Below are 144179 nucleotides of genomic sequence, written 5' to 3' on the forward strand. Positions count from 1 at the left end.
ATGATAATTTTCAACACAATTATTGACACCGTATGAAAAAGTATTCGAGTTGACCCATTTTTAAATTTGTATAAACTGACACAAAAAAATTCGGAACATCTAAACTTAATTAGTAGAAGTGAGACCCTAAAAAAAGCTAAGTCTTGGTTTTTGATTTATTAGGAACTTTTTCCATAGTTAGTTCCCCTAATTAGTAGGAATCTTTATTGAGCACAAATTTACCCTCGATGATCGATGTTAGAATTTTGTGTATTATGAATAAATAATTTGAGTTTGAAAAGACATGTCTTTTTGTCCTCGAATATGCTTCAATCGAATCGTTATCTTATGTTTTTTATAAATACAAAGGGATCAAAAAAAAAAATTGGACATTAAAGGGATCAAAATTTTAGATCTTCTTATTTTTGCCTACTGATTTCTGCACATTCATTTGTAAATACATATTCTTACTCGAAAGTGATTCTTCAATTATTTGGTTGTATTTGAGGGAGCTCTTGATTGGAATTACTACTATAATACAATTCAAGAGACGAAATATGTTATATTTTTAGAGATAATTGTCATAAAATCTTGGATACCATAAAAAAAGTAAATTAGCTTACGAACAAAATGGTATCACTGGGCTCAAATTTTTTCAAGATATGTTTTTATAATCTTACAAGATTTTGATTTATGTTTTTATGTATGCTTTGAACATTTGTTATTTCCCCTCGTGATGTTGGCATTGTTTTCCAACTCACGATCAGAGATATTTGCAGCTCCAACTAGCTAGCTACCATACATAGGACTATTATATAGCCTTTTGATGTTCATAGTTTTATCATTAGGGACCGTTAAACACTAAAGTTAATTAGAGCAATCGCTTTCCATGGCTTTATAATCAATATCACCTTATATTATAGTTTGACATCAATATTAATGTCATTGTCATTCAAAAATAGACTTACATCTTTTGTGAACTATATATCATTGACACTTTCAATATATTATTTTTAATGAATACAAAACCTAAAATAAAACAAAAGTATATATTAACGCATGGTGAAGACTCTCCAACTTTATAAATCGATACATGTGTAGTTTGCATATGGCATATAAACAAATGTTTTACTTTCGTAACTAACATTATAATTTAGATTAATAAATCAATTGTGAGTATGAACATTTTTTCGGATGTAAATTTTTCGTATATTGTCACATATCAAATTGACAAATTATAATAACTAGAGTGATGCCAAAAGCGTATAAAAAATTGACTAAACATAAAATTAAGATTTCATAAAAGAATAATCTTCTGATTCTCAATTTCTAATTATCGAAATAATAAAATGGGTAAAGTGTATGTCATTTCAAAAGATGTAAAGTTGTGTCATTTTAAGAGAGAGAAAGAGATAGATAAAGGAGGAGATAGAGTTGACAAAAAAAATAAAGGTGTCGGTCCTACCTCTTTGTGAGAGTGAAAGGATATAAGTTGTGTCATTTAAAAGGATAAACATTTTTCCCTAATAAAATTCATCTCCTACAATAAGGGTTATAAACACCCTTTTATAGACTAATTATAAATTGATCCAAAATTCAAATTCTAAAATCCAAAAAATAAGAAAAATTCCTAAAATAAATATAAATGTAATTAACTTCTAAAAATAAATAAATAATTACAATTTTTAAATTATTTAAAATACGTATAATTAAAATCTTATATCTCAAATCATGTCAAATGTGTTGCTTTCCTTTTCTTGTCATACAAATCACAATCATATCCCTTGCTTTAATTATATTTGGATTTGATCGTAATTTGTTATATTTCAAATTATTGATTGTTTTAATAATTGAGTCATACTTATTTGACCACAATTCTGATTGACTCTGGGCTTCCTGAATCAATTGTTGGGTCATATACGATAGACTAACATCATAAAGAACAAACAAATTTGTACAAGCTAACGTAAAATTTCAACTCAACAAAGAAAGAAATTAACGTTTATTCTTTCCTCACTTATTATTCTTATTCTAATTATTTTTGTCTCTTGTTTTTCATCATCATTAATTTGTCCATAAACGATTAAGATTATCTCACAAGAGATCTTTAGACATGATAGGAATATCTAACATTGTGAAACTGAAGTAATTAAGAAATGTTAGAGAAATATATATAATATAAAATATTATCGTGACCTTTATTTAACAACTTAAATTTTTTGTTTTTCATCTTGTATAAAATATAATATAAAATTATTAATAGTTATTCACTTCGAATATTTTGGATTTTGAATTTAAATCATTGCCGATTGAAATTTATCGCATTTTGATATGATGATTATTACAGTTGTTGGGAGTTGTTCCTTTTTTAATGCTTGGCTCAAGTACCAAGAGGTTGGAACTCTTCATTTTTGGTTTAATGTCTCTCCATAAATGAAGGTGCAAGGCTCAAGGGTCATAACCTTTGAGTAGTTCAATGTCTCTCCATAAATGAAGGTGCAAGGCTCAAGGGACACATCCTTTGAGTGGTTCAATGTCTAGAATCATCTATCTCCCCTGTATAAGCTTGTAGTGTGTGAGGTTTAGAGCAGTGTTTTAAAAACCAGATCAGACCGGCCGGGTCGACCCGGGTCTCGGAGACCCGGTGGGTTCCCCGGTTCGAGCCACTTTTTGGACCAGTCGTGGAATCAACCCGGTTTAGACCGGTCGACTCGGCCGGGTCTCGGTGACCCGGCGAGTTGAAGGAGACCCGGTTTGGACCGGTTACATGTTTTTTTTTTTTAAAGTTATATTACAAAAAGAGGTCGTTTTTTGTGTTTCAAGTTTCAACCTAAAGGAGACCCGTATCATATCTCATCTGATTCCTTGATTTTCTTCGTCGTTCGGATAGTTCTTCTCCGAAATTGAACTCGTATCAGCTGAGATTGACATTGCTCTTCGTCGTTCGGACTTCGGATATTTCTTGACTTCTTGGCAGTGCATCTTCGTTCTCCCAAAGCAGGCAATATAGGAACAAGGGAATCATGATACAGATCTTTGAAAGCCATGTGTGTGATACGATAATACAGCTCACGACTTAAACTTACTTCCTGCAACTTTCTAACTCTTAATTTCTGTTACCGTCTAAAACTAGAAGAATCTGATTCTTATGTGGCTGAATTTTATTGATAATGATGTTGTATCTGTCGCTGTATGCATTTTCAGTTTTTTTTATTCATCAAGAGGATGATTTTGGGGTTATTTTTTAGATCTTGGTGATTAGAGTATACGATTATTAACTTATATGTTGTCTGATTTCTTGCGGATCTAGTAATTAGAGTGTAGCATTGAACTCTAGCTTGCTTTTGCCATGGAAAATCGAGAGTTAGTGGAGATAAAACCAAACATTCTCTGTTCCAATTAATATCATGTAGAATTTGATTTTCTTAATCGTATAAGAATCACAACCATTTTTTTTAGTTATGAAATTGTATACTATATTAGTAAAAATAATTATATTTTATGAATTTTTAAGATAAGCCCATTATTGATAGTTTTCTTTTATGAATTTTTAATATAAGTAATAAATTTATATTTTTTTAATATGTAAACAGTGAATCCGGTTCAACCCGGTTGAACCCGTGACCCAGTGACCCAGTAACTTGACCGAGTCGATGACCAGTCCAAGTTTTAAAACACTGGTTTAGAGATATGAGAAAATTGAGAAAAAGAATCTGAATACCTCTAGAGAGAAGTTGATTGAGACCTCTTTAGGGACATTTGATATTACAACTATACTTGGTGAAGTTTGATTGTACCTATAGTGAAAGGTTAGGGAAGTTTGATTGTTGCAACCCATTATTCTTATAGTGGAAATTTGATTCTGGACTAGTGTCACGTGGGTTTTTACTTCTTCACATTGCAGAAGATTTTGCCACATTAAACAAATTGCTTGTGTTCTTCTCCATCTCTCTCCTCTTGTATTTTACTGTTTCGCTTACGCAATTGGCTTGAGGGTCTGACTTGACCCAATAGTGGTATCAGAGCTCGGGTTTGACGGGTTCTGAAGGAGACAAGTTGGAGACCAGTGGCATTACTCTTGACGGAGATATGTTCCGCAGACAATTTCACTTATTGGAGACCGATGATGGAAGATCATCTCTACTGCAAAGATTTACATGAGTCCATTGTCCTTGATGAGAGACCAGCAGGCAAAACTGATAAGGAGTGGGAGATCCTAAGTCGTAAGGCTGTAGCTACAATCAGGAAATACATAGACAAAAGTCTCTTTGAGCACGTGTCTGAGTTCACGAACGCGTACGAATTATGGAACAAATTGGAGTCCATAATTCAAAAGAAGACTCCCAGGAACAAAGCACACCTGGTCCGCCGACTTGTGAAGTTGGAATACAAGAACGACATGAGTATGATTGAACATCTCAACACCTACAATGGGATTGTGAATCAGCTTTCAAAAGATGAGATGAAATTTGATGACGAGGTGTAGGCTTTGCTGCTGTTGAGCTCGCTGCCAGAGCTGGGATACTCTGGTGGTGACTCTGAGTAATTCGGCTCCAGAAGGAAAATTGAAGATGGATGTCAGGATAGACAACCTCCTGAATGAAGAAGCCAGGAGAAGGGAACGAGGTGTAACCAGCACATCTTAGGAAAATGTGGTCGAGAACAGAGGAAGGTCTGATGCCCCGTGGTCGTAGCAAGAGCCGGGGTCGTGATAGACGTGATAAGTCCAGAGGGCGGTCTAGGCCAAAATATGAGATGAAGTGTTTCTATTGTGGGAAGCTCGATCACAAGAAGACAGATTGCAGGACTCTGCAGAATGGCTCTGTGAAGCCGGATCAGATTATTCTCAAGAAAAGGGAAGACAAGAGCACTACTGTGGAGGTTGCAAACTCGACTGCCGAGATATTTCTCCTCGGCGAAGACAATTACTTGAATGTCGCATATGAAGACTGCACATGGATTGTTGACTCCGGTGCCTCCTTCCACGTTACTCCACACAAAAGATTTTTCTCCTCTTACCGAGGTGATGATTTTTGAGTCGTGAAGATGGAAAATCAAGTGACCAGCAATATTGTTGGTGTCGGTGATGTAACTCTGATCATGGATATCAGATGCCGACTTGTGTTGGAAGATGAAAGGTGTAAGAACCCGCACCGTTAATTAAGAAAATTAATTAATTATATATAAGAATTAGGAAATAATTTCATAATTGACTCTAATAATTATTATGAGGCTTAAATAAGTATGATAAGTGATTAAGAATGCTGAAAGTCGCTTTTCGGAAGAAAAATGCAGATACCGGTTCTGCTAGTCGGTATAAATGCGTACCGAAAAAGTATCCCAGAAAATTATAATAAGTGCATGATAATTCCTAGAATAATATATAGGACTTGTAAAACGAGTTTCAAGTTAAAATAATGAGAACTGGTGCCAGAAACTGATACTGGCTATGGAAAAACGCGTACCGGAAAGGTGCTCCGAAATAAAATAAAAATATGTTAATTCTTGTAAAATTGAGTAGGTTAAGAATCATGAGTTTGGTTAAAATGCTAAGCGTAGCAATTAAAGTTAATATTGTGTGTTTAATGACTTAATGGCCTATATATACTCTTGTGATGGCTCAAAACCCTAGGCACATCAGTTTTCTACGTGAGACACTTGGAGGCTGAGTGGTTATCACTGTTCCATTGCTCTTCCTTCATCATTTGTGACCAAACCACCATTTTCTCTTGATTTTCCTTCTCTTTAACCTTGCAAACACTTGGGTGTGTGATAGATGAGGGTAAAGGAACCATCTTCTGAGTGTGGGTGTACTGTGTTGATAGTTTAGGGGCTGTGTTCTTTGCTCTTGTGGAGTGTGGCCTTGTATATGGTGTTTTGAAACTCAAAGGAGCTTTCTTGTTGAGTTTAAGAGCCACCTTCATGCTCATTTTCGCAGTCTTGGGTTGCTGCATTGTTAAAGGACTTAGAAACCATCAAGACACCTTCCTTGTTGCTGTCTTGAGCTTGTGGTATGATCACCACTCTTAAACTTGAGTTTTTATGCTTAAAAATGGAACCTTGATGCTTGTAACAAGCTAAGGTGATAACCTAACGTTGGGTAATGCTTAACACACTTAAAATGCATGTTTAAGCTTCTGTAATCGGTAAAAGTTGGACCTTTGGTTTGGATTTTCGCGAAATGCATAATCTGGGTTCTGTCGCGAAATATCCGGATATTTTGTTGTGAATATCCGAATATTGATATCCGGATACGGGGATCTGAATATCCGGATATTGGAAGAAAGATATCCGGATATTGATATCCGGATATGCCCCCGACGAATATCCAGATATTCTGGGATTTCAAATAACAGTAGCTGCACTGTTCACGCAGTGGGCTATTGGGGGTTTATGGACCCTAGATTGTTGAAGTTGAACTTCTGTTTTAATTGAACTAAGTCAGAATCAAGTGATTAAGGGCTTATGGCTTTGTATGAAGCCTTAAGACGTAAAACGTGAAAGAAAAGACGTTGTCTTTTGTTGAATGCTTGTAGAGTATGATTTTGATATATTATTGGTCCGTAACAGATTGTGATACTGCTGTGTTTGGACTTTGAGATTGTGTGGACTCTTGGCTGGGATAGCTAGCTTGCAAGGTAAGCTTTCGTGTCCTCGGTTTAGCCATGTTGTGGTTCCACCATGTCCCATGGGGGTATGGTTATATGCATGCTGTGTTACATGCTTTGGATATTTTGAAATACTTTTGAGTTGTTATATGCTAGTGCCTTTATGATATGCATGTGGTGTTCCACCTATACGGTAAGCCTGAGTATGTGGTACATACAAGATGGTGAGTTTGTGGGTGAAGTGCAAGCGGTGTTCCTTGTACTACGTGTGGGTAATAGACGTATTCCTGCATTTCTTTGGCCAGTAGAATAGTTTAAACACACATGGGATGAATATCTGTTGCACTGCATAGTTTTGAGAACTTATATTGAATTTCTGCTTTTAGAACTTATATTGCACATGTAAGTGAGCTTGGGGTGGAAGATCCTTGAGGACTCCTTGTCTTACTGATATTTCTGTTTAGAGATCTCACCCCACGTTTGGGGCACCATTTCAGGTTCAAGTAATGCGGGGGTTGAGACCTCCAGCGACAGGAGGTCGGAGCTTAGCTGATTATTTGCTGTTATGATGATTATGTTGGATGTTGGATCCTGTTTACTGTCTTATGCTCTTAGCTTCAGTTTATGGATTATTATGTTGAGACTTTGTTGGTTATGCTGTTGATTTGGTGAGCATGGGGATTGTCCATGCCACACAGACTTGATTATTGTCTTGCTTTATTAGGAGTTGTAATAATGTATCAGGATATTGTCTAGACTACGTGTTATAGATCCTGATTTTAGATACTCACTTTATCTATATTATGAGGTATTTCAGTTAGATGTTTATTTGCAATTCACATACAGGCAATATTTTATGAAAATGATTAAGTAATCAACTCGGCTAAGTATAATGACGTCATAATTGAAAAGAAAAAGATATTCCGCATTTTTAATTAAACGCAGCTTAATACGATGATATGTTAACAAACCGGGTATACACGGGGTGTTACAAAAGGCATGTTCCTGACATGCGATTGAACCTAATCTCGGTAGGCAAGCTTGATGATGCCGGATTAGTGAACTACTTTGATAGTGGTAGATGGAAGCTGGCCAAGGGAACCTTGGTTGTTGCCTGAGGTAAGAAGGAAGGCTCCTTGTACATGATGCAAGGAAAGATAAATGGTGGAGAAGCCAATTCCATCCGAGATGGACATAGCTTGGAGCTATGGCACAAGCGCCTCAGCCATATTAGCGAGAAAGGGCTCCAAATTCTGAACAAGAAATCATTATTGACCTGGTTGAAAGGCCAAGCGTTGGAGAGTTGTACGCACTGCCTAGCTGGAAAGCAGCACCATATTTCGTTTATGAAGCCGGATCAACCCAGGCGACGCAGGTATATTCTTGACCTCATCTATACTTATGTTTTCTCCATGTCGAAAAGATCCCTTGGAGGAGCTCAATATTTTGTTTCTTTTATTGATGATCATTCCCGCGAAGTGTGGGTGTATCTGTTGAAATCTAAAGACCAGGTACTCCAATCCTTTAAAGAGTTTCATGCTATGGTGGAAAGGGAGACTGGCAAGAAGATGAAGGTGGTCCAATCTGACAATGGTGGTGAGTATTGCGGCCCATGTGATGCTTAATGTAGAGCCGCCGGAATCCGACTTGAGAAGACGCCCCCCAAGACACCTCAACTGAATAGACTTGCTGAAAGAATGAACCAGACAATCGAAGAAAAGGTCCAAAGTATGCTATCCAATGTCGGATTGCCGAAATCTTTCTAGGGAAAAGCCGTCAGAACTGCTGTTGACTTGATCAACCTCTCACCATCCCGGCCACTTGAAGGAGAAATTCCAGAAGAAGTCTGGACAGGTCAGAAAGCAACCTATAATCAATTGAAGGTATTTGGATATCGAGCCTTTGTGCATATCCCTAAAGATGAAAGGGAAAAGCTCGATGAAAAGACAAAGGAATGTATTTATCTCGGTTCACCAAAATCCGAGTTTGGTTTTCGACTTTGGATCCAATCAACAAGAAGATAATGAGAAGTCGAGATGTGATCTTTCATGAAGATGAGACTATTCATGATATCTTGAAGCCCAAAGTCCGAGTTTCTGTCAAACATGAAGAACCCATCTCTTCTGTTCGAACTGAAGCAGGGGGAGAAAATCAAGAGAATGAAGAAAATGATGACCAGCAACAAGCTGATGATGACCAAGATACTGAGCTCCGAGTTGATGATGAGATCCAGGTTGAGAATGATGAACCAGGTTCTCAAGCTGAAGAACAGCCAAGATATCCAACTCGAGAAAGAAGACCTTCTACATGGTACCCACCTGATGAATACACCGTTGTTGCTGAAGACGGTGAGCCTTAGAGTTATGATGAGGTTGTGACGAGCTCAGACAAAGAAGAACGGGAAAAGACAATGCAAGACGAGAAGAAGTCTCTGCACGAGAATCAGACATATGAGCTAACTGAGTTGCCTCAAGAAAGACGAGCTCTGAAAAATAAATGGGTCTACAAGATTAAGAATGAAGAAAACGGGCAGAAGTCGAGATGCAAAGCCAGAATTGTGGTGAAATGCTGCAATCAAAAGAAGGGAATAGACTTTGAGGATATATTTTCTCTTATGATGAAAATGACCTCGGTCCGAACCGTGTTAGCCATGGCGGCTTCGATGGACCTCGAGGTAGAACAAATGGATGTGAAGACTACATTCCTTTATGGAGACCTTGAAGAAGAGATATATATGGAGAAACCTGCAGGGTTCCAAGCTCCTGGACAAGAAGAATTAGTATGTCAGTTAAAGAAGAGGCCGAGTACATAGCTGTGACTGAGGCAATCAAAAAAATGCTATGGATGAAAAAGTTTCTCTCTGAACTCGTCCATGATCAAGACAAGTACGAGCTGGGATGTGACAATCAAAACGCAATTCATCTTGCGAAGAATTTGACCTATTACTCCCGCGCTAAGCACATTGATGTGAGGTATCACTAGATCTAGGATGTGGTGGAAAGTGGACTGCTCGAACTCGTCAAAGTGCATACTGACCAAAATTGGTCCGATATGATGACAAAACCAGTACCGGCAAGAAAATTCGAAGACTGTTGTGAAGGTGTCAGAATGATGCTGATCCCGACGCATTGAAGTCGAAAGGGGGATATTTGTTGGGAGTTGTTCATTCTTCAATGCTTGGCTCAAGTACCAAGAGGTTGGAACTCTCCATTTTTGGTTCAATGTCTCTCCATAAATGAAGGTGTAAGGCTCAAGGGTCATAACCTTTGAGTGATTCAATATCTCTCCATAAATGAAGGTGCAAGGCTCAAGGGACATGTTCTTTGAGTGGTTCAATGTCTAGAATCATCTTTCTCCCCTATATAAGCTTGTAGTGTGTGAGGTTTAGAGATATGAGAAAAATGAGAAAAAGAATCTGAATACCTCTAGAGAGAAGTTGAGTGAGACCTCTTTATGGACGTTTGATATTATCACCATACTTGGTGAAGTTTGATTGTACCTCTAGTGAAAGGCTAGGGAAGTTTGATTGTTGTAACCCATTATTCTTATAGTGGAAGTTTGATTCTGGACTAGTGTCCTATGAGTTTTTACTTCTTCACGTTGGAGAAGGTTTTCCCGTTAAACAAATTGCTTGTGTTCTTCTCCATCTCTCTCTTCTTGCATTTTACTGTTTCGCTTCCGCAATTGACTTGAGGGTCCAACTTGATCCAATAACAGTTACCATGAGTTTTTTATATTCTCATTGGGAAATACATATGTTATGTAACATGATAGGAAACCAATTTCCTGCACAAACAAACTTTGGTGGGACCCATCGTGAAAAATAAAACAAAAAACAAAATTTAATCGATAGGTCAACAAGAATCATTTTCCCTATCATGTTACATGATAGATGTATTGCCCATTCTTATTATAAGAAAATATCTAAAACTTTTAACTCCTACAATCTGTTCATGGAGATGTCCATATCCTTAAAGAAGATCAATAACTTATCAAAAACTGCTTCTTCATGGTATAGTATAGGAAGATTACAATTAACTGTCGAGAATGTGTAACCATCCCTGAGGAAAGTTGAATTGTCATTTTCTGGAAACAAAAAAAAGAATTGGTTGATGGAAAATTAAAACCGATAAACCAAATTTAAAAATTAGCGGAATAATAATATTATGCTTTATTTAGTAGTTATGGATGTATTGTGGCAGAACAAACACTACCAAACTAAATGGTGATACTCAATTGGTAGAAAAAAATTGAATAAGTGAAAAAAAAAAAAGCCTAGTTCGATCTTTACATATCATTTTTAGGAGAAATTTAAATATCTTCATCCTTGACTCACCCTGTACTCCGGATTAATCCCATAACCCAGCTCAAAAAAGTCAAAATTTGTGAAGATACCAGGGAGTCAATTTACCTCAAAAAGATAATTAGGATTGAGTTTACTAAAAAAAACACTATCTACTCATTTTTTATTTACATTAAAAAAAAAAACTCGATCAAGAGAAATTATCAATTCATTCTGTCACGTTTAATAAATGATTCCTTCACGTGGTTTATGTAACGTGTATATGAATTAGATTGATTTTAAAAATCATACAATGAAATTCTTTTCTTAATCATATTACATTAAAAAATAAAAAAAATGTGTTCAGCCATCTTAAACTCCATTTCTTTTTACAGAATATCACAAATAGCCGCCTTTTGATTCTCAATTGGTAGTACGGAACATGCAATTTCCCAACAACATTTAACTCACATTTTTTTTTACTACATTTGAATGAGTAAGTGACTAAAAATCAAAGGGAAAAATATTTGTCCTTTTAAATGACATAACTTATATCCTTTCATTCTCACAAAGTGGTGGGACCCACAACTTTATATTTTTTTGTACACTCTCTCTCCTCTTTTATCTATCTCTTTCTCTCACTTAAAATGACACAACTTTACATCCTTTAAAATGATATACATTTTTCCCAAAATCAAAATGCATGAACATACCCTTTATTTAGTTTTGTTTGGTCAGTGATTATCACCGATGGCGATGACAATGTGGAAAAAAAAACTTGATGTATGGCAATGTATACAATATCCGCTTATTTTTTTTATTCTCCCCAACGAGGGAAATTTCGTTATTTTAATATAAGTAGAAATTAAAAGATAATTAGCCGCCAAATTATAATTCTTTTTGTGTATGTTTCACCACTTGATTTTGAAGTTGATCAAATCAACACTTAAGGGTTGATTTCCATATTTAACATTATCCTGGCATTACAACACACATTAATAAAATGACAGATAACGTATTAATTTATCATTCCTTAATTAAGAGAATAATTATATGTATACGTAAATTTTTTATAAGCAATTGGCTTTTCTTGATTTGTATTTGGTACTCAATTAAAATGCATTTTTAGTTTACTCTATGAAAATTTAAAAGCAAGATGGTCACGTCGCTAAGTAACCAATTCAACTCAAAAAATTTAATTGTTAGGTGAAGGTCTCTTTAATGATTTATAGTATACTCTAATACACTCCCTCACACAAGAGGCCACTGAACTTGAAGGGTGGACAATGTATATGTTCACTTACTTGTGCTAAGAAAATTTCACAATAGAATAGAAAGTGAGGGTAGTGAGGATCAAATCCATACACTGAGACTCTGATACAATGGAAAGAACCAATTCACCCAAAGCTTAAACTATTGCGTGAAATTATATTAATGGTTTTATATATCTCTAATAACCTTGATAGCCAAATCCACATAAAAAATAAAAAGAGTAAATACTATTTTTGGTCCTCAGCAAATTTCACGATACCCGCTTTAGTCCCTAGCAAATAAAAAGGCTTATCGTGGTCCTTAAGAAATTTAAAATGGACTCATTTTAGTTCTTTTGATGGACTAATATGGATTTTTTTGAATTTGTGAGGAACCACGATCTTAACTAAATAAGTCCATTTTAAATTTCTTAGGGACCACAATGAGACTTTTTATTTGCTAGGGACTAAAACAGGCATCGTGAAATTTGTTGAGGACCAAAAATGATATTTAAATCGTGGTCACTCACAAATTCAAAAAAGACCCATATTAGTCTTCAAAAGGACTAAAATAGGCTCATTTTGAATTTCTAAGAGACCACGATGAGCCTTTTTATTTGGACCAAAAAAAAATATTTAGTCTAATTTAAACCTATGGATATACGGATTTAACTCATTGAGTTTATTATTCTTAAAAGTACACAAATTTTTTTAATGATATTAGCTGTAAGGTCTGCAAGTTGTGTGGCTTTCTTGATAATTTGACGCAAATTACTAGCAATTTTGCACATTCTTTATTAAGTAATGATAAGCTCCAGAAGTAAACAAGCAACTGGCACAAGAACCAAATAATCTAACCAGTGAATGATGATAGTATATGACCAATAAGTTCTTTGTTTAGCTGCTTCTGTCCTTTGCTTTGTGTACCTAAAATAATTTATGGGAACATTGTGTCATAATACCAATGATTTCATCATTTTCTATTAAGTCAAAACAGCTTATCTCACTGTTTTTTTTTAAAACAATTCTTTATTGTCTCGAGGAAATATGACGTAATACTACATACTACTTGCTGCTAAAAAACTTTGTACTTTTGACCAATAACTGTTCCTGAAAATGAAAGTAAAAGAAAAACAAAGCAAAAGTGATGTTAGTCTTTGACAATAGAAAATAAAGTGACATGTGATTGTTTGAAATTTGGAGCGTTAAATCTTTTAATTTGGTTACCTAATACTTAAAAGATTAGATCAAAAAAAAAAAATTATGCTCCAAAAATAGCATAACTTTTTTTTTTATACAAATAAAAATTGAATATATAATTTAATACAACCTATTCAAATTTCTCACTACTAAACCAATCCTAGTGATTTTAATTAGCATAACTCTTAGGTTTAAAGTATGAAAAATATTATATTTACAAATTTTTTCACTTACAAATTATTACAATTAAATTTTAATCGTTAATTTTCGTCAATTTAACAGTTATAATTTATTGAGTCACATTTATTTATTAATTTTTAATTTTTAATAAATTATAACCTTCAAATTATAGGATCGACGATTAAGATTTGATTGTAAGACTTTGTAAACGAAAAAGTTTGTAAATATAATATTTCTCAATAAAGTATATAACTTTTAGGTTTAAAGTATATAAATTTGTTTCATAAAATCAACACTTTTATTTTAAAACTAATTCATTTTATAAGAATATTTTTTTTAACATATTAAAACAATTGACATCCTTTTGTACCAATGATTTCAGTCAATATATTATTGTAAATCAGATTATTGAAAGTTTTAACATATAAATACATGAAAGGAATGGACTAAGTTCATATTTACCATTTAATTAATTAGCTATATAAAGCCTATTATTATAATGTTTGCAGCCACCAATCTAGGTTAGCATCCCAAAATTAAGAGTCTAATGAGAATGTATCAGCGATGTTATATACTAATAGTCTAGAATAAAAGCCAAAACTAGAAGACATTGCTCATGAACATTTATTAACCCGTTGGGCCGTTGGACACTGTAAATGTAAATGATGCTTGTTATAGAACAATGTCTAAGAATACACAAAATAGATTTTAAAAAATAAATTTAAATGCAAATTTCAACAAGAAGGAATAATATATGGAACTTGAATTTATTTCCAATTGGAAATGTAATTGACTTTATTAATAAACAAAGTTTAGAAACAAAAATACTCCATGTATAAGAAAAATATTCTCATGCTTAGTCTATGTTATAACTTGGAAAACTTGAATTATCCAGAATCTGGCCAACTTTTCCCATAAGACTTCAACAACAGATATATTTTTGTTTCAAATCAAGTCATTCATCAAGGTTTGACCATTTGTTTTTTCAAAAAGATCAACATTTTCCCTCTTTTTACCTGCAACAGCAGAAATTTTTTTGCATTTGGATTGCTCAGTGAACAAGTCTATTGTGTCCTTGAGGACTTTGAGATCGAGCAATAGAGGGTACATAATACTTGCCATTTCAACCAAATAATTAGCGGAAATAAATCTTCTTATATTAAAATTTTATATGATGATAAAGTCATGTAAAAATTTAATTTATTTTTTTATGAATACTCACAAAATTTTGATAAAATTTAATTATATCTAGCCACTAAAAAAGTTTACAACTTTTACAACCAACCTAATCACCGTTTATTTTCGTCAATCTAACGGTTATAATTTATTGAAAATTATTGGATCGCATTTATTAATTAATTGTTAATTCTTAATAAATCCAATAAATTATAACCGTTAGATTGACGGAAATCAACGGTGATTAGGTTGGTTGTAAATTTTTTTGGTGATAAGTATATCTTGCCCTTTTATATAAAGACAGAAAAATATAAAGCTTTTACATGACAGAATCATTAATGTATAAAAATAATGGGAAATACTTCTCTTACGGAGACAATAATCTCCTATCATAAAGACATCAAAATATGTGCCATCATTTTCCCCCCATTTTTTAAGATTAAAGTATTTTTTCGATCATCGAAGATAAATTATCTCCAGTGTGTAAGTGATAATCAGTGATTCATGTTCATCAACAATCACATCAAGAACATGAAAGAGGATCTTTAGAATTCATGAGTTTCACATAAACATACATTTGTCCATAAATGCGGAAGATCTTTTACGGTAGAATACTTTCTCAGAGTCTTGACCCTTTTCTGTTCTTGTATCTTCTTCTGATAGGGATGAGATACAACTCTCATGGGCAGACAATGATGGACCGTCAGTTTCTCAAAAAGCCTCTATGATAAGAAACTCCCCATTACCTATTATATAACTGCACCTATCAACAGTTATACTTTAAATAACTTCCCTTAACAGTCAATTATCATTATGCCCAGTGGTCTCACCTTTTAATTATGAATGTAACATGAGAAAATTTTCTTACTAAAATGAGAAAACTATTTCTCTTTTTTAAATCCATGGGTCCCTTCGCCGGAAGATAGAAAGTTGTGAAATTTGAAAAAACACAACAAAATAAGAATTCAGAGCCTATATAGGCCGGCTACTGGAGTTGGGAGCATGTAGTTAAAATCGGGATTTTTACCTAAAATTGGAAAGAGGATAAAAAATCATAAAACGCAAAATTCTAATGTAAAAAAAATTGTAAAAGCGTTTGGAATTTTGATGAACTCGTTTTGATTAAAAAAAATGGTAAAATCTTAAAAACGCATATTTAAATCGGGATTTTAACTACCATGGTTGGGAGGTTATGTTTGGATCCACACGAATTTGATATAAATATTTATTTATATCAAATATTAATTTTTGCTATAATTTATTGAAAAAATTATTTATTCTTTTAAAAGATATAAACTTATGTTCTTTCACCTCCTTGTAACTATGTAGTTCGGAAAACATAGTTATAATATTAAAGTTACTTTTTTTTCTCTTCAGAAACTTGTAGGCTGACGTAGAGGAAAAAAAAACTTTCATATTATAACTATGTACTCCCGAAGTACATATTTATAAGGGGTGAAAGGATATAAGCTTATATCCTTTCAAAGTATACACATTAAATCCTAATTTATTTATTATATGAGTTGATAGGACATATATGAATAATTTATTAATTTTATTTTTAAAATAAAACTATTTAAATAATTTCAAATTAATAAATAAATGTATAATTATAGAATTGTTTAAAGTGAATATGAATATGTAGTTGACACAAGCGGACGTTTGGTAGAGGAGAAATTTTTTTTACAAAGAAATCACAATTACTGGGAATGTGGTGGGAAAATGAGTTTTCTGAGAAAGTTAAAAAAAAAATATTTGATAGGTCGAAATATTATCGGAAAAATTAGTTTAAGTTTCCTGAGTCTATATTTGATTGAAGGTAAAATATTGTCGAAAAATTGAGTTGAAATTACGAAGAAGACTCTCTTTCTTAAATTTTTCGAACCCAATTTGAGAAATATTTTTGTCCATTTTTCGCACCCAAATTTTTGGTTTGTCGATTTTTGGTTTGCCGACAAAATTAAAATACCACCCTTCAGATGATATTCTACCTTCAATTTTACACACAAATCATATTGTCAAACAAATGAGTTTATTAGGCAAATTTTTTCCAAATCCCTATCAAACATGATCTTCTTTAAATTCCATCCCCACTTTTCCATGCAACAAAATGAAATTCCTTTACCAAATACCCCTAACATTGTAGTTGAAATTTCAACATTTTTTGTTAAGACCAAAATAACTTGTACTAATTTTTCCACATTTTCAAAAGGTAAAGAAACTTAGAAGTTAGAACCCAGACCAAAAATAAAGAAAAAGATGAGACTCTTGAAAAAATAAAATAAAAATAATGGACACAATCCTTTCTCTTCCCTCACAAGTCACAACAAAGATAACCCTATCCAAATGAGAGGCAAAGAGTGTTAAAGCTTCATTTACCTCAATTGATGAATCTGACATGCAAGTTGTTTTGCACTAAGAAAAACCTCTAATTTATAGACAACTTTTCTTGCTCAAAATTTTGAGTCATTGATGCTTGTGTGTGCTAATTCTTCATACCAACCATGGGCCTCAACCATTCCCACGCTCATCATGTTCCCCAAATGCACAACCATAGAACACGTGAATCAAATCCATGCACGCATGATAACAACTGGGTTCATCAAAAACACTTCCCTCACCACCAGACTCGTTCTCAGTTTCATTTCTTCACCTCGTGAGCCTCTTTTTGAGTTTGCTCGCTACGTCTTCTTCAAGCACCATGCTTTTCGTGTTCCCAGTTTGCAAGATGACCCTTTTCTTTGGAATGCTGTAATCAGGTCTTACTCTCATGGTTCTGACCCAAGAGGGGCTCTTGTTGTGCTCTGCTTGATGCTTGAAAATGGGGTTTGTTTGGATAAGTATTCGTTTTCCCTGGTTTTCAAGGCTTGTTCTCAGGTGGGTTTGATGAAAGAAGGAATGCAGGTTCATGGGTTGTTGTGTAAAACAAATCTTGGGTCTGATGTGTTTTTGCAGAATTGTTTAATTGGATTGTTTGTGAGATGTGGGTGTGTTGAGCTTGCTCGGCAACTGTTTGATAGAATGCCTGAGCGTGATTCTGTTTCTTATAACTCGATGATTGATGGGTATGTGAAGTATGGGATGGTTGAAAGAGCACGTGAGTTGTTTGATGGTATGCTACCAGAGGAGAAGAATTTGATTACTTGGAATTCAACGATTAGAGGGTATGTTAGATGTGAAGATGGGCTTGAGTTTGCTTGGAGTTTGTTTCTTAAAATGCCTGAGAGAGACTTGGTTTCTTGGAACACAATGATTGATGGTTGTGTAAAGCATGGGAAGATGGAGGATGCTCAAGCATTGTTTGATGAGATGCCAGAAAGGGATTTGGTCAGTTGGGCAACTATGATAGATGGTTATGCCAAATCAGGTGATGTTGTCGCTGCAAGGAGTTTGTTTGATGAAATGCCAGGGAGAGACATCATTTCTTGTAACTCAATGATGACTGGCTATGTTCAGAATGGTTATTGCATTGAGGCTTTGAAACTATTCAATGATATGAGGAGGGCAACAAATATGATACCTGATGATACAACGTTGTTGATTGTTCTTACAGCAATTGCCCAATTAGGACATGTTGAAGTTGGAGTTGCGATACACCATTATTTAAGGGACAATGGGTACTCTCTGAGTGGTAAACTTGGCGTTGCCCTGATTGACATGTATTCAAAGTGTGGTAGCATTGAGAATGCTATCTCAGTGTTTGAGAATATCAAACAAAAATGTGTTGATCATTGGAATGCTGTAATTGGTGGCTTAGCTATTAATGGAATGGGTGAAATGGCATTCGAATTTTTCATGGAGATGGAAAGGCTTTCTATTAAACCTGATGATATCACTTTCATTGGAGTGTTGAGTGCTTGTAGCCATGTTGGCATGTTGAAGGAGGGACTGATATGTTTTGAGCTCATGCAAAAAGTTTACAAGCTGGAACCTAAAGTGCAACACTATGGATGCATGGTGGATATGTTTAGTAGAGCAGGGCATGTTGAAGAAGCCAAGAAACTAATTGAGGAGATGCCTATTGAACCCAATGATGTGATTTGGAAGACTTTGCTAAGTGCTTGCCAAATTTATGAAAACTTATCTATAGGAGAGCCTATAGCTGAGCAATTGATTCAGCTAAATTCATGCAATCCAAGTTCCTATGTGCTCCTATCTAATATTTATGCCAGTTTGAGCATGTGGGACAACGTTAAAAAGGTTAGGACAGAAATGAAAGAAAGACAATTAAAGAAAATTCCAGGTTGTAGTTGGATTGAACTTGGGGGAATTGTTCACCAATTCTCTGCACAAGATAGTACACACCCTCAGGTTACTGAGATTTATTCTCTGTTAAGTAGTTTGTAAATTCCTAATTTGAAGTTCTTCCATCTTGGATGTTGTATGAGTTGGGGAGTGACTTGTGCATTGTGGATGAAAAGTGAATTTTTTTTTTTTTTGGAATCATGAAAAGTGAATTTTTTCTTAGCCAAGCCTAGCTCTATTGATAAGAAGTGGTCGATGTAACAATCTGTTAGTCTCAAAATTGAATCGAGGCCTAACATAGTTGTGCTGTACATAAATTTTTCTTTTCTTTTACCAATGTAAAACCAGTTTAGCATGTTCATATAAGCAATTCAAATTTACAATTCATATAAAATTTGGTGAGAGGGGAAAGCATTCAGAATTCATATTAATTAAGCAGGAAAACAGAAGTGGATTGTTACGTAATTAAATTCGGAAGATTTTTTAATACGCGAGGAATATACATTGCCTTTTTTTGAAAATTTGAGTATAGTCTAAGATAAATATTTGATAAAATTAGGGGGCAAATTTGAAATTTGAATAGTGTGCTATATGCTCTTGTTCATATAAGTTAGATTATCTACTATCTTGCATTCAACCAAACAAAAATTTTAAACTACGATATTGTAATTAAAAATTATTTCAACCATTGAGCTAAACTTATGCTCTATACGTAAAAAATAAATAAGAAAAATACATATTATAAAAAGTTATGAAAAAGAATTAAGAAAATTAACTGTAATATCCCAGAAAATTAACAGTAATTTATAATAATATAATAATAATAAACTATAAATTAGTAGTAATAATATATATATATAAATATATATATATATATATATATATAATGGTTATATTATAGATAACAAATTAAAATATAAATTTTGATAAAATAATTGTGTGCGATATATGCGCGATATGAGTGCTATTGGAAAATAATTTTGATACTTTGTAATACTCTAGATTATTTATAATAAAATAATATTAATATGTATATATATATATATTAGATGATAAATTGTGTTTAATTGATTGATGATTTATGTATTAATGTTTGATTAGTAATGTTAGATTGGTAATTTGATTAGATATGATGAGTCAATCATGAGTCAGCCTTGAGTTAGCAAATAAGTTAGTTGTATTATGAGCCATAAAGAAATTAAGAATAAAAAATAGTGTATGAAGCCAATATCTGAGCCAGATACATCAATGAGGAATAAAGAAATAATTGCACGAAACCCATATCCGAACCCAAAACTTCAACTATAAATAGAGGTCTAACCTAACCAAACCAATTCACTCTCAATACTCAATAATTCTCCACTACTCTTCTTCTCCTCTACACACACACTCTTTCTCTCCTCACTTCAAATTTTTATTTTTATTATTATCTTTCTTTGGTTACCAACCACTACTCTTCCCCAAATTGTAGAAGTCACCAAACACGGAGACCAGGTAATCCTAATCCCTAGGAAATTGTAGATTATCTTTTAAATGAAATTTGTTTGATGTGATTTCAATGCTTAAGAAATTCTAGTATTGTTTTATTTGAAATATGTTGTATGAAATCTTAATCCTTATGAAATCTTAATCCTTAATAATAATAATAAATTTCCTAAGGATTAAGATTTCATACAACATATTTCAAATAAGACAATCCTAGAATTTCTTAAGCATTGAAATCACATCAAACAAATTTCATTTAAAAGATAATCTACAATTTTCTAGGGATTAGTATTACCTGATTTCAGTGTTTGGTGACTTCTACAATTTGGGGAAGAGTAGCGGTTGGTAACCAAAGAAAGATAATAATAAATAAAAAAATTTGAAGTGAGGAGAGAGAGAGTGTGTAGCGGAGAAGAAGAGTAGTGGAGAATTATTGAATATTGAGAGTGAATTGGTTTGGTTAGGTTAGACCTCTATTTATAGTTGAAGTTTTGAGTTCGGATATGGGTTTCGTGCAATTATTTCTTTATTCCTCATTGATGTATCTGGCTCAGATATTGGCTTCATACACTATTTTCTTTTTATTCTTAATTTCTTTATGGCTCAGAATACAGCTAACTTATTTGCTAACTCAAGGCTGACTCATCATATCTAATCAAATTACCAATCAAACATTACTGATCAAACATTAATACATAAATCATCAATCAATTAATCATAATTTATCATCTAATATATATATATATATATATATATATATATATATATATACATATTAATATTATTTTATTATAAATAATCTAGAGTATTACAAAGTATCAAAATTATTTTCCAATAGCACTCATATCGCGCATATATGGCACACAATTATTTTATCAAAATTTATATTATAATTTGTTATCTATAATATAACCATTATATATATATATATATATATATATATATATATATATTATTACTACTAATTTATAGTTCATTATTTTTTTATTATTATTATAAATTACTGTTAATTTTCTGGGATATTACAAAATCAATCATTAGACTTCAACTTATTCCGGTTTTTATAGTCGGAAATACAATAGTTATTATCCTAAAGGAGAACCAAAAAAACTGACGTGTCAAGCTTTTTGTCAATTTCAGCTTTGTGTTTATACAGTGTGTTCACACTTACATGCCAATTTTGAAAATAAATAAATAACTAAAAATTAAGTTTTAAGTAAATAAAATTTCAAAATTAAAGTGTTAGTGGCATACTGATATCAAATTAATGTCCCATTATCCTTTGTACATTGGAATTGTAAGATTTTTAATTGAAAATTATACTACCTATAAAAAAACTTTTCAGTTCCTCCCCTCTTCTTCTTTTTTCCGCGATTAAAAAAATTATAGGATGAAGCAATCTTCGATCATGCTTCCGATGATGTTGTATCGGTGAAAACGGGGAAAACTGCGGTATGTATTAAAATTATTATCAATATCACATTTAATGAATAAAAAGAATTTCAAAATTGTTTTTTATTTCATACATTTTTTATTTCTCACCAGGATGTTAAGAGTCAAATCTGTGACAGTACTGTTGATGCTGAAATTTTCCTGTCTTTGTTGACACCTTTTGCGAATTTTACTGATTTCGTTGAAGACAAATCTAATTTTTCGGCTGTGCATCACTATTTATTTCAAACAAAATTAAGTATTTATTTCAAACAAAATTGAAGATATTGATACTAGATGATAATGGTTGCGTTACGAATATTAGCCTTTAACATCGTTTATAAGGAAGTATTTCAAAGATTAGTGAGTTGATTTGATGTTGTTTAGACACATTTGTTCTAATGTAAGCAAAAAATATGACTCATACATGCCTATTTGGTTAAGTTGCTTTCAAATCCCTTACAGACAACGTTTTTTGGGTTGTAAAAAAAAAGGTAATCCAATTTTTTTTTTTGCTAAGACTATTACTTCTGGGTGTTAACATATTAGCATAATCTATTTACTGAGTATTTGCATTCTGTATCGCAGACATAAATATGATGGTAGAAGAGGATGTCCCTAGTAATGCATAATCATAGAAAATCACATGTTTGGTATGTGTTGAACTCATCCCTCCAATGATTGCTACGGAATGACACTAAATTAATAGCGTTTTCTTATTATAGGTACAAGCTGATCTTTTAATTCCATATTTGCTTGGTTTTATTGTTACCTTAATTTTATTGGTGGCTGTTATATTTAGCAATAAGTTGTATGCATTTTTTTTTTTTAAGCCATTCTCATATTAACAGTCTACTATGGCGTATTTATTTTTTACATAACTCATCGGGTGGATAATTATTTTTGATTTGCATAATAATTGATCACTCTAAATAGCATATTTTTGTTTGTGGTTGATATTTGCAAAGTTCTGTGTTAATGTTGTAGTTTTTTTCACCTGAAAAATAGAACAAAATAGCAACACCATTTTTTGTAAGTATAAGGTTTGCATTGCGATTAACCAACTACGGCGGCCGATAGATTTTTTGATTATATTTCCCCGTGCATCGCACATGTAATACACTAGTTTGCAAATAAAAAGAGAAAAATGTAGGATGATAACATGTTATAAAAAAAAATTAAATCGAAGTAAAAGATTTTAAGGATGTTAAAACATTTGTTAAGATCGGCAGTTATAGTTTAAGGGTTTTGCATTTGTTATGTTGCATGACAAATACAAAGTTTCCTACACATATATCGATATTTGTGCTGTATTTTCTTTCATTTTCCTTTTTATTTTAAACAAGGTGGACCCCACACTTATTGTCTCTATAGCATGACAAGAGAATTATCCTACAACATGATACTTGATTTTCCCATAGTTTAATGTTAAAATAAAACTAACAATTAAATAATAAATATTTAGTAACTTATTAAGGTTTTCATGCCCAAGAAAAAAAAAAAGGATATAAATGCCAATATTTTAAAAATTTAACAGAATGGTGGCTATCAGAATAACAATAAATTGGGCCCAACCCAATAAAAATTTATGGCCTTGATCCAATTTATCTAGGTATGCCCTAGCTCCCACTATCTTCATATTCACAGGGTTTCTTCTATTCTCTTTGTTGTTCTTCTTCTCTTGGTGCAGGCGCAGCAGACAGGACAGAGAGAACGTTGTTCTTCTCAAGCAGTCACCATGGGGCGTATGCACAGTCGTGGGTTAGTGTCTCTGTTCTCCTTTCCATGTTAGAGATTTGTGAAACCCTTGTTCGAGGCTTTTCTTTTTCTTTTTTGATTGTCTAACGTTGTTTTGTACTGGTTTGTTGAATGTGTTTTTTCAGCAAGGGTATTTCGAGTTCTGCTCTTCCCTATAAGAGGACCCCACCAAGCTGGCTCAAGATCTCTTCTCAGGATGTTAGAAATCTAAACCCCTTTTGCTTTGTTTTTATTGGGGTTCTTCTTTAATGCTGGAAAATTGTGTCTGTAGAATCAAAATCTGATTTTTTTTTTTAGGTTTGGTTTTTATCCGTTTAAGTTTTCATTCGTACGAGTTTTTGTAATGCGAGGTTCATTTGTGTGTATTTTACTTTGTTATACACGTATGCAATCAGGGTTGTTATGATTATTCCTTTAGTATTGCAAATTTTAATCTGGGTATGGAGCATTTTTTACCTACTGTTTTGCATTATTTGTTATGTTATTATGAAATCCAAATTATCTTAAACATATGTTAATTGCATTTGAATTTTAATTTAGTAATATAGTCTCTAAGTCTATGTACTCAACACAATAACTGATTATGGGTTTTGTCCATGGTTTTTAATTTTGATTGTATATTATTATGTTAATACCACACTGGCCTGGGTCTAAATTGTTTTGCGTATGTTGTCTTATGTTTTGAGTTTCACAGGTTGAGGAGAACATATGCAAGTTTGCCAAGAAAGGTTTGACTCCATCTCAAATTGGTGTTATTCTTCGTGACTCTCATGGAATTGCTCAGGTGAAGAGTGTCACCGGAAGCAAGATTTTGCGTATATTGAAGGCCCATGGTATGCTTTCCCACTTGTTTCTGGTTATAATATTGCATGGCTTTTATTTTTGATGACTGAAATGTTTTTTTACTTTTTTTCTCTTTTCTTAGGGCTTGCTCCTGAGATCCCTGAAGATCTGTATCATCTGATCAAGAAGGCAGTCTCAATTAGGAAGCACTTGGAGAGGAACAGGAAGGACAAAGATTCTAAATTCAGGTTGATTTTGGTTGAGAGTAGGATCCACCGCCTTGCCCGCTACTATAAGAAAACAAAGAAACTTCCACCTGTGTGGAAATAGTAAGTATTAAGCCCTTTATCTTATGTATAATTGACATAACTTTTAGAGAATCATAAGAATTGATTGATTTGTGTGGTTCATTTTTTAGATAATTAAACACTGGAGAATATGCATTACATCAGTGCAAACATGTGCAGACAGAATTTCTCTCTATTTTTCCTTTACTTATGCAAAAGGCCTAGCTTTGGTTACTGATATGGTTTATGTTTTACACAGTTCTTCTTCTTCAATGTCCCTAATTTCTTGATCTTTCATATTTGCCATAATTCATATTAAATGTTTGGTTTTTACAAAGTTTTGTATCACACTAATGGTTTGTACCTAGTGAGGGGTGATTTTGTGCATCTTCTCAAAATTTCTTGATGCTAAATATTTCATCTTTGTAATGTAGTGGTTGTTTGAATGATTTGAATTAAGTTAACAAGGCTTGCTTGCAGTCATGCTGCTAACTCTTAATTTTGGGCTGATTTTTCTGGGAGATCGAACAATGTATACATGCTCTGAAATTTGTGCTGCTTAATTAGTGTTTTATGCTAGTTATTCTTAGTTCACTGAAGTATAGGTTCATGTTATCATTTGCGGAATTTTGTTGCTGCATCTCATTTCTGAAATATTACTGCCTTTCACATTCTAATGCTTTTCGCTACAGCATGTAAGTTGACTAATTTTATGCCCCCCTTTGTCTTTGTTTTCTAATACTTGTTTGCTTTTCTAATATTGCAGTGAATCAACAACTGCTAGCACTCTAGTGGCTTAGAGCGAGATTTTCGGTGATAGAGTTCTACTTTTTGTGTACTGTTTGATAAGCAAATTTATTTCTTTGATGTGATTTTCAAATTTTGAAACACATTCATGTTATAACTGTTTCCCGGTGGTAGTTTTGATGTTGGATTTTGTTCCCCTTATTGATACGCACTTCGTTTTTGTACCCCATAATAGTTTCAAGTTTGGTATGCGGTGATGTTATTTGTGGAATTATTATCATTAGTATAACCTCAAATAGGGAGAAAAAATATGGATAATGCGATATAATACGAATACTGAAAATGACAGTTTTTAAAAATTTTAGGATTCGATGTGGTAAGATACAATAAAATGTGAAAAGAAAATGAAAAATACATGTTTAACTAGTATGTAGCCTTATCAATTGCTTAATCTGAAATGTAGTGGAGTATGTAGCTTGATTCAACTGCGAAACTTTTAATTTGTTGATGGCATGTCATTAACTCACCATTCAAAATTTACTTATTCATTGTTTGTATACTATGAGATGGAAGATGTATAGTTTGCAAAAAGGGCTTCTCTATTTTCATGATACTATTTTTGCTCCTCTCTTATCTCACGTCAAAAGAATCCGTTCAACATTTCAGAGGAATTGTAGTTATCTGGTTTAAACAACTGTGAGATGCTACTGGAGTGTTTGTGGGTGGTTTTCCACCTCGTTGTACACTAATTAATAATTTAACTTGCTCGTTATTATTGTTTTCATTTTGCGGATAAAGCTTGGTTTTAGATGATATGAATTGAACCGAATTTGGAAGATATTGATGTCGTTTTAAAGGCAATTTAGACACTAAGTGCAGTACAACACAGCTCCTCTTTACACTGATCTGAATGGAAATATTATAAGGCTTGAGCCCAATACTTCATTAAAAAGGTAGAAGAAACATTTAGGACGTTTTAGTCATGCGAGGTGGATAAGAAAACCGAAAAGAGAAAATTATTCTTGTTAAAGCTGCTAATGTCCTGCTAATCCCCAGATGCTTTGCTTAATAGCTAAATCAGCTTTGACAATAAAAAGCAATGTCTTTTTGACATTTGGTTGAGAGAAGTCATGAATCTAAGTATTTGTTTAGGAGCTTTTATTTTTAACTTCTCTGCTCTTTTTATAAGCAGAAATTTAGCCTAACATAATTTTATAAAAGTTCTTATATTAAAAAGTTTTTTTTTTTTTTTTTTAATGAAGAAAAAAACTTAAAGCTAAAAGCTCCCAAAAGGAATTTTTTTAAGATATATGTTAGCTTTTTGGAATTCTCATATTTGTTTTTTAATTATACCTTTATTCTAAACTTTTATTTATGAATTTTATCATTTATTCTTATAATTTACCTTAATAACAAAGAGAAAATTGTTTGTCATTTTAAATGACATAACACTATGTCCTTTTAAGAGAGAGACAGACACAGAAAAAAAAAATTATTTAAATTTTAAGTTAAAAAAAAATCACACACTTTCTCCTTCCATGATTTTCATTTTCCCGTGTCTTTCTCTCTCCTAAAATGACATAACTTATATCATTTAAAATGACAAACACTAAACCCAACAAAAATTGTTTATTCTCTCTTATTTCAAAACCCTAAGAACAACTTTATACAAGTATCAAATAATTTTATCTTTTTTTTAAACTTTTTTTTTTTAACTTAAACTTAATAGTAGCTTTTAACTTAAAAAAGAGAAGTGACAAACAAGCTCTAATTGCCCGTGAGTAAGATATAGAAAAAACACTTGGACATAATTTTTGTTAGATAGAGTTGACTTTTTTATTCACTCAATAATCAAGTGGTTCCAACCATTCTATTCAAGGGTGTGTATGGTGATTCGAATTGATTTATTTTCTCCCCTAAATCAATTTGAATAGGTTTAAATCGGTTAGATTCAAAAAAACTTAATTATTTTATTTAATCAAAATCTATTTTACTTTTTCGAACCAGTTCATGTTTCATAACCAGCTTACTATTTATAACTAATTTAGGTATGCAAATCAATTTTGAACTGGTTTCGAGCCAATTTTGAACTAGGTTTTCAAACCGATTCTTTTGATTCGGTTCAATTTTTTGAACTGATTTTATAAAACAGGTTCAGAAAAATACAATTTCATTCGGTTTAGTTATTTTGTACAACCTTAATTTTATCTTATCCAATAATGAATCTGAAAGCAGAAAACAATACGCAAACCAAGCGAATTTTTTATGTTATCGAATGGAGCTCTGATTTTGGGCTCCCGTAAGAAAACCCATTAGAGTAACAATAAACAGGTCCAAACCCAACAAATGATTGTGGGTTTGGTCCAATTTTTTAAAGGGCCTAAGCAAATTAAAAGAACCCCCAGCATGACCTAGCTTCCTCCCTAGGTAGAAAAGTCAGGTTTCTGAAGTCTCATAACATTTGTTGTTTGATGTGTTGACTTTTGCAGGTTAAGGAGAAGTCTACAGTATTGCTTAGATTACTTAGGCATTTCAAACTATAAATATTTTCAATCAGAGAGAGAACATTAATAGACTTTGCAACATTGAACATGGACATGGTATTTCCAAATGGAGCCAGAGTTCACAACCAACTTGATAGTGACAAACCGAATACCAAAATCCTATTCACATATAGCTATTCTTTTTTTTCTTTTTTTTGAATACCATATAGCTATTCTTATTTAACCTTCAAATGATAGAAATCTTTAACTAGATAGTGATAAGTCATAACTTGAATCTACTTTTGTTTTCCATTGTCCATTAATTATCAAGCTTGTCTTTACTAAGTCCATGTGCCCATCTCACATGTTCATTCAATCTTCCATATTCCACACTTCTACAGTGGCCCCTCTTCAACCAATAATATAAGTGTTTCACTGTGGAAATTTTGAACGGAGCACAGATTCAACAAAATTCTTGTTTCCAAAATTTGAATGGAAATTTCAAACTAAAACCATATATTCAACCAGTGGCGGAGCCAGCATGACATGTTAGCCAGTGCCAAAAAATTTAGCTAGTGCTTAAATAGCTATGGTTCTCTGGCTACGACCAAAACGTGGCTAATTTTCAAAAAAAAATTGATACATGATTTCCTACGTTTCAAGTGTAGCTAAATGAACGTGGCTAATTAAGCCAGTGCTTAGGCACCTTCTGGCACCAACATGGGTCAGCCACTGTATTCAACATGCTGTGCTAACCATGCCAATTGCAAGTGTTATTTATACATATTACATAGTCCCGGGGCAAACATAATTGTTATTGAGTTAAAACAAAGAGAAAAATATGTATTATTTTAAAGGATGTAAAGTTGTGTCATTCTAAGTGAGAGAAAGAAATAGATAAAGGAGGAGAGAGAGTGGACAAAAAATATAAAGGTGTGGGTCCCACCTCTTTGCGAGAGTGAAAAAATATAAGTTGTGTCATTTAAAAGGACAAACATTTTTTCCAAAAACAAAACACATTCTAGTTTGTATGCATCATGGCAAACTCTAGTTGCAGGTTACTAGTAGTGGCACTTATGTTTGTTGCCACCTCGTATGTGGTATTCCTTCCAACTACTTTGTGTGCTAGTTCCAAAATGGCTGCATCAAACTCCTCATCCATAAATGAGGAACAAGAGGCTTTGCCTCATAGCAGGTGGGGAGGCCAAAATATCTCAGAATATTGTGATTGGAATGGTATTGTGTGTAATGAAGCTGGAAGTATTACAAATATTTCAACGGGGCATTATTTTTATGTTCCTCCAACAGAACTCCAGATTCAGAACTTCAATATAACTGCTTTTCCCAATTTAATCCATCTAGAACTTAGTGATTTGGGACTCAAAGGAAGCATCCCCAAAGAAATAGGCTCTCTTACAAAGCTCAAGTATCTTGACCTGTCCTCTAATTGTCTTCAAGGTGAGTTGCCTAGTTCTTTTTCAAATCTCACTCAACTTGTGACACTTGATATTTCTAACAATCTTCTTACTGGTGTCATCCCTTCTACTTTGGGTCAATTGAAGTATCTAACCAAACTCTCCCTTGACTCAAACCAATTTGAAGGCCCCATTCCCGCAGAACTAGGGGATTTAAAATGTTTAGAGGTGTTAACTCTTTCAAACAACTCACTCAATGGTTCAATCCCTTCTAGTTTAGGGCAATTGGAGCATTTGACATCTCTCTTTCTTGATTCAAACCATATTGAAAGTACCATCCCTGCAGAACTAGAGCACTTGGTCCATCTCAAAATTTTAGACCTTTCTGATAATGAGATTTTTGGTGTTATCCCAGAGGGGATATCTGCATTAACACAACTAACAAATGTTCAACTATCTTGGAATCAAATATCTGGTTTCATTCCATCTGGGATTGGACAAATCCAGAGTCTTGGAGTGTTAGATATTTCCAACAATAGGCTTGAGGGACCCATCCCATATGGTATTCTAAACCACTGTAGCTATGTAGAGCTAAGCAACAACTCTTTGAATGGAACCATTCCTTCTCAAATTGGCAATATTTCTTATCTAGATCTTAGTTATAATGACCTCTCAGGCAGCATACCTGAGGGACTCCATTCTGTTCTTCACCTCAATTTGTCTTACAATTCTTTTGATTATTCAGATCCTGATTTTTGTAGATTTCCAAAAGACTCATTAATTGGTAATAAGGAATTTGGTCACCCATGCTCTTCTGGTTCTTATTATTTGTTAGTTGTCCTTTCTGCCCTTACTGGCATGATTATATCAAGTGTCTTTGTTTGTTGGGGAATTCATGTTTTCTGTCCCTCACGATGAGTTAGGAAATGAGGAAAGAAGAAAGAATGGAGACTTATTCTCAATTTGGAACTATGATGGTAAAATTGCATTTGAAGACATAATTAAGGCCACAGAGGACTTTGATATCAGGTATTGCATAGGAACTGGTGCTTATGGAAGTGTATACAAAGCACAACTTCCCTGTGGTAGAATTGTTGCACTGAAGAAGCTTCACAAAATAGAATCCGAAAATCCATCTTTTTGCAAGAGTTTTTGCAATGAGACCGAGATCTTGACAAAAATTCGCCATCGTAACATCATTAAACTTTATGGTTTTTGTTTGCATAACAAGTGCATGTTTTTGGTGTATGAGTACATGGAAAGGGGAAGCTTGTTTTGCAACTTGTCCAATGATGTGGAAGCACAAGAGTTGAATTGGAGCAAGAGGGTAAATATTGTGAAAGAGATAGCCTATGCCTTGGCTCATATGCATCATGATTGTACTCCCCCTATTGTTCATCGAGATGTTACTAGCAACAATATTTTGTTGAACTTGGAGTCACAAGCTTATGTCTCAGATTTTGGCACAGCAAAACTTCTTGATTGTCATTCATCTAATCAAAGTTTCCATGTTGGCACTTATGGATATGTTGCTCCAGGTAATGTTTTACTCTCTAAAGTCTCTATTCCTTTACCATCTAAATATTAATAGAAATATAGACTAATATTACTGACAGCATATATTTAATGTTTGAGTGCAATGCAGAATTGACTTATACCTTGACTGTGACTACAAAATGTGATGTTTATAGCTTTGGAATGGTGGCTTTAGAAACAATGATGGGTACACATCCAGCTGAATTGGTTTGCTCTTTGCATAAACCATCTATTCAAAACAAGAAGCTGAAAGATATATTGGACTCACGTATTCCACTACCCTTTTTTCGAAAAGATATGCAAGATATTGTGCTTGTTGTAACATTAGCATTAGCATGCCTGTGCCCGGACCCAAAATCAAGACCATCAATGCAGGAAGTAGCTAATGAGCTTTTAGTTTCCAAGTCACCATTGCTTTGGCATTTTCAGGACATTTCAATCAACCAAGTGATTAATCAAAAAATATGTTATAGGTAAAAGTTAGGATAATTGTGATCATATTTTATAATGTAATTGTATTTCATAAAAATGCCATTTTTCTTTTATGTTTTTTGGATACGAAAAATTTAGGGCTGCGTGTAAAATAGCCAAATCTCAAGGCTAACAACTTATTTAACTAATATTTTTGTATTACTTTTTTAGTATTGAATAAATTTTACGAGGAAAGTTATACTTACAACCTTTTTCTTACAACCTCTTACAACCATATCTTAACACCGTTGATTTCTGTCAACCAACGGTTATCATTTATTGTGAATTAATAATTAATTAATGAGTTTAATTTGTGAAAATAATAACCGTTGATTGGCAAAAATTAACGGTGTTAAGATATAGTTGTAAGAGGTTATAAAAGAAAAGGTTGTAAGTATAACCTTCCTAAAATTTTATACCTAATAATAACCAATTCATTTGAAATTTCATCTAATAATAAAAAATGGGGAAAAATTCAAAAATCTACGTGTGATATTACTTTGAATCACTTATATTCCGGCAAAACGATCATATTATCGACATTTTGTAAAAATTTATCCAAGTCAAAGCACATTTCAAATGTAATGCCAGAGTATAAGATCAGTGCTTGACGAGACATGTTACTATGTTGGACATCTGTATGCAATCCCATCATGAAACTTGACGCATTCAATGCCGTCAGAGCTATTGACGCGACACATGGCATCACAACTTTCACGAAAATAAGGTCATTATTTTTTACTTTACCATTTAATATATGCATTATCGGAATAATTTTAATTGCATAAACAAAAAACAACTCCAATGAAATTTTCACTTGTTAATATTTAAATTCAAATGAAAATATTAATACAAATATTAAAAAAATCTCATTAATTTTTTTATTTGAAATTAACCCCAATTTTTTCCTACGTAAACATTTAATAAATGAATAAAGTTATAATACAAAAGCATAATTTTTTGACATTCTTAACCATGAAAAATAAATGAAAATTTCCTTATCATTATTTAGTTTATTTTTCTATCACTTTCACTCTTTCAGCATCAATTCTAAATTCTTAATGAATTATAAAAAAATAATAATTAATGAGATAATTATTTATTACATTGTATAAATTTACATTATAATATTTAGACCACACCAATGCCTCCACACAATGTTGTAAGAAGCAGACTAGAATGATGCCGAAAGCGCATAAAAAAGATGGTTAAACAGAAAGTTAGGATTTTCACGTAACCCTCCAGTTCTCAATTTCTATTAACAAATAATAAAATTCCACTCCTAGAATAAGGGTCATAAGCACCTTTTCATAGACTAATTACAAATTGATTCAAAATTCAAAAATCTAAAATTCTAAAAATAATAAAATTTCCTAAATTAAATAAAAGTAATTAACATCTAAAAAATAAATAAATAATTATAAATAAATAATTCAAAATACATCTCAAATCTTTAATCTCAAATTATTCCAAATATGTTGTTTTCCTTTTCTTCCCGAACAAATCACAATCACATCTGCTGCTTACGACTGGCTTGATTCGAAATCCGGTGGATCGATCAAATGATCGGTCCGGTTATCACATTGAATCTGTCAAGTACCAGACTCAGTGCGACCAGGCTGATTTTAGTGAAAACCAATGACCCGCCTTAGGTTTTTTTTAAAAAAAATATTTCAAAAAAAAATGTTTTCCAAAAAAAATCATAATTGACATATTTGAGTGATATGTTACTTACTGACTTACATAAGTTTTGTACCTACAATACTAATATTATCTTAGTTGTGTACTATGCAGAAAATTTTAATTTGATTTATGGTTAGAGATGTCATTTATTGAATCTAAAACACCAATATCACAAGCATTTATGAAACACCAATATCACAAGAGTTATATGTTTGTTTGATCATTTATTGGACAATAATGTATAATTTATTATTTTTATATTAAAATATTTAGAATTTATATTTTTTTCATCTATTTAAGTATGTTTATAATTTTTTAATATAAATTATAGATTTACACGTAATCATCGGATCATGCGGCTCAACCAATAACCAAGTAACCTGATACTTCAACCAGGTCAATGATCGAGCCAATTTTAAATTTTTAATAGGGATAGGATCCGTTTACAAATTTTTTTTGCAAATTACACTATGTACGACTGGTTCTACACTGCATGATTAAAGTATGACCGGTCGTACTTAGTGTAGTTTGTAAATAAAAAAATTTGTAAATATAACCTGCCCTTTTTAATAACATTATCCACATCTATGGGGTAAAGAACCAATAATTTTGTTTACCAAAGAAAAGAACCGATAACTTTTAGGGTTTATCATCTATCATTTAACATGACCACAAAAATTTTCCTACACACACAACATTTTGTGGGGCCCGCAGCAAAAAAAAAAAAAAAACTCTGGCACGCAAAACGAATCTCTATAACATAACACAATCACTTTTCCTACAACATAACTCTTATAAAACCCTAACTTTTATGGGGAAAGATATGGTAATAACCAATTACTCTTATTATTAATGTTATTACCGGTCAATTTCACCGTTAGATCGATTATGTTGATTCAACAATTATATTTATTTTCATCTTTGTATGGTTATGATTCCCCAGCCTCATATTTAATGGTGGGGAATCATAACTATACAAAGATAGAAATAAATATAATTATTGAATCAACATAATCGATCTAACGGTGAAATTGATCGGTAATAAATTGATACTTATAATATACTACCCAGATTTTATTAAAAAAAAAACCGAGAATTTTATACGTTTACAGATCGCGTGAAATTAAGATCCCTCTCGCACTTTTTATCTCGTCGTATTTACAGTGTAACTTTCTCTTCAAGCTCAAGTTCTCTTTCTAGAACAGTCTCATTCTCTCTCTACTAAGATTTCATCTCCAAATCTCAAATCCTCACCTCGTCAAAACCACATTCTCGCGCTCCTGAAAGCTATTTCGTGATCAATTTTCGTAAAATTTGGTCAAATTCTTGCTCAATTCGAGTTTCCGGAAAATCACAAAGATAATTTGTGTATAACAAGCGCATTCTCCGAGCAGTTGAGGATTTTTTTATTGTTTTCTGTTTTTGTGTAAAGGTGATGGCTGAGGATCTCGGCGTGGAAGCGAAGGAAGCAGCGGTTCGCGAGGTCGCGAAGCTGTTACCTCTTCCGGAGCTTCTACTTTCAATCTCATCCATCAAGGCTGATTACATTTCACGCCAACAGGTTTCAATTTGATTCGATTCACTTGATTTTTTATTTTATTTTGTTTTTTTTTAAATTATAACTGCTGTTGCTGTGTGCGCTTGAATTTGTGATTCGGTATTTTTTAGCTACGGTTTAAGCTACTTCAAGCTACTTCGAACCACATGTTTTGTTTTGTTAGCTCTGCTGGCTTTGATTTGGTTGCTATAGTCTATATTTAATCTTTAATTGTTTGGTGGCTGTAATGACATTTACAATTATTGGATAATGTTTGGTGCGTCTCTTTTCTTCATTTGTTGATTTTGCTGCTAATTTATACAGAATTTTAGGAGCTGCCAATTCTGAGTGTTTATATTTTGCTTTATTTTCAGGCCAATGATGCACAGCTTAGTACAATGGTTGTAGAGCAGGTATTTTTTTTTTTTTTTTTAATTGAGTAAATACAAGCTGATTAGATGCAGGTTATTGAAAAAGTTTAGACATTAGTAGTTGTGAACCTTCAAACTATTTTTTTTATTTTTCCCATAAAATGTCAAAAAGCATCATTTGCACATTAAGTGTGTGCTTGGATTAGCTTATTTTGTTTCATGAAAAGTCTTTGACAGAACACAGTAATGTTGTTTGATCCACGTAACCAACCCCACCTAAAGGAAAAATCTATTGCTGTTGTTGTTTCCAAATTGTTCAAGAAAGAGCTTTCGACTGAAAAGCTTTTTATAATTGCAAAATAGGCTAATCGAAACATGGGACGAGGAAGTTGCTACAATTTTAGCATGTGTTATTAACTAAGCTCTTGGGAGATATTAGCATGTAAATATACATTATAGAAAGAAAAATAAGTAAATTGTTTTATAGAGAAATTTAAATTATGGGTAGATTTATTGCTTTTTATTTTTAATTATGGAGTGTGTAAAGAAAGAACTAATACAGATAATAAATAGGTTTGCACCAAAAAAAGATGGTAAATAGTTCCACATAAAAGGTAGTTTTCTTCACCATTTGATGGAAGCCAAAGACCATCACGAGTTTAACTTCCACAGAACCACTGACTGACAATTTTAAGATGTTAAGTATGGGAATAAGGATGATTTTTATAACAATATCATTACCCCTTCCCTTTTACAGGCTTATTCCTACCTTACACTGAATCTGAAAGGTAGTTTATGCTAAAAATATTGCAAGACTACCCAAAAGTTGTTGGTCTAGTGGCGTCTCATCTAAATCCCAGGATTTGACCTGCCCAAAGGATGGAGAGGTTCAAACCTGAAACCGGATTAATGGGGCCTAGTAGGGCTTTGGACACCGGTTGGTATCTACCAAAAAAGAAAAAAATATCTCAAGACTTGGACTAGGGGGATTTAATTCTAACCATGACAGATGACATAGTTTATAGAATTTGTGAGATCACTGTGTGATTTTTACTGTTAGAGAAATATAATATAAAAACAATTAATGTAGCCTCACCCTATAGCTTAAAATTTTGGGTGAAATGGTTCTTTACATTGTATCAGAGCCTGTGTGACCAAGTGGTCACGAGTTTGATCCTCACTGCCTCTATTCTATTAATAAATAATTACATATTTTGGAGTTTTTTAACATAGGTAGGATTAGGAGGGACCTGTGCATTGTCCACACTTCAAGCTCAATGGACTTTTGTGTGAGGGGGAATGTTAGAGAAATATATTATTAAAATCTTTAATGTAGCCTCACCTAATAACTTAAGTTTTTGGGTTGAAATGGTTCTTTATAGTTACATCTAGCCCATTAAACATGCGTTGCCTTGTACTTTCTGCTGCTTTTATATTAATGAACTGGGGAACCACATTCTCGTATCTTCATATGCTTTGCTCATACTGCAGGTTGAGCAGGCACAGGCAGGACTGAAATCACTCTCCTCTTCTGAGATGACAATAAACCAGCTTCGTGAAAACTTTGTCTCCATTGAGAAGTATGATAAAAATGAGAATGAAAATGTTTTGACTTCTTTGAGGGTGGTTGTTGCTCTTGCATATACTCTTGCACCTTTAATATCTTTTACTTTGAGCTTACTGTGATTTTTTTGGTGCATCAGGTTATGTCAGGAATGTCAAACATTAATTGAAAACCATGACCAGATAAAGCTACTTAGCAATGCAAGAAATAACTTAAACACAACCTTGAAGGTTCTTTTTCTTTCCTTAATTAAATGTATAATTCTTGATTAAAAGAGTACTTGCGTAGGATCCATTTTATCACTTCATAGTCTTGATGGTTGTTATTTGGAACTTCTTCTCCCTGTTTTCTGCAGTAGTATTGAGCTTGTTATTGACAAATATTTCAAAATGGGTTATCTTCTCTCTCACTTTATCTCCTGCTGAATCATGGTTAAAGTAGCAGATGCAGTTCTGTATTGAGTGTTTTCCGTCTATAAAATGTTGCCTTCACGGTATTGATCTTTCATTGTTAGAATGGGATTGATACAACGTGCAGATTGCCAGTCGTTTGTCCTGATTTCGAGTAAACATGTTTTGAAACTAGTTGCATTCATATGTGCATACACGGTTTTATGGTTTTGGCTGACTTCTTGGTCTTCTAATAGGATGTTGAAGGTATGATGTCTATCTCTGATGAGGCAGCAGAGGCTCGGGATTCTTTGAGTGATGACAAAGAAATTGTCAACACTTACGAGGTAAGACTGGTCTTACTTATAGTGCAAAATATTTGTTTAATCATAAAATGTAGTAATGCTTGTCCAAATGTCAAGTGCAATTGAAGCCTCATTTTCCATTTTATCTCTATAACTTTTCCTTATTTACAGAGGTTAACAGCTCTGGATGGAAAGCGAAGGTTTGCATTGGCAGCTGCAGGGTCTCACAAGGAAGAGGTTGGAAGACTAAGGTCTGTGTCTTCTTAAGTGCACTGTCACATTCATGGGTTGTGTTGAAAACCATGTCTATGTTCATTATGCTAAGTTCATTGTAGTGTTTAGATTCATACTTGTCTGGGTTCATCTCTTTACGTCTTAGGTTATATAAACCCCTCTGTCTTGTGTACTTACGAACACAAACATATTTTCTCTCTGAAATTCAACATGGTATTGGAGCAGTACCATCTCTATTTTTGATTGTGCTCAAATTCTGACCACCCTTTCGAGAGGCAACTCCATTTCGTGTCTAACCGGTAGATGCACTACCTACTGTTGGCAAAATTCTTCCTGAAACCATGTCTCCCCTCTGGTTTCTCATTTCTGGTCTCTCTGGCTGTGTCATCCATCTGGCCACCTCTGCTTTTCCGTTTGCTTCTGTCAGAAAATTTATCCAGCGACCTTTTTGGCCATAAGCTCCACCACTGGACTTGTCGTCAACCAGTCTACCATGAGCTCTTTGGTTTTGTAAACTCCTCTCCATTGTGTAGTTGAGACACCCGAACAGATTTTCTCTCTGAAATTCAACTGGCTGTATAAGCAAGAATCATGGCGGGGGCTGCGGCAGATTCTGTAGTGAATTTCATTCTGCATAAGCCCCCATCTTATAATTATGCAGCGTCCCACGAGTATTCTTAATCAGTGGTATATAGATTTAAATTAACCTTTAGTGCATTTCAATCTTGGAATTGATAGTTTTATTTTGATTATCCAATTTGTGGCTATTTTATCAAAGATTTTGTTTGTGGCTATTATAAATCTTTGAATTGGTAGTACAGGAATGTTGACTTTTCTTTTAAAGAAGATAAAAAATTCCTGGTTATAGAAGACTGAATCAAGCGAATTAATCATCACATAAATCTTTGAATTGGTAGTACAGGAATGTTGACTTTTCTTTTAAAGAATGGTTATAGAAGACTGAATCAAGCGAATTAATCATCACATAATGGGATTCATTCAACTTTTTTGAGTAAAAGAATAAATAATACAAGTTTTGATTATTCATCACTTAAAGGGAGTGAACTGGAGCAGTGGTAAAACTGTTCCTTCATGACTGAAAGGTCATGGGTTCGAATCCAGGAAACAATCTCTTTGCAATTATGTAAGGGTAAGGCTGCGTATAAGGATTTTCTCCACCCCACACTCGTTAGTCGGGTTTAACGGGGAGTGGTTTATATGCATGATCCAAAACTCCTCCATGAGAAGTTCTTTCTGATTCTATGTGCAGACTGAATTATTTATACAGTCAATTGATGGTGTTGGAGGGATTTGAGAAATCTATTTGTCATGTTATACATGCATTGGCTTTAAGGTTTGAAAGTATGTTTGCCTGGAAGTTTTAGAAGAATATTCTATAAAAAAAAGGAAATCTGAGAATAATATCTTTTGATGTTTTTTATCCTTTGGGAACATACCACATTTTTTTGTATCCTTTGCATTATGTGTCATGTCCAGAAAGTGGTATGAGTTGTATGATGCATTTAAACTATTTGATTAGTAGATTTTACATCCAAGAAGGATATCTTTACACTTTGAAATATAATGTACTGAAAATGAACTAGCAATGTAATATTTGTTAACAGTTATACTGTTATTTGATTGGCACTGAGAACGAATATTGATAAGTCTTGAACAAAATGCAATAACTCTAAAGAAAATTTTTAAACCATCAAGAGCATATGCCATTTGACTGAACTGGACATGCAATGCAGTCCTTAAAATGGTTTTGTACAACTGAAAATTTAGTATATCAAAAATGGGTCCTATTTCTGTTATTTGTTGCATTACTCTCTCCCCATATGCAATTATGCATATAAGTATCTACTAGACTACTAGTTTTCTTATATGATTCTTTTGATTTTATGTTGGGTAACTGTTAAGATATATAAAACCATTAATGTAGCCTCACCCAACAACTTAAGTTTTTGAGTTGAATTGGTTCTTTACATGATATCAGAGTCTCGGTGTACCGGGTTCGATCCTCACCGCCCCCCACTTTCTTTCTAGTGGAATTTCTTTCTTCGCACAAGTAGGTGGGTCTGTGCATTGTCCACCCTTCAAGCCCAGTGGACTCTCGTGTGAGGGGGCGTGTTGAGATATATAAAACCACTAATGTAGCCTCACCTAACAGCTTAAGCTTTTGGGTTGAATTGGTTCTTTACAGTAACAAACTAACAATTAATAGCGGTCAATTGGTTGTTGATTTGTTAATACAAATTCGCTCATCACTAAAGTCATTATTTATTGGTCAGGCCCGCTAGTGGTTGTTAGAGAATTATAAAGCCATTAATGTGGCTTTCACCCAATAGTTTAAGCTTTTAGGTTGATTATCAGAGTCTCTATGACCAAGTGGTCACAAATTCAATCCTCACCGCCTCTTTTCTATTAATAAATAATTAAATATTGTGAAGTTTGGTAGCAAAGGTAGATGGGGGCTTGTATATTGTCCACCCTTCTAGCCCAATGTGTTCTTGTGTGAAGGAACGTGTTAGAGAAATTTAAAACCATTAATATGATTTTCACATAATAGTTTAAGTTTTTGGGTTGAATTGGTTATTTATAGTGGTCATTTATCCTCTCTTTAAGTGAATAATACACATGACTAGCTTTCATTGAAATCAAGGGTGAAGTGCTATGATTGTGTTTGCTGAAATTGAAATGTCTTGGATGCTGTTGGAACTTGAAAATGATTATGATACGGTTCTGCCAAGTAGAAAGTTAGGAAGGTGTATGAGAGGAAGAGGCACATGGGATTATTGCCAATCACAGATGCTGACTCAGCATTAGTTACCAAAGCATGGAATAAGTTGGTTAGGGTCACATTTTTAGCATCACACGAAGGCTAGGATATATAGAGGAGAAAAGGCTATTTTGAAGGATCTTTGGGACTTGGAACTTTGGGCACCTCTTGGGTGATTGGGAGAGTCTAGAGCCTATTTAATTGCTCTAGAATTATCTTGCATTATTTCCTTTTCTGTTATAGCATTTCTAGTTCATTGTATTTTCATTTTCTTGTTAAATTGTCTCTGAGTTGTATCATTTTCATATTGTAATACAGATATAGATACATCTATATACAGATCTGTGTTCGTTTCCATACTCCATTGTATGTTAGATCTATTTTCTGGTTGAAGGTCTGTATCAATTGGTATCAGAGCTATCCGATCTGGGTAGCTTTGAAAAAAAAAAAAAAATACAAGAAAGAAAGAATGGAAATCAGATTGGAAGATTGGAAGAAAAGAGAAAGGCTGCGCAAGAACAATGCTCGTCACGATGAGCTGTGTCGAAGGCTAGAAGCTAATGAGGTGAAGATGGCTGAGATCATCAGAAGGTTGGATGAGATGGCTGGGAGAAGAAGAAATCTAATGAGAAGGGAAGTTCCCAGGTTCTATGGAGACAGAGAAGATGATGAAGCTTGGGGATGGCTAATATACTTGCAACAATTTTTCCAGATAGAAAAAATCAATGAGGATGAGAAGTTGAAGGAAGCTGTAAGAGGGCTAAGAGGGAGTGCCTTTAGCTGGTATCAAGGTTGGAAATGGTTCCATCCAAATGCAAGCTGGAGGGATTTTGAGAAGGCATTAATAGAGAAATATCTACCAGAAATTATTTTGGTAGATGATGCAGATTCAGAATGTCAAAAATTTAAATCGAAATCGAAGCAAGAATCTGTATGGGAAGAGACGGAGACCATGCCCAAAGAAACGAGCATCGAACATAATAGAGCTGATGGAATAAACAAGGTAGAAAAGGATGAGAAAGATGCTACAGGATCTGAGAATGATAAAATAAATGAAGATGCTGATATCATGGTGGTTGAAGAAAATGAAAACGTCAAAGTTGTGAAATTAGAAATTGGTGTAATGGAAGTAGCGGGTAGCATCAAAGAAGGGAACCCGGGGAGAGCACTGTTGTTGCCACAACCGCTGACGGTGGTGGCCAACTCACCACCACCACCACCGGATCCGCCAGATGTGGTCTTTCATGGCAAGGAGTTAAGTCACGACTTTGTAAAGAAGCAGCCCTAAGAATGTCTTGCAACAGGGAACGAGATAAAGAAAGAGACAGAAATCATGTCAATGATGGAGTTGGGAAAAATTTTAGACCCAACGGCACCCTGTGATGATGTGCGTAATAGTGACGCCATTAAGGGGAAGACGAAGTTGCGTAGCAATAAACAAAGGAAAAAGAGCCGAGAATGGGTTATGACGATTTAGCAGCGACGGTGGTTTCCTAAACAGCAGAAGCAACCATCTTGGTTAGGGAAAGAATCGCACCAATTGAGCCATGTTACTAAAGCAATGGGCCTGGCCCGAATTGTTACCAAACTGGTTAGTCATGTTTCTGTTTGGGTTTTACTGGAGGTATGGGCTTATAGGCCCAGGGTGCTGTATGACTTAATGAGACCCATTTCTCAATATGTTTGCCCATCAAAACTTAGTAAAATTGCCTGGTTAACAACGTCGATCATGGAGAGTTTCCACGGAAAACCCAAGACCTCATTGTGCCCCAATCTAGTGCAACTCATCGTCATTTGCCTTTCGATTCAAGATACCTCGAACATGATGCAAATGAGATACGATTGGTTGTTTTTCATTACCTCAAGTTCTCGCTCCTTCAATTGGCTAATGCGTCATTAAGGGCAGACCAAAAAAGTGAGGTGTCGATTGAGATGGGTAGAAAGCGTTCAAGGTTGGTCAATTTGCGTTTAAATGTGGCAAGCTGGTCCAACTTGAAACAACGGCATCTCTCATAATTTTGGAGATTGATGATTCTGTCATAGAAAGCAACGGTTTTGGTAACAGGTCAGTAATGTATGAATTTGCTTTTGTTGATTGTGTTCGTCTTAGGGTTTGGGTTGGTTATTTTGAAGATGACGCATCCTGTTCTGTGTTGGGGGCTTTATTGATGCAATTGTCATCCAAGGAAATGGTTATAGCTCAGAAGGTGTTTGATAAAATTCCTCAGCGAAGTATGATTGCTTGGATTTCAATGATTTTCGGTTATGAATTCAACAGGTTCTCCAATGGCACAGTGATGCTATCTCATAAGATGCAGGTTGATGTTAATTCTGCAATTTTTGAGGCTGTCCATGCAGGAACCATGAGGAGGCCATCACTCAAACTGTTTCGAGAACACTCTCCATTTTGTCCATTTAATGGTGATGATGGAATGACAACAAAAATGCTATGGGATCCCGGAGGAAATCACTGCACTTTTGTTATAAACTGTCGTTTGCAATTCAAGCAATGGGATCCCGGTGGAAGGGGCTTGAGGGATACACCTCACCTTGAGGACAAGATGAGTGTTTAGGGGGGGAGTATTGATACGGTTCTGCCAAGTAGAAAGTTGGGAAGGTGTATGAGAGGAAGAGGCACATGGGATTATTGCCAATCACAGATGCTGACTCAGCATTAGTTACCAAAGCATGGAATAAGTTGATTAGGGTCACATTTTTAGCATCACACGAAGGCTAGGATATATAGAGGAGAAAAGGCTATTTTGAAGGATCTTTGGGACTTGGAACTTTGGGCACCTCTTGGGTGATTGGGAGAGTCTAGAGCCTCTATAATTGCTCTAGAATTATCTTGCATTATTTCCTTTTCTGTTATAGCATTTCTAGTTCATTGTATTTTCCTTTTCTTGTTAAATTGTCTCTGAGTTGTATCATTTTCATATTGTAATACAGATATAGATACATCTATATACAGATCTGTGTTCGTTTCCATACTCCATTGTATGTTAGATCTATTTTCTGGTTGAAGGTCTGTATCAGATTACTAGAGTTATTTATTTTGAGACTTATAATTAATTATTTTGTTTCGTTGTTCATTGTATAGTTTTAAGGCTAAGTATCTTTTTTTCCACATCTTACTCTTGTATTTGTCTCAGAGAATATTTTGAAGATGTAGATCAAACCTGGGAGACCTTTGAGAAGACACTATGGGGCCACATTTCCAATTTATATAAACTATCTAAAGAAAGGTAGGTGCCATGTTTTGAATATGAACATCTCAAATAACATTGCATGTTGTTTCTATGAATTGCTTCGCTTACTCAACTTCTGTCAATTGAATGCTACTTGAGATTTGAAAGTGTTACATTTACTGTTGATTTTTAGGGTTTGACGCATTCGAGTCCTTTCTTTGTTTGATTACTTATTCACTAGGTTAGGAATTTTTAAGCTCAAGGGTCTCGGTTACCTTCTCTAAAATGTAAAATCATGAAAGTTTCAGGTTTTGCTTTTATAATATATTATTTTTTGATATTTATTATATTAAACAAAAGCGTCACTTTTTGAGTGTACATAGAATGTTGGGGTAATGACCACCCTTGTTCTTGGGTGTTATTCTTTGGCATGGATGGATGTTAGAGGAGTGAATTGTTCGTGCAAGGTAAGAAATTCAAGATAAAGGAATGAAAATCTGGTCTGGTGGCTATGATCTTTCCATTCCTTTAGCACATTTGGATGCATTGCATTGTTAAACATGAAGTTATATGCCTTGATTGTGATGTGATGAACAATTATTATTATTTTTTCTTTGCAGCCCGCAGACTTTGGTTCGTGCTATACGGTATGTTGTTAATGGACAATTGCATTGTCCATCTTTTTTCCATCTCTTTATTCCTTTCATCTTTTCTTTAGATGATAGGTTATTGAAACTTCTAATCTGCTGCTGGGGAGTTTACACTTACTAAAATTAATGTAATCTTGTTTTCCCTTTCGTTATCCTATTCTAGGGTTGTTGAAATGCAAGAAATCCTTGATCAACAAGTTGCAGAGGAAGCAGCGGAGGCTGAAGGGGATGGTGCAATGGCATCAGTTGCAAATCCTCATAGGATTGCCGTGTATGTGATAATACTTTGAATTGATTTCCATTATCCTAGATAGATTGTGATCTCGAAAATTTATAATAATGGAAACAACAACCCTTGCAGCTATCTTGATGTACGATTTACTATATAGTTTTTCTGTGTTTGCTTTATATACTGCTTTTGGTAAACCCTCTAACAACTTGGAGATCCATTCAATTTCTCAAATGATGTGTGTATTAATTTATCTTGTTATTTCTTCTAAGAGGATTTCTTATCCTCTATTCCTGTACCTTTCTTTGCTTACTTTAATGAATTTCTTTTCTTATCCATAAAAAAGGAAGAGATCCATTGAAAGAATTTGGAGATTTATTATATTGGAAGGTTCATTACTTTCATGAAAATAATAAAAATCATTTCATATTTTTATTTGGAACTTCTCTAGAAAAGATAGTGTTTATTTTTTTTTTATTGATACCTTTTTCATATTACATGGGACGCAGATACAACGTAACACTAACACGTATATATGACAAATTCTAAAAATTATACTACATTCAACTAAGATACAACAACATATATTCTTTTTTGAAAAAAATTAATACAATTAATAGATTAATATAACATGAAATTAATACAATCTTAAATTAAAAGTACACATCCTCTTAGAATAAAAAGACATCAATGTAAACTACCAAAAAAAAAGAGACATCAATGTCTCGTAAGCCAAAATTAGTCATTGCAGGCAATAAAATACCATGATTCATTTAATCATTGTTGTATCCTACTTGTATTGGTACAAAACAAAAAAGAAAAAGAAAGGAAAGATGTAGGTGAGAAGTATCCAAAGGTATTTAACAAAATTTGACTGGACACGTGACTGACACTGGTTCGACAATAATTTTTTAGTGCCGGTGCTTCCTAGGTTTTGAATCTCTACATCTAATTCATGAGAAATATTTCTTCTGATGGTCTTTCTATCTAGTTACTTCTAATTCACAGATTTGGTCCAATTCAACTAATTATTTTTGAAATCCGACACTCCAGTTTTTTCTTCCATCTTTTTCAGTATTTTTCCCTTCCTCTTTCCTTTCTGATTCTCCGTTCATTGCTGTTCATCCCTGTGGCTTTTTTTTTTTCTTTTATTTGTTTAAAACTTCTGCTACTTGTTCTTGCTCGGGTGGTCATATGTATGGCTGTTTTCTTTGTCCTCTTCTCTGTCACGGTTGCCATCATCAAGTCAGGTGAAGTTTGCCATGATATATATATATATATATATATATAGGGGCAGATTATATTTACAAACTTTTTTGTTTACAAACTCTTACAAACTACACTATATTCTCCCGGGAGAATACAAACTTTTACAAACTACACTATGTTCTCCCGGGAGAAGATAGTGTAATTTGTAAAAAAATTCAAATAAGTGTAAATAGATCCTGTCCCATATATATATATGGGGCAGATTATTCTTATATCGGTGTAAGAATAAGAAGTCTTACATCTTAACCGTTGATTTTCGTGCATCTAACGCTTAACATTTATTGAGTCATAATAATTAAATTATTATTGATTTCCTCGCATCTAACGCTTAACATTTATTGAGTCATAATAATTAAATTATTATGACTCAATAAATCGTAACCGTTTGATGCACGGAAATCAACGGTTAAGATTTGGTGTAAGACTTCTTATTCTTATACCGGTGTAAGTTGATCCTACCCCTATATATATATATATATATATATATATATATATATATATATATATATATATATATCCAATGTAAGATTAAGTTGTCTTAATCCTCATCTGAGCCATTGATTTCCATTCATTTGATGGATGTAATTTATTGAATAATACCTATTAATTAATTATTAATCCCAAATAAACTATAAGCGTTATATGGACTGAAATCAACAGCTAAGATGGAGAGTAAGACTTCTTAATCTTACATTGAAGTAAAAAGATTCTGCTTCATATATGTGTGTGTGTGTGTGTATTTCATGAGTTGTTGTTTGTGTCTCTTCAACACTTGGATGGTTGCTCCATTTGCCCACTTGCATTACAATAGGTTCCAGCTTTACAAAAATGTGTCTGATTTTCCTGGTGATTTCTATTCTATGCACACTAAAAAGATTTGATTTAAAAAGAAAATTGGCATGTTTTAGTAGTTGTGAAGAGACTTATACAAAGATAACTTTTTGGTAAGGTATTAGAAGATTCACCATTTGTTGTCTTTAATTTTAAGCTCATGATTAGTCGATTTAAATAATTTTCCTAAAAGATTTATTATCATGTGTATTATTCATGATATAACTATTAGGTCTTTTTATTTACTTTTTGTATGTGTATTTATTAAATTTTACATTTTTCTTAACATGGCCGGCATGCAATCCACCATAATACTACTTGGTCTAACCTGCTAAGTCAATAGAATGATTTATGCATTACTCATAAATGCAATATAACGTAAAATATTGTGAGAATACTCAAAATTCCAGATTTAAGATGGAAAAATTTAGTACTCTTTTCTAAAAATGTTCACGTGAGATACTGTGAAAGCGTAAATCTAAATATACATCTAGTAATTAATCCCATGAGCCAGTATTAGTGGCCATTGACCATCAAGAACATTCATTCCCATGCAATGCAATAACAAAATACGTATTATTTCTCTCTGTAATGCCTGCTTGTTTTGTCATGAGACTTTTGCCCAGAGTTTTATTGTGGATATTTCCCAACATTATAATCTCTTCTCAGGGTCAGTATGGCATGGAAGTAAAAATGGGGTGAAAAATTCGTGAATCAGTTTCAAATACAATTTTACTAATAAAACTGATCCATGAATTTTTTCATCCCCATACTAAACTGACCTGTAAATTGTAAAATTCCCTCCCCCTCCCCCTCTTCCTCTCACTCGTTACTCAAAATTCTGTTAATGCTAATGAATTACAGAAGATCTACAAGTACAATGGCTTCTTCAAAAAATTTAACGCAGCAGAAATTGAAGGTTCAGGGGAAAGGATATAAGGATAAGTGCTATGAGCAAATAAGGAAGACTGTAGAAGGGCGCTTTAACAAGCTTCTCAATGAGGTAGCTGTCACTTACTTCTCTACATGCTCCCTCTCCCGCTACAAAAATGCAGACACCCATATGCTCATAATACACACACACACACCCCTGCAGAACTCATGAGAATATGTTGTTCTGTATGCAACTCACTGTCTATTTAATTTATGAAATCAGCTTGTGTTTGAGGACCTGAAAGCAGCTATAGAGGAAGCTCGAGTGGTATGTTAGACTGAATTTTGAGCTTCTGAATCTTTTAGTTTCCATTTTCCCAACTGGGACTAAATATTTGTTTTGCTTTTTGTTCTCCTTTCTCCCACCTTTATATTAGTTGATTGTGAATGAGAATAAATGAAACTCGTGTAACAATTAAGCTGCATTACATATATCTTCAAATCCTGTTTTTTATAAAAGAATTAAGCACATCAAGATTGATTGTCACTTTGTTTGGGAGAAAATTCAGTCTGGAGACATTGCAATAACATTTGTAAACTCTAATGACCATTTTGGAGTCATTTCTATTAAGGCCCCTACAGGTCACTGGATCAACTATATATTCAACAAGTTTGGTGCATATGATATATCCTAAGTGGTTTGAGGGGTAGTATTAGAATATCATAGATATTTATGGTATATCATGTATATATAGTAGGAATCAGTTAGGAGCAATCTTTATGAACTAATTTAGGATTGTATGTCTGTATAATTAGGATTAATCATTGTAATTAGTACTATAACTTATACATGTAGAGACCTTTTGTGGACTGTTTAGACATACAATTTATCCCTAATCAGATTGTTCGTGTTATTTCCAAGTGCTATAATATGAAATTATACTTTTCCTTTAGGTTTTCATCAGTGCTATTTAATGCTTAAAATAACTCTAATGCTTTAAGGGGAACAATCCAATGTTTAAACATATTGATTACTATATCTGCCCCTAGAAATCCATTTGACATCGCTTTTTGTAATTAAGGCTTTAGATCAATATTCAGTAACGATTTTCTGTGGAACTATTTTAAATGATACCTTTGACTATGAGAAAACAGGTCAGGATTTAATAATATAAAAAAATATTATAGATGCCAAAAGATTTTGTGTATCAACCACCCATATGCCAAAAGAGTAATTTAGAAGAGTCAATAGATTATAGATGCTCATATTTGGATTAAGATGGAGTTGGGGTATTCGATTGACTTGTTTAGCATAGTCATCGTATTGTAAAAGTTTATGCTCTGTAACGATTGGACGATTACTTGGCTATACCTGTAAAGAATGGATTTTGTTCTGGAAGCGCATATTTCATTCTGCCAAAATGTAATGGCCGTTCCTTGTGAAACCATAATTTTTGGGATTTATACAAATGGCATGAGTAAACTTATTTTATATTTTAATCTGAAATGAGGGGAAAGGGCTAGCGTATCCCCTCCAGAACCCTTAGGATGAAATGAAATGCCAGAATCCTACTTTAGTCGTACTAGTTGACATGTTACTGTGTAGAAAATTCAATTCTATCATTTTTAATGACTTTGATAATACATTGAAGTTTTTAAATCACCCTCCCTCGCTCCATTCTTTGTAGCACTGAATTCAATTATACAAACTGGTTAATGCTACAGTTGAAATAATTTGGATTTAAATATAGAAGAAGAAAAAGGAATAAAGATTAAATAATTTTAGATAATGACGTGATATGAAGTGATACAAAAGACAAAACACTAATATCTATTTATACTAATAGTAGACTACTAAAATAAGAAATCAAATCATGAAATATAAGGACATGAAAACTAATCGGAAGAGATCCTCTAGGATACTCTAAACTATTTTAAGGTGTAATCATAATATAATACAATATCTTTTGGATATTCTAATAGCTACAAAGTCATTACATATTTATTCTCCAGATCTCATATTTAATTACAGGAGAATTGTTTCTGTAAATTATTCAAATGTCATATCATTTCCAGCTTCCAGCACTTGAGATTCAATTTTATTCTCTATTACTGATGGAAACTTGTTTCTTCTGTGTCATACAGATTGGGGAGGAACTTGGAGATGTCTATGACTACGTAGCCCCCTGCTTTCCTCCAAGGTTTGCTCTGTGTTAAGTATACTGCCTTTTCAAACTTCTCTGCTTTTGGACAGGCTATCTGCTAATGAATAATCTCGTTATAAGATTTGGATGTGCTTCCTGCTATAATAACTTCTCTGTTTGGGAATGATATGTGCTTTATGTATGTTGAATAGTTTCTTTTTATTTGATCAAAGGTTCTTTAAATAATTTTAATTAAATTTTCTGATTGGTAGGATTTGTTGAAATACAAGTGTTTTAAAGAGAGGGGAAAATAGAAAAGATGTGAGACATCGAGAACAGAATATCTTACTAGGTACTCATAATGGGTGTAAATCAGAAGCTGACCCTATACCTCTATACTAATTCTTTGACTGTAATACGTATCTACCCTTCATTTTGGATGCATGCACTACAAGTGACTAATTAGTTAATCCCAAACCACTTTTGTTATTAATATACTATATTCTTAACACTTTCCCCCAAATTGGAAGCTGAGTTTTTAAGTTGTAACAAAAAAGAGACCCAAATTAAAATAGAACAAAGAACCCAATTTTTTTTTTTTAAAATAAAATAAATTCACCAACGAACTTAGGCAACTAGCACTCCAACAAAACCACTGCTGACATTATATGGTAGATAGCTCCTAGAGGTCTTCGGCTTTTCCCTTGTTCCCTTGACCTTGTCTCAGTTTCTCCATGGAACACAACTTAAACCCGCTTTTTGAGCCTGTCTGTGTAAAACTACACATTTCACTTAATCTACGGAAGCATTTATTGGTAGAGGGTTTCTTTATGTGCATGTTTTTTGTTTCTAATTCAGTTTTTACATTCTGCAGATATGAAATATTCCAACTAATGGTAAATCTGTACACTGAGAGGTTTATTCAGATGCTAAGATTGCTTAGCGACAGGGCAGACAAATTAACAAATATTGAGATATTAAAGGTATTTCACTGGAGTTGTTATTCATGTATAACATGTTACACATACTTGTAATTTCATATACTTCCTAGATAAAGGTGAGCCAGCCATGCATTTTCTACCTCTGTAACATTTGGAAAACTTAGTTACTAGCTCTCCAATGCATCCATATTACAGAATATGTAGTGATGCGTTTTTTATTATATTCTATAAGCTATGTTGCATGAGTACAGGTACGAGTATCTAATACAATAAGCAAATATGCTAATTTTTAAAAATATTAAGATAGATGACTGTTTTATCAACATCAATATCAATAACACCTTTATCCCAAACTAATTGGGGTCGGTGGTAGATGAACTCAAATGAAAGATACAAAGAGATTGAAAAAAGATAAAAATGAAATTTAAGAGTGTGTGTGGGGGTATATATATATAAGTAAAAATAGAAAGGGTGTGGAAAAAAATAATAATAAATAAGTAAGAGAAAAAAAGAAGAGAAGAAAGATGGGAAAGAGGAAAAGAGATAAAGGAAAAGAAGGGAAAAATAAGGAGGGGAAGATGAAGAGGAAAAGGACTAAAAATGGACTATTTGGAACATAGGAATAACAACGGGTCTAACCTTCCATCATTCTTATAGTTTTTTTCCATTCTGTCTTAAGACACACCATCCGCCAATCTATATCTCCCCCAAGTAAGTTTCGGTCTACCTCTACCTCTCTTTGTGTCGAGCTCTTGGTAACAAACTTTTGTTCTTACTGGAGCATCGATGGACTTTCTCATTACATGCCCAACCTACCTTAATCTATGTTCTCTCATCTTTTCAGCCACCAGTACTACTCTTACCTTTCATCGAAATCTTCATTTCTTATCTTATCCATCCTCGTATAATCACGCATCCACCTTAACATCCTTATTTATGCTACTCCCATTTTATGTTTATGTTGCCTATGTCCATGCTAACATTCAACTCCGTATACTATTGCAAGCCTTACTGTTGTTCTATCAAATTTTCTTTTTAGCTTAAGGGGAATTTTGCGATCACACAAAAACTCATGCACTACGCCATTTCATCCACCCTGCTCTGATTCTATGATTTACATTCTCATTAATCTCTCCACTTTTTAGCAAAATGGATCTTAGGTATCTAAAAGCATCTTTCTTGAGTATCTCTTGACCAAGTAGATGCACGAGATCTTGATCTATATGTCTTACCAGAGAAAACTCACATTTCATATACTCAATCTTGCTTCGGCTTAACGTGAATTCTTTAGACTCCAACATGCTTCTATATGTACAATAAAATGTTACTATTTCTATATGTAAAAAATAAAATAAAATTTATGCACAAATGATCACCGTAATCAGGATTTGCCGCCCGTGCGTCATAAGTCATAAGTAGCTTGTATTGAGTTTTGTGCTTGACTCAACAAACCCAGTGCAACCTGAAAAGTATTTTCATGGAGATTATGAGGTACTGACTTACATGTATCTTGTTAATTTATTAGTTAGGTCATCACATAATCATAGTAAGTGTTCATTTAATTGCTCGTCGTTGTAATCTTCATAGTGAAATAAAGTTTAATGTAATCTTCAAGCCTGTGTCTAGGTGCGAAAATTCTCTTCATGCCTATGATTATGTAAATTTAGTCATAATCATTTCTCTCTTCATCTATAGCTCTCTCTATTTTCTTTTAATCCCTTTGAATATTTTATGGGAAAAGATGCACCTATGCTTATATTTTGTTATCAAACAGTTAACTGGTTGGGTGGTTGAATACCAAGATAATCTGATTGGGCTTGGTGTTGATGAGTCTCTAGCCCAAGTGTGCTCCGAGAGTGGTGCAATGGATCCTCTTATGAACTCTTATGTTGAGAGAATGCAAGCCACAACAAGGGTAATCCTAGCTATCTTGTTTATTTATTTATTTGGTAATCTATGGACTATGATGTTCCTTGATGTTCCTTGGCTGACTTCTTTATTATACGTAACATTAGGCTTTTTTCTTAATAATTTCTAGAAATGGTACTTGAATATTTTGGAGGCTGATAAAACACAGCCCCCAAAGAAAACTGAAGACGGGAAGCTATATACTCCTGCTGCTGTTGATCTATTCAGGATACTTGGGGAGCAAGTACAAATTGTTCGTGATAATAGCACCGATGTCATGTTATACAGAATTTCCTTGGCAACCATTCAGGTAAACTGGAATGAACTTGGAAAATAAATTTTTCTAGTGCAACAATATGTTCAAGTATCTTCATCATTGCAAGGGCATCACGAGAAATCCATGAAGAGGCCAATGTGTGGTGCTTTCTGCTTATATCCTATATTAATACTGTCTTTTTACAGGTGATGATTGATTTTCAAGCAGCTGAAAAGAAGAGACTTGAAGAACCGGCTTCTGAAATTGGTCTCGAACCTTTATGTGCTATGGTTAGTGTAATGTTTTATAAGTGTTGGCTGATAATTTCAAGATAGTTTTTTTTTTTTTTTTCCCCTATTGGTACTTCTGTTGACATGCGATTCAATGTTAACATTTTATTTAGATTAACAACAATTTGCGCTGCTATGATCTTGCAATGGAGCTAAGTAATAGCACCATAGAAGCCCTTCCACAGAACTATGCCGAACAGGTTTGGAGCTTTTGTTTTTGTTGTTTTTCCTAGTTTCATTAATTTGATAACTATTACTTTGTGGACACATTCTTTAGTTGTTATTGCATATTCGTCAAGTGATACTTAATTCTTTGTTATTGATGTTTAATGTAATAAGTTACCATAATTCACTGCTGCATTACGAACTGAGATTCTTGAAATCTTGTTTGGAAACATCATATATTTTCAATCATAATACTTGTTTTCTGTAAAGAACCAATTCAACCCAAAAGCTTAAGCTGGTGGGTGAGGACTTTTTAATGGTTTTATATATCTCAACACGCCCCCTCACACGAGAGCCCACTGAGCTTGAAGGGTGGACAATGCACAGGCCCACCTACCCATGCAAAGAAAGAAATTCCACTAGAAAGAAAGTGGGGGGAGGTGAGGATTGAACCCGGTACACCTAGGCTCCGATACTATGTAAAGAACCACTTCAATCCAAAACCTTAAGGTATAAGGTGCGGGCCTTTTTAATGATTTATATTATTCTCTAACACACGCTCTCATGCAAGAGCCCTTTGGGTTTGAAGCGTGGATATGGCACAAGCCCATTATTGGTCTGCCTTGTGCTTTTCTTAATTCCACCTGAAAGTGGGGGGCTGTGAGGAACGAACTTGTGATCTCGTGGTCCCTGAAGCTCTGATACCATGTAAAGAACCAAAGAAAGAAAGTGGGAGGCAGTGAGGATCGAACCCGGTACACCGAGGCTCTGATACCATGTAAAGAACCAATTCAACCCAAAAGCTTAAGCTGGTGGGTGAGGGCTTTTTAATGGTTTTATATATCTCAACATTTTCAATGGTTAAAAAATATGCTTCATTTTCTTATCAGTTTGTCCTCTAAAAGAAATACTATAGTGATTTTCGTTAACGAAGTTTTTGAACAGAAATCAGGATGTACTTCTCAAGATTTGGCTCTCAAATATAGGATTCTAGATTTTTTAAGGGCTAATTTTCTGTGCCCATGCTCCCTTGGCACCTAAATGATGAGGTTGTGACTCGCCACCTCTCACAACCTACCTTCCTTCCCTTGCAACTGAATCAATACCCAAAACAATCTTGGGTTTATGTCCTTTTGAAGCCATTTGAAATACAAACTTGAATTGAATACTATGATACTAAAGTACTGCAATCATCAAAAAAGAAAACTCAAACGTGACCATACCGAAAAACTTGAGAAAGAACCAATGAAAAGCACATCCCCATCAATCAATCATCAATATTTAGTTGTAGGCATTAAATCCAAAACCAAATTAATGCTCCTTGTGACTTGGTTTCAGCATAGGAAATAGCTTCTTTGCAAAATTGTGAGGGTAAGGCTACATTCCTACCCTTGCAAGTCAAGGAGCCTTGCGCATCCCGTGAGGGTGTTCTCCCATTAAATCCAAATTAAGAGGGTGAGTCTAGCTGTTTCTTGTGACTGAAAGGTGAGGGATTTGAATTCGGAAAACAGTCCTTTTGCAAATATAAGGGTAAAATTGCAAACAAGAGTTGCCCTCACCCTTACTTTCGCTAGTCGCGATTTAATGGGGAGTATTTTTTGTTAAATCCAAATTAAAAAAAAAATGCCTTCATTAACATAAAACAACCATGCATACATGTGGATGATAAAGTGGCAGCCCCCGTTGTAAAAGCGAGTGGTTTCAAGCGGGTGAGCAATATAGGAAGATACTTGGGTGTATGGATGCAACGTGGTCAAGCCTCCAGGGACCAATATGCAGCCACAATTGAGAAAATAAGGGGAAAACTTCAGGCTTGGCAAACTAGCTGTCTTTCCTTATCAGGTAGGGTGACACTTGCCCAGTCAGCTCTAGCGACCATCCCGTACTATCAGATGCAGTGTACAAAGATTCCAATTAATGTTTGCCACACCATGGAAAAAATGATTTGCAACTTTATCCGGGGGGATCATGAGACCAAAAGAACACACCACCTAATAAGATGGGATATAGTGGCATCTCCAAAGGAAGTGGGAGGTCTTGGACTGAAAAATTGGAGGTGATGAATGATGCTTTTTTAGGGAAACTGGTTTGGCAGTATATAACTAAATCAGATGATTTTAGGGTGAAGGTGCTAGCTGCGAAATATGCAACCAGCTATAGAAACAATGGTATCCTTGTCTCCAGGAGAGGCGATTCACGATTATGGAAGAACATGTACAAGGTTTGGGAGAAGTTGCAGCCTCAGGAACATTGGACGCTTGGTAATGGAGCAACGATAAATTTTTGGAGTGATAACTGGCTAGTGGGGAAGGGACCATTACAAAGTTATTGCTTAAGATTGCTGTCACAGGATGATCTTCACAAAAAGGTCGCAGAGTTTATTAATGAGAATGGTAGCTGGAATCTTTCAGGTTTGGAAGAGTTGTTGTCTAATAATATTTTAGAGCAAATCCGTAGCTACCTTCCTCCTATCTCCAGACGATGGACCTAACAAGTTAGATTAGTGCAACAGATATCAAACAGCGGCCACAGTAAAGGGATTATACACTTGTTTGTCTGGCATCTCCACAAATGTGTCTCATACAACTATCCCCCAGCATACTTGGCGCAAAGTCTGGAATTGGAAAGGAGCGCAACGAGTTCGAGTCTTTATGTGTTGGAAGTAAATGGAAGTTGTAGAAAATCAGAATTCAAATATTTTCTGTTTTTATTTCTTATTAATTAGGATTGATTGTGATTGATTAGAATTGATTAATTGATTAGAATTGATTGTGATTAGGATTGATTAGTCATCGCTGAATCATTCTTAACTATTCTTTCTTGTATAAATACTCCTTATGTAATTTATTCAATATCAATAAAAAAAAACCCTTTTTACAATATAGTATCAGAGCGGGTTCGTTCCTACCCTAAATCAGCCACCTTCAAGGCTGAAATCATCCAAAAACCATCCATACACAATCCAACCTAAACCCAAATCCCAGAAACCATACCTACAAACCTCCAATCGAGAAGGTGGAGTCACCATTCAACTCAGAAGGCTCCGACGAGTTGAACGCCACCAGACCCGTCGCCGTCAGACTGCCCACGCGCCGCCACACGCGCGGCCACTCTCCGGCGCGTGTAGTCCACGTGCTGCCTTCTCAGAATTTTTTTTCGGCGCGAGCTGCCCAGTTCACCTCGTCGGCCTCTTCTCTACCTGTTCCAGTGGTCAGATATAAAATCAGAGCAAATTTTTTTTTGGGTCCACGGTCAAACCTTCTCTTTCTATTCATGGCTTCCTCGAATCGTTCTTCTGCCTCCTCATCTGCCCCAAATTCTCAGCCCTCTGGAGACAACTTAGGTTTGCAGATCACTAGTCACCGGTTGAACGGTAAGAATTTTCTGCAATGGTTTCAATCGGTTAAGTTGGTCATCCGGGCAAAGGGTAAGATGGGCTATCTCAAGGGAAAAATTAAGAAACCTGCTGAGGATTCTCCTGATTATGAAAATTAGGAGATTAATAATTCCTTGGTCATGGCTTGGCTGACTAATTCCATAGAACCACAGATTGGCCAAACCTATTTGTTCTTCGATACTGCCAAGGAAATTTGGGATGTTGTTCAACAAAATTACTCAGATCTGGAGAATACCTCTCAAGTCTTTGAATTGAGAAATAAGTTGTGAGACTTTCGTCAAAGGGGTATGACTATTACTGAATATTTTACTGCACTAACAAATTTATGGCAGGAATTGGATCTTTATTATGCATCCGATCTTAAGGGATTGGAAGCTAATACCCAGTTTAAAAAACACTTGGAGAAGGAACAACTTTATGATTTCCTTGCCGGACTCAACCGAGATCTTGATGAGGTTCGTGGTCGAATATTGGAGCTGCGACCGTTACCCTCACTTGCTGATGCCTTTGCTGAAGTTCCTAGAGAAGCCAGTACACAGAGAATTTTGCTGGAAGAAAAGGAGTCACTTGATAAGTCTGATGATATGTCTACATTAGCTGCCATGATATGTCTGCATTAGCTGCCAACCGTACCATTGACTCTTCCTCTGGAGAATCAAAACGGGATGGTCGTCCATGGTGCACCCACTGCAATAAAATTGGTTATACCCGTGAAAAATGTTGGGAAATCCACGGGAAACTTGCAAATTGGAAGCCAAAAGGACAGAATAAAGGTCGTGCATATCAGGTCTCTACTGATGACAAGGTTGATGAGCCTCGTACATCCTCTGACTCTGATGGTGTCTTTCTTAGCAAGACTCAGTTTGAACAACTTCAGAGACTTTTGACTCAACCTCCTAAGGCCACTAGTAATGTGGTCCAGCAAGGTACAACTTTCCATGTTGATAGTCAAAATCATTGGATCCTTGATTTTGGAGCCTCTGATCATATGACAGGTAATCTTGGCTTATTTTGTTCATACACTCCATATTCTGAACCCTGTCGAGTCAAGATCGCCGATGGCAGTTTTTCCCAGATTGCGGGACACGGAACCATTAAACTTTCTGAGCTGATTAATTTGACAACAGTTCTTTATGTTCCTTCTCTGGCTTGTAATCTGATTTCCATAAGCAAGCTGACTTCTGAGTTGCATTGCTTTGCTAAATTCTTTCCACATGGTTGTGTTTTTTAGGAACAGGACTCAGAGAGGATGATTGGCAGTGCTAGAGAGGATGGTGGACTTTACTACTTTGAGGAGGATGTGACTCATGAAGCTGTTTTCGTAGAAAAAAACTCTATGTTTCCTTTTGATTCATGTAATGATGTTATGGTGTGGCACCGTAGGCTAGGTCATCCCAATTTTATTTATCTTCAGAAGTTGTTACCAAACTTATTTATTAATAAAAGTCCTAGTTTGTTTTCTTGTGATATTTGTCAACTTGCCAAGCATACTCGTGCTCATTATCCTTCTAAAGTTCACCATGACTCTTCCCCATTTTCCTTAATTCATAGTGACATATGGGGTCCAGCCCGTGTTAAAAATATTTCAGGTGCTCGATGGTTCATTACCTTCATTGATGACCATTCCCGAGTTTGTTGGGTATATCTTCTAAAGGACAAGTCCGATGCTGCATCCGTTTTTAAAAAATTTCATGCCATGGTTCAAACCCAATTCCAAGTTGCTATACAAATTCTTCGTACAAATAATGGCAAAGAGTATTTTAACTCTATTCGTGGAGAATATCTTTCCCAACATGGCATCTTTCACCAAAGCTCGTGTCCTGACACACCCCAACAAAACGGAGTTGCGGAAAGAAAAAACCGACATCTCCTTGAAGTTGCTCGGGGTCTTGTGTTTACCACGAGTGTTCCTAAATATCTTTGGGGAGAAGCAGTTCTCACTGCCTCGTATCTGATAAATCGAATGCCATCTCGCATTCTAAAATTCCAGTCTCCTCTTTCTAGTCTTTTCCGTACCTTCCCTTCCTTCCGAGGCGTCTCCTCCTTACCTCTCAAGTTATTTGGTTGCGCTGTATTTGTCCATATTCTCTCTCATCAACAGTCTAAGCTTGATCCTATGTCTCTCCAGTGTGTCTTTATTGGTTATTCTCCTACTCAACGTGGCTATAAGTGCTATTCACCCTCTCTTCGTAAGGTCTTTGTCTCTATGGATGTCACCTTTTCTGAGAATGAACCTTTCTTTCCCTTGACTTCTCTTCAGAGGGAGTCTATAAGAGCAGATGAAGATCAGTCATGGGAACCTACTGATGCCACAGTATTACCTCTACTATTGGAAACAGGGGGAGCTACAGAATCCTCACCATCAGGAGCCTCCTCAAAATGGGGACAAATTTATAGCAGGCGAAAGCCTCCTCAAAGTGTGAATAACCCAGAGCCTCTACACTGCCAGGATTCTGAACCATGTTCTAGTTCCAGCACCACAACACTTGAGTGCCATGATGAAAATGATCTACGCTTGCCTATTGCTCTCAGAAAAGGTACTCGATCTTGTACTACTCATCATATTTCTAATCATATTTCACATGGAAAGTTGTCCCTAGGGTTCCGTGCTTTCAATACTATGTTGGATAGTACAAAGATACCGAGAAATATACATGAGGCTCTCGATGATCAAAAATGGAGGGATGTTGTCTTTGAAGAAATGAATGCTTTAGAAAGAAATGGAACTTGGGAGATAGTGACCCTACCCAAGGGAAAACAGGCAGTAGGATGCAAATGGGTGTTTACAATAAAATTCAATGCAGATAATAGCATGAACAGATACAAGGCAAGATTGGTTGCAAAGGGTTTCACGCAGACTCATGGGATAAATTATCATGGGACTTTTGCTACAGTTGCTAAAGTCAATACCATCCGAGTTCTTTTATCTCTTGCTGCCAACCTAGATTGGCCTCTGCAACAGTTAGATGTGAAGAATGCATTCCTAAATGGTGACTTACATGAAGAAGTCTATATGGATCCTCCACCTGGTTTTGAAAAGGGAAATGGATTGGTATGTAAACTAAAAAAGTCTCTATATGGATTGAAACAGTCTCCCAGAGAATGGTTCGACAAATTCACACAAGCAGTCAAAAGAAGTCGCTTCATTCAAGCACAGACTGATCATACTCTCTTCCACAAACACTCTAAGGATGGTAAAATTGCTATTCTTATTGTATATGTAGATGATATAGTTCTTACAGGTGATGATATTGAGGAATTGAACTCCTTGAAGAAATATCTAGCAGCTCAATTTGAACTAAAATATTTTGGCACTCTGAAATATTTCCTTGGTATGAAAGTTGCTAGGAGCAAAACAGGCATCACTCTCACACAAAAGAAATATGTTCTAGATCTTTTGTTGGAAACAGGAACGTTAGGGTGTAAGCCTGCTGAGACACCCGTGGAACCTAATACCAAGTTAGGTGAAGATGGGAATGAGGTGGATAAAGAACAATATCAGAGATTGGTTGGTAAACTAATTTACTTATCTCATACGCGTCCTGACATTGCCTTTGCGGTGAGTATGATTAGTCAATTCATGCACTCACCCAAGGAGAAGCATCTTAGTGCAGTCTATAGGGTGCTTAGATACCTCAAGAACACTCGAGGAAGAGGATTATTCTTTAAAAAGGGATATAAAAGGACAATTGAAATCTACACTGATGCAGATTGGGCAGGCTCATCAGTAGACAGGAGATCTACCTCAGGTTATTGCACCTATGTGTGGGGAAATCTTGTTACTTGGAGAAGCAAAAAGCAAACAGTGGTTGCAAGAAGTAGTGCTGAAGCAGAATTTCGAGCTTTAGCTCATGGAGTTTGTGAAGGAATCTGGTTGAGAAGACTTCTTCAAGAGTTGAAGATTTCATATTCCCTACCAATAAAACTATATTGTGACAACAAGGCAGCTGTTAGCATTGCTCAAAATCCTGTGCATCATGATCGAACAAAGCACGTGGAAGTTGATCGTCACTTCATCAAGAAAAATTAGATGATGGAAGTGTGCGTATGATGTATGTTCCAACCAAAGAGCAAACTGCAGATATCCTTACCAAGGGCCTACACCGTCCAGCATTCAAAGACTTGATTGGCAAGTTGGGAATGATCAACATTTACCTCCCAACTTGAGGGGGAGTGTAGAAAATCAGAATTCAAATATTTTCCGTTTTTATTTGCTATTAATTAGGATTGACTATGATTGATTAGGATTGATTGTGATTGATTAGAATTGATTGTGATTAGGATTGATTAGTCATCGCTAAGTCATTCTTAGCTATTCTTTCTTGTATAAATACTCCTCATGTAATTTATTCAATATCAATAAAAAAAACCTTTTTACAATAGAAGTAAATGCACAATCTCTTCAGTATCAAAGCCTTGAATGCAATAAAAATTTTTATGGGTTGGAGATATGAGTAAAACCAAATAAATCGAGAAAGATTATAATTCACAAGTTTCTTTATCACTCAGATTCTTCCAAAACTAGAGTTCCAAGAAATGTTAAGGTCCTGAACACAATAGAAGTTTTTTTCAGTCAACTATATAGAGGAGAAAGATGCCAGAGTTATGGAAGGCCTTTAATGTAGAAATGTTCCCCATGCAAATTTCCTCATAAAAATCTAATACAAATCATTATCCATACCCAATGACACTAGTGGTGTAAACAAAGCATATCCCTGAGAAATAAACTTCTAGGGACTTATATGAGCTATGGTATACTGTGGATTGGCTTCCTGTCCATTCTATCCCAAAAATATATACGCTTAATTCCTAGTTCCCTAATGTTGTCTCTATGGAAAGTACCATTGTCATTTAGCTGCAAAGAAATCGTTGGGACCCCAAATTTCCAAGACTCGAACTGTCTTCCTTCTTAAGCCTGCAACAAACCTCCAACTAACCAAATTATTCTCTTCTTGCCCTCACTAGACCAAAGGAAGTTCCCCATAAGACAAACTGGTCTTAGTAAGAGTAATCCGATCACCCAGAGAGTAAAAAGCATCCTTCCAACTATCCCAGTGCTTAGAATTTAGATCTTTCAAGAACTACTAAACCCCAACAAGAATAAGATAAGTCAGGGGCCACTGCAATATTTTGACAACCGATTGCTGATGCATATGAGCAAAGTATCCATGCACTCACATTCAAAACCAGCGATACTGCTATTGCAAAATGTAATTTGATGAATTGATAATCAAAAGCACATTGATTTGCATAATGATTTGAATGCACCAATATATTTTACTTACTCCTTCCACCGGTGATCTGTGTGCTAATCCTTATATTGGAAATTATGAATAAGTACACAGTCTTTTTCTTGACTTTATATATTCACATTTTCTGTTTCATTACAGGTTAATTTCGAAGATACCTGTAAGGGTTTTCTTGAGGTTGCTAAGGTATGGAAGAATGTGCAAATTTTTTGTTGTAATAACTTTTTGTGTGGATATAGTTAAATCTATACTTCGTTTAATTCTGCACAATCTTGGTTTTGTACTGCAATTGTTCTGCGCGAAATGATGCATTAATTAACATTCATCTTCTCCAACTTCTGCATGCAATTTTCTTCTTGATGGAATTTTCTGAAATTTATTTTTACAACATATTGTAAAGAACCGAACTTGTGACCTTATAGTCACTTAAACTCTGATACCGTGTAAAGAACCTTGGGATGCACCACTCCAAAAGCTAGCTCAAGGAGTGGGAATGCCCAAAGCCTTATAAAGGCCATATTAGTTGCCCATCCAATCAATGTGGGACTATATATCTCAACACATATGCATTTACAGATCAATTTCTGCTCACATTCACTGTTAATGGTAGTATGATCAAAAGTGTTTCCATTTGATGCAATCTAGAGATCACATGGTTATTATGGATGGAATTCAAATTGATTTCAACTGAAGCATGGGATGTATGGAATTCAAATTGATTTCAACTGAAGCATGGGATGTCTAGGAATCTTATTTTAGTTCTTGAACCAATACCACATGTTGAAATATTTAATTTTTCATGATAGGTTTTAAGAGAATCCTTTGTCACATACATAATTGATCTTGGGTTTATTGTAGATATCTTTTATCTATGGCTTTTTTTTTATTATTTTATGATAAATAAATGAATTCATTAAGATGAAAAGTAGAATTTACAGAGTCTGAAGGATGAATAATCCTATTTGATGAAAGAGCAAAACCCAAGACAACAAAGGAAAAAGAAGCAAAGCCGCCCATTCCCTCATCATATCTGTTAGATAAATTCCCTTATTAGGATCGGGGGCTATACCTCATGGAAGCCAAATGCTAAATGCCAAATCTTAATTATTTGAAGATGTTTATGTTTATCTGAGTGCATCACAAACAATTGGGAAGGGACATTTGTTGTGTAGCTGTTTAGAAATAATCAAGAGTTTTGTATGAGAAATTTGGCTACTGCTGTACACATACCTTAATCATTTCTTCATGGATTTGGTTTAAATAATTTTTTCCATGTTGTGATTACATAGGTTGTAAATATAGTTGTAAATAACTGTATGCTAAGTATTTTGTGAAGTGTTGTGGACCCAAGATCTGTTGTTGCATTTGACCACAAATAATAATAATAATTTATGATATTATTATTATTATCTGTTAAAAGAAAAGATTAAGAGAATGAATTCAAAGAGAAAGGAGGATAAGGAATCCTCCTAAACAAAAGAACAAAACAGAAAACAACCAAGAAAAAAGAGAAAATCAATGTAACAAATCCTCCCAATCTCTTGACATATTTTTTAGTGAAGCTCCATTAAAAAGCCATGTGCTTTTGATAAGAACCTGACAGAGCCCACATCCTCTAAGCCCCTTCATGACCTCTGTCAACTTCTCATCTTCATGGGTTCTCTTTGTTTGGAAATATTGTTCCATGTAGATTAGTCATCCCCAAGCATCATCGTATTTTCCACAGAACTTGAGAACTTTCCTTCTCCATAGCTTTCTTCTTAGTATGGTCATGGTTCCAAGCTCCCCATATTGGAGAGCTCCAATACCAATTGATCAGAACCCACCCAACGTAGTAATAGAGTATTCAACTAAGAAGGAAGGAAAGAAGATAGAGATAGAAGACTTGTATTACTGAATTAATGAACAACAATACAGGGAAATTGAAGTATTTCTGCTACTAGCAGATCAGTACATCAGAATTGGAAAGAAAATACAAGCAAGACAGAAAGGAAAATGATAGTGTAGAGCAATTACAGAGGCTCTACTCTCTCTCATGACCCAATTTAGACTCCAGATCCTCCATCTAGGCTCACGCGACACCTTCCCTATTTAACCACACTTATCTCACCTCCCGTGCCATCCATTCTGTTAGATTTAGTTACATCGAGTTGCAACTAATTAGCTAGTAAGTAGCATGATGATTATTTTCCTACAATGTTTCCTCACATGCACCTTTAAAGCTGGGGTCGTATCAGCTTTACACAAAATAGATGCCTAAAGCCTGATCTTATCCCTAATCAAATGATGTCTTAAAGAAACCTCCTTAAAAATACTAGTGTTTCTCTCTGACCAAATGCACTGAATGATAGCATAGATTGCACATTGCCTCAAAAATTAGACTAAATTGTAGCATATTAGATAATTTATTATTGTTTGATTAACTTAATTTATTCTCCAAAAGAAATTTAAAATTAATATTTGTTAGTTCTCTCCCCCATTTAAAGGTAACTGTTACCTTCCATACACCCACTCATTATGGCTATCCTTTTTTGCTTTATATGTCACATCATTTAAATCTCTAATGAATTGCCGCATATTGATGACATCTGACAGGCTAATTCATTAACAAACTAGTGTTCTATTCTTCCTTTATATTTTATTCTGCCTGGTGCACATTTTTTGGCCATTGTTGTTAGCCAGGCAGTCAAATGTGTGCACAACGTTTTCTTTATTGCTTTTATATCCAATTATGAACACCGCTGATGGATTCACAATGCAGAACCAATTCAACCCAAAAGCTTAAGCTATGCTAACAAATTCCACAATACTTAATTATCTATTAATTAAATGGTTCTTTAGATCCAAAGTTGTTAGAGAAATAGAAAATGATTAATGTAGCCTCACCTAAAAGCTTAAGCGGTTAGGTGAGGCTACATTAATGGTTTTATATATCTCTAATAACTTTGAATATCTCTTGGTATTAAAATGCCTCTCTGTTATGTTCATATGTGATTTCATTTCCTTGTCAGCATGTGGATTTTTTTATTTTTTTGCGTTAATAGAATTTTGCACTTCAGATTTTGTTTTTCTGCAAGTCTACACTACATATTTTCACATTAAAGTTAGATGTGTTCACTGCATTTCCCATTTTGATGAATATCTTTTGCTTGGAAAAGATTGACTTTGATACTTTAAAAATTTTCTTGCTGATAGGAAGCCGTGCATCAAACTGTTAATGTGATATTTGAAGATCCGGGTGTCCAGGAGTTGCTGGTCAAGCTATACCAGAAAGGTAATAATTTTCACCATTACCTAGCTGGCTTTTCTGTGCGTTTAATAGTTTTTACCAGGTGTTTTCTTTGTCAGATTTGCAAAGGGACAGGGGAATTCTTTTTCTGTTAGGAGGATTCTGATAGGAACCAGGCCACTTATATCACTAAACACGAAAACAGCACTAGCAAAATAGAGAAATATGGTAGGAACAGTATAGTATTGTATTGATCTGTAATAGTATGAATTACAAGAACTGGAAATGAGTTGCAGAAAACAAAGAACAGTGGTAGGAGAATCCCTTTCCCCACTCTCAGCCCTTGCTGAACACAATTCACCCAAATCTTGCCTAACCTCTCCCCGAGGCTACTCCTAATTATATAAACTAATTCCCAACATTTCCCTCCCATCTCCTTCCACACTAACCTTCTTCCCTCCAACTCACGTGACAGCCTTCCACACTATAGTTCCTCTGTTGCCCATCTTATTCTTTGTAATATACATCCTTTTAACAACATTCATATCAGATTCCTAAATTTTGAGCTCTATACGCTGTGCTGTAATAAATTATTCCACTTAAATAGGAAATGCGTTGCCTTGGACATTAAGATTTAATAGGCTTGAAGATATTGTTAAGTGTTTGAATTGAAGTTTGTGTATAAATTTCAGTTGACTTTTATAGTACTTGATACTTGCTGCTAAGTAATTGGGTATTTGGGTTCATGTACCATTGTATCCAACATTGTCTTGTGCTATTGCTAAAGCTCAATGTATTGACAAGAAGTAAATTTACCATGTTTCCTATTATATCCATTCAATCATGTGCTTTTACACTTTATTTGATGTTTTTAATATGAAAATTGAGTTTCCTTTTGTTTTGCATGTATCAGAATGGAGCGAAGGGCAGGTTACTGAGTACTTGGTTGCAACATTTGGCGATTATTTTACTGATGTAAAAATGTGAGTCATTTTTCTGATCTCAGTAATTTGTTTTGTTTCTTAATCCTCATTTACCCTAATGCTTCTTTAAGCTTTCTCTGGTATCTGTGAAGATACTGGTAATCCTGAAAGCTTAATCTGTGAATCGAGGACCTAAATTCTGGTTTTATAAACACTGGAAATCATAGGGTTTATAACAAGGTTGTCAAACTCGTTGATGCTTCCTTGGATTGGACAAGGGAGATAGAAACATAAAATGATGAGTGAAGTTAGTTCTTCTTAGGATAAGGTAGTTAGAAGAGAGACGAAATAATATAGAGATTACAGAATCTCTTAGTAGGGAAGTAGTCATCAAATAGGATAGAGATATTCTGTTATCTCTTACTGGGGAAATAATTATCAATTAATATAGATATATTCTGTTATTGTCAGTCATTGTTCCTAATGCAGCCTGGCCGCATCAGTCCTTGTTCCAGATGCAACCTGCCCCATCAATTATTGTCCCGGATGTAGTCCGGCCCCGGTCTTTCTCCATATATATCCTTTCTCAAGGGTTTATTTCTATTCACCTTAAGCTGAGTAAGCTTTAGCTTAAGGGGAAGTATTGAAAATATTGTAAATAAGTTGATAATACTGTGAGGGATGAAGTTCCACGTCATTGAATTGTTGTTACGTAAATTGCTATAGTCAGTCTATATAAGAGCCTATTGATACTCATGGATTACGTCACATGTCTCTCATTTTCTCATCATTCAACATAACTGATAAAATTTAGCATACGTACTTGGTTTTGTTCCTAGCAGTTTAGCCATAATTTGCTATGTATAACATCTGAAGTTTATTTATGAAGTTGTTGGTGCGAATGCCTTCTTGCATTTATTTGAAATTTGATTGTTAAGTATTTAGTTCATTGTCAAAAACTAATTGTTTCAACTTTCCGTATATTAAAGGTACATTGAAGAAAGATCTTTTAGGAGATTTGTTGAAACCTGCCTGGAGGAGACAGTGGTTGTATATGTTGATCATCTTTTAACACAGGTTCTGATGTCAATAAAATAATTGTTGGTTTATGGACTAAATTTGTGCATATTTTCTTCAGTAACAGATTTCTTATAATTATAATTATAATTACAGAAAAACTACATTAAGGAAGAAACTATTGAACGGATGAGACTAGATGAGGAGGTTATCATGGACTTTTTTAGGGAGCATATCAGTGTTTCTGTGAGTTCTCTTTTAGACATTTTGTTACTGTTGTCCTCTAATGTGAATATTATGCCAGTCCCAGATCAACATGTTTATTAGCTGTTAATCTGGGCATACTTCGCCCAATTTTCTTACTCTTGTTTCCTTGGCATTCCGGATTAGAAAGTTGAAAATAGAGTGAGCATACTTAGCGACTTGAGGGAACTTGCTTCAGCAGAGAGCCTGGATACCTTCACACTTATCTATACAAATATACTCGAACATCAACCTGACTGCCCGGTAAAATTATGCCCATGATTTCAATGATTTATTCAATTCAATTTTTTCATTTGCAAATAGAAGTAATAGTTCTTCATGCATTTGAAATGTTTCTTACAGTGGGTTTTCTTAAGTTATTATAGTTTTATTTTTGGCTTAGGAAGTTAACTTTTAAAAGGATTTTATATTATTTAAAGCGCATGAAGATTTCTACCTCAGAGTTGTCGTGGTTGATGAATGTGTTTTTATCTGTAATTGTAGCCTGAAGTTGTCGAGAAACTTGTTGGTTTACGAGAAGGCATTCCTCGGAAGGATGCCAAGGAGGTAAATAAAATTCAGTGTCTATTTTGCTTAACATTGAACTCAAGAAATATATGTTCACGGGATAAGAATCTGAACTGTGCATTTATTTGGTTTTGTTTATTCAATTCTAACCAACTGACTGGAGGAGATTGTAAATATTCCTATTTTAGTGCATGAAAAACTCTCGGCTTAAAATAATTCACTAACCCATACAACCAACAATTAACACAGCTTGAATATTCCAGTGGATCTATTTTTGGAAGATTATCGTGTAAAAAATTGGCGACAACATACTGGACTCAATTTATATGGGCATAATTTTGGGAACCAGTTGTCCCAAACTTCTATAAGGGGAAGAAAGAGAGATATGATATATTTATTAATTTTGGTCATTAACTAAAACTTCTTTGCTGGAGAAATTATTTGGTTATTGATTTTGGAATTTGCAATGTTATTCTTGTGAATCAGGTTATACAAGAGTGCAAAGAGATATATGAAAATTCTCTTATTGATGGTAGACCTCCAAAGACAGGTTTTGTTTTTCCACGAGTGAAGTGCTTAACAGCATCTAAGGGAGGCATTTGGCGTAAACTCACTTGAAGTATGATACCATTCGCTTATTTATATAGTTTGTTTGGCTTTTTAAATTATTTGTTACTTGTGCATAAATCACAAAAGCTATGCTGTCCATAGGTGAGTTTAGTAAAATTCACATTAACATAAGTCGTTACTTCATGATTTCTTTGCAATTTATTCCGGCTACCATTTTCAGTTTCGCTGAGCGCAAAGTACGTATGATTGGAATCTTGGAATGTTTTTGGTTGTATGTGGGTTAGGATTATAATTGATGAAATTATCGGGACTTCAGTGGGGAAAAGAGAGAAAATTCTGAATAATATAATATTGATATATAATGTGTAATGATGTGCTACAAAATATAAATCATTAATTCTTATTTACAGTGGTATTAGACTTTTAATCTTAATTCAAGAAAAAAAGTAAATCTTGATATTAAAACAAAAGTTAGGAAGTGCACAAGATGGGTGTTTACAATTTGCTACAAAGCACTATTACCTTTCTCAAGTCTACTAACTTGGGAGTTGTGGAAGATTATAACAAACACATAATACAGTTGAGAAGGGTTAAAACCAGTTGTAGAATATAATTGAGAATAATTGAGGATCACTCTTCTTAACCGAGTCAAATATAACTAACGAGTAGATAAAACTTAAACTACGCAATGGGTAGCTTTTTAAAACACTTTTTTAAACTTGTAAAACTTAGACCAACACTTCAAAGGTGGTTTTAAAACATATTCGAATTTATGGAAGCTTAAGTTTTACAAACCTTGGTTGAGTTTTCCATTTGTAAAAACCAACATTAGAAATAAAAAGTAAAGAACAAAAGAGAAAAGACAACGTAATACTAGAGAAACTTAAACTGAAAATGTAGATCATAAAAATTAACAAAACGCTATGTTGTATAGGACATAAACTCCATGGATAGAAGTGTAAAAAGATTAAAGTTTCTTTTGTTATATGAGATAATTTTATTTTTTATACATACATAAAAATGTGTGAATTTTTTATTTTTTTCTTTATTTTTTTCATATGGCCCCATATGAGTTTCGTATATTTTTATGTATGTTTTAGAGATAATTTTATTTTCTATAACATGAAAAACATTAATTTCAACAGTAACTGCAAATGTATTAAAGCAACTAAAATAATGGAAGAGAGAGCTTAGCCAACATACTAGTGTTAATTCACCTCAAACCAAGTTGGCTACGTTCGGTCTTTTGCCCACTGTTTTTATCGGCTGTTGCCACTCATCAATAAAAAATTTCGGAGAAAAAAATTGATTCAAATTTTCTTAGTTCCATTAATCAAAAAGAATCCAAACCAAAAACTTTGTCCAGAGTTAAAAATCAAATCTAAAGAATTCAATTGGTTTAGTTTGATTCTTCTTTTCTTTTGTCTAATGTTTTAATGATTTAGAGAGAGACAAAACACCTGCATTAGCAAATCCATTGATTTACGCATTATGCCCACTTTAATCATGTAATTTGCGAGGAAAATAAGGAAAACAAGAAGAGATAACAACCATTAGAGAAACAAATCTATATTTTCTTATATTATACTCTATGATAGCTATGCGTCTTACCTGTTCTTATGTCTTCATGCACACTATTCATGGTTCCACATGCCTAGTGGAGTAAGAGACTAACTTTTAACAATTAAAATATGCCTCTTCAATCAACCTATAGGTTATATATGAGGGAACCCTTTCTTTCTGTCTATGGGGAAGCTCTGATTTCCAAGACCAACCCAATGGAAAACCTTCCTCCATTGATTTACAAAAAACCCATTAGAAGAACCTTAAGGCGATCTTCAAATTATCTTGGGGTCAGAAGAAGGCCATGGGGAAAGTATGCTGCGGAGATTAGGAATCCATATACCAAAGAGAGACACTGGCTAGGCACATTTGACACTGCTGAAGAGGCTGCCATAGCTTATGATCTTTCATCTATCAAGATATGTGGCATTGAAAATGCTCGAACAAATTTTCACTACCCTTTGATGTTTCCTCCATCTCCTTCTCTTCCACTGTCTTTGCCCCCACCACCCCCAACAACCCCCGAGTTGGAAGCAAGTGATATCAACGCAGTTGACGATATTATTGATGGTGATGATGAATCTCTTGTTATTGCTTCCATCTTGCAATCTTTTTCTTATTCCGGAAACTGCTCTCTTTAGCTTTTGGTTTTCATGAGATATAAATAGATGATCCTTATCACATGGTAGTAAGGAATTTTTTTTTTTTCTTAATTGCATTCAGAAGTTGTCCCTGAATTTAATGAGCAATTTCAAGTGCACAAGACTTTCTAATTTCGCAAATGCAAGGATGAGGGTTGATTTTGAATCCATGTCTTTCCCGTCTTATTACTAATACTTCTTTACGTAAATATTTGGATAAAACTAAAATACTGAAATTTTAAAATTTTATCCAAATATTTACCTATTTCATCACTTGAGCAGAACCTAAGTGGGCAAATACTCTTTGTACTTAAATATAAATTTTGTCATGAAGCAACATCCGTAACTCATTTGGCACAGAATCAGTATTTACTAGTTTATGTTGGAGTGTGATTTCATCAATGAGTTTAATGTTTTTCATATAGTAGGAGATAAAATTATCTTACACACACATAAAAGTGTGTAGAGCCCATGTACACCCATGTAAAGAGAAAAGAGAAAAAAAAATGGGTCATATATATTTTTATATGTGTGTAGGAAATAATTTTATCTCTTCCAACATGAGAAATATTAATCCTTTTTATTAATATAACCTGATATTATTTTAAAATGATTCTTAGTAACCTATTACTTTTAGTCTCTTACATGGTGAAGAGCTTAAAATCGAGCTGTTGTTGATTCTGGTGGACCTCTTCATTAAGGATTCTAATCAAAGAATTGATGGAATTATTGAAATATAAAACAATGTTAGCTGATACAGGACTGTACAAACTACAGAGAGACTAAATAAAATGTATTCTACTGTTTTATTTTATTTTTTTCACATTCTTGGCCCCAAGGAAGTATTGTTTCCTTAAAACAGAGACTTGTTTGATTAGTGTTTTTAAAAACAGTTTTTTAGTTTTCAGAACAAAAAAACAAATTAACTCGTTTGGTAAGAACTGTTTTGTCAAAAATATTTTGAAAACTATAACTGTTTTTTTGTTTTTAGAATCAAATTTAGAGAACAAATCTGAGGTGTTTTTGTTTTTTGTTTTGGTTTTTAACTTTCAACATCAACATCAACAACACCTTTATCCCAAATTAATTGGGGTTGGTGGTAGATGAACTCAAATGAAAGATACAAAAGGTTGAAAAAAGAAACATAAAAGTAAAAATAAAAAAAATAAATCGAATAGTAATAATATATATATATATATATATATATATATAAGTAAAAGTAAAAAAGAAAGGAAAAAGAAGAAGAGGGGAAACAAAGGGGAAAAGGACTAAAAAGGGACCACCTGGAACATAGGAATAACAACGGGTCTAACCCTCCACCATGCGTATAGCTTTTCTCCATTCTGTTCTAAGGCATACCGTCCGCTAATCTATATCTCACTCCATTAAATCTTGTTTTACTACCTTCCCCTAAGTAAGTTTCGATCTACCTCTACCTCTTTTTGTGTTGAGCTCTTGGTAACAAACTTTTATTCTTACGGGAGCATCCAGGGGCCTTCTCATTACGTGTCCGAACCACCTCAATCTATGTTCTCTCATCTTCTCAGCCACCGGTAGTACTCCTACCTTTCGTCGAATATCTTCATTTCTTATCTTATCCATCCTCGTATAACCACACATCCACCTTAACATCCTGATCTCTGCTACTCCCATTTTATGCTCATGTTGCCTATGTGCTGGCCAGCATTCAGCTCCATATAGCATTGCAGGTCTTACTGCTGTTTTATAGAAATTTCCTTTTAACTTAAGGGGGATTTTGCGGTCACACAAAAACCCAGATGCACTGCGCCATTTCATCCACCCTGCTCTGATTCTATGATTTACATCCTCATCAATCTCTCCACCTTTTTGCAAAATGGAGCCCAGGTATTTAAAAGCGTCTTTCTTGGGTACCTCTTGATCACTTAGATGCACGAGATCTTGGTCTACATCTCTTACTGTTATTGTAGACAGTGGGTGATATTATATCACTAATAGATTTGAACCCATGTATAAAGCAGAGGAGGTAGATGATCAGAATTATCACTGTGTAATTAAAAATATTAAAAACAGACTTACATGTCAGTGGCAGAATGATGAAACAGACAGAATGAAAGGATGAATATATGCAGTATAAGAGGAATTAAATCCGAGCCCACAGAACGTGTCTCCTTAAGACAATTTGCCCCCTCACTGATGCCTAAGGTTGATGGACACTTGACTCCCAGGATAGAACGGATTTCGTCTGAAGAATGGTGGCACTACCAATCAACAGCCCAAACGAACACAACAATATGCCAGAGGAAGTCACACCGGAGGATGAACAACAGTATGCAAAACCGGAAGAAGAAAAATTCCGGCAGAGTTTAAGTGCAGGAAAAATTGGATAGATTTCTGAAGGTGTCAGTGTCTATTTATAGACACTGACCGGTCACGATGAACAGTCGCCGGCGGCGAACCGCCGTGTCTGATGGCGGCGAACGGGTGCGACCGGTGACTGTTCCGACGAACAGATATTACCGGTGACCGGTTCAGCGAGCAGACACAACCGGTGACTGGTTCACGAAGGGAAAGAACCGGTTCGGTTCAATACTGCTCAAAAAACCGGCGGGTAGAAACGTTTTGGTTGGAGGGAAGCAAAAAATAATTTAACAAAAAATTATTTTTTATTACACACTATGAACCGAGCCGAGCCGAGCCGAGCCGGCCGGACGGACAGCGGCGGCGGCGCGCGCGTGTGTGGTGAACCAATGCTCACCTTGCTCTTCCCCCTACATAAAACATGTAGTGACCCAAGGGCCAATCTAAGAGAGGGAAGTGAGAGCTTATATACTCTCCCATTTCCTACTAATTGTCCAATGTGGGACTTGTTGAAACCCACACACCTCTTCATCTTCCCTTTTTCTCTTTTCTTTATTAACCCACTTCTTATTCATAACCAATGGATCATTGTACATTAATTCATTCATTAATTCCAACAATCCCCCACATGGATAAGAAGTCAAATCATCGTGACAAAATGCATAAGAGTATACATGCAAAGTGTAAATTCCTCAACGAGAAACAACTGCATCGAGATAGGTGGAGTTACCTTTGAACCTTCTCTAGTGAAAACCTATCGGATATACTCGGTCGATCGGTGGTCTAGGTCGACTTGAACCATCAACCTTTAGTGTATACCTAGACAATAGGAGTCACACAATTGCTTCTCTAGCATTGTTGGTCCTTTGTTGCGCCCATTTTGGCCGTGGGACACCTGCCTAGTTCTGCGAGTGTTTTAGAGAATCGGCCTTTAAAAATTCTCATAGAAGCGGCCCTCACTTCACACTCACATAGGTGATTTCTTGTGATGTAAATCACTATACATCATCTGAACACAACAGATTAAGAAATCATTAAAAGCCTTTATGCTTACCCTCATAAATACACTGTCTTGTCTTAGGAATGAGTATGAGTTTAAAAACTTCACAGTGTTTGAACAGTCAACCATCACTTAGTTGTCTCTTTGAACCTAGTTCATGGGATCTCCACTCTTCTAGGTAGAGTTACCGCAATGCTCAACAATTGATAGGCCTTAAACCCATTCCTTTCGACAAATTTTCAACCAACTCTCTAGGAATCCCTTTGGTTAACGGATCCGCTATGTTTTCCTTAGACTTAACATAGTCAATTGAAATGATTCCATTCGAGAGTAGTTGTCTTACGGTATCATGTCTACGACGTATGTGTCTAGACTTACCGTTATACATGACATTCTTGGCCCTTCCAATAGCTGCTTCGCTATCACAATGTATGCATACAGATGGTACCGGTCTTGGCCAATTAGGAACATCCTCAATAAACTTACGAAGCCATTCAGCTTCTTCACCGGCCTTATCTAAAGCAATAAATTCTGCTTCCATGGTTGACCTTGCAATGCAGGTTTGCTTGGACGATTTCCAAGACACAGCACCTCCACCAAGGGTGAACACATATCCACTTGTGGACCTAGTGTCGTTAGAGCCGGTGATCCAATTTGCATCACAATACCCTTCTATAACCGCGGGGTATTTCTCGTAATGCAAAGCATAATTCTGAGTATACTTCAAGTATCCCAAAACTCTTACCATAGCTTTCCAATGATTCTCATTTGGATTACTGGTAAAGCGACTTAACAGACTTACTGCATAAGCAATATCAGGTCTGGTGCAGTTCATAACATACATAAGGCTTCCCAACACTTGAGCATATAGCTTTTGTGCTGTAGCTTTATCAGTGTTCTTTAATAAACTCAAATTAGAATCTACAGGGTTCCTCACAGGAGTTATATTCAAACTCTTGAATTTCTCAAGAACCTTAACTATATAGTGAGCCTGTGATAATGCCAACCCTGCAGATGTTCTATGAATTTTAATTCCTAGGATAACGTCTGCTAACCCCATATCTTTCATCTCAAACTTACTTTTAAGTAATTGTTTAGTAGTATTAATCATTTGATTATTACTACCCATGATCAACATGTCGTCTACATAAAGACAGACAATGGCAAAACCTTTTTCAGTATTCCGAACATAGACACATTTGTCACATTCATTAATTCGAAAACCATTTGATAACATAACTTTGTCAAATTTTTCATGCCATTGTTTTGGAGCTTGCTTTAACCCGTAAAGGGATTTTATTAAGCGACAAACTTTCCGTTCTTGTCCTGGAACAACAAAACCTTCAGGTTGTTCTAAATATATCTCTTCGTCCAGGTCGCCGTTTAAAAAGGCAGTTTTCACATCCATTTGATGTATTTCTAATCCATTCAATGCAGCTACCGCGATCAACATCCTGATGGATGTGATCCTTGTAACGGGTGAATAAGTATCGAAGTAATCGAAACCTTCACGTTGCCTGTAGCCTTTTACCACAAGCCTTGCTTTATATTTATCAATAGTGCCATTCTCTTTCATTTTTCTTTTGAACACCCACTTACTTCCTAACGGCTTATTGCCAGGAGGAAGATTTACCAGTTCCCAAGTGTGGTTGGACAAGATAGACTCCATCTCACTATTGATAGCCTCTTCCCAGAATGGTCCTTCCGGGGACGTTATAGCTTCCTTATACGTCCAAGGTTCATTTTCCAATAAATATGTCATAAAATCAGGTCCAAAGGATGTGGCGGTCTTTTGCCTCTTGCTACGTCTAGGTTCATCTTCTATGTCCTCTACGGTATCAGTATCAGTTGTAGCATCTCGAGGTATCTCAACCTGATCATCATCATTACCACTTGATTCATGTTTTTTATTATACGAAAATATGTCTTCAAAGAAAGTAACTTCCCTTGATTCAATCACCGTATTAATATGTATATCTGAGACATCAGATTTATACACTAGAAAACGATAAGCACTACTATTAAGTGCATAACCGATGAATACACAATCTACGGTTTTAGGTCTGATTCTTAACCTTTTAGGTTTAGGAACCGCAACCTTAGCCAAACACCCCCACACTCTAAAGTATTTCAGGGATGGCTTCTTTCCTTTCCATATATCATATGGTATGCTTTTTATCTTTTTGTGGGGCATTCTATTAGTAATATAATTAGCCGTCAACATGGCTTCCCCCCACAAATTCTGTGGTGAACCGGACGTAATTAACATAGCATTCATCATCTTTTTCAGTGTCCGATTTTTCCTTTCTGCAATCCCATTTGATTGCGGTGAATAAGGAGCTGTTGTCTGGTGTATAATACCAGACTCTATACAGAATTCCTCGAAGGGGCCATCATATTCTCCCCCACGATCGCTCCTTACCATTTTAATTTTCTTGTTGAGTTGATTCTCAACTTCACTTTTATATTGCTTAAAAGCAACAATAGCTTCATCTTTACTATTGAGTAAGTACACATAACAATATCTACTGCAGTCATCAATAAATGTAATAAAATATTTCTTATTACCCCTAGATGGTGTAGATTTCATGTCACATATATCAGTATGTATTAAATCTAACAACTCGGTTGATCTTTCAACTGATTTAAAAGGTAATTTCGAAAATTTTGATTCAACACATACTTGGCACTTATTATTTAAACATTCAAATTTAGGTAATAAATCTAAATGTATTAAACTCTTAATGGACTTTAGATTAACATGTCCTAATCTACTATGCCATAAATTAGAAGACTCAAGCAAGTAGACAGAAGTAGTAGTATTATTAATAATATTGGAGTTGTTTACAGTCATCACATTCAGTTTGAAAAGGCTCCCACTAAGGTAGCCCTTTCCTACATACACATCATTCTTAGTAAGTACAAACTTATCAGAAACAAATACAAGTTTAAAGCCATTCTTGCTTAACAGAGATCCAGAGACTAAGTTCTTGCGAATATCAGGCACATGGAGCACATCATTCAGTGTCACTATCTTGCCAGATGTCATTTTCAAAACCACTTTGCCCACTCCTTCAACTTTTGAAGTAGATGAATTACCCATATAAAGTTTCTCATCATTATCAGTAGGAGTATAGGAGGAGAACATCCCCTTGTTTGAACAGACATGTCTGGTGGCACCAGTGTCCACCCACCATTCGTTGGAGTCTCCCATCAGATTGCACTCCATCACCACTGCTGCCAGATTCAGTTCTTCAACCTGATCAGCAATATCAACCATATTGGCTTGAGTGCTCTTCTTCTTCTTATTGAACTTTTGTGGCTTCCTCTGATCTTTCCTTTGTTCCTTCTTACAATCCTTTGCACGGTGGCCAGGATTCCCACAATTGAAACAGTTGCCTTTGAACTTTTTGCCCTTTCCTTGCTTAGCATTTCCATCTTCAGAATATTTCATCTTCTTTGACTTTGATCCCTCTTCAACTAAATTAGCTTTGGAGATCATAGGATTGTTCCCATTCCTCTTGTCAGACATCTTATTGTCTTCTTCTATTCTCAATCTGGTAACCAGATCTTCAAGTGTCAATTCCTTGCGCTTATGCTTCAGATAATTCTTGAAGTTTCTCCAAGAGTTTGGTAATTTCTCTATGAAAGAAGCAACTTGAAAAGACTCACTAAGAGACATTCCTTCTGCATGAATTTCATGCACAATCACTTGAAGTTCCTCAACTTGACTCACAACAGATTTGGAGTCTACCATCTTGAAGTCCAAGAATCTGCCAACTATGAATTTTTTCAAGGCAGCATCCTCAGTTTTATACTTCTTGTCCAGACTTTCCCAAAGTTCCTTACTAGTTTTCAGGGTACAGTACACATTATACAGTGAGTTGTCTAGAGCATTGAGAATATAGTTCCTGCAAAGGAAGTCAGAATGCTTAAAAGCATCAATGGCAGCAACCTTTTCCTTGTCAGACTCTTCTCCCTCTTTCAGTTTAGGAGCATCTTCCTTGAGGAAACGGTCTAGACTCAGAGTTGTCAAATAGAACAACATCTTATGTTGCCAGCGTTTGAAATTCGTTCCATTCAGTTTTTCAGGCTTGTCAGCATGCATTGGAACAGAGGCAGTAACATTGGCATTGCTAGTACTTACATTAGCCATTTCTGTTACACAAACAGAATCCGAAATTAATCACACAGATTAATTTATCACACAGATTAATAACCCTGATTAATCACACAGTAAATAAAACAGAAACAGTATATATAACGAAAAATAAATACTGATCACAGGTTCAAAAACACCGAAACTGTCTTAAGATTGTTAACGAAGACAATGGGTGATATTATATCACTAATAGATTTGAACCCATGTATAAAGCAGAGGAGGTAGATGATCAGAATTATCACTGTGTAATTAAAAATATTAAAAACAGACTTACTTGTCAGTGGCAGAATGATGAAACAGACAGAATGAAAGGATGAATATATGCAGTATAAGAGGAATTAAATCCGAGCCCACAGAACGTGTCTCCTTAAGACAATTTGCCCCCTCACTGATGCCTAAGGTTGATGGACACTTGACTCCCAGGATAGAACGGATTTCGTCTGAAGAATGGTGGCACTACCAATCAACAGCCCAAACGAACACAACAATATGCCAGAGGAAGTCACACCGGAGGATGAACAACAATATGCAAAACCGGAAGAAGAAAAATTCCGGCAGAGTTTAAGTGCAGGAAAAACTGGATAGATTTCTGAAGGTGTCAGTGTCTATTTATAGACACTGACCGGTCACGATGAACAGTCGCCGGCGGCGAACCGCCGTGTCTGATGGCGGCGAATGGGTGCGACCGGTGACTGTTCCGACGAACAGATATGACCGGTGACCGGTTCAGCGAGCAGACACAACCGGTGACTGGTTCACGAAGGGAAAGAACCGGTTCGGTTCAATACTGCTCAAAAAACCGGCGGGTAGAAACGTTTTGGTTGGAGGGAAGCAAAAAATAATTTAATAAAAAATTATTTTTTATTACACACTATGAACCGATCCAAGCCGAGCCGAGCCGAGCCGGCCGGACGGACGGCGGCGGCGGCGCGCGCGTGTGGTGAACCAATGCTCACCTAGCTCTTCCCTCTACATAAAACATGTAGTGACCCAAGGGCCAATCTAAGAGAGGGAAGTGGGAGCTTATATACTCTCCCATTTCCTACTAATTGTCCAATGTGGGACTTGTTGAAACCCACACACCTCTTCATCTTCCCTTTTTCTCTTTTCTTTATTAACCCACTTCTTATTCATAACCAATGGATCATTGTACATTAATTCATTCATTAATTCCAACACTTACCAGAGAAAACTCACACTTCAGATACTCAGTCTTGCTTCGACTTAATGTGAATCCTTTAGATTCTAATGTGCTTCTCCACAATTCAAGTTTTCTATTAACACCATCCTTGCTCTTATCAATAAGCACAATATCGTCTGCAAAAAGCATACACCATGGCACTACCTCTTGAATATCTTTTGTTAGTTCATCCATAACTAAGGTAAAGAGATAAGGACTTAGAGCTGACCCTTGGTGTACACCTACCGTGATAGGAAAATAACTTGATGTTCCGTTACAAGCTTTCACACATGTAGTAGCCTCATGATACATATCCTTGATTGCCTTTACATACTTTGATGGTACCTTTTTCTTCTCCAGAACCACCCATAAAACTTTCCTTGGAACCCTATCGTATGCATTCTCAAGGTCTATGAACACCATATGTAAGTCCTTCTTCTTTTCTCGATATCTTTCATTTAGTTGTCGCATCAAGAAAATGGCTTCCATGGTACATCTTCCTGACATAAATCCAAATTGATTTACAGAAACCTTGGTATCTCTCCTCAAGCGATGCTCAATAACTCTCTCCCACAACTTCATAGTATGGCTCATTAGCTTAATGCCTCTATAGTTTGAACAATTCTGTATATCTCCCTTGTTTCAAAAAGAAAAAAATATAGAAAATAACTGTTTTCATAACTAGTTTACAAAACAGTTTTAAGAACAAAAAAATCAGAACACAATCAAACAGACCTTTTTGTTTCACATTCTGAGCCCAATTTGAAACAACGTATTGCAAAGTTTAAAACAGAGAATAATAAGGAGGCATTATTTCTCACCTTTTGAGACTTCTCATGATTCAGCTAGCAATACAATTTATTTATTTATTTTCAAAATTTCTTCTAATATTTTTCGTGTCAACATAGATGTAAAACTGAAAGCAATGTAACTTGGAATTCAATTCAAAATCTCTTTTTTTGGTTTTTCAGAATTTTAATTGGCTTTGTACATAGTTTATATATGCCCATTTAAAATTTTCAAACTGATAATGAGGAAAGATACAACAATTATCAATTTTGATCTTCCTGTCACTCTAATGACATAAATCTTCGTTTATCCCAGCACAAACGCATATCGGAGAGTTACTAACTATTTGAATAAAAAATAACTATTATTTGTACATGTGAAATTATCAGTACATGGAAACTTATGACACGTGACAATATTAATGCATTTCTGAGGTGTCAAAGAATGAAGAAACAGCATGGATTAACACTTAACAGTACTAATGCTGTTGTTGACAATGGATAATATTTAAATTGTATTGGTTGACCCGAAATGTGGACACCCAACCGATCCGGTCTAAGGGTTGGGAGTTCAACCAAGAAATGAAAAAAAAACAAAAATTTGTACTACGGATCTATTTACATCTAATTCAAAAAAGTAAAAAAATTTGGGACTTAAATAAAAATGCAAATAAAAATCTGGATTTAAATAGAATTTTTTTTTCCATTTAGAAAAAAGGAATATTAACTTGGGTATTCCTATTGCACTGAAGAAATTTTCCAAGAAATGATGATTGAAATTTACAACACTTATCACTATAGTAACTCTGTTTCTTGTTATAATGCTTCAGAACTTTATATTTATTATATATTTAATTCAACTGATTCAACTAGTTGAATCCGTGATTCGTTAACCCAGTTTTTTGACTGACTCGATTATCTATCCAAGTTTGATAACATTGCATGGGATATAGAGAAACAATCTCTCAACTAAGCATTGGAGACACACAGTGGAATCACAAATATGCAAACCTAAGAGTGGTTATCATCTTAGCCTATAAATAGGAGAACTCCTATAAGCATTCTTTAAGAGGATCACTATAGTTGTTTTTCTTACAAGTGCAAGATATCCCCATTCCTTAAAAATATTTTATTACACACTAAAATACAATACAACACGTGATTTCATAAGCATGAATCATTGGATAAGAAACTACACTATCTTTTAAAAAAAAAAAATTTCTCCACCGGTTCTATAACACTCCAAATTTCTAACAATTTTAACAACAATAAAATATTTCTATAAATTTTCAAAAAAAAATAACATTTAATTATTTATTAAGATCTTATATCTATTGTGGAAGCTAATCTAAAACTAATTTGAGAAAATGTTACCGTCGCACCTGTACAGGGGCAAGTGCAAGGCTAACTTTATTACATTAAAATAAAACCAACAATTAAAGTTCAACTGAAAGAAGTATTTCCTATGCATAAATAAATAAAAATAATAATTAAACTCTAGAGCTAGCTAGAAATCTCTGAGTTGTTATTCCCACTGCTAGCCCCATCCTTTGCAACCTGACTTATTGAAAATTTGGTCTATGTGTTTGCTACCTTCTAGAAGAAAAGCGATTTGGAGAAGAAAAATAATAATAAAATAAATAAAAATTTGAAATAAGAAGAGAGTAGTAGAGGAGAAGAGGAGAATTGCTGAAAATTAGAATATCTGCAAGTCTTGAGTTCAAGTATGGGCCGGGCTTCGTATCATTATTTTTTTCTCCTTTTTAATTTTCTTATGACTCAGAATATCGTTAACTCATCATATCTAATCAAATAAAAATGATTAACTCATCATAATCCAATTACATTCACAATCAAACATTAATGCATAAAAGATCAATCAATTAATAATTCAATTAATCACAATTTATCATTAGTCCTAATAATATATATATATATATATATATATATATATATATATATATATAAATATATTATTATTAATTTATAATTTATTATTATTAAAAATTGCTATTATATTTCTGGGATATTACAAGTTCAATGATTAATCAACTAGTCCTCCGAGCGAGCTCAAAATCATTGATTAAGCTAAAATAAACCCTTATCAATTCATCCACATGCTCGGCAGTGAAACTACACTCAGAGATCTTCGTCCGTTTTGGAGAGGTGAAGCAAAACTCGAGAAAAGAAAATCACGGCATCCAACGGTACAAGACGAGTTAAAGCAAGTATAGTGTATATCCAATGATCAAAAGTTAAAAAACTGATGGTATCAAATTTTTCCTATACCATGATTACAATAATATATAATACCAATCATCTAGTAATCCTCTGATCCTAACATAAGTAAAAACAAAATTATGTCAGTACTTTTAAAAAGGAATAGGCTGTCTGCCTGGCCATGATTCTATCTTTTCAAAATACTTGGGTGGAACAACACCATCAAAACCTTCCGTCAAGATCACCTTGTTGTCAGAAATGTAAAGCTTCATGCCTTCTGAAATAGGATTTAAAAAATATAGAGAAGCAGTATCAGTAGTCTTATTTGTAGTAGATTTTAATTACTATCAACCAACAACAACAACGTTCAACATTTTCAAGATGAACTTGTACACAATCAGAACTAGTTTGGAATACTATCATACCCTCTAATGCTTTTCTAACATCTAGAAAGATCAGAACATTGACATCTCGCCTCATACCTGGCCCAAAAACAATAAATAGATAAGAAATCAGGTACACAAAGGAAGCCGGTCAAATTCTAGTAGAATTTATTGCATCCAAGGGAATAACAGAAAAATACTAAAGATCATGATACACATTAGTTTTTGATAAAACAAGGCCATCTTCAAAGAATTCAATAAAACAGTCCATGCAAGTACTTTAAATATTCTTAACAAGTTTATTAAGACACAATAATCCCATGCCAGCCAAAAGGAGACCTCGAATCCAAAGGCCTCCATCCTCCAACAGATGGGTAGCAAAGGGATAAAGAAATGCTAATAGATCCAAGCCGTGGTCATTAATGGAACTTTCAGAGAAATAATGGATGGCTCAACAGCAACAACTATCCACAAAATGGTTAAATCATTTGCGGAGAAATATTGAGTTGCAAATTACAAATAAAGCACCAAGTGTGCAGGCATTTTGCTTCCTCTAGCACTTCTACTATCCTGGCCGGCCTCTGGTAAATACTCACAAGAAAAAAGGGTAAAAGGCACCAGAAACTGGATATTGTCAAGTACAAAGCTAAATTATCAATCACAATAGACATCTTCTCTAATGTTATTCCTTCTGTATATTAAACCTAGCCACCAGCCTTAATATTCCCGAAGGAAAATTAACTTGCCTAAACAAAACGAGACAACACTATCTAAATTTAAATTTCTATGTGTTTACATAGGATTCTTTTTAAAAATATATCATATTACCACTTATTACTTCTCCATCTGTTGGTAAACCACAAGAGAAATGAACATGCAATCTCTTCATGCGCTTCAGACCAGATCCTAGAATTGATTCCAAGTTCTTCTTGTAGGTTCCATGCACACAAACTGCATATAGTGACAAAGGAAAGAAATGAAACAAATAAAATAGCAAAATAGAAAAACATTAAAATTACAGAATATGGCTTGCAACCTCACCCGTACCCTCACTAGTCAGGGTTTCATGGGGAGTGGTTTTATGACTTGCAAAGACAGATATACAGCCATTCAGTATTTAGAATTGTGTTAGTATAATATTATAATATCAGGTTCAAGGTGAACCCTATATATGGCAACACATCCACCATTCAAAAGATAATATCAAATGATAAATATGTACATATTATAAAATTAAGGAGTGAATATATTGCTAAGTATGAAGTTCCCCATGAATCTGAGTATAGATTAACACAGCCGCAGTGATTATGTACCTAGAACTTCATCAGCTGAAAGGATTGGTTTCAATAAGCTTTCAGTTTCAACAGCCTGCAGATCAAGAGTTAATAATCGTATTGTAAGAGCAGATGAAGAAAATTGAAAGAATTCACAATCCAAAAGTTCAACATCACATAAGTAAGAACATTAAACTAATATTTTAACTTCTATTTGTAAACAAAACATTATTAGTGACAAAAGCTGATTAAGAGCAAAAGACATAAAAGAGAATTAGGTAAGGCGGTGGACAATATTAATGGCATAAAATTCTCCATTCACTTGACTGACACAATTTTAAAGATATCTTTCACTAAGGGAAATATACACCCAATGGTTCATCTCATTTACAGAAGAAACCATTGGTACCTATTATCAACGTTTCTTGATTTTCAAGCCAGAATATGGGCTATTGCAATCCCTATTCCAACTAGTGTTTGGTTTTGTTTAAACTCATTTGGCTTTCTATCTCTGACATCCTTAACATAAAGATAAGGAAAAACAGATCATGTTAGAAATATGACAAATATAAGTTATTTTCCTTACTAACAATACCATATCTAAAGTGCTTTGGATTTTTATCAAAACTAACCATGATAGCATGGATCTAATAGCGTAACGCTTCACTAATGAAATATATCTTTGTCATATCAGCAGGTTTTTTAAAGAAAACAAAAACTCATGCAGTGATTTAGAACTTCAGATATACGAAGTCATATCAAGGTGCAAAGATGCAAAAGGAAAGACAGAATAAAGCAAGCCATTAAGTACTAGAGTTTTTCATTAATGACATCTTAACATGACAATGGCCAAAGCAAATTTCAATAGAGAATTAGGTGCATTACCATTTGCATGCATCGCAGAGTACATACTGAATTCCTTGAAGTTCAATTATTTCTTCAAAACTTCAAAAGCAAATTGGATATGTCAACATTTCATGAAAAGGAATACTTTACCGTTATTGTGTGGCCTTGGTTTGCACGTATTAGTAGCTCTCCGTTCTCTTCTATGAGGCTGAAACGCTGCTTATTATCCTTTCGAACAGCCTGAAGATAACCACGACATAATTGATAATTATTTAGAAAAAAATGTTTTCCTTTAGTTAATTCGTATCATATGAAAATGAAATAGAGATTACAATATACTGTTTACATTAACAGCTAAATAAAAGCAAATATAAACAATATTCAAGTATAATTCAAAGATAAAAGAGGTTATATAAGCATAAATAGTCATTCAAAAGCATCATAAGCCAAAGAATTTTCTTTGAGCCGGCTGTTAGATTAATCCCGAATTGGGACTTAGTCACAGTTAAAGCTAGCTAATTGCCCCTTCCCAAAGATATATTTGGTGGGAATCGAACTCAGATTCTCTTTGCACTCTACTCAACCTGTGTTGTAAGCTGAGCTACACCCATTACATACAAATGACATGTAAATATTCCAAGTGAATTTAATAAAATAATCAATTTATAACAGAATTAACTGACCTCCCTAACGTCATCAATAGTGTGGGATCTCAGAGGAATATTAGCGAATGTCTTCAAATCCAACCGTAGCAGATCATTAACTTTTACAAAACCATCACTCCGCATATTCAAATTCAATTCAGATGCCATATGACGTAAAACTCTAGTCCTGAAATTATTAAAGTGAAACATTAATTGAATGAAATTGCTTTGCTTATTATTAAAAAAATGAAGAACGAAACATTTCAATTAAGAAACATTGAAGTGATGCTTACATGAGCCTCCCAAGAGCGTCAATTTTGTCCTTTCCAGTTCCAGTTCCAGTTCCACTACCACCACCACCACGCCCTCTCCCTCTTGTTCTTTCTCTTTCTCTTCCGTTTCTCATATCAGAAGTCATTCCTCTGCCACAGAACAACCTTTGAGTGCTGTGAGCGTACGAGGAGGTGTTGGGATTGTTGTTGTCCATTGGGGCTAATTTAGATGACCTGAGCGTGTAAAATGGAAAAATAACAGACACACGTGGTAGCAAGAAACCGCAGTAGCGTAGAAAAATGATGTTGCTGTTGGTCGCTGAAGCAAACATGGATTGAATCGAATTGTGTAGGAGATAGGATGAAAGGAAGAACAAGGGAACATTGAATTTTAAAATATGTGATTATAGGGGTGGGGTGGGGCAACATTGAATTTTAAAATAACTATTTGACTTTTAATATGTTAAAATTTTACTTTTTAAAAAATTACAACTAAATATCATATTAAATAAAATAAATTTTATTTGAAAAAAGTAATTATTTCTTGATAGAATTTTTTTTTTCCAAATGCATTCTTAATTTGTTGTCCACTCCCTTAATGAGAGAAGAACCTCCAAAGCTATAGAGTATACCAAAACTTGAAATCAACTGCCTTCACCAATTTAGTCCATATAAATCTTACTGGGCTGGGACTTGCAAGAAATATCCCCACAGAAGTAGGCACGTTTACAAAGCTTTCCTATATGGACCTAACTTACAAAAAGTCTTCTTGCCTAAAGCACTTTTAAATTTCACTTAACTTGAGTGGCTTGATGTTCCTAATAACCATTAGAAAGATACCATACCAGCAGAATTAAAGAAATTTATTCAATTTAGAGGGATTATATCTTTCAAATAATTTACTTAATGGTTCAATCCACTCTTGTAAAAAATGAGACTAAAAATATAAAAACTTACGTTTTAAGTTTTTATTGAAGTTATACGTGTCAAAACTTAAGTAAAAATGCTTCTTTATAAAAACGTGTAAAAATCATGGGTTTTATATTTCTCATTCAATATGAGAATTCAAATTTTTCTACACATCTTTCGATTTCCGTGACATGGGTCTTACATCTAATTTTTTCTAACACGTGAGTCCCACATATTTTTTTATCTCTACAACATGAGATTTCAATTCTCATTTAACATAAAAGTTATAAAACCCAAAAATCATATAAACACAACAAAATTTTACGTTTTACTTAGATCCAAAAACTAAATCGGGTCAAATTTTAACCGAGTTGTGGGAGTTGTTAAACTTCTTTTATGTTTTTGGACTTATGTCTTATGTAATATATGACTTATATCTTTTAATTATAAAGTTGTTTAATGAATTTTGAGTAGTGCCGTATATGATTTAAAAACTAAATATCATATATGAAGAGAGAATCAGAATAAGGATTCTGAGAGCGATCAAGGTTGATCTTGAGAAAGCATACGATAGGATCAGTTGGAATTTCCTTCAGGATACCCTATATGATGTAGGGCTTCCTGAAAATTTGATAAGACTAATTATGTTGTGTGTTTCATCTTGCACTATGAATGTTCTTTGGAATGGGGCTTGTACTAAAGAATTTCGGCCAACTAGAGGCTTAAGACAAGGAGATCCTCTTTCTCCTTATCTTTTTGTCCTCTGCATGGAAAGACTAGCCCATCTCATTTCTCAGGCAGTGGATCACAGGAGGTGGAAGCCAGTGAGGATTAAAAGGGGAGCTCCACAAATTTCCCACTTATTTTTTGCTGACGATCTCCTTTTGTTTGCAGAAGCTTCTCAGGAGCAAGTGTTAATAATTCAACAGGCCTTACATATATTTTGTGATTCATCTGGTCAAAAAGTCAATCATAATAAGACTAGAGTTTTCTTTTCTCAGAATGTGGGTCATACTCAAGCAAACCATCTTAGTGGGCTTCTTGGTTTTTCTTTGACTGCGGATCTTGGAAGATACTTGGGAATTCCTTTGCATCATAAGCGAGTGGGTCGGTCATCTTTCTCTTATGTTTTGGATCGAATGAATTCTAGAATTGCTGCTTGGAATCATGCCAATCTATCTCTAGCAGGTCGTGTTATATTATCTAAAGCAGTGTTATTAGCAATCCCATCATATCCAATGCAGGTTTGTTCATTACCGCAAGTCACCTGTGAAGAGATTGATAGGAAGATTCAAAATTTTGTTTGGGGTTCATCTCCACACTCTAGACGTTCTCATCTTGTGGCCTGGAAGCAGATTTGCATGGATAAAAAAAATGGAGGCCTTGGACTGCGGAGTATGAGGGAAATGAACTCAGCATTTATCATGAAGGTTGGGTTCAACCTCGTAGCTCATCCAGATGCCTTGTGGTCAAAGTTCTTACGTGCTAAGTACAATGTGGAGGCAGGCATGACACCAATTATTCATGCTCCAAACAGCAGCTCCCAGCTTTGGAAGGGAATTACGCGTCATTGGAATATTATAATGGATCATAGTCGGGTGCAGTTAGGCAATGGTCAGTCCACTTTGTTCTGGCTTGATAGCTGGCTGCCCGATTGTGGTCCTTTGATCTCATATGCAGGTTCTCAGTTTTCTATTAGTGATACTCTTCAGAAGGTGGTGGACTACGTGGATGAATTGGGGCAATGGAAATGGAATTCTCTTCGACAATTGCTTCCAGATTCTGTGCTGCATCGATTTATGAATTTTCTTCCTCCTTCTAGTCAAGATGGCCAGGATCATTTAATTTGGAATGGAACGACAGATGGCAAGTTTACTGTTAAGTCAGCATATGCAATATTAGCCATCAAAGATACTACAATCCAACAGTTTCCTTGGGAAAGTGTTTGGAGATGGCAGGGGCCAGAAAGAATTCGCTTTTTTCTTTGGTTAATGGCAGGGGAGAAGCTGATGACTAATGTTTGTAGACTCCGCCGTCATATGGCTCTTTCAGATCTGTGTCCTAGATGTAATCAGTCTAGTGAAACTATCCTTCATATTATTCGCGACTGTCCACAATCAAAGGAAGTATGGTGCATGATAATGCCTCATATAAATCAGCGTGAATTTTTCAACCTCAACCTGCACAATTGAATCATTTCTAATTTAGACAGCTCAAAGGATTGGGGGATGGGGTCGGACTGGCCTCTTTTATTTGGAATCTTAGCCTGGAAAATTTGGAAATGTAGGAATTCTTGGGTTTTTGAAGGTGATTGCCAGAATGCTTATTCACTTATCCGTTCAGCAATTGGTTTCAGAGATAGTGTCGCTCTTGCAGCTAACCCTATTTTTGGAGCGGACAATCAACCAAGGAATCGAATAGAGAGATTGGTTGCTTGGTGTTGTCCTCCTGTGGATTGGGTTAAGCTTAATGTTGATGGTGCATGTGATGCTAATGGTACTAGGACTGGGTGTGGAGGAGTTTTTCGCGATGCCTCAGGAACTTGGATCGTCGGATTCTGTAAAAATTTAGGCTCAGGTACAGTTTTGCATGCTGAGTTATGGGCTTGCTTGGTTGGTTTGGAGCTAGCTTGGGATAGAGGTTTTAGGCAAGTTTGGCTCGAAGGAGATTCTCTTTCAGCTCAACAGCTCATTACAAATGGGTGCCACCATGATTACCCTGCGGCTAATTTGGTGAATCATATTCGAAATTTGATGCAGCGAGATTGGCAGATTTATATGTCTCACATTCACCGTGAAGGAAATAGAGTAGCGGACTTTCTAGCCTCTTACTCTTATGGTTTCTCTTGGGTAATTCAGGAATTTGATTGTCCACCGTCAGGTTGTATTGATAGTCTGTATGGTGACACTATAGGTGTTCACTGGTCTAGGCTTTGTGCCTAGTTTCTTTTTGTTGTGTTTTTTTTTTAATTTCCTATTATTTCCAAAAAAAGGATTCTGAGAGCAAAGCAAGTTTGTTGTGCAATGAATCTGAGCATTAAATGTTTATTTAAAGTACTTCCTCTTACGTCATATGGTGGGTCCCACCTTGTATTAAAAAATAAAAAATAATAAAACACATTTATTGATGTATTTTGAAATATAAGAAAACTCTTTTCTATATTAAATGAGAAAATAATTTCTTTTATTTATAAGGTTTAGTTTAAGATAATAATGATAAGATAATAGATTTTAAAATAAATAAATAAGATAAAATATCTTATGTTACTCGAGACTATTATCAGATAAGATAAGTTATTTTCTATTTTTAAACGAGAATAAAGAAAATATATTTTCATCCTGTTTATTCAGTGATTATATTAATTTTTTTATTATAATTTTTTTAAAAAAAAAATCTCAAAACAATCTTATTTTTGATAATAAAAATTGAATTTATATCATGTGATACCGGAAATATTTTACAACTTTCCATCAACTGCGGTCTTTTTTAAATTTAAATAAAATTGAAATATTTAAGAAATGACTTTAATGTTTCTAAAATAAATGTAGATAAGTTATCTACACTCACTCTCAAAACGACGTCGTTTTGAGTTGAAAAATTAAAAAATTATAATTAAAAAGACTATTATAACCTTAAAATAAATTATAATTATAAAAATACCTTGATTTCCGTCCCAAAACGACATCATTTTGTGCTCAATGTATATAACTTATCTACATATTAACTGTAAAAAAAAACGAACCCTTAAAAAATACAGATTTCATTTCTCCCAACAAATTATTAACTTTGCTTCTATTTAATGTTAAATAATATTTTCTTGTTTTTGTTATTATAAATTAAGATGGAGAGAGAGTATGAGATACAGTAATTTAAAATAAAATTTATATAATATTATTTGAAAAATGTTATATTTATAATTTATTTTCTCTTACATCCTCTTATAACTATTTTTATGGTTGTTGGATCAAAATTAAATTAACAGATCTCACATAGTGTTATTTTGTAACTGTTAATTTGGTTTTGATCCAACAATCATAAAAGTGATTGTAAGACGTTACAAGGAAAAAAAGATTTTCCAAATACCTACAACAAAATGAAAAATGAAACTATTTATTAAATAAATTTTCATATATAATTGTTGTTTCAAATATTTTGAAAAAAAATAGTGAAGACATTGATATATCGTAAATAAAAATCACGAATGGTAAGAGATTTAAAAATTGTAACTATAATTTCACCACAAATTGTTTTTTAAAAATTGTATAACAGATTATATTTGATGTTTATTGCGGGGAAAAAAATAAAAATACAATATTAAGAATGAAAAAATTGAACTCAATAAAAATATTTATTTTAATTTAATATTTTTATTATTTCATATTTTTTAAATAATTTATTATGTAAAAGTAATTTCTCATAAACAATAGTACTTTATAGAATATAAACAAAGAAAGAGGTTATACTTACCACCTATTTTCTTTTATAATCTCTTACAATTATTTTCTTCATTGTTGGATCATAATCAAAATGTCCTCGCTTATGTTATTTTATAACCGATGATTTAATTTTAATCCAACAATAAAAAAATTAATTATAAGAAGTTATAAAAAAAAAGTTATAAGTATAATATATCTCATAAACAAAATATGTAATATAAAAAGTTACTGTGGGATGCAATGAAGAATCTCTCCTCTTATAGAATTGGGTCCCTTCGTATGCCTAAATTTGCCCTCATTCTTAATTCTAGTTAAACCCCTGATCATGCAAGATTGAACATGGAACTCATCAATGTGGGAACCAAACTCAACAAATCACTCACATAATTCAAAAGTAAACTCATTTAAAGCATTTAAAAAAATAAATAAATTTGGAACGTAACTATGTGTTGTCTAATAGCTTCAATGTAATTCTGTGAAAATTTTGCAAGAGAGGTTTACACAATCATCATAGAAATCCTTCATGTACTGTGATCCTCGCACGATTAAAAACAAAATGCCAGACCATAATTCCATCTTTTCGAAATACTTGGGTGGAAGTGTACAGGGTTGGCAAAACGGGCCAACCCAGCCCGACCCGACCCAACCCGCATTTAACCTGAAAAAAATGAGTCAGGTTAGGGTTGGCTAAAAAATATGACTCGTGAATTGGTTTGAAAAAATAGCTCGCGCGAGTTGGCTCGAAAATTGACTCGCTGGTTGGCTCAAAAATTGCTCGCGGGTTGGCTCGTTTTCAGCCTATTTAAATGACCATGTAGTGTTAATGCACCAGCTATGTGGCTTCCATTAGCTTAAACAAAGGGTTACAAAATCAGAAATAAAAGCAAAATATTTTAGTTTTGAATTTTCTTCACAACAAATTTGCATCAACATCAAGAAACAATCAGAACCACGTGCTACTAAGTGACTAAGATATTTGAACCAAATAGAGCCAGCCAGCACAGCCTAACAATATAAAATTGGCAGGGATGTGAGAAGATTAGGGACTTAGGTTTAGAGAAAGAAGAAAAATGATGACATGTGTGGGTTTTGTCCATTTTTGTATATTATATTTTGTATTTAAAAAAAAAAAATTCAACCCACGAGCTGACTCGTTTGACCCACGGGTTGGCTCGTTTTTTCACGGGTTGAAACGAGCCGGGTTGGCTCGGGTGGGCAGCTCGTTTTTGTCAATCCAACCTGGCTCCTTTTTGGCGGGTTACGAGCCAACCCGACGGGTTGGCTCGTTTTTGCCAACCCTAGGTGAAACAACACCATCATGACTTCTTGTTATCAGGAATGCCTAGCTTCATACCTTCTGGAATAGGATGGAAATTACTATCATCAAACAACAAAAACGCCCAAAATCTCATGATGAACATATTCACATTGAAATCTTATCTCATACTGGAAACAATAGAAATAGAAAAGAAATCAGGTTGCACAATGGAAGGAAACAATGTCTCCTCAAAAAAGAGTTTATTGGGTTTGAAAAATGCAGAATCCATTCGGATTGAACTCGGTGACCATATGGTCATATAATACCATATAAAGCAATCAATCATGTCAAAAGTTTAAATTGTTAAATGAATGCCAATTGATAATTTTATACTATATTTCTTTGGGTTTTATTAATCTCCTTTTACATAAGATAATTATCTTATGTTGTAGAGAGAAAATAGGTGGGTCCCACCATTGTAAGAAAAAAGAAAAAAAAGAAAAAGGTGGGGTGTGGAAATCGAAGTGAGAGAAAATGAGATAAGATGTCTATGAGAGTAATATTTCCCTATTTCTTTACTAATTTGTCTCTTGAAAACGCATTTGCATTCATTTCAACCCGTACATTTGCAACAACAAAAAATAATATATACAATGGTTCTCTAAGTAATATTTTTTTCCATTTTCAAGTCTTGAATTCAATTCCCCTCGTACTTATCTCTTAAATAGATGTTGGTTAATAACTCAAAATAAGTTAAATGATTTAGTGTTTCTTATGTTGTAGGAGATAAATTTATCTCGTACAAGTACATAAATTTGTGTGGGGCCCATGTCATGTGAGGAGAAGAGAGAGAAAGAAAAAACATGGGTCCCACAAACTTTATGTGTGTGTGTGTGAAAGATAAATTTATCTCCTACAACATGAGAAACAACAAACTTTAAGTTAAAACTATTAAACGTTATGCTATAAATCATGATTTTTGTTTTTTTTCTCTTGGACCTAGTATTCTTAGTTAACTTGGCACGTGGATGCAAATTTACGAGAAGACAAGATTTTTTAATTTTTTTTTTTTTTTTTTTGCATTAGCTTAATGGGTTCATTTTTTCTGCCGTCAATGTAGATAAGTTATCTATATTAAGCCCAACACAATATTGTTTTGGGGCGGAAATCAATTTATTTTTATAATTATAATTTATTTCAGGGTTACAATTGTCTTTCTTGTTATAATTTTTTAATTTTAATCTAAAACGATATCATTTTGTGAGTAAAAATAGATATTTTATCTACATTCACTATAGAAACATTAAAGCATAGCTTAATTAACTCAAACTTGTGTAGACTATAAAGGAAATTTACAATACATGTTTTTGGTCTATCAATACATGAAAAACGGTAGCTTATTGTATGTCTTAAGCAATGATAATAGAAGTGTCGGGGTTGAATTGGATTAAGAGGGTGAATATCATTAGAGGAATATATAACACATGTTGTGTCCTACATGCATCATGATTGTACCCCGCCAATTGTTCATCAAGTAGCAATACTTTGTTGCACACCAATTTCTAGACTCCTTGATCTGTATTTTTGGAATCAAACCATAGTAGCTAACACAAAATAGGTATATTGTGTGCCATTTATAACTTCTCTAAATTTATTTTATTATGTGGAGTAAAAAATTAACTTTCTTATTTTTAGTTCTATTATAGAGTTTGCCTACACCTTTAGTTTAACAAAAAAAATGTGATGATTACAGTTTTGGAGCGGTAGCATTAGAAACATTAACGGGAAGACATCAAGGAAAGCATATGTCATCTTTATCAAACTCATGTCCTCAAAATATGTTTGTCGAATGATCTCTTAGATTCACATTTACCCCTTCATTTCTCTCAAAAGGATGAGCATTTTCCCCTTCATTTCTCTCAAAAGGATGAGCAAGATATAGTGCTTTTGGTAACAATAGCGTTTATGAAATTACAAACCCAAGTCCAAACCATCAAAACAACATGTGGCACAGGAACTATCTCGTTCCAAACAGCTACTTCCCTTGCTTTTTTCTGAAATTACAAACATCCAGTTGATGATTCAAGATATATCTTCTTTAACCTGAGTATTATCAAGAAAAAATCTTGTAGGCAAAAATTGAGGGAAGTAATGTTTTGATTTTTAAGACTGAATGATTAGAAAAGAATTTTTTTTATTAGACTATACAAGAAACTACCAAATGTAAGAAATTTCAAGATGAGATTATATGAAATTAGAACACCAAAAGATTTTTAGGCTTACTTGTTGAAGACATGATTTGATTTCTTGAAAACTTCTTGTTTCCTCTGATGCTCCTGCAATACAAAGATCAGGATCTTCCTCTGCAATTCACATCACTCCCTGATCACAACTGTTGATGGGGCGAGTTGTGGAGTAACGGTTTCTAACACGTTGTGAATGCAAAGGGAACCTAGACAACTTATTAACCCTAGTCCCCTTCCCATCATGGGCCTATGGGTTAGGCCTACACTATCACCCACACTAATCAGTTTACAGATATTCAAGCCCAAATCAAAAGGATCACTAATTAATTGGACTTTATACTGCACCTCCATATAGATCATGACTTAGCCCGTTTTTATTAAAACAAGAAAAACTACAATTGATTGAAGCCCACAATTATTATAAAAATTTCTAACATTCTCCCACTTGGGCAAAATCAATTGTAAAATTTTAATTCAAAAGAGAAAAAGAAAACAAGTTATTTGAAAACGTCTCTCGGGCTAAGGACTAATTCTTATAATGTGGCCACATTATAAGAAAACACATGATCCAAGATGCGATATCAGAATATGACTCCATCCAACTAAAATCAAATAACATTGAATCAGGCGGTGATTTATACCCTTATCGATATAAGACCTTCCATGATCACAAATGTTACTTGATTCCGTCGACTAGTCATTAGTGTGGAGTGTAGCAAGAAAATAGCATGCCAATATGATCAATAACAGCCAAACTGTCATTTTCTCTGTCAGTCCTCAAATCTCTCTCAAATGCCTTAAAGCCAGAGAAATTCCATGGTTTTATCAAAAAAACCATCATTCAATAAACTATGGTGTCGACCACGGGCCCTGTAGTCCTAAAACACCATTATGTCTCAAACTCCCATATAGTGTCAACCACAGACATGATGGTTCCGACGACACTGAGTTCCAAAATCATGCCTCAAACTCCAATATAGTGTCAACCACAGGTATGGTGGTCCCAACGATACTGAGTTCCAAAATATTATTATCATGCCTCAAACTCCAATATAGTGTTAACCATTGGCATGGTGGTCCCAACGACACTGAGTACCAAAATATCTCACAATTGATAAACATAAAGACATATGTTCAATATATGCAATAATAAAACTCAAATCCTTATCAATTGTTCAAAATAAAATTTATCTGTTAAATAAACATCAATTATATCTAAAATAAATTGTTCAACATGACAAGAAAATAATAAATGATTCAAACTCCCACTAATCAAATAAATCAAAGGAATTCACAATGCCTATATTCTTCACATGTATTTATCATGGGCCTAAATCCTTTGGTTAGAGAGTCAGTCAATATTCTTAATAACTAAGTCATCCACATACAATACAAGAAAAGAGACTTTTCTCCCACTGACCTTATGGTAAATATACTAACAGAAATTATTTTCATCATAACTCAAGAAAGTCACTACCTCATCAAATCATCATTACTGCAAAATAAAATCCATGTTGATTTAAAAAGGATATAGAATTCAAAATCTTTCTCAAAGAGGTCTTATAGAAAATTTATTTCAAAATAAATCCATATCCTGGCATTAAAAACTAAACAATTATCTCCCACTGACTCGACAATAACTTCAAGATCACACAAAATTAATCATATCTCTCCCACTAAAAAACACGTCAAGTATGTTAAAATGTAACACCTCGTTCTAGAACCGGTTTGTTAACATCGCATTATGATATTAAGCGCAGTTACAATCACATTGGCTCAATTAAAAATCCGGATAAATTTTTCTTTTTAAAACGACGCCGAATTTAAAATATCTCATTTGCGTGATCATAACCATATTACCTTGCGGAATCAGATAAACCAAGCTTAACATCATGTTCTTATTCCATTTATAAACCATTAATTTACTTCCTATTTATTTCACAATTTCTACTATATTGTAGATCTCTTCGTTAGCGACGCGTGGATTCAAACCGCGCTCAAATCGGAGCACTGTAGCCCAAGTTATGGGTTTTCTACGAAACACGTACGCGAATCCTGCTGATTCCGGCGCGACCGGCGCCAGCTACGGCGCGGCGGGCGCCAACGAAACAGAAGCTCCCCATCGAAATGGCGCTGGAGGCGCCAAGGTTGGCGCCAGGTGCGCCAGCTGGTGATCCCGGCGCGATTTGCGCCAACGCCGGTGCGATTTGCGCTACGGAACAGAAGCTTCCAAGCACTATGGCGCGCGGTGCGCCAAGTTCTGAAGGTTTCACCAATTCTTAGTATTTTACCTCTAACTAGAGTTATACATGTTCAATTCACACAATATTGGTCTCTATGGAAAGCTAAGAAAAATATCTACAACTTCCATACATACACCACGATCCAATTTTATCATATAAATTCCTCTCCATAAATGGTTCTTAGTTCTTGCATAATACAAACACATCTAAAGGGACATGCATGCCCTTTTCCTCATGGCTTGTACTAAAATTTGGGCAGCATAACCCTTGTTTTCTCAGCAATTCCCAATTTAGAACTAGGTACCTAATATGATTTCTCAGCTCAACAATCCAATACATAGAGAGCATGCATATAATGAACTTAAGGTAATCATCAATTACAAATCATATTCATTACAATGCATGGAACTTAGCTTACAAAACACTATGATCATTCCCTTGGCTCCCATCAACAAAGAGATAACCAAAGGCATGAGCATAGGCTAAGTCCATTCCAAATAAACATAACATACATCTATCAATTGTCTATTACTTACAATCCTATACATGTGAGCTACAAAACAACATGCATGATATCAAAATACTGGATCCTCATGCATCACTACTAATCCAAGTATGGCCACTTGCCACTGGTGGCTCCTGCAGCATCCTTACCTGAAAGGGGGTCCCCACAACACGGGGTGAGATATACGAATATATCCAGTAAACCAGGGGTCCTTGGAGAATCTCTCCACCCCACAGTTCCATATCAGTGTAATAGCAATAACAATAATAATGCAGTAAATACATATCTATGCAAAGTGCTATAACATCTCCAGGAGAAATCTCTCGAGCTCTCAAGCTGTCCTAAGGAAACTCAGATGCAAATAGTCCTACTGGCCAGCTAACTACCAAGTATGATTTACGCATCGTCATGCAACATACCAACATAGGGAAACACCATCCTATGCCACACCAAATGCATACACATACGTATAACAAAGCATTACACTATTTCATTGCATTTATATACACTATCAACAACCACTACCCTTTCAGGGCTTGGTGGAACAATCAAGGGAATTATACCCAAGGTCCGAAGGCTTACCTTAATGCTTCAGTCGACCTTTGTTCTTCACCAACAGTTTCAGCAGCCAATTACAATAATCACTCTTTTCAAATAAAACCTACACAAGGTTTAATGCAATCAACACTTATTGCATCCAATAACATCTCATAGCTATCAACCAAGCTATACAATTCATACCAAACATAAGCATGAACTTACCTATCCAATGGAGCTAATCAAGCTCCATAGCTTGCTCCAATGGTTGATCACTTACGGTTGGTCCAAATGCCTCAATCTTAGACATCATTAGGACACAATCATCAATCAACTAAGTCAAACCATTGGTCATAGTTGCAAGAAAACTCTTCAACAAGCATGATAATCTTGCAATATACCAAGTATAGTCATTTAACTAACTAGGCTCATTTTTACCGATTAAATGACATTCCTAGCATTTTTCACAACATGCTCTAAGCTCCATTCTTCCTAGAACATAGCTAATTTAACAACATTTCATCAAAACCCTAAAACACTATTCATAAACCCTAACTCATGCAATTTTCCATGAAAATAAAGTTCAAGGGGTAGAATCTTACCACCAATGGTTGCACAACCAAGCAAGGAGCGCTCCTCAAGCTCCCATGGAGGTAGAAATTCCCAAAACCCCAAAATCTCACAAAGGGCCGAATTTTTGAGAGGCAATATCTCTCTCCACAATGCTCCCCACTCAAAACAAAGCTAGGATTATGAAAGAGGGGAAGATTTAGAGTGGTTTAGGCTTTTGAATCACTCCAATCGGTGGAGGATTGCTCTTCCTCTCTCTCTCTTCCTCCCTTTCCCCCTTCTCCTTCTTCTTCCTTCTTTTCTTTCTTCTGGCGACGGGAAAAATGGGGGGGTTTTGGGGCTCTTTTGGCTTTTAGTCACTTAACATAGGTTAAGTGGCTTTAAGCGGGTATCGGTTCGTCTATCTATTCAACTCCAATAATTATCAAACTTTACCCAAAAGTCTGGAATATTATTCTAGGAATATTACTATTTTTATTTTTATATTTTGGGTACTTTTGCCAGTACCCATTTATACCCCTTAATTCTCACTGAGTACACTTTTTAACTCCAAAGCGACTCAGATTCATTTCATTAAGCCTTATACTTAATTTTACTTACTAAAACATGCTTAATTACTAAATTACATGTAATTTACTAATTAATTAGGTTAGGGATATTATATTATCTATATTAATTATGGGCTAACACACAATGCTCTGTCAAGATCAAAATTCATAAAAAATAAAATAAAAATCTATATCACATCTCCATTAATCACAATTCAATCCAATCAACAATTCTATTATGGCATTGTTATCATTCATATCAAAAGTATATTTGTTACATAAATGCAATTATATTGATTATGAGCAATGGAATAATTTTAACGAAATAATTAGCATATTATAAACTCTCCTTTGGGAAGATAATTGCAAAAAATAATTTTTATTAACAAAGAATCCTGACGATTCACAAATAACATTCTCAACAATCACACCTAAATAATATGAAAAAACTTTATAGCATATGTTTCCCAAATTCATATTGCATTTACTAAACTGCAATTTGTGTTACAAATTTCAATCTCCAATATCAACAATTATATATCTTAGCTCACTAATCAAACTAAATTGACAAAGCACATAAAATCTACACTAAAAATGGGAGAGTAAATACTAACATTATAATCATGATAATATGTAACAATTTTCATTAATTAAAATTTTGAAAAAGGAACATAAATATTTATTACAAAATTAAACATGAATAAGAGCTCACAAAATCAAATATGAATGAGAGCAAATAATTCCAAATAAATATTCATGTATATAATAAATTAAAAAAAATATTTCAAAATATTAATTTCAAAATGAATCAAACATAAAAGGTCATTATTAAGGCAAAACCGGAATACATCAGAGTAAATTACAGGGCAATATACACCTTTTAATTAAATCAAGATATTATAATGAGGCCAACATAATAGTACATTCTCCTTTGGGCAGAACACACTAACCAAGGTTGAACCAAGGCCAGAACCTCAGATGAGTTAATCAATGAACACAACACTGGGTTTGAAAATCTATCCCCTTTGGGCAGATAGATTCCTAGACCAATGAGCCTCCAATAATTTCATCTACAATCTCAAGAATAAGTTGCTAGGATGAGTTAATCATTTAGCACAACAGGTTGTCATAACAAGGCCAACATAATAGTACATTCTCCTTTGGGCAGAATGCACAAACCAAGGTCAGAACCTCAGATGAGTTAATCAATGAGCACAATATTGGATTCGAAAATCCATCCCCTTTGGGCAGATAGATCTCTAGCCCAATGAGCCTCCAATAACTTCATCTACAACCTCAAAGAAAAGTTGCTCAGTGAGCATACACTGACTTCAGAGATTTGTCTCCTTTGGGCAGACAGATCTCCTAGATCAATGCGCCTCCATTAATTTCATCCCAAATAAATTCACAGTTATAACACACAATTACCCCCTTTGGGCAGGAAATTGCATGAAATAACCAAGATTATTTCTCAAATTTTACAAAGAAGTTTTCACAAACCAATATAAGTAATCCCACTTTGGTGTCAATTACCCATACTAATTCATGAAAACTCTTACACTGAAATTAGTTTTCTCTTGCCCAAAACCATAACTCAGTCCGCGAGAAAGTACAATATCTCTACGGATAATGAATAAAAGATAATAGCATTACCAACAAAAATTTGCACTCAAATAATTCAAGCGGAAGCATATAAATTTCAAAACAAAATATTAGAGCATGCATTATAGGCTCAAAATACAACATTTTACAATAATCTAAAATAAGTCTGAATATCACTATTTGATGCAAAATATGATAAATGTTATATCAAGCAAGCCAATTCCTTTAACACAACATTCTACCTTTCACATGATATTCACGGAGTCAAAGTTTCAAACTACTATTGTTAGCTTTTTACCTTTTCAATTTAGCGTAGCTTGTGCCCAACAATCCAATCCAACTTTTAATTACAACTTTCACAAATCAATTATGTCATAATAAAATTTGTTTGGAACACATGCATGTGGCACTGAAAACATTGCTTTTAATTATGAAATAAAGCACCAAACCAACCATTGTTATTTTTCATAATTTAAATCATGAAAATATTGAACAACTTTGAATGTCAAATTGGATTTAAAAATCATAATGTGGCGCAATGAAAACAAATTCTCTCACTATGTATTATATGATGGAACATAAATAGATTTGTCTTTAAAAGAAGCATGAGACAATAAATACATTTATTGTGTAAACACAATTAATGGCACCTCGGAAGATTCTGCAAGATCATAGCGAATCAATTTAACGCCATCAATAGGAAATACAATATTTTTGACAAAAATATACACCAGAAAATATTTTATACAATTTAATAATTTTTTAAAATATTTATTGCAATTGAAACAATTATAAACAATATGTAAAAAATTTCCTTTAATCCCATGACCAAACGTGTAATATACGTCGAAGATTTTGGGCAAACCAAAGACTCCGGAAGACTTCTAAATATCAAAGGTCTCAAACTAAATAATGATAACAAAAAGTCCAACTAAATATATAAGTAATATAAGCACATTTTGACAAAGCTTGTGGATTGTGGTGCAACGTTCCATTATCATGTACAAGTTTGAATCTAAAGTCGAGAATTCTTTATTTCCAAAAAAGTCGAGATGTTTTATCTTATTTCTTTCCTTTTTTTTTTTAAAATAGAGTTATAGAAATAAGTAACCACTATTCCACATTACGGTGAAAACAAATTTTGAAATTCTCTGCATCCAACGTCGTTATGTTCCAAATACTTAATAATCCTGAAGACAAATGTCAAAATTCTCTATTTGCAATGCACAAAAATAAGGATTTAAAAGCTAATCAAAATTTCAATTTCAAAAATCTAATCATATCTATTATTAAACAATTGGGTTCTAAATCATATAATTTAGGCTATGATACCAAATGTAAGAAATTTCAAGATGAGATTATATGAAATTAGAACACCAAAAGATTTTAGGCTTACTTGTTGAAGACATGATTTGATTTCTTGAAGACTTCTTGTTTCCTCTGATGCTCCTGCAATACAAAGACCAGGATCTTCCTCTGCAATTCACACCACTCCCTGATCACAATTGTCGATGGGGCGAGTTGTGAAGTGACGATTTTCTAACACGTTGTGAATGCAGAGGAAACCTAGCCAACTTATTAACCCTAGTCTCCTTCCCATCATGGACCTATAGGTTAGGCCTACACTATTACCCATACTAATCAGTTTACATATATCCAAGCCCAAATCAAAAGGATCACTAATTAATTGGACTTTATACTGCACCTCCATATGGATCATGATTTAGACTGTTTTTATTAAAACAAGAAAAACTACAATTGATTGAAGGCCACAATTATTATAAAAATTTCTAACATCTCCTAATTACATTTTTTTTATCTCCAGCACCAAACGGTTCATAATCAACCATATAAAAGCACACATTACAAATGCCTTCAAGAATGTTAACAGTTTAGTAGAACCCGACATGTTTGAGGTGTTTCTTCACACGATGAAATTATGGAGTCCTTGCCTTCCACATAAACTTGATCAAACTCTTTGCCCACTAATTCTACCAACCGTAGAATGCACTCATGCATAATTTCTTCACCTCATTTATTGGTGCATGACTCAAGGTTTGCACAATCGCCTCAATAAATGATACCACCCTAATAATTAAAGAAGATTATAGAAGATGGTGTAGGGTTTCCCTTCACCCTTTATAAATACATGAGAAGCCATTTGTAATGTGGTTAGCTAAGACTTTTGTGAGAATCCTTTAGAGAGAAGATTAAGTGTTAGACCTTTTTAGAAAAGAACCTTGTAACCATCATTACTGGTGATGCTTGAGTATACCTCTAGTGTCACTAAGGAAGATTGAATCCTTTGTAATCCTGTTATTTTTTATAGTGGAAGATTTCCTGAACTAGTATGTTTTTACTCTTATGCTCTAGGGGAGGTTTTCCATGTTAAAATTTGCTTTTTCTCTCATTCTCTCTAATTTCTGCACAATTCTTGTTTCTACGTGTTGGCTGACTTGGTGACTTCAGACCGACCTCTAAATACCGAGCTCCAAGCTCGATATATCGACCTGATTTTGCTTCCACACTAATTGAGGGACGTCGTTCGGACAGAATTAACTGCATGTAAGTCAGCCTTGAAAGTCTTTGTATCTAATTTCCTAAAGTGGTTATTGCAGTGCAATTGGCTATTATTGATTGGTTGAGAGCGAACAACAAGGCATAGTTGTGGCCTATAAATTAAGGGAAAAATGTTTATCCTTTTAAATGACACAACTTATATTCTTTCACTCTCATAGGAACTCACACCTTTATTTTTTTTGTCAACTCTCTCTCCTCCTTTATTTATCTCTTTCTCTCTCTTAAAATGACACAACTTTACATACTTTAAAATGATACACATTTTGTTGGGAAATATCGGTTCCCTCAAGCTCGGCTCAGTGGCCTTCCTTTGCGGAAGTCAATCAACAAGATCCTGATCTCGGATCTCGGCAATACCTCGGCTTGAACTTCACCAGGTCGGGCAACACAGCGGAAAAGATCAAAAACAAAAACGGGAGAAAGAGAAAAGGAGAGAGAGAACACAAGCAATTTTAACGTGGGAAAACCTTCTTCAATGAAGAAGTAAAAATCCACGGGACCTAGTCCATATCAAAAATCCTCTATGAAAATAATGGTTACAAAGAATCAAAATACACTAATATGGAGGTTAACTCAACCTCTCCAACAATGGTGATAATCAAACTACCCTAGAGATGTTTCACTCAAACTCTCTCTAAAGATCTCTCAAATACAAAGCATAAAGCTTTGCTCTCAAATCTCAAACAATTTTCTCTCAAATATCAAATCTCTCTCATCTAACCTAACCTCCACCCTCAACTAATGAATATATAGAGGAGGTGGAATTTAGGGTTTAGGGTTTTTGGGAAACCCCTCAATGGGCTTGGGCTTAGCATTGAAGGAGGAAGCCCAACAAATCTCCCCCTCCGACTTCAATGCGTCGGCTTCAGCATCAACCTGGCTCCTTCACAGCAGTCTTCAAATTTCCTTGCTGGAACTGGCTTTGTCATCATGTCAGACCAATTTTGGTCAGTGTGCACCTTGACGAGTTCGAGCTCTCCACCTTCCACCACATCCCGGATCCAGTGATATCTCACATCAATGTGCTTAGTGCGGAAGTGATAGGTCGAATTCTTTGCAAGATGGATTGTGCTTTGATTGTCACAACCCAGCTCGTACTTGTCTTGATCATGGCCGAGTTCCATGAGGAACTTCTTCATCCACAACATTTCTTTGCTTGCCTCAGTAGCGGCAATGTACTCAGCCTCAGTTGTCGATAGTGCAACATATTTCTGAAGTCTTGATTGCCAAGAGACAGCTCCTCCGGCAAATCTCATCAAATATCCCGTAGTCGACTTCCTCGAGTCGGCGTCTCCCCCTAAATCAGAATCCGAGTAGCCTTGCAACTCGGCTTTGCCTTCTCCAAATCGGAGACATAAGTCGATCGTACCTCGGAGGTACTTGAAGATCCACTTCACTTCTTCCCAGTGCTCTTTGCCAGGGTTTGACAAATACCGGCTTACCATTCCAACAGCATACGCCAAGTCGGGTCTAGTGCAAACCATTGCATACATCAAGCTTCTGACAGCGGATTGGTAAGGGACCTTCATCATCTCATCTTTGTCTTCATCAGATCTCGGACATTGCTTTTGGTTCAGCTCTATGTATCCGGCAAGGGGGGTGCTCACTGTCTTGGCTTTGTCCATGCTGAATCTCTTCAGAATCTTCTCAATATATTTCTCTTGACTCAGCCACAGTAGCTTCTTCTGTCTATCTCAGATGATCTTGATTCCGAGAATCTGCTTTGCAGGGCCGAGGTCCTTCGTTGCGAAGGACGAGCTCAACGCCTTTTTCAGGGCGACTATTCTCGATTTGTCTTTCCCTACAACAAGCATGTTGTCGATATATAACAACAAAATCAAAAAATCTCTGGCTTCATACCTCTTCACAAATACGCAGTGGTCAGCTTCTGTCTTTTCAAACTTATGATCAGTCATGAATGATTCAAACTTCTTGTACCACTGCTGAGGTGCTTGCTTCAAGCCATAGAGACTCTTCTTCAACCGACATACCAAGTCTTCTTGGTCTGAAGCTTGGAATCCTTCAGGTTGCTCCATATATATTTCTTCTTCTAAATCACCATGAAGAAATGCCGTCTTCACGTCCATTTGTTCTACCTCGAGGTCCATCGAAGCTGCCATGGCTAACACGGTTCGGACCGAGGTCATTTTCACCATAGGAGAAAAAATCTCCTCAAAGTCTACTCCTTTCTTCTTATTGCAGCCTTTCACTACAATCCGGGCTTTGTATCTCGGCTTTTGCCCGTTCTCTTCATTCTTAATCTTGTAGACCCATTTATTTTTCAAAGCTCGTCTTCATTTAGGCAACTCGGTCAGCTCATAAGTCTGATTCCCGTGCAGAGACTTCATCTCATCTTGCATTGCCTTTTTCCATTCTTCTTTCTCTGAGCTCGTCATAGCCCCATCATAACTCTGAGGCTCACCGTCTTCAGCAACAACGGTGTATTCATCATATGGGTATCTCGTAGAGGGTCTTCTTTCTCGAGTTGGATATCTCGGCTGTTCTTCAGCTTGAGAACCCGGTTCATCATTCTCATCCCGGATCTCATCATCAACTCGGACCTCAATGTCTTGGTCATCTTCAGCTTGTTGCTGGTCATCAATTTCTTCATTCTCTTGATTTTCTCCCCCTGCTTCAGCTCGGACAGGAGGATTGAATTCTTCGCATCTCACAGTAACTCGGACTTTGGGCTTCGAGATGTCATGAATGTTCTCATCTTCATGAAAGATCACATCTCGGCTTCTCACTATCTTCTAATTGATTGGATCCCAAAGTCAGAACCCGAACTCACATCTCGGCGAACCAAGATAGATGCATTATTTTGTCTTCGCATCAAGTTTTGCCCTTTCATCTTTAGGGATATGCATGAAATCTCGACATCCAAACACTTTCAATTGATTATAGGCCGCTTTCTGACCTGTCCAGACTTCTTCTGGAATTTCTCCTTCAAGTGGCCGTGATGGTGAGAGGTTGATCAAGTCAACAGCTGTTTTGACGGCTTCTCCCCAGAATGATTTCGACAATCCAGCATTGGACAACATACTTCGGACCTTCTCTTCAATAGTTCTATTCATCCTTTCAGCAAGTCCATTCAACTGTGGAGTCTTGGGGGCATCTTCTTAAGTCAGATCTCGGCCGCTCTGCAGTATGCATCAAAAGGGCCTCAATACTCACCACCATTATCAGATCGGACCACCTTCAATTTCTTGTCAGTCTCCCTTTCAACCATTGCATGGAATTCTTTAAAGGATTGGAGTACCTGATCTTTAGACTTCAACAAATATACCCACACTTTGCGGGAGTGGTCATCAATAAATGAAACAAAGTACTGAGCTCCTCCAAGGGATCTTTCCGACATGGAGCAGACATCAGTATGGACGAGGTCAAGAATATACCTGCGTCGTCTGGATTGATTCGGTCTCACAAAAGAAACTCGGTGCTGCTTTCCAGCTAGACAATGCGTACAACTCTCCAACACTTGGCCTTTCAACCCGGTCAATAGTCCTTTCTTGTGTAGGATTTGGAGCGCTTTCACACTCATGTGGCCGAGGCGCTTGTGCCATAGCTCCAAGCTAGGTTCATCTCGGACAGAATTTGCTTCTCCGCCATTGATCTTTCCTTGCATCACGTACAAGGAGGCTTCCTTCTTACCTCGGGCCACGACCAAATTTCCCTTGGCCAGCTTCCATCTAACACTACCGAAATAGTTCACTAACCCGGCATCATCAAGCTTGCCTACCGAGATTAGGTTCAATCGCATGTCAGGAACATGCCTTACATATTTCAATACAAGTCGGCATCCGACATCTGTGGTCAGAGTTACATCACTGACACCAACAATCTTGATGGTCACTTGATTTCCCATCTTCACGACTCCAAAATCACCACCTCGATAAGAGGAGAAAAAACCTTTGTGTGGAGTAACGTGGAAGGAGGCACCAGAGTCAACAATCCAGGTGCAGTCATCATATGCAACAATCAAATAATTATCCCCACCAAGGAGGAATATCTTGGCATTCGAGTTGGCAGCCACCGCAGTGGTGCTCTTGTCTTCCTTCTTCTTGGGAATAATCTGATCCGGCTTCACAGAGCCGTTCTTCTCGCCATTCTGCAGGGTTCAGCAGTCTGGCTTCTTATGACCTGTCATTCCACAGTTAAAGCACTTAAACTCATTTTTTGACTTTAACCGACCTCTGGACTTTCCTCTTCTGTCACGATCTCGACCCCGGCTTTTGCTTCTACCCCAGGAGTCGAATTTCCCTTTGTTTTCAGCAATGTTGGACTCAGACGTGCTTGAAATACCTCGTTCTCTTCTCCTGACTTCTTCGCTCAAAAGGCTGTCTGTCACGACATCCATCTTCAACTTTCTTTCTAGAGTTGAATTACTCAAAGTCACCACCAGAGTATCCCAGCTTTCTGGCAGCGAGCTCAACAGCAGCAAAGCCTGCATCTCATCATCAATTTTCATCTCAGCTTTTAACAGCTGATTCACAATACCTTTATAGGTGTTGAGGTATTCAATCATGCTCATGTCGTCCTTGTATTCAAGGTTCACAATTCGGCGAACCAGGTATGCTTTATTCCTGGGAGTCTTCTTCTGAATCATGGACTCCAGCTTCGTCCACAACTCATACGCGTTCGTGAACTCGGACACGTGCTCAGAGGCTTTTATCAATATATTTCCTGATCGTGGCTACCGCCTTCCGACTCAGGATCTCCCACTCCTTATCAGTTTTTCCTGCCGGTCTCTCATCAAGGATAATGGGCTCATGTAAATCTTTGCAGTAGAGATGATCTTCCATCATCGGTCTCCAATAGGTGAAATTATATGCGGTCAACTTGAACATGTCTCCATCATTGGTTATGCCACTGGTCTCCATCTCGTCTCCCTCAGAACCCGTCGAACTCGGGCTCTGATACCACTGTTGGGAAATATCGGTTCCCTCAAGCTCGGCTCAGTGGCCTTCCTTTGCAGAAGTCAATCAACAAGATCATGATCTCGGATCTCGGCAATACCTCGGCCTAAACTTCACCAGGTCGGGCAGCGCAGCGGAAAAGATCAAAAACAAAAACGGGATAGAGAGAAAAGGAGAGAGAAAGATAACACAAGCAATTTTAACGTGGGAAAACCTTCTTCAATGAAGAAGTAAAAACCCACGGGACTTAGTCCAGATCAAAAATCCACTATGAAAATAATGGTTACAAAGAATCAAAATACACTAATATGGTGGTTAACTCAACCTCTCCAACAATGGTGATAATCAAACTACCGTAGAGATGTTTCACTCAAACTCTCTCTAGAGATCTCTCAAATACAAAGCATAAAGCTTTGCTCTCAAATCTCAAACAATTTTCTCTCAAATATCAAATCTCTCTCATCTAACCTAGCCTCCACCCTCAACTAATGAATATATAGAGGAGGTGAAATTTAGGGTTTAAGGTTTAGAATTTTTGGAAAACCCCTCAATGGGCTTGGGCTTAGCATTGAAGGAGGAAGCCCAACACATTTTTCCCATAAATTAATTGAAGAACTTGTAGGAAACGGCACTGTATCAATCAATGTCAACCTCACAAGCATAGTTGTTAGTATCGCACGATATGCGATACGTATCGTGCGATATGATACGATACAGTGGCAAATCGATACGGATCGCAATAGCAAATCGTTTTTGGCATGAATCGTGATTTGGAATCGTGGAATCAAACGATTCGGTTGTGAGTCGTGAATCAGAATTTTTTTGCGATTCAAAATATAAAAAAAAATTAAAAAAAAACACTCAACAGTCGCAGGATTTGGAATGGCATGTTGTTATCTAAAAGGTTGTTTGCTTCAGAAAAATCAGGGATTCAAAATCCCATTTAAAAAACAAAAGGAAATAAGAAGTCAAGAACAGAAAGGTGCGAAGGTGCAAACAGAAGGATAGACGACTTGCAGAGAGGTGCGAAAGCAACAAAACAGAAGCCTACTTGCTGAGAGGTGTGAACAGAGACGACTTGCAATGACTTATAAAAAGCAACGAAACAAAAGGAGAGACTTGCAGAGGAGAAAATGCCTTGCAGAAATTTCCAAAGAGTAGCGTTCAAGAAGACTTGCAGACTCTGTGTAGAAGAAGACTTGCAGAGGAGTAGATTCAGAGAGCGTGTAGAAGAAGACTCACAAAAGGCAGAGTAGATTCAGAGAGCGTGTAGAAGAAGACTCACAAAAGGCAAAGGAGTATGGGTACTATTTTTGAAATGGGTGATTTGATTTGTGATTGGAATTTGTAAATTGTAAATATATTAAAATATTATAGTGATGATTCAGCTGAATTGAAAATGTATGAGAGGATCAGAGGAATACATTATATTATTATAATATTATGAAAAAGCTGCAGTGCTGAAGTCGTTCTCAATTTAAAATGCATGAGAAGATGTGTCTTACAAATAGATTATTGTTTCTATTTATAAGACACATACACATTTCAAATCAGTTTTTTTGTGTATGCGTCACTGTCATGTTGAAATTGAAAGTGCTATTGCCTATTGCTGAAATGAAAGTGTTATTGCCTAGTGCTGCCTATGAAAGTGCTATTTCCTTTTTCATTTAAATAGTGAATAAATTCAATTGAGTATTAGTGCATTAGCTGAAGACACCTACGGACCTACCTAATATTTTTGCCTTTGATTTTTTTTCTCTCTCTTTTACAGTAACAGAAATAATAAAAATGACTCCAAAGAAGAAATCCCAAAAACTGAAGGATATAACTTGGGATCATTGTAAATCCCTTGCGAATAGGTTGAATGTTAAATGTAACTATTGTCCCAAAACAATGTGGGGAGGAGCATTTAGAATGAAGCACCATTTAGCTGGAACACACAAAGAAGTTGCTCCATGCCAACAAGTGCCGGAAGAGATAAGGGATCTATTTAAAAAAATATTAGAGGATGCAAGAGATGATGATGAACTAGAGTGCTTCGATGATAAAGATTCACAAAAAAAGGGAGCATGGATAGTTTTATGATAAAAGGAAAAAGTGGAAGTGGCTCATCTGCTATGAAACAACAAACTATAAATTCAATGGTGAATGATAGAGATTTGGTGGTTCGAGATATTTGTAGATGCATATATGGCAATGCATTGCCATTTAATTTAGTTAAGAGTCCAGTATTTATTAATATGGTGAAGTCTATTAGTGAATATGGTAGAGGCTTAAAACCACCAACTTATCATGAAGTGAGGGTGTCATATTTGAAGAAAGAAGTTGATCTTGTCCATACTAGTTTGGATAAATATAAGTTGGAATGGAAGAAAACTGGTTGTACATTGATGTCAGATGGATGGACTGATGGAAAGGGTAGATCTCTTACTAATTTTCTTGTTAATAGTCCTAGAGGGACTGTTTTTATAAAATCTGTTGATACAAGCAGCTTTATTAAAGATGCTGAAAAAATGTTTGAATTACTTGATGAGATGGTGATGGAAATTGGAGAAGAGAATGTCGTTCAAGTAGTGACAGATAGTGCTGCAGCCCTTGTATCTGCTGGACAAAAGTTGATGGATAAAAGAAAGCAACTCTTTTGGTCACCCTATGCAGCCCACTGTCTTAATTTGATTTTGGAAGATATTGGTGGCATTACAGTGTTCTATAATACCATTTGGAAAGCAAAAAAAATTACAACTTTCATTTATAGGCACACATGGGTGTTGAATTTGTATAGAACCTTTTCCAAAGGTAGAGAGTTAGCTAGGCCTGCAATAACAAGGTTTGCTACATCATATTTGACAATGCAGTCAATTTTGAAACAAAAGACTGCACTTCGATCTATGTTTACATATGGAAAAATGGGTTAATAGTGCTTATTGCTCTAGGCCGGAAGCCAAATTTGCAAAAAATGTTGTTTTGGCTGATAAAAGGTTTTGGAAATCAATACATTATTGCTTGAAAATTGTGACTCCTCTTGTGAAAGTTCTTAGACTTGTGGATGGTGATTCAAAACCTGCAATGGGATACATTTATGAGGCTATGGATAGAGCAAAGGAAGAAATAGCAAAGAGTTTTAATCATGAGGAAAAGAGATATAAGGATGTTTGGGAAATCATTGACAAGCGTTGGGATTTACAACTTCATAGGCCTGTTCATGCAGCCACCTATTTTCTTAATCCGAAGTAAGTATTTTTTTTTTATAAAATTTATTTATATAAAATTCTTTATATTTTATATTTGATTTATTATTAAGTCTTATTCTAAATTTATAATAATTATATAGGTTCCACTATGACACAAAGTTCAACCCAGATCGTGAGGTTAAAACTGGCTTGTGGAAGACATTGGAGAAGATGTGTCCTGATATTGAAACAAGGATCACAATTGATTCCCAAATTGAGAAATTTGACAGGGCTGAAAGACTCTTTGGAAATAGTTTAGCAATTGCAACTAGAGCTAGTAAGCAACCTGGTAATCATCGAATTTTGTGTATTGATTAAATTATGTTTTGATATTTTTAAAATTAAAAATTAAGTCATTAACCAAATATTTATTTATCAATTATATTTTTTTTTGCTAGCTTTATGGTGGAATAGTTTTGGAGACGAATGCAAAGAGCTGCAAACAATAGCTATTCGTATCCTAAGCCTCACTTGCAGTGCTACAAGGTGCGAGAGAAATTGGAGTGTGTTTGATCCAATTCACTCTAAGAGAAGAAACCGTTTAGAGCAACAAAGGTTGAATGCTCTTGTGTTTGTTAAATACAACCTTCAACTTGAAATTAGGCAAAAACAAAGGGAGGGAAAAGGAGACACATATGATCCTATCTGCTTATCAGATTTAGATTCTGACGAGGAATGGATTACTGAGCAAGAGGAGCCTTGCCTAATGGATGAGGAATCTTGTATGGATGTTCATGAGTGCTTCAACGTTGATGAAGGAGACCAAAGCAAAAAGAGAAAAAGAGGTATATTTGCATATATAATATTTCTTTTAATCAAACACCTTATCAAATATATTTATTTACATTATGTATATTTTTTTTTTTAGGTCCTCGAAATCTTCAAGATGATAGGAATGATAAAGGCAAAGGCATCTTAATACAAGAGGATGTCAACAGGAATGATAACAGAAAAGGATCTCAAATTATTGAACAAGATATGGGAGATGAGTCAGATGACTCTACTAATGGAGAAGATGAAAGACTAGATATGCCAATACTAGATCTTGATAGTGATAATAGTGATAATATTAGTCCTGAAATTTAATGAATATGAGAAATAACTGGTTTTAGATTTGGTTACTTATGGATTTTGGTATTTAGATTTTTTTTTTAATTTGGATTTATATGATATTATATATTTTTAAGTTATTTTTAATTTGTTTCTGAATCTTACGATTCGATACGATTCACGATTCACGATACAAAAAAGCAGCCGAACGATTCACGATACGTATTGCGATTCAACAACCATGCTCACAAGTCACTTGATGTAGATTCAATGTGCTTGTCTCACACGTTCATTCTATCTTCAACCAATAATTTTAGAATTCCTCTGTTCAAAACCGTGTCTTTGGAACTCCAATAGTCCTCAAGATGTTACTCTCACCGAAAAAAGTTGAAACAATATTCCAAATTGAACTCGTAATTTCCCCATAGCCATTTATATACATGGAAAAACCTCAAAATAACATCATGGGATTTGGGGAAAAAATTAAAGATATTTCAGAAATACTATTTCTGTTTTGCATTTCGGGAAATAATTTTATCTCATATGTCAATTAGAGAAATAATAAGTCAATATGAGTTAATTATTTTATATCGGTTCAGTGTTAGTTATATTTTTTATCTTAAAGTTGATTTCACCTTTATTTAATAGTTTTAATTTTTAAGTTATGTGAGTCATTAAATAGAAATGGGTCAACAACCAAGAATGGGTGTAAGATCTTTTATTTCTACACTGATATAAGAATAACTTGCCTTAATTTATATTTAACGGTTCTAATTTATTATATAGGTCAGATATAAATAAGATAAATTTACAAAATTGAAAGTGTAGATTACACATCAAGTGCTAGGGCCAATACAATAGAATTATAATAAGTTCATGAGTGATTGAAGCCGTTTGAATTTGAATTAAGCATGGCAATCTTTGGTTGCAATTTACTAGTAGTACTAGTGGCACATATCTTTTGTATGGCCTCTTATGTCTTGTTCCTTCCGGCTACCACTACCATCATAGAAAATGGAATGGTATCACGTATGATAAAGATGGAAGCATTACAGAGATTTAAAATATGACCAATTTGATCTATAGCAGGATGTTTAAAATATCATTCCATAGTTGGCTGAAAATAATGTGTTTAGTACTCCATACCTGACTATGTACGTGTTTCTGCAGAGTGTAGTCATTTCTTCTCTAGTTCTAGTTAAACAGGCTATATAAAATGACCAATCTAATATTTTTAAAAGAAAATAACTGGACTGTTGATTAGCCCCTAATTCACCTACATACGGGATATGTCTTGGATTGATGGATTAAAATATATAACCCAATGTTACGTGAAGTAGTTAGTTAGTAATTAGTGTATAATGTGTAGTAATGTGAAATAAGGTGTTTTGTTGGAGTTCTGTTAGCAAGATACAATATCTTAGTTGAGTAGTTGAAACGGCAGTATATCAGTCAGAGTCAACCCATCACCTTCTCATACAGATTCCATTTGCACATCTTCAACCAATAATTTCAGAATTCCTTGTTCAAAAGCGCGTCTTTGTAAGTCCATTTGTTGGGCGAGAATATCTTCAAGGCATCTTTCCCTCACAATGTGACACACGTGTCTTACTTTTAATCAAATCACTCTTTCAACTAATATTAAAATAAATTACTTATTAATGATTTGATAAAATTATGACTTGTGTCACATTCTAAGTGGAAGATACACTGAAAACTCAATAATGCATTGGTAGCATTGAAGATATTCTCGTGTTGTGCACGCTACTGGCCACTGTCATTAATAGATATATATATATATATATATATATATATATATATATATATATAGGGTTCCCTTTTTGTCATTTGACATGACAAGAACACTTTCCTACACACAAATCAAGTGTGGGTCCCACGCTTAAAAAAAAAAGTCAGACCAAAGTCAGGATACGACGCGACGCCGTATCCTTGTTGCAGGAATGAACAGTGTCATTCCTGCAACATGATTCTTATATTTCCCGTATATATATATAGTCTCAGGGCAATACAATAGCATTATAAAAAGTTCAACAATAATTGAAGCCGTTTGAATTTGAATTAAACATGGCATATTTTGTCTTTAGTTTACTAGTTCTGGCACTTATATTTGGTATTGCCTCTAATGTTTTGTTCATACCAGCTGTTATTGCTAACAGGATGACAGCTTCTTCTAGTTCCTCAAACAAAAATCAAGAACAAGCAGCTTTGCTCCAGAGTGGTTGGTGGAATCATGACCGAAACATATCAAACCATTGTAATTGGACAGGTATCACGTGTAATGAAGCTGGAAGCATTACAAAGATTTCAGCATTGAAAACTCCTCCACCAGAATTGCAGCGGTTTCAGAACTTGAAGTTAACTGCCTTCACCAATTTAGTCCGTATAGATCTTACTGGGTTGGGACTTACAGGAATTATCCCCACAGAAATAGGCACACTTACGAAGCTTTCATATATTGACCTCTCTTACAATAGCCTTCAAGGTAAGTTGCCTAAAGCACTTTCAAATCTCACTCAACTTGAGTCGCTTGATGTTTCTAATAACCATATTGAAGGTACCATACCAGAAGAATTAGGGAATTTATCCAATTTAGAGGGATTATATCTTTCAAATAATTTACTTAATGGTACAATCCCTTCTACTTTGGTTCAATTAGGGAATTTGACTGATCTTTCCCTTAGTTCTAACCAAATTGAAGGTCCAATACCAGTAGAGCTAGGAAATTTGTCCAATTTAAGGGGACTATACTTTTCAAAAAATTCACTCATTGGTTCAATCCCTTATACTTTGGGTCAATTGAAGAATTTAGTCCATCTCTCCCTTGATTCTAACCGAATTGAAAGCTCCATACCAGTAGAACTAAGGAATTTGTCCAATTTAAGGGGATTATACCTTTCAAATAATTCACTCACTGGTTCAATCCCTTATACTTTGTGTCAATTGAAGAATTTGGTCTATCTCTCCCTCGATTCTAACCAAATTGAAGGTCGCATACCAGTTGAACTAGGAAATTTGTCCAACTTAGAGGAATTGCATCTTTCAAATAATTCATTCACTGGTTCAATCCCTTATACTTTGGGTCAACTAGAATCTTTGGTCTATCTCTCCATTAATTCTAACCAAATTGAAGGCCTCATACCAGTAGAACTAGGGAATTTGTCCAATTTAGAGGAGTTATATCTTTCGAATAATAACATCTCTGGTGTTATACCTCCAAATCTTTTTCAAATGACCGAAATGCATTCTCTGCATCTTTCATCAAATCAGTCGTATGGTTCAATACCATCAGAGATTGTGAAAGCCACCAGACTTTGGGATCTAGACCTTTCCCACAACAACCTTATAGGGTCTATCCCATCTCCTATCCTGAATTGTCCCTTTCCTACAACAATGGATTTAAGCTACAACTTGTTGAGTGGAAGCATTCCTCCCCAAATTGGTTGTTGTGTTGTTACCCTTAACCTTAGCCACAATTTTCTTAAGGGTGAGATTCCATTTATTTTGGGACCAAATTCTGTGGTAGACAAGTTGGATCTTAGTTATAATAATCTCACTGGTACACTATACAAGGAGCTTGCTTTTTTAGAGTATATAAACCTTTCATACAATTCCTTTGACTTTTCAAGAGATCTTGATTTTGAGTCACAATCACCAAACTATTGTTATTTCAAGGAAGACTCATTAATCAGTTACAATACACCAGATTTCACATTCTGTCATTCTATCCACCAAACCAATCATCGCACTAGTAAAGCTAAGCCTTTCATTCTAATTTCTCTTCCTATCATTTGTTTCATTATTCTTGTACTTCTTTCAACATTATATTTCACAAGATGTACTTCTAAGATCAAATTTGAAGGAAGATCAACAAAGAATGGAGACTTGTTTTCTATATGGAACTATGATGGTAAAATTGCATTTGAAGACATTATTGAAGCAACTGAGGACTTTCACATCAAGCACTGCATTGGAACTGGTGCATATGGCAGTGTCTATAGAGCACAGTTGCCGAGTGGCAAAATTGTTGCATTGAAGAAACTTCACCAAATGGAATCTCAAAATCCATCTTTTGACAAGAGTTTTCGCAATGAGGTCAAGGTGTTAACAGAAATCCGTCACAGAAACATTGTAAAGCTTTATGGCTTTTGCCTCCACAGTCGATGCATGTTTTTGATCTATCAATACATGGAAAGAGGTAGCTTATTATATCTTATAAGCAATGATGTGGAAGCTGAGGGGTTGAATTGGAGTAAGAGGGTGAATATCATTAGAGGAATTGCACATGCTTTGTCCTACATGCATCATGATTGTACTCAACCAATTGTTCATCGGGATGTAACAAGTAGCAATGTTTTGTTGAATTCACAATTGGAGGCTTTTGTCTCAGATTTTGGCACAGCTAGACTCCTTGCTCCAGATTCTTCAAATCAAACCATAGCGGTTGGCACATATGGATATGTTGCCCCAGGTAATTTTTTTTATTTTAAATAAGAAAATATATTTACAACTTCTCTAAATTGATCTGGTTATGTGATATAATAAGTTAACTTTCTAGATTTTTTGGTCCATTACAGAGCTTGCCTACACATTGACTGTGACAGAAAAATGTGATGTGTACAGTTTTGGAGTGGTAGCATTGGAAACATTAATGGGAAGACATCCAGGAGAGCTAATTTCATCTTTATCAAACTTATCTACTCAGAATATGTTGTTGAAGGATCTCTTGGACTCACGTCTTCCCCTTCCTTTCTCTCCAAAGGATGAGCAAGATATAGTGCTTGTGGTAACACTAGCATTGGCATGTTTGTGTTCCAAACCAAAGTCCAGACCATCAATGCAACATGTGGCTCAGGAACTCTCTTGTTCCAAACAGCCACTTCCCTTGCTTTTTGGTGAAATTACAATCATTCAGTTGATGCCTCGAGGTATATCTTCTTTCTGTTGAGTATCATCAAGAAAGAAATCTTGTAGGCAAAAACTAAGGGTAGTAATATTTTGGATTTTAAGGATGAATGAGCAATTTTCCTTAATTAAATACTAGAACAATGCAAACTGGTCTGTTGCCCTTTAGTTTGTATTAATAATTTCTAGGCCTTCTCAGTTTACTTTCAATAGACAAATTTATCAAAATTGTGGGTGTTATGCTGCAATAATATTTTCCGTTTTTTCTTCTATTGTAGTAATTATAGTTCTTGTTATGTGGAATTTTTTTTTTGCTTGTGCCAGGTTTTAGATTAGTTACGAACAAAAAAAGAGCCTAACCAAACCAAAAGTAAAAAGACTAGAAAGAGCAATTTTGATTGCCATGAAAATATAATAGCTTATTTTAGTTCTTGTTTTAGTCAGCCCATATTATAGTTCATGTTTCTTTACAGTTAACAAAAGTCCACACCTCTTTTATTGCTGAATCATTTTAGCTGAACCAGTTTTTGTAATTAGGATCTTCGAGTGTTTAGTGTGTCACGTACTCTTTCTTTATTTCTTCACTATTCTGATTTCTATGTGTAATTGTCCTTTTCCATTACTAAAATAATACTGAAAATCCAGTTCTTCTGGGCCATCTTTCTGGTGTTGTGTGCACTATCTCTGATATCTGATCCAGTTCCTATCAGACTCATTCTTGTATTTACAGCCCAAACAAAAAATTTCTTGGTGCATTTAAAGAAAATAGAAATTTAATATTTGCTTGGTGTGTGTGTATTTACATATACTCTCTTAGTCATATAGTCAATTGGGACATCATTACATATAAAAGAATAGTACAAAGAAGGGAACTCAAGCTAATTGTTTTGCCAGAGAGAAACAAAGCACAAACAAGGAATGATAATAACCATTTTGTGCTGCTTTTTTTCAATGGCAAGATCTCTGTCAAGGCTTGGTCCTTATCCTTGTGTGAATGCAATCTATGCTTAGTCAATAATAATTTGAAAGAACAAAATTCCAATGTTTTTCATACTCCAAACACATGTTCCAGCTAGCTAACAACTCCTGAAGCTGTTAGATTTCCTATTAATTGTACCTCAGACTTTATGTGAATTGTCACTTTTTGTGAATACATATATAGCTCTGTCTGCTGACACAAGCCACTTGCTTATTTGAAGTTTATAAGGCTGACAAAAATATCTACACTAAGATTTCCCATGATATATATATATATATATATAAGGGTAGGATCTTTTGACACCGGTGTCAAATTTAAAGTTTGACACCTCATTTGAGAGCGGTTAGATTAAAAAAGATCAACGACTCTGATTTGTAAACATGTGACACCATTGATCTTTTTCGATCTAACGGCTCTAAGACGAGGTGACAAACTTTAAATTTGACACCGGTGTCAAATGATCCTACCCCTATATATATATATATATATATATGGTGTCAAACTTTAAATTTGACACCGGTGTCAAAGGATCCTTACCCATATATATATATATATATATATATATGGGGACGGTAATACTTACCACTAAGTAAGTTTATCCCCCTTACAACCAATCTCATCACAGTTAGATTAAAATTAAATCTAACGGTTCATAATTACCTCTTATAATCCTAATTTTTACTCTGTCATCCCCTCTTCGTCTCTCTCTAGGTTTGCGATTTGCATATCTCTTTCTAGGTTTGATAATCACCTCTCTCATCCTCTCTTCATCGTTACAGAGATTGTACATGGATAAATTAACCTTTTTTGATCCTTTTTACCATCATACAGCACACGATCTCTTTTTACCATCGTTACAGAGATTGCTTCATCCTCTCTTCATCGACCTCATGTCTCACGTACAGCACCCAACCTTTTTTATCCTCTCACGACCCAACTATTACCCATTTGCTATAAAGTAATGAATTTTTAATAAAGAATGAATTGTTAAAGTAATGGAAGAATTGTTTATAAAAAAAAGTAATGGAAGAATTACGAATCAGCAACGATGGAAGAATTGTTTATCAAATAATGTACATGTGGATGAAAGCTTTAAAAAGAATTGCGATCAGCGACGAAGGAAAAAGACGATGAAGAAAAAATTAATTCACGGTCCAATTATTTGTCTTGGTGAGATATTTTTATTGAAACTGAAGATTAAATCGCTATAACGATGAAGAAAGGATGAGAGAGGTGATTCCCAAACTTAGAGAGAGATGTGCAGATCGCAAACCTAGAGAGAGACGAAAAGAGGATAAGAGAGTAAAAATTAAGATTATAAGAGATAATTATGAACCGTTAGATTTAATTCTAATCTAACGGTGATGAGATTGGTTGTAAGGGTGGTAAACTTACTTGGTGGTAAGTATAATCGTCCCCTATATATATATATATAGGGGAAGAATATTGTAACAACCAAGTTGTGTTACTACCAAGTGACTACCAATCAATCTCACCGTTAGATCGATTATGTTGATCCAACGGTTATATTTATTTACATCTTTGTATGGTCATGATTCCCCATATCTAAAGTGAAAGCATTAAATATGAGAAATCATAATCATACAAAGGTGAAAATAAATATAAAGTAATAAATTTGGAAAATCATGACCATACAAAGATGGAAATAAATATAACCGTTGGATCAACATAATCGATATAACGGTGAAATTGATTGGTAGTCACTTGGTAGTAACACAACTTGGTTGTCACAATATCCTTCCCCATATATATATATATATATATATATATATATATATATATATATATAAGGGAAGGTTATATTTATAAATTTTTTGTTTACAAGCTATACTATGTCTGACCGGTAAGACACTCTTGAGTAGAGTCTTACCGGTCAGACATAGTGTAGTTTGTAAAAAAAATTGTCAATATAACCCTCTATATATATATATATATATATATATATATATATATATATATATATATATATATATAGGTTCGTTTTTTCTGCAGTAAACCCCATACGATGTCGTTTTGGGGCAGAAATCATGGTGTTTTTGTAATTATGATTTATTTCAGGGTTATAATAGTCTTTATATTTATAATTTTTTAGAACTTCAATACCAAAACGACATCGTTTTGGGAATAAATGCAGATAACTTATCTGCAGTAACTGCAGAAATATATTTATATATATATATATATATATATATATATATATATATATATATATATATCACCGGTTCATCAATTATTCAACTAATTCGGTTCCAACACTATGGGATAATTCTCCTAAGACCATTTTCATTTTTCCACAATCAAATGATTGAGCAATGGACATTTTCTCTTTTCATTCCCTAAACTCTCTAATTTTTTGAAACATTGACACTAGGGGTGCTAAACGAGCCAGGGGCCTTTGGCTCGGCTCGTGAAGGTCTGAACTTACATGTCTAAAATTGATTGTTGGAACAAAGCTTGGAATTGTATAAAAGCTCGTTTAATAAACTGACCTCAAGCTTAAATTCAAAAGCTCGGCCTTAGAGCCTCTCAGGCTGGCCTAATATATTAATTTTTATTTTTATTTTATATTTTTTATACTACTTGTGATAGACCTCTCTCTCTTCTTAATCTATTTCATCCCATTTTATTAATCAAACATACTTTTTGAATGATTTTGTTTTATATTATGCTGTTTGGATATACATTAAATTTATGAATATTTATGGAATTACTAGTGCTGTTGATTGTATATTTTGTTTGGATAAATTTTTGTTGTCTTATTTTTTTTAAACAGGCTAAACTAGGCTTTTATTTTTTGTAAATAAGACAGGCCACAGGCTGAAATTATATTCATAACAGGTAACAGGCTTGATCAGGCTGACACATTTAAACGCAGGCTTAGCCTTTTAAGATCAAAGCTCGGCTCGGCTCGGCCCGTTAACACTCCTAATTGACACCATTATATTGTGGACTCATTTTTCTTGTAATTGGAATTCAAATATGGTAAGGGTCCTCTTGTTTTACTTTTTAATCAAATTAATTTATCATAAAAGAATTAATATTAGAATAATCCATTTACGTTTATAGGTGATATTTTAAATTTACTTAACATAATTGGTTTTGTTGCAACGATATAAAGTAAGGGTTTTCGTTTTATCCTTTAACATAACATAACAAACTTTCCTACCCTCACAATATTTTGTGGGGCCCATATTTTTTAAAACAAAAAAATAAATAAAAAATTAAGGCACGTAAAACGAATCTCTATAACATTACACAATCATTTTTCCTACAACATAACTCTTATAAAACCCATAAAGTAAATACTGTTTAGATATAAAATATTATACAACTCCTTCTAATAAACAATTTTATCTTGATTGCAATGTTAAAGTTGGGAAGGTAATAATAACTATGTAGCACCGATACGACACGACACTCCGACACGTTAATTCTAAAAAAAGTTAGATTCCGACACGTTAGGACACGTTTTGATATTAAATAATATTTTTAATTTATGTGGTGTATATTATATTTAATATTCAATAATTTAATAAAAAAATGAATCTAAACTTATAATATTCATAAATTTTGCAAAAAAACATAAGATATCCCAAATATTTATATTAAACTCAATAAAATAGTAATCGTAATCCAACGAATCTAATAGTTGGAACTAAAAACTCAACGCAATGTAACCTTTAAACCTTTTTTTGAATTTCTATAACTTGTGTTGGAGTGTCGGAGTGTCCGAGAGTGTCGGACACGACACGTCAGGGTTTTTGAAGTGTCGGTGCTTCATAGAATAATGGTATTCAAAAGCTTGATATTTTAATTTTGTTGCTAAGGGAATTAATGCATGTCCTTTATTAAATGGGATAAGGAAAAAAAATTTATACAATGATGATACTAAGAATCGAATATGTAATCTCATATAAATTATTCAAATTTATCACCATCATTAAACTAATCCTAATGACTTTATAAAAAAATTTCTTTTCGCAAATGTCACACTTCCTAAACATAAGGGATTTAACTATAAAAATGTATATTAAACTATGGGAAAAATATTTGTCCTTTCAAAGGATTTAACTTTGTGTCATTTTTAAATCTAATCGTTGATTTCCGTCAATCAACAGTTAGGATTTATTGGGTTTTATTGTAAACTATTAATTAATTAATAAATTTGATCCAATAAATCTTAACCGTTGATTGACGGAAATCAACGATTAGATTTAAAAATGACACAAAGTTATATCCTTTAAAAGGATAAACTTTTTTTCCACTATGGTAAAAGTATTTCTCCAGTCACCGGAAATAAAGTTATCTTCAGTGAGCTCAAAACGATGTCGTTTTGGGTTATAAGATTAAAAAATTATAATAATAAAGACCAATATAACCTTGCAATATATTATAATTACAAAAATACATTGATTTCCGTCCCAAACCTCGTTTTGGGCTTACCGGAGATAATTATCTCCATTCACTGGAGAAATCCTTTACCCTTAAACTATTCTTGTACATTATATTAAAACTTAAATAATGTTTTAATTAAAAAAAAAATTGAAGTGGGTTAGAATTCCCTTCCACCAAATGCTAGCGTTTGGTACATGAGAAATTTTTTTTTGTCCGGGAATCTCGATTTTCAAAAATATAATTTTTGCATTCAGTTTATGATAATATCCAAAAATTTCAAATTTAGAAAAATTCAGTTTCCCAGGATTTTCCGAGAACGCGTAGTTTGATTGCACTTCCTTTTGCATTGTTCCTTTTCTCTCCATCTCTAATAATGGAAAATATTTTTGGTATTCCTATAATATTAAAGATTGAGTAAATCTTTTATTAAATTAAAAAAAAAAAATATAACCAATTTTTCTCATCTTACCCATCATTTTATAGTTATTGACACCTACGTCCCACCTTTTCCTTTTTTTAGTAAATAAATATATACTCCCATAATATCAAAGATATGCTGGCATTTTTCTTAAAAAATAATAATATTTATAACGAAATTATTCAAAATAAATGCAATTCACTTTCAACCTCTTCTCACTTTCCACTTTTTTCAAGTTATTTTTTTAATTACAAGTTTCTTATAACACATTTTTATGTAAACATAAAATCTACTTGATCCTTTGCTTGACCTACTTTTACTACGTGACAAAACGTTCATACCACGGTATTCTAATCTCTTTTCCTACTGCAACTTCCCAGTATCCTTGTATATGCTTGTCCTTATCCCCATGATTCAAAATATGATCACTTGACAATAATTGTACTGCACAACACATGCATTTTGAAGGATTTAGGGTTAAAGATTGATATCCTCATATACAGATCCTCTAAAAAGAGACCAAATTCAACACAGCAACCGAGTCTATCCATCTCGAACTGGTCACTACTCAATTCTATAAGAGTTTTGACAACATGCATCAAGGTGTTTTAAGTATGTATACACCTATTCTAGTGTTGTTGAAACTTAGTAATAATTTGATCTTAATGTTTCCCTAAAAAAAAATTCACCTTATTCTTTGTGCTAGATGTTGTATTAATATTTTTTTAAATACTCCTAACTTAACTTATAACTTCTAACCATGCTTCCATTTCCACCAACCTCAACCACCCAACTTAGTTATTTTGGAGGGTTGATTTACTTCCACGTTGATGGTGGTTGGTTTAACGCAGCTAGGGCCACCATGCTCAGAACATTTAGACTAGCTGTTCAGAAAATAATGTGGTGTTTATAGTGAAAAGAACAAAAGCATAACTATGAATGTGCATTTGCTTTTTGGGAAGCTTATATTTACAAATTTTTTATTTATAAACTACACATTGTCTTACCGGTAAGAGTGTAAGACTCTTGAGTGAAGTCTTACCAGTCAGATATAGTGTAATTTGTAAGTTTGTAAAAAAAAGTTTGTGAAAATAACACTTCTCTTGTTTTTGTCCCCATAAAAAGCACGTGTAATTGAAAGTTGAAACACGCAATACCATGTGGAACCCAACATGGAATTTAACAGCCTGCACGTCATTACTTATCTTCTAAAGCTCTTGACAACAAAATGCACCGAGAGTCAAGATTAAGGCACACAATAATGTTTACAAGTGTAAAGAGAATGAATAAGCTTCTCAATGCTATTTGGTCACTTTATTCAACAATTGTGAAGCCACATTTTCCACCTAACCACCAAACACCATGATAGCTTATTGTCTACCAAATTCTTAAAAAGATTGTTTAGCTTTTGCTGTCACATGTTGAACTTGGGTTGAGTCATTTATGTAGTTGTAAATGCAGTTATGTAAACATGCATTTCTTCTATTAGGAAAGAATGGAAAGAAAACCAAAATGACAAAAAAAGAGATTTAGGTGAAAAATTGTTCTTGTCTTGCAACCTCAATTACATTTCACCAGCTTGGAAATATCAGGTATGGTTGTTGCTGGTGCTGCAGCAAAACCTGAAAGAATTCACTCTCAAAGAAAACAAAATGAAAATGAAAATGTTAATCTTCATGTTGTACCAGTAAGCATTTTCATGACTTGGTTCATTATGAGATAGGTAGCATTCTCATGATCTCAGTTCACTGGAAACACAAGGATTGGAATCAGATATAATCATTAGTGTTCGGCAAATTATACTAAGGCAGATAGATGATAACCCTATCTTTCTTCTTAAGCAGCAAGATGTTAATTCAAATCTTGAAAAATTAAATGCAACCATATAACACTTAATGCTGTAGTGGCAAAGTGTATAACAAACTAAAGTAGGTTTATAAATCTAATACAGCAATGGAATATAATAGAGGATATCCAAACCTGCCAGAAACATTCATTTGCTTAACTGATACCTAAGGCAAGATTCATTATGACATAAGTCTATTTTCTTAATTTACATTGCCACATATTTCAATCAATTTATACCCTAATCTAATCTTGATCCCAAGCCTCTCAGTTTATCGTATGGGACAGTACAGCAATTGATAACATGCAAGGTCCAACTTCATTAATTCAATCTTCATGACAATCAAATATTCAAAATTACTCACCTATTAAGGATAAGAATGACATGCTTAATATCTGCAGAAAGTAGAAACCTCCTCATTGCTTTTACCAAAAGGTCTTCAAAACTCGCATGAATGGCAAATTTATCATGCATAAATGTAAACAAAAGTAAAGGTGATTTTCAAAAATCCATTTAAACAGTGAAAGTTTGGAAGTAATATCTCATACCAACACAATCACTCCAAGATTAAACTCTTCGTTCACTCTTTATCATTCTCCCATTCCCAAAAGTAAATTGTTCCATATAAAAAATGGGCCAAACTTGGAATCCATATAGAAAGGAAATGGAAAGAAAGTTAGAAAGATTAATATTACAAACAACAAAATTTATATTCCGAATAGATTGCAAAAGTGCCTAAATGAAGTATGGGAATGTCCTTTAACAGAAAGACTCCACAGATACTTGTATATAATATAATTGTTACTTGTGGACAAAAACATGATGCTACAAGCAAAAAATAAGAATAAAAAATGTTATGAACAAGGGATCAAAAATATTAAAACAAAAAGAGATTAAAATGCTATAAAATTGCAAGTTAATCCCTGAAGTTATTTCAAAAGTTGATCCCTTCAAATGGTAATAAAGCATCAGAAGCAAGCAGTCAATGCTTCTTTACAAATACTATTAACTTATATCTTATGAAACATTAATCTAGTAATAAAAACAAGTATCTGCAGTAACATGAAGATCTTTCTAATAATCTACTGACAAAAACATAATGCAGGCTGGCTGTTTCAGGAGAAAGGGTTCCTGGTGCCAGTGCCACAGAGCCACCTCCAAAATGCTAGCAACAGCAACTTAGAAAGTAGTAGAGTTGAGCACAGAACAAAAGTATTAATACAGGAGTCCATTTATAGCTTAAATATTACATATGCAAATAAAATACATGTCTTATTGATTCATTCAGTCCAAAAACTGGAAATCAAACTATTGTGTGCTTTTACTAAATTTTCTTAACAATTATACACTGCCACCAATCAGCATATGCTCTATCGGTAGTAAATGCTACATTTCTAAAACTACAGCAATTACATTCAGGGAAAAAGAATAAAAGAGAAGAATATGATGTTTTCTTTGACACTGTAAATAGGTGCCCAGGAATTAATCTCCACCAACAACAAAACTTGCTCAGTGCAGGAAATAAGGTTTCTCCTAATATGGCATCTTTGACACGCATGAAGCATGGTGATCTTGCAACAAACAGAGAAAATGATAGGGAACAATCACAAGAATCATAATAATGAACAAGAATTCAAAGATCGTATCACTTAGTTAAAAAGAATCTGTTACTCAACAGCTTTCTTCCCACCAGAATAGTAATTCAGGTACCACCGCACGAATTTCTTCAAACCATTCGATAGATCCGTGGTTGGCTTATACCCAAGCTCTCTCTGGGCATAGCTAATGTTAGCATGAGTAAACTGCACATCCCCATTTCGCGGCAATCTCATTATGTTCCTCTTAGCCTTAACCTTCAAGAGCCTCTCCAAAATACTCACAAGTTCACTAACTGGGACAGGCGAAGTATTCCCCAAATTGAACACCCTCAACTGAGCCGGTCCCCTCTTCTTCCCACCACTGCCAGTGCTCTTCTCTGCAGTATCCAACGCACCCAAACAACCCCTCACAATGTCATCAATGTAAGTAAAATCCCTAGCAACTGTTCCATGATTCGCCGCCTCAAAGATTGGTATCGCCTTCCCCTTCAAAATATCCCTTGTGAAAAAGAAGTATGCCATATCAGGCCTACCCCAAGGTCCATAAACAGTGAAAAACCTTAAACCAGTCAATGAAAGGCCATATATATGGTTATAAGTGTGAGCAATCTCTTCACCAGCTTTCTTTGTAGCAGCATACAAACTAGCAGGTTGATCAGTCCTATCCTTCTCAGAAAATGGAACCTTAGTGTTCAATCCATAAACTGAACTTGAAGAAGCCCACACAATTGCAGGTTGTGGATTCACAGACTTACAAACCTCAAGCAAATTCACAAAACCAGCAATGTTACTATGCACATAAGAACCAGGATTCTCCATAGCATACCTCACACCAGCTTGAGCAGCAAGATGCATCACATGTGTAAAAGCCACAACCTCAAATAGCTTCCTAAGAAGTGCATCATCATTGATATCACCTTCCACAATGTACACCCCACTTCTTTCCAAAAGGCCTTGCCTTGCACGCTTCAATGAAGGGTCATAATAATCATTGAAATTGTCAATGCCAACAACCCCATCACCACGGCGTTTCAGGGCGGCGGAGACATGGGTCCCAACAAACCCGGCGGCTCCGGTCACCAGAACGGAGAACCCGTTTCTGGACCGGACCCGGGCCGAGGACCGGACCCGCTTCTCCCAAGCCGAACCTCCCCAACTGTAGGTCCTCAGGGATCGCCGGGATGGGTCCGCCGGAATCGGAGAGGTCGCCGGCGACCGGAAAAAGAAGATCAAGATCGCCGCCAAGAAGACGAAGGACCAAAGGGTGAGCTTGGCAACCGAAGTGTGCCACCGGACACGGTTGAAGTACGAATTTTTCTCCATCTTGAACTTCCCCGGTGTTGATGGGGCACTATCGATGTGCGACATTTGCTTCAGCTGAGACATTTTCTCGGGAAAATCTCGGATTTTTGTGGATGCCCAATATTCTACTTCCTTGTTTTCGTCGAAATGTCGCGGCAATTTCAGTCCCTCGGCTTGTTTTCTAGGTTCCCCCAAATTCGCGTTGGATATTAGGGTTTCTCTCAGAAATTGGACATGCTGCAAGTGTTAATAGAATGGTGGTATTTTTGTTAGATGTGAGGAAAGTGATGAAGGGGAGAATCAAAGAAAAAAAAAAGAATTTTTTTTAAAAAAAAAAAAAGTGAGGGTTTTGGTGAGTTGGGTGCCTTTTTTTTTTTTTTTTTTTGGTTAACCTCTTTTTTTTCTTCTTTGTATAATGGGAATCTTCTTGTTTCTTGGAGGAATGGGTTGGAGGTGGAGGCCACTCTTTTGGGTTTATAGTTTCTCAGAAAAAAAAGGATTCAGAGATTTGATTTGATTTAAAAAAAAATTGTTAAATTGAATGAGAGAGAGAGAGAGAGAGAGAGAGAGAGATGGAAAGAGAGAGGTTGAGACTTTTTGAGCAAATGTGAATCAAGGTATAAGGCAAGGACTAGAATTCAAAGGTTAATTTAATGGAGTGGGATTTTGTATATCTGTTCAGTTTCTCCTCCATTTGCCTCATAGAAAGAACAAAAGGTGTTCATTGAAGAAATTGAATACAAGTGGAGGGTAGTAAAAAGATGTCTATTTCTAATCTCTCTCTAAAAAAATGCTATATGCTAATTTGATTGGCTGGAGAGCCTTGAATTTTGCACTTTCCCAAAAAAAAAAAGAATTTACATAGACTCGTTGTTTAAGGTTATTTTTGTGTGGAGGAAACTTCTTTTTTTATATGGGGAGGAGAGTTCTCAAATTTGAGATCCAAGGAGCATAATGGGTGGTTTTGTTGAATGAGCAAATGCAACGGTTGAGATTTTGAGGCTTTTGCTATTATGGGACTCCTTGTTTCTCCACCATGAAAAGAAGTGTGAGATTTGTTTGAGAATCTTTAATTATAGAGTTTGTACTGCAATTGTTGATTTCTGAAATTAGAGATCTAGATTGTGTTAAGTTTCTAGAGAGTCAAACCATAGATAACACCTTTTTACTAATTTGGGCTAAAAACTGCATCTAAAAAAAGTAATAATGAAGTGAGTAGTTAAACACACCCCAAACTTAACAGTTGAGACTATCTAAATTCGTGCCAAATTAATATGATATACACTATGAAGTTGAATTTGAAGACTTGACATGAAATAAACAAGGCTAGATTCACTTAATAGGCCTTAGTTTTATTAATTTTCAACAAGAACTTAAGTAACTTTGGAGGAAAATTAATTGCATTTAGTTGGCTTCAAACAATTGAGTTGCTTATTAAATACATGCATTTCTTAAAACGGAAGCAAATGCCGGCCAAAAGTGTATTTGATACATTGATGTAACTTTTTCATCAAGAGACTTCTTGATTTTCCTTTGACATTGAATTCAACTAAGTCAGTGGATCATTTAAAAGGGTAAGACTAATTTACCATTATAAAGAAAAATTCCTTACTTTATATACACTTCCTTCAAGGCATCCCAACAGTTAAAAGAATAGTTTGTTATATCTTTTCTCTTTCTTTCTTTTCTTTTTTCCCTCATTTTCTTACCATGCCTAGTGTTGTACTTTCGCTTTTGTGAGGTGTTCCCTAAAGATCATGGCAGCACAAGACAAACTTTAATGAACACTTTTGAATAAAACAAAAACGTACAAAGAAAGCATGAAATAATCCTAGTATGAGGTTAATGACACGGCTCTATGTTATGTTTTAGTAATTAATTGTTTAAATATAAATTTAATGAAACTCTTGAAAAAAAAAATGATTGTGTACATGTAAGTTTAATGAAACTCATATACTAATTGTTGTCTACTTGTTTGTATGAACGCTTTACAATAAAACAAAAACGTACAAACAAAGCATGAAATAATCCTAGTATAAGGTTAATGACAAGGCTCTATATTATGCTTTAATAATTACTTGTTTAAATATAAATTTAATGAAACTCTTGAAAAAAGTTGATAGTGCAAATATAAGTTTAATGAAACTCATATACTAGTTGTTGTCTACTTGTTTGTATGAACACTTTACAATAAAACAAAAACGTACAAACAAAGCATGAAATAATCCTAGTATGAGGTTAATGACAAGGCTCTATATTATGATTTAATAACTACTTGTTTAACTATAAATTTAATGAAACTCTTGAAAAAAGTTGATAGTGCAAATATAAGTTTAATGAAACTCATATATTAATTATTGTATACTTGTTTGTGTGCACGTTAGAAAGAGAGGAGGAGGGGGTCCAGAAAGGAAAGAGAATGCATTGAATGAGCAACTTGAAAGTGCAAACAAACTTGAAAATGAAGACAAAAGCATCTCCCCAAGAATCCTTATGGTGCAATTTATGCTATGGTAGTAAGGTATCATGTGAGTACACGTATGGATTAGTGTAGAACAATCTCAAGATCAAGCCAAAGATTGCTTCGTTCACAAGGTCTTTGAGGATTTGAGACTGATACTCAAGCAAGGGGTAATACTAAAAAAATATGCACAACTTGTGTGTACTATCATCTCCATCCTCGTGCAATTACTTACTCATATAATAAACACCAATGGTTGTGTATAATGTTTCATATTATATTTAGGAAACATGTTCTCCAAAGAGGAATAGGCATGAAGATTTTTAAAAATTAGTATGGTGATAAATAAGCAATAAAAACAATAAAATTTAAAAAGGAAAAAGGAGGTAGTGGTACTCTTCTTAATTATTTATTGTTTTTCTCTTTCTCTTTATAGGTAAGGGACTTATTTATGAATGTTAACAAAAAATAATATCCCTCGTGAGCCCAGTATGTCTTCCCATGTGCAATCTGAATAAATAATATGAATAAGAGATATATATATATATATATATATATATATATATATATATATATATATATATATATATATATATATGAGGTAAGATCATTTGACACCGGTGTCAAATTTGAAGTTTGACACCTCATCTGAGAACTGTTAGTTAGTAGTAAGAATTTTTGGTAGTTAGAATATCCTCACTCATATATATATATATGAATCATGATAATTTTACACCAGTGTAAGTTACACTTTTAATCTTGGCTGTTGATTTCACTTTTATTTAATGGCTATAATTTTTTAGTTATATGAGTCATTGGATACAAGTGAATCAACAGTCATGATTGAGTGAGAGAGAGAGAGAGAAATACACGTCAACTATGATTTTCTTTCTTTTAATCCATGCATCATCATTTTCCATGAATTATCTGAGTTATCTTAAGCTGGACTTTGTACATATTTTATCATCAAACCAGACTGTATATTGCAAAATATTTAGTACAGCATCACATGTATGAAGTAAAATACACATAATGTGGTGCTGAAGATGGCCATGTGGATTGGAGTAATGGATTTCACCTTTAAGATATGCAATAATAAATATATTTGTAGGTAGTGTTTGGTTGAAGGTTTATTTTGGGATTGATGGGAAAGTGTAAGTGGATATTAGAAAATACCACGTTTGGTTCAGGTTTTTTCAAAAAATACTAGGCAAGTAGGATAGATGGGAAAATGAATTTTGTGTTGATTTTTGGATGAAATTCACTGTTACAGAATACCACTTGAGATGTGGTATTTTGAGATAACTGGCGAAGTGAAAAAACAGGTGCAAAGTTTCTCCCGAACATAGATTTTGCATATTTAAATAAATTTCTCTGGTAATATTTCGGTCAACCAAACAACTTTTTTTACATTTTCCTACCAAACTCATTTTCCAACCATTTTTTTATCAATTACATTTCCCTAGTAAAAAAAAATTTCTTCAGAACCAAACACTACCTTAGATAGATGTGCAATAATAAATATATTTCTATAGTCTTTATCATATGAGGAAGGGCAACATTTCGCCACACAGCGTTCATAAGAATAGTCAAAATTCCTGCATAGGCTAGGCCCTGCCTCAGTGAATAAAGGCTATGTATGATGAAGCCATGGTGAATATCCCGTGTGTACCACTTATAATTTGAACTGCAATTGCCAAGAATATCATCAAAAGTGAAACTCAAGAACATTCTGCATATGAGGGCTCTCAAGTAGGTGGGACCGTGGTACATGGCCGTTTGGTCGCGAGGCCATGAATATGATGATACTAGCATTGCAATTTATTGCAAACAACTCAAACTTGTAACATTATGTCAATTATTAATAATTTTTCTGAACTCAAACATGGAATGATGAGGCCCATTTGCTAACTAAATCGGAAATTGGTCATCTCATATCTTATTTTAAGATTATATCATGTGAAAAATCTGACTCATTTATTTATAAATCAACAATCAACAATTAAAATGACTATTTCCTCTGTATTTTATCAACTTCGTTATTAAAAATGTTAGCAATGATTTGATTATAAATAACTGGTTTCATATGATAGTCATATTAAAACAATACATGAGAAAATTCATTTCTTGACTAGACTATTTTCTTGGTCACACTTTAACACCCGACCCAGTTAGTTAATGCTCAAATTCCATAACGTGCAACAAACCGGGTTGACACGGGGCGTTACAAAAAAAATAATGTGTACCTTTGACTCTCAAATAAAACAAACAAGGCATGGTCCATCCCAAGGGATAAGGAATAAAAAGATAAGATGCAATGCACAACACCACGTACAGAGAAATAATGCCAAGTCAGAATTGAGAATTACATTACATTGATACAACAGAACCAAAACCTCATTTCAACAATACAAATTATCTCAAGCCCTTACATTGGAATATATAGAAACAAACGCAAGCCATATACTCACTGCTTTATGAGTGTTTTATCTCTCTCTCTTCCCTACTGAATATACAAAAATGCTTATTGCTTGGTAAACCTCTCAAGGACTTCAAAGTAGTCAGGGAATGTTTTCCTGGTGCAACCAGGATCCTTGATGGTTACTGGAACATCACCACAAGCAGCAAGAGAAAATGCCATGGCCATTCTATGGTCATCATATGTGTCTATAGATGTGATATTCAATTTCTCAGGTGGAGTTATCACACAGTAATCAGGACCTTCTTCAACTGTTGCTCCTAGCTGAAATACCAAGACAGGTCAATGAGATATAATTAAACGTCCAGTGACATAGAAACCACACTGGAAGCAACAAGACACTCACCTTGCGGAGTTCTGTGCAGATTGCTATCATTCTCTCTGTCTCTTTAACTCTCCAACTTGCCACTGAAAAATAGGGGAAACAAAAAATAAATGAGTGTCTGAGTTGCAAACACGTTTGCTAAATCACATAGCAGATACTGCAGTAAGAGAGAAAAAATATCACAGAAAAAAGTTTTCAAGCTAACATTTCATATGGTTATGTGGACTATCATGAACCAACTATCTAAAAAACTTAAATTGTTAGGTGAAGATACACGAACAGTTTTATATTACACCTCTAACATGCTCCCTCGTGCAAGGATCTAACTTTAGATCACTTGGTTATATAGGCTCTATTATTATGTCATGAACCAGCTCCTCTCAAAGCTTAATTGTTAGGTAAAAACACATGAATGGTTTTATATTACATCTCTGACATGGACATAGTGGGTAATCCAATTCCAAAGTTAAATGTAATTATACTAATTTCAATAACCGCAATAAAAACAACTGTGTTAAACAAGCTCTTCGAGCACAAACAAATGGCTAAACCATACCATCTCTTATAGCAGTGGGACCATTAGCAAATAGTGCAACAACAGCAAGTGTCATGGCAACATCAGGCATCTTGTTCATATTAACATCAACACCTTGCAAGACTTTTCGACCCGAAGAATCTCGTGGTGGTCCGGTAACAGTGACACTGTTCTCAGTCCATGTGACTTTAGCTCCCATCTTTTCAAGAACTTCAGCAAATTTTACATCTCCCTTTAAAAAGGAAGGACAAAGTTAAACAGAAGCATAAATTAAAAAGTAAAGGAATTTGAAATGGCCACCCTTAATGATAAGGAAGGAAGGGAAGACAAGAAACACAGATGACAGAAGAATACATACATACATATAGATTATGAACCCCTCCAATTTATTTAAAACAAAAAGGCTATAAAAAACCATGAACAAAGACCAAAGGACAGCTGAAACCCTATTATCTTCCAAACAAAATGAAGTGAAAAGATTCCAGGTTTATAATTGCAACCATCCATATCTCCACCAAGATCATGCCAATCATATCTTCCCCGGTCAATCTTAAGGATAGCGTAAGGGAAAAATATTTGGGACCTGTTCTCACATTCATCAAATGTGTCAGGTTCTCACCATCTGTCCTCCAAGGAGAAGTCCATTGCTTCTTATCAACACCACAACAAGTAGCATGCCAGCATCCAGTAGGTTAACCACTCTTAGCCAGTAGCCTAAAGGTCTAAGTTGAAGTCCACATTTTACCTACGACTATATTGTTAAAATGAATTCCTCATGGCTTGTAACTTGTTATCATCCTCAATATTCCCAATTAAAATTCATTAATTCATCCTGTAATTCTTCTAGAACCAAGCTTTGTGTCTCTTATTATTGCTCACCCTGACTCTCTCTAACTCGTGTTTAAGTGAAAAAAAGGTTAAGATGTCAGAAATCAGAATAAGCTCCATGGGAGGGCATAGTTATCTACATAACAATTGGTACTAAAGAAGACAATGCACTATATGAGCTTTCACCAATTCCAGTACCGAAGTTTCATTATCTGATGTGGCAAATTGTTTAATTGACAATAATTGTTACTGTTAAACAGTATGGAAAAAAAATGGTTGTAAAAGATTAACAAAAAACTATACAAAAAAGAGGGAGGACAAAGATGGTCGGAGGGTTCACATTATGATATTGGTTCTTAAAGAGACAGGTAAAAATTTACTAAAAAGGATAATCAAAGAAAAATCTGCTCAAAATATGAAACGGAACATTCAAGAGCTACTGAAAACACGATAATGAGCTCTTTTTTAAGGGAGGTAGGGGAAAGAGAAAAGAAGGGGGGGAATTAGGAATGACAGAGTCAGAAAACAAATGATAAAAGTAAAGAATGTCAATTGTCAAGCACAAATACCTGTAAACTGCTTGTCCCACAGCCTTTAACAGTGATAGTCCCACCAGTAACTGCAGCACCAGCTAGGAAGTAACTGGCACTTGAAGCATCACCTTCAACAAAAGCATTGCCAGGAGACCTGATAAGAAAAATCAGTTTTTAATCTCATTGTATTTAGATGCTACAAAAGTGGTGCAAATCTAAATCATAGAAACCTACTTGTACTTTTGACCTCCATGGATCAAGAACCTATCCCAATTACCATTGTGTTCCACAGAGATTCCAAAGCGTTCCATCAATTTCAAAGTCATTTCAACATATGGAACAGAAATTAGTTTATCAATAATCTCAATTTCCACATCACCAAGAGCCAAAGGAGCTGCCATAAGCAAAGCAGTCAGGTATTGACTGCTAATGGATCCTGACAGTTTCACCTGCACGTGAGATGGGATATTAAGATTCAAAATGGATCAGACAATACCGACTACAAATTTCCCTTTGGAGAGAATAAGGAGGGAAAGGTATAACAAAAAAAAGCTTATTATTTTTTAAAACAAGGATAATATCTATGTAAAGTGTAAGAACGAAGCTGTAAGTAACAAATTAAAGAAAAGTTAGCAACTTCTTTTCAAAGGAAAGTCAATGACTCAATGCACAATGGATTCATGAACAGTAGAAGGTTATAAAGGCGAGGGATAACCACGGGAAAGGAAAAATCCCCCATCCAACAGTCAATCCGAAATTTAATTCAACTCCAAGTAGTATCATATATTAGTCATTTGAAAGAGGGGGAGGAGAGGCTCCTTAAATTAGAGTTTTGCTCTCCCAACACTGAAGTTCATAAAGCAAAAGAAATGGTAAAATTTGACTAAACCTCAAGTGTCAATACCTCAATAATTCTAACTTCAATTAATATGAAATTCTAGTGCAGAATCAGGTGATCCGTAAAAAGTGTCTACAATAACAGATAATAACTCTGGTGCGGTGGTGCCAGTAGAAGCGATATAATTAAGATAAAAGTATAGATAAAGCAATTGACGCATCATTTAATCAAAACTAATGCAAGCTTACCTTTCCCCCCGGAAGTCCTCCCTTCCCAATTACACGAACAGGCGGACAGTTTGTGCCAAGAAAACAATCAACATCTGCACCAAGCTGCTTAAGACCAGCCACCAAATCCCCAATTGGCCTCTCTCTCATTCGGGGCACCCCATCAAGTACATAGCTGACATATATTGAATGAGAAATAGTTCAATTTAGAGACTCAGACCAGTAATCATGATAGAAGACCTAATTCCAACAGAAGAAAGTAGTGAGGTTCAGGTGGATTACCAGTAAGACCTTCTGGTGTAGTCCTCATAAAATATATCTAAGTGCTAGACTTATGTTAAATAAACACATAATTAAAAGTGTCTTTTAAGAAGAAAGGCTGAATGATCTGGATGAGATTTTAGATTATAACAGGATAGAGGAAGAATCTGTACTCTGTTGTGGTTAGTTATATGATGAGTAATTCAAAGATCATGATGAATTACTATAAAAGACAGACCTTCTGTTTCCACCTGCAGCAGTCACAGCTGCCGTCAAAGGACGCATTGCAGTACCAGCATTTCCAAGGAATAAATTAACTTCATCTTTAGATTCTCTACCAGTGGGAAACAACCCCCCACAGCCTTCCACAATTGCTTGTTTGGTTGTTTTATCATCTTCCACACGCAGCCCAAGGGTCCTTAATGCACCAAGCATGTAATGAACATCCTCACTATTCAACAAGTTGTCTACAACAGTTCTTCCCTGAATAAAAATAACAGAACATTTTCTACTCAACAAGACATCTATTAAGCAGTTCAATATCAACGTCAACATCACCTTTATTGCAAATTAGCTGAGGTCAGCAGTTGATGAATCCATATAAAAGCAAGAATAGATTAAGGAAAAATAAATAATGAATAAGAAAAAAATAATATATATATATATATATATTTATATAAAATAAAAAATAAAATAAATACATACATAAATATAAAAATAAAATCAGCAACATCTATTGTGTAATTGAAAGTTGTAAAAATAATACAATTAAATAGAACTTGATACCACCAACCAACTTGTTATATTTGAAAAAACTAAACGAAAGGTTTTAAACAATCCAGGTGTTGAATTATAACTTATTATTATAGATCTTGCATGCCAAATTTCAAAAAGTTCAAAACCAGAATAAGTATAAGATTCAGTCCAGTGTCTAGCAAATATGCTCCCTATGTAAACCACCTAGACACAGTTCTATCCCCATTTCTGATCATAACCCACTTTATTTCATTTCCATCTTTATTTTTTCATGGGATAGGATGCTTCATTTTCACTTATAAAATGCATAACATTAAATTAAGATTCAAAACAAATCACACATCAAACCCCAGCTCATAATCACATAACCCCAAAATGAATGAGTAAATTAAAAAAAAAAATAATAATAATAATTTACCTCAGATAGAGCAGCTAGAAGCAGAATTCGATTGGATAGAGACTTTGAACCAGGCAATGTAATGGTACCGGAGATTTCTCTGATGGGTTCCAACACGATCTCCGGCGCCGTCGACGGCTTCTCTGCGGCGGCAATAGATGCAGAAACCTTAAATACACCCGAGTTTCCCTTACCCACAACGAAATTTCCAACAAAGCCTCCATTTTTATGCATCAAGCTCCAAGATTTTGAGGAGCCCCAAAGGTGCGACTTCAATGAAATTGAGTTTGCTAATTTGGGTTTGTGGGAATCGGAGGAAAGATGAAAAATTTGAGTACTTTGAGCTCCATTGTGGATTCTGCTCACTTGGGCCATTTCACTTTCCCTTAAAGTTTCTAACTTTACACTTTGCTCCTCTCTCTCTCTCTGATGGAGGTTTTCTGTGAGAACTAGTTTGGGGTTGGTGCAATGAGTGGTTGTTGGATTGACTCTGAAAAATAAAAAGGGTTATTAGTTACCAACTAACACAATGCTGAATTGCTTACTCAGTTAAACCAAAACAATTGGGCAAAAAAGATGGTGCAAGATTTCTGAACTTCACCTACCAAGTAAAATGGGTTTAGGTGTTTTGTTTGGACACGTGGTTAATCCTAATGTAAGTTTGAAAATTTAATGATGGATAAAATAGAATATAATAAATTTAAAAGTTTATCTCAAATAAAGAAGAGAAGTACGAGGGAGGATATTCTTACTACTACAATTTTTTACTAGTAATTTACTACTTATCTAATCATCATTGAATCAAAGAGAGAGAATGCTAAAAAAATTTTGAAAAGTGAAAAAATGTTGATCCAATGGTGATTAGATAGGTAGTGGGTTTGTAGTAGAAAATTTTAGTAGTAAGAATATCCGTCCTCGAGAAATATTAGATAAAATGTGTTTTATTTTACTATTTTTCATTTCATTCTTTTTTGTTAATCCTCACATATCATACATTCTAATTGATTTTATTTTTTTTTTGTCATAACTATGGCAGTTGTTAGAATAGTAGCAGCATTTTAGGATGAGTTACTAAAATATTAATAACTACTAATATATTATTGAATTTCATTAAATATAAATGAATATGTCAATATTGAAGAATTTCTTTATAAGAATTTTGAGTTTATGATGAATTTTATATGTGGTAACATATTTATAAATTAATTCGACTACATAATGTGTATATTTATAATTTTAATTCATTTGAATTGAATAGAAATACAGATTTACATAAATTTAAATTCATAATAAGAGAAATCATAGAAGAAATATAGAGTGAAATGAGTCATCACAGCCTCCGATTACTAGGTTTTACTGCTTGAAATTGTAACTAAAATAGGAATAAATGAAATTAAAATACTTTTTTTGACAAATGGGTTGGTGAGAGGGAAATGAGTTGGTGGGAATTGGTGAGAGAGACACTGTCTGTGTCTCACCAACCCAAGTGGGACCCTTGATCAATTATTTATTGTTTGAGCTACAAAAGAAATATCCATTGAAATTGTTATGTTTATGTAAAAGTTTAAACATCTAACAATACATATTTTAAAGAGTAATATTGCAAAATGTAATTTTAAAAATAATACTAAAATTAGTTATTATAATAAGTAAATTATAATAAGATCATTGGACTCTAGCGTCATAATTTTTTTGAGTAAAGCACATTTTGGTGGATGTTAACAAAAATTACTCTCTTCAATCTTTTAGAAAAAAATTCATTATCTAAGTTTTATAAAATTCAAAATGAATCCATTTTAGTCTTTTTGAAGGACTAATGTGAATCTTTTTTAATTTGTGAGAGATCACAATTTCAACTAAATGGTCCACTTTAAATTTTTTTAGCAAAATGGACTTTACTATAATTTTTTTCTTAACTATCCACTCCAATGTGATTATTCCTTTTTTTTTTGTCATTCGCAATTTTTTTATAAAGGAAAGCAATGTCAGATACAAAAGTTTAAAAGCACTTGTGAATTAAGTGTACCTTATAAGGATATTTTAAGATTTTTTTTTTTGGTAAGCTATATTTTATGAAATCTTAATAAGATTGTGTCACTAATTTATTTTTATTGTTCGCATATCATAAATATATAAATATTTCGCATAAATTATTTTTCATTTTAATCGTTTTTAAATATTTTTAATCTTTTTATCACAATTCATTTATTCTAAAATTTATTACAATAAATTTAACAAAAGGGGTATTGATTAGTCAGAAAAAACAAGTACAGAAAAGAGTGTTAAAACTTAAAAAGATATAGAATGTATTCAAAGAGAAAAAAACATGTTAAAAAATATATATTTAAAAGTTTATTTTATTTTTTTGAAAGTGATATTTAAATAAGAAAAAAATTTCATAATATATTAATCCGCACCTAAAAAATAGAAAAATAATAGATATGTCGACTATTATTATACCGCAAATATAAAAATTTCTTAATATATTAATAAAATTCTTATTTTATTCACTTCATTATTTACTATAAAAAAATTAGCTTAATTTTTAACTAATTGATTATTTTTGGACGCCTGAGATTATGTTGTAAACAGCTCCCTAAAAGGCCCTAGTTGTTTATAGAACTGATTCTTATAATTAGAAAATCATAAAATATCTAAACAATAGTGTAATAATTTTCTTTTCTTTTCTTTCCATTTTATCTCTTTTATCTCATTCTACTTTTTTGGGGTCTTTACTAAGGGAAAAACAAATATCTTGTTGAAAAAAAAAAAATATCACTTTCCTATAGACACACAAAAGCACATAGATCCCACTTTTTTTATTTTCTCTCACCACTATTTTCTCTCTTCTCTCTATATTTGTGTGCGTCAAAAAGGGATACTATTTTCCTATAATATGAGGAAAACAAACCCCCTTTACTAAATAGCAAAACAACATAAAGAAGTTACCTATGCTGTTTTAATAAAAATTCAGTCAACGATTATAAGATCACCCTTCTAAAGTTACCAACTAACTTACAAGTTCACCCTTTCGAAATCAACTTATCTAAAAGAAAATTTTAGAAAACAAAATACAATAGGAATAACATATTTCAAGCTAAATTGTACAACAAAATACAATTTTTCTCAACTGGACCGGACAATAAATAAAACATGGCCATCCAAACATTTACAAATGCTTAGTGTATTTGTAAATTGTACACTCCCTCCTACAGGGAAAAGAAAATACACTAGCATACTTGAGGACTAGATGAACGATCATGAACATCATTGAATTTAACCATGCAAAACTCAATTGTCGAAAAGTTATAACAAGTTCATAAAAATTTATTAGTTACACTCTTCTTTGACCTATGTTGCTTCACTTAGAATCCCAAGCAACGGTAATCTAACTTTTTCTTATTCAATATGTAAATATCAATCCAAAACCAGAAGAAGAAAAAACTCAGAAATTCAAAATGAGCAGAAACTAATACATTTAAATAAGCTCTTTTGCTGCAGCAATAACAGCTTCCTTAGTGATACCAAACTCTTTGTATATTTTTCCAGCAGGAGCACTGGCTCCAAAACGATCAATACCTATTGCTCTTCCTTTGCTTCCAATAATTTTCTCCCATCCAAAAGTTGTTCCTGCCTCAATGCTAACTCTGGCTGAAACAGCAGATGGTAGAACACTCTCCTTATAGGCTTCTGATTGCTCATCAAAAAGTTCCCATGACACAAAGGAAACAACTCTAACAGCCTTCCCTTCCTTTCTCAGATCATCACCAGCTTTGGCAGCAATTTCCAATTCAGAACCAGTTCCAATCAAAATCACATCAGGCTTGTTTCCTGTTGAGTTGTCTGAAATGGTGTAACCACCCTTTTCAACTCCTGCAACAGAAGTTCCAGGAAGCTGAGGCAATTTTTGCCTTGAAAGGGCAAGGATAGAGGGTCTCTTCCTGTTAAGCACAGCAACCTTGTATGCTCCAGCTGTTTCATTACCATCAGCTGGACGAAGCATCAAAATATTCGGCATTGCGCGAAAGCTTGCCAGGTGCTCTATAGGCTGGTGGGTTGGCCCATCCTCTCCAAGTCCTATTGAATCATGGGTCATAACATAAATAACCCCAGCCTGAGACAGGGCCGAAAGCCTTATGGCACCTCTCATGTAGTCAGTGAAAACAAAGAAAGTTGCGCAATAAGGAATCAGTCCTGGGCTGTGAAGAGCAATTCCATTGCAGATTGCTCCCATTCCATGTTCCCTGACACCAAATCTAACATTACGCTCTGATGGAGTATCCTTTTGGAAGTTCCCAAACATTTTCAGCAAGGTCATGTTTGAAGAAGCAAGATCTGCACTACCACCAAGCAGACCGGGAAGAACCTTTGCAAGGGCATTAAGGTTTTGCTGAGACAGATTTCTGGTGGCATCAGCTGGGCTCTCTGGAGTGTATGTCTGAAATCAAATTGAGAGGGTGATGATTATTGACATTCCATGGAATTCAGGTTTTATTATTTTGAATACCTTTTAGAACCCATACTTCCATACTTAGGCTTTTTGACCAATATGATACAAATCCCCAAAAACATTTGCAATTGGTTGTAGTTTCAAAAGAAATTCCCTATTTGATATATGCCTTTACGCGTGATACTACCATATCAAACTCTTTGGTTGAATTAGCGTGATACTAAAGGAAATAATAAAAGGTGCTATCATCTTAAAGTTCCACCTTGCACGTCTCAACCACCCAAAATTTTGGGGGCCCAACCCCTCTTAATTATTATACACCACATAATAATTTGGGTGGTGGAGATTCAAAGGTGGAATTGTGAGTTCCACCAAGTGTAGCCACATGGCTGCACCTTTTATTTTTATTTTAGTAACTCGCTAATTTGACCTGCGAGCTTGGTCTAACTATGCGGTGTACAATAATTAAGAAGGGGTGGGGGCCAAAAAAATTGGATGGTGGAGACTCGCAAGGTGGAACCCACATCTCCACCACCCAAATTTTTTAACCCCCACCCCCTCTTAATTATTGTACACTGCGTAAAAATTTGGGTGGTAGAGACTCGCATACCTTTTATTTTCATTCTACTAACTTGCTGATTTGACCTAGGAGTTTGGTTTAGTAGCACAACCTATAAAAGCATATGCTAGATAGGGATTTTCTTTTGAAACTACACCCAATTACAAAAAAAAATTTAGGTTTTGTACCATGCTAGGCTTTTTGACTAGTATGATACAAATCCCCAAAAATATTTGTGATTGGGTGTAGTTTCAAAAGAAATTCCTTATCTCGTATAAGCCTCTACATGCGTGGCACTACCAAACCAAACTAGCAGGTCGAATTAGCTATTTACTAAAAGAAATAAGAAAAAAATAAAGTTGGTGCCATACGGCAACACTCTGTGGAACTCACAATTATACATTGCACGTCTCAACCACCTAAATTTTTGGGAGGCCACTGCCTTTTAATTATTGTACACTGAATTAAATTTGGGTGTTGGAGACTCGCAAGGTGGAATTGCGAGTTCCACCGGTGTTGCCACGTGGTTGCACCTTTTATTTTTATTTTAGTAATTCGCTAATTTGACTTGTGAGTTTAAACTTGTAACACTGTGTAAAGGCGTATACCAAATTGGGATTTCTTTTGAAACTACACACAATCACAAAAAAATTGGTGTTTTGTATCACACTCGACTTTTTGACCAGTGTGATACAAATCCCCAAAAGCAATTGCAATTGGGTATAGTTTTAAAAGAAATTCCATGTCTAGTATATGCCTTTACATGTGGAGCTACTAGACCAAACTCGCAAGTTGAATTAGCGAGTTACTAAAAGAAATAAGAAAAAAATAAAGGTGCTGTCACATGACAACACACCATCGAACTTGCAGTTCTGCCTTACACATCTCCACCACCCAAATTTTTTGGGCCCCACCCCCTCTTAATTATTGTACATTGTGTAACAATTTGGGTGGTGGAGATTCACAAGGTGGAATTGCGATTTCCACCAGGTGTTGCCACATGGTTGCACCCTTTAATTTTTATTTCCGTAACTTGTGTACCTTTTACTTTTATTTCAATAACTTGCATTTACGACCTGCAAATTTGGTCTGGTAGCACCACGTGCAAAGGCATAAATCAGATCTGGAATTCCTTTTGAAATTACAACCAGTCACAACTTTTTGGGGATTTTATAGCATGCTAGGCTTTTTTTCCAGTATTATACAAATCCTCAAAAACATTTCCAATTGGGTGTAATTTTAAAAGAAATTCTCAATCTGGTATTAGCCTTTTTACACGTGGTTCCGCCAAATGAAACTCGCAAGTAAAATCAATGAGTAACTAAAAGAAATAAGACAAAAATATTAGTGTTGTCACATGACAGTACCTAGTGGAACTCGCAATTTCACCTTGCACATCTCCGACATCCAAATTTTTGGGGTTCACCCCATCTTAATTATTGTATACCGCTTGATGATTTGGGTGGTGGAGACTAGCTAGGTGAAATTGCGAATTCCACTGGGTGTGGCCATGCAGCTATACTTTTTCTTTTTATTTTATTAACTCACTAATTCAACCTGCATGTTTGGTCTGGTAACACCATGAAGGAATTATATCAGATCGGGAATTTCTTTTGAAACTATACCTGATCACACATTTTTTTAGGATTTTGTACCACGTTCAACAAGCAGCCATGCAAACAATAAGGGAAAGTATGTGATAAAATTTAAATAACAGGCTATCAAATCATGATCATCTTTGACATCAGATTCATGATCATTTTTGGATAGTACCTAATCCAAACCTTAAAGTGTTAACTCCATGTAAAGATCATAAACAACCTATAAGCTTGGAGTTTACTCACCGGAAGTGCTTTCTCCCAACCAGCAGGAAATTCACCATTGATAATAGACTTCAATTCTGCTGCTTCCTCCTTGTATTTCTTTTCATATTCAGCAAACTTAGTATTCCACTCAGCTTCAAGTGCAGCACCCTTAGGGATGTGGCGACTCCAATGCCTGGGACAAACAAGCAATTCTTATTT

General features: G+C 34.6%; 11 protein-coding genes across 12 annotated transcripts in view; 7 read left to right on the plus strand and 4 right to left on the minus strand.

Moving 5' to 3' along the window:
• Positions 1-17106: 17106 nt before the first annotated feature.
• Positions 17107-19179, plus strand: LOC133297071 (pentatricopeptide repeat-containing protein At2g45350, chloroplastic). The gene has a single exon (XM_061496136.1). It carries the CDS (start codon positions 17148-17150, stop codon positions 19020-19022), a length of 1875 nt encoding a protein of 624 aa, XP_061352120.1. The 5' UTR covers positions 17107-17147; the 3' UTR covers positions 19023-19179.
• Positions 19180-23480: 4301 nt separating this feature from the next.
• Positions 23481-25682, plus strand: LOC133297068 (small ribosomal subunit protein uS15). The gene is made up of 5 exons (XM_061496131.1): positions 23481-23597; positions 23720-23792; positions 24289-24427; positions 24520-24706; positions 25431-25682. Exons 1-5 carry the CDS (start codon positions 23575-23577, stop codon positions 25462-25464), a joined length of 456 nt encoding a protein of 151 aa, XP_061352115.1. The 5' UTR covers positions 23481-23574; the 3' UTR covers positions 25465-25682.
• A 3348-nt stretch (positions 25683-29030) lies between these two features.
• On the plus strand, positions 29031-31322 carry LOC133297065 (probable leucine-rich repeat receptor-like protein kinase At1g35710). The gene is made up of 3 exons (XM_061496128.1): positions 29031-29352; positions 30233-30847; positions 30955-31322. Exons 1-3 carry the CDS (start codon positions 29031-29033, stop codon positions 31320-31322), a joined length of 1305 nt encoding a protein of 434 aa, XP_061352112.1.
• A 2869-nt stretch (positions 31323-34191) lies between these two features.
• On the plus strand, positions 34192-68312 carry LOC133297073 (exocyst complex component SEC6). 2 transcript variants are annotated; one of them, XM_061496139.1, is made up of 26 exons: positions 34194-34316; positions 34432-34560; positions 34911-34949; positions 36399-36487; positions 36611-36701; positions 37118-37207; positions 37337-37416; positions 43334-43426; positions 43990-44016; positions 44183-44290; positions 47213-47351; positions 47505-47549; positions 49367-49422; positions 50240-50348; positions 52081-52221; positions 52345-52524; positions 52677-52760; positions 52874-52960; positions 61713-61757; positions 64767-64845; positions 65714-65783; positions 66713-66800; positions 66897-66986; positions 67131-67247; positions 67488-67550; positions 67998-68312. In XM_061496139.1, exons 2-26 carry the CDS (start codon positions 34435-34437, stop codon positions 68127-68129), a joined length of 2268 nt encoding a protein of 755 aa, XP_061352123.1. In that variant the 5' UTR covers positions 34194-34316; positions 34432-34434; the 3' UTR covers positions 68130-68312. The 2 variants fall into 2 exon arrangements, with proteins under 2 accessions (XP_061352122.1, XP_061352123.1); XM_061496138.1 differs by having other exon boundaries at positions 34192-34560.
• Positions 68313-69859: 1547 nt separating this feature from the next.
• LOC133297066 (ethylene-responsive transcription factor LEP-like) lies at positions 69860-70285 on the plus strand. Its single transcript, XM_061496129.1, has one exon. The coding sequence runs from the start codon at positions 69860-69862 to the stop codon at positions 70283-70285; it is 426 nt and encodes a 141-aa protein (XP_061352113.1).
• Positions 70286-81965: 11680 nt separating this feature from the next.
• LOC133297074 (uncharacterized) lies at positions 81966-85794 on the minus strand. The gene is made up of 7 exons (XM_061496140.1): positions 85416-85794; positions 85162-85309; positions 84629-84718; positions 83672-83726; positions 83187-83309; positions 82401-82457; positions 81966-82252 (listed from the first exon to the last, which is right to left on the minus strand). Exons 1-7 carry the CDS (start codon positions 85724-85726, stop codon positions 82128-82130), a joined length of 909 nt encoding a protein of 302 aa, XP_061352124.1. The 5' UTR covers positions 85727-85794; the 3' UTR covers positions 81966-82127.
• A 24019-nt stretch (positions 85795-109813) lies between these two features.
• LOC133297067 (uncharacterized) lies at positions 109814-112060 on the plus strand. Its single transcript, XM_061496130.1, has 5 exons — positions 109814-110571; positions 110678-110974; positions 111076-111263; positions 111373-111759; positions 111843-112060. Exons 1-5 carry the CDS (start codon positions 109814-109816, stop codon positions 112058-112060), a joined length of 1848 nt encoding a protein of 615 aa, XP_061352114.1.
• Positions 112061-114103: 2043 nt separating this feature from the next.
• LOC133297072 (probable leucine-rich repeat receptor-like protein kinase At1g35710) lies at positions 114104-117200 on the plus strand. The gene is made up of 2 exons (XM_061496137.1): positions 114104-116513; positions 116620-117200. Exons 1-2 carry the CDS (start codon positions 114110-114112, stop codon positions 116988-116990), a joined length of 2775 nt encoding a protein of 924 aa, XP_061352121.1. The 5' UTR covers positions 114104-114109; the 3' UTR covers positions 116991-117200.
• Positions 117201-125838: 8638 nt separating this feature from the next.
• LOC133297063 (UDP-glucuronate 4-epimerase 3) lies at positions 125839-128102 on the minus strand. The gene has a single exon (XM_061496124.1). It carries the CDS (start codon positions 127588-127590, stop codon positions 126274-126276), a length of 1317 nt encoding a protein of 438 aa, XP_061352108.1. The 5' UTR covers positions 127591-128102; the 3' UTR covers positions 125839-126273.
• Positions 128103-132261: 4159 nt separating this feature from the next.
• On the minus strand, positions 132262-137636 carry LOC133297062 (3-phosphoshikimate 1-carboxyvinyltransferase 2). Its single transcript, XM_061496123.1, has 8 exons — positions 137168-137636; positions 136232-136476; positions 135754-135907; positions 134902-135116; positions 134704-134821; positions 133328-133538; positions 132793-132854; positions 132262-132710 (listed from the first exon to the last, which is right to left on the minus strand). The coding sequence occupies exons 1-8, from the start codon at positions 137519-137521 to the stop codon at positions 132492-132494; spliced, it is 1578 nt and encodes a 525-aa protein (XP_061352107.1). The 5' UTR covers positions 137522-137636; the 3' UTR covers positions 132262-132491.
• Positions 137637-140329: 2693 nt separating this feature from the next.
• The window catches only part of LOC133297061 (transketolase, chloroplastic-like), a 6239-nt gene continuing 2389 nt past the window's right edge, over positions 140330-144179 (minus strand). The window contains exons 6-7 of the mRNA XM_061496122.1: positions 144000-144153; positions 140330-141584 (exon numbers count right to left, since the gene is read on the minus strand). Coding sequence (XP_061352106.1) covers positions 140625-141584; positions 144000-144153 — 1114 coding nt within the window. The 3' untranslated portion in view covers positions 140330-140624. The remainder of the gene's footprint in view (positions 141585-143999; positions 144154-144179) is intronic.

This window comes from Gastrolobium bilobum, unplaced genomic scaffold, assembly GCF_033153095.1.
Source record: "Gastrolobium bilobum isolate Gb01-03AN ecotype WA unplaced genomic scaffold, APGP_CSIRO_Gbil_v1 utg17589, whole genome shotgun sequence".
Lineage (NCBI taxonomy): Eukaryota > Viridiplantae > Streptophyta > Magnoliopsida > Fabales > Fabaceae > Gastrolobium > Gastrolobium bilobum.

Excerpts from the sequence above, each read along its gene's own strand:
- LOC133297071 (XM_061496136.1), top strand. The coding sequence starts at position 17,148 with ATGCTTGTGTGTGCTAATTCTTCATACCAACCATGGGCCTCAACCATT.
- LOC133297068 (XM_061496131.1), top strand. The coding sequence starts at position 23,575 with ATGGGGCGTATGCACAGTCGTGG. Across the intron at positions 23,598-23,719 it reads GGGCGTATGCACAGTCGTGG|CAAGGGTATTTCGAGTTCTG; the intron begins GTTAGTGTCTCT and ends GTGTTTTTTCAG. Across the intron at positions 23,793-24,288 it reads TCAAGATCTCTTCTCAGGAT|GTTGAGGAGAACATATGCAA; the intron begins GTTAGAAATCTA and ends TGAGTTTCACAG.
- LOC133297065 (XM_061496128.1), top strand. The coding sequence starts at position 29,031 with ATGGCTGCATCAAACTCCTCATCCATAAATGAGGAACAAGAGGCTTTG. Across the intron at positions 29,353-30,232 it reads GTCCTCTAATTGTCTTCAAG|GAAATGAGGAAAGAAGAAAG; the intron begins GTGAGTTGCCTA and ends ACGATGAGTTAG. Across the intron at positions 30,848-30,954 it reads TTATGGATATGTTGCTCCAG|AATTGACTTATACCTTGACT; the intron begins GTAATGTTTTAC and ends AGTGCAATGCAG.
- LOC133297073 (XM_061496138.1), top strand. The coding sequence starts at position 34,435 with ATGGCTGAGGATCTCGGCGTGGAAGCGAAGGAAGCAGCGGTTCGCGAG. Across the intron at positions 43,427-43,989 it reads TATAAACTATCTAAAGAAAG|CCCGCAGACTTTGGTTCGTG; the intron begins GTAGGTGCCATG and ends TTTTCTTTGCAG. Across the intron at positions 52,961-61,712 it reads CACAGAACTATGCCGAACAG|GTTAATTTCGAAGATACCTG; the intron begins GTTTGGAGCTTT and ends GTTTCATTACAG.
- LOC133297066 (XM_061496129.1), top strand. The coding sequence starts at position 69,860 with ATGGAAAACCTTCCTCCATTGATTTACAAAAAACCCATTAGAAGAACC.
- LOC133297074 (XM_061496140.1), bottom strand. The coding sequence starts at position 85,726 with ATGTTTGCTTCAGCGACCAACAGCAACATCATTTTTCTACGCTACTGC. Across the intron at positions 84,719-85,161 it reads CTATTGATGACGTTAGGGAG|GCTGTTCGAAAGGATAATAA; the intron begins GTCAGTTAATTC and ends GGTTATCTTCAG. Across the intron at positions 83,727-84,628 it reads ACCAAGGCCACACAATAACG|GCTGTTGAAACTGAAAGCTT; the intron begins GTAAAGTATTCC and ends CTTGATCTGCAG.
- LOC133297067 (XM_061496130.1), top strand. The coding sequence starts at position 109,814 with ATGGATAGTTTTATGATAAAAGGAAAAAGTGGAAGTGGCTCATCTGCT. Across the intron at positions 110,975-111,075 it reads ACCTATTTTCTTAATCCGAA|GTTCCACTATGACACAAAGT; the intron begins GTAAGTATTTTT and ends ATAATTATATAG. Across the intron at positions 111,264-111,372 it reads TAGAGCTAGTAAGCAACCTG|CTTTATGGTGGAATAGTTTT; the intron begins GTAATCATCGAA and ends TTTTTTTGCTAG.
- LOC133297072 (XM_061496137.1), top strand. The coding sequence starts at position 114,110 with ATGGCATATTTTGTCTTTAGTTTACTAGTTCTGGCACTTATATTTGGT. Across the intron at positions 116,514-116,619 it reads ATATGGATATGTTGCCCCAG|AGCTTGCCTACACATTGACT; the intron begins GTAATTTTTTTT and ends GGTCCATTACAG.
- LOC133297063 (XM_061496124.1), bottom strand. The coding sequence starts at position 127,590 with ATGTCTCAGCTGAAGCAAATGTCGCACATCGATAGTGCCCCATCAACA.
- LOC133297062 (XM_061496123.1), bottom strand. The coding sequence starts at position 137,521 with ATGGCCCAAGTGAGCAGAATCCACAATGGAGCTCAAAGTACTCAAATT. Across the intron at positions 135,117-135,753 it reads GAGGACTTCCGGGGGGAAAG|GTGAAACTGTCAGGATCCAT; the intron begins GTAAGCTTGCAT and ends TCTCACGTGCAG. Across the intron at positions 132,711-132,792 it reads TCTGCACAGAACTCCGCAAG|CTAGGAGCAACAGTTGAAGA; the intron begins GTGAGTGTCTTG and ends TTGGTATTTCAG.